Raw genomic sequence first — 123,718 nt, 5'->3', positions numbered from 1 at the left:
CTTTCTTGCACAACACAGGCACACCTGCCCAGGGATGATGCCCCCACCCACCCCCACCCCCGCCCCGACTTTAGTCGGTTTCAAAATCAAGACAGTTTCTCACACACCCGTCTGATGGAGGCAATTCTTCAACTGAGGTTTCTCCTTCCCAGATGACCCTAGGTTGTGTAAAGTCGACAATAATAACCAAAACAACTACTATAGTAAGTAGCGTATAATGACACACTTCTGCGTCTTCTCAATTAGGTTGGTAGCTTGACATCCCTCCAGGTGGGAGTGTTTACATCTGAGAAATCAGCAAACACAACAAACCAGGGGCTTGGAGAGCCCGTTGATAAGCATTAACAGCACACCTCTTCATTAGTTAATGTATGAAAAGTGCTCAGGTAAGGGCCTAAAGATTAGCTATAATAATTAATTATACAGGAGATTTTGGAACCATGAAGAAAACGGAATAGTGCATCAATAGTATGACTATGGTTAATAAAAATTACTGACTTATCGTGATTTGTGTGTTTTATTTATTTATTATTTTGGGTTTTTTGAGACAAGATTTCTCTGTAGCTTTGGTGTCTGTCCTGGAACTAGCTCTTGTACACCAGGCTGGCCTTGAACTCACAGAGATCCACCTGCCTCTGCCTCCTGAGTACTGGGATTAAAGGTGTGCATCACCACCACCCAGCTGTGTGTGTGTGTGTGTGTGTGTGTGTGTGTGTGTGTGTGTGTGTGTGTTAATAAATAAAGCTTGCCGAAGATCAGAGTACAGAGCTAAGTTACTAGAAGCCAGGTAGCCGTGGCACACACCTTTAACCCCAGGACTCAAGGCCACCCTGGGCTACTCAAGATTGAATCTAAAAATTCAAATTTTTAGAATTCAAATTCTAAAAAATCTAAAAAGAAAAATAGAACTCACACATAGATGCTCCAAGCACTTGGAGTCACACACCTTTAATCCCAGCACTATGGAGGTGGAGACAGGAGTGAATGGGTAGGCAGAGAGAGGTCTATAAGGCAAGGCAAGACAAGCTCATTGCAGTCTAAGGTTTGGTGAAGAGCATTGCAGTCTACAGTCACTCTGAGGACAGGGTCACCCATTTGTCTGAGCCTTGGTAGAGGTAAGAACTCTCCAGTGGTTGGCTGCTTTGCTTTTCTGATCTCAGCTTGAACCCCAATAGCTGTCTCTGGATTCTTATTATTAATGCTACATTGACTATTTCAAAATAGATAGTAGAAGCTTTCAAATGTTCCTAACACAGGTAATGTCTGAAGTTCTTGCTACACATGTATACATGTATTGGGTTATCATGCTCTACTCCATAAATATGTAATCTGTTTCAGTTAAAGATATAAAAATATATTTTTTAAAAAAGAAAAAGTGCATGATTGAGAAATCATGGATGAAGAGATGGGGTCACATGACAAGCTGGTCAGGGAAGACTGAGACAAGCTGACATTTTGGAGGAGTCCAACACAATGAGAAACTAATCACAGCACAGGGAAGAGACTTGGAGTCAGGAAACAACAAATATATACAAGGATCGGAAAAGAGGGCTGGACAGATGGCTCAGCCATTAAAGACTCACAACCTAGACAAGAGAAGGAGCAAAGAAACAAGTCCAAGGGAAGAGAATAGCATTTGTGAAAAATGAGAAACGACACATACGAAGCAAGGAGGAGCCTCTCGGCTGTAGTTAAATTGGGGCTTATTCAAAGCACAAACTATAGCCATTGAAAAGTTTTTTATTTCCATTTTCAGTTATTTTGGTTTTCAGGCACTGGGACTTACATAGCCCAGGCAGGCCTTAAATTCAGTGTACATCTGAAGATGTCCTTGAACATCTGATTTTCCAATCTTTGACTTCCAAGTCCTGAAATTACAGGCTTATGCCACTGCCCCTGGCCTTTTTTGTTTGTATTTTTGTGTTTTGAGATGGGGTCTTGCCATGTCCCCCTGGCTGACTTAGTAGTCTCTGTGTTTCAAAGCGGCCTCAACTCCATGACAATCTTTGTTTTAAGGATTTTATTTTTGGTGGTACAGGGGAGGCTACTATGTAAATGTGGAGGTCGGAGGCCTTCTACCTCTGCTTCCCAAGTGCTGGAACAAGAGCATGCCCCCCTGCACCCAGAGGCTTCCATTGGAAACGTTAAACAGAGTGATATCAGATGTTTTAATCTGTGAACTTTTTGAGGGATAAGGGGACAGTATTTCCTATTTCCTTTGATGCCAGGGATGAAACTCAGGGCCCTGGTGCATGCTAAACACTTGCACTACAACTCACTATCCACGTGTGTATTTCTAAAAGATCACTATGCTACCAAGCCTATGTGGGTGTTAGAGAATCTAATGTGATGATAAAATTATACCCTCTACCTTTATGGAACTGGAAGAGTTGGTTGAAGAAGTATAAATTTTAAGAATGATGTAAGTCAGGTTGGAGAGATGGCTCAGTGGTTAAGAGCACATACTGTTCTTCCAGAAGATCTGAGTTTAACTCCCAGCACCATGTGACTCACAACTGCCTGTAACTCCAGTTCCAGGGGATCTGATGTCTCTTGTGTGCATACCCACGCAGAGATTATTAACACAGACCCATCATTAAAAACAAAACAAATGTTGTTTTGTTTTTCAAGGCAGGTTTTTCTCTGTGTAGCTCTGGATGCCCTGGAATTAGCTCTGTAGACCAGGCTGGCCTCAAACTCAGATCTCCCTGCCTCCTGAGTGCTGGAATTAAAGGTGTGCTCCACCAGATCTGACAAAACAAATCTTTAAAAAAAAAAACAACTAACATTAAGTCATAAAAAATGGTTGGAGGGGGATGAGCAGGGTAGGAGAATGTAAACATCAGCTCCAGGGTTCATATCTAAGGAGTCATATGAGGTCACAAAGGAATAGAGAAGGACATTCATCTTTGGATCCAAGCACTGTGACAAACTCTGTCCATGAACTTATTCTGTACAGTTTTCGTCCTAAAAATATAGATGTTCTTTTATGCATATTACATTATGAAAAGTGGCCGCTGGAGCAGCATCAGCTCCATAGTAAAGACTGAAGAGACTACACACAGCAGAATGCTCAGCACATATGCAGCGCCAGACACACACCAGACAGCTGTGGTGCTAGTTACACCCACTTTTTCAAAAAATATTTTAAAGTTTTATTTTTTTACACATACGGATGCTTTGCCTGCATGTGTCAGAGCATGGTCTTAGATCCCTTGGAAATGGAATTACTCAAGGTTATGAGTGGCCATGTGGGTACTGAGAATTGAACCTGGGTCCTCTGGAAGAGCAGCCAGTGCTCTTAACTACTGAGACATCTCTATGACTCCTAGTTACATCATTTTAATAGATAACTTAAAAGTTCCTACAGTCAGATTGTGTCTGGGATGAACTATGACCCTTATGAATAGAAGTGAGATCCAAACCAATAGTTCTGAGTCATGGTTACCTCAACAAATCCCTTTGTAAAGGCTTACAAGAACTAAAACCCAAAAAAAAAAAAAAAAAAAAAAAAAAAAAACAAGAGCAAACCTTCACGACCCCTAGGGAAGCACTGGTTTCTTTACTAGACCACTAAAGACAAGGGCAACAGAAGAAGAAATAGTTTGTATTCTCACATTAACTTTTCCTGGGCAGATGAGAACAAATCTCCATTTACCCATGAGAGGGCACAGGACAAAGACACAGTTCCACCCGGGTCCAGCTCGAAGAACCAGTGAATTGATAGGGCTTAGTTAGAGGTGAAGGTGTGACCCCCAAACAACTCAGCATGGGTAACTGTCTCCCAAAATCTGCATACTTAGAGTGCCTCCTTCCTCCCTGCAGTTAATCAACCAACTGCTATCTACCTTAGCACCTATGAGATGAATATACATGCAGCTGGGAGAGTGGGCTGGGAGAGAAAGGAGGGAGTGACTGGAATCTCAGGTGAGGGACTGCCCACACATCTGATCTTGAGGGTCACCTACGAGTAACAGTGCTGCTCGGATTAACATCTATTTTATGCCCTGTGGACAGTGTTCCACAAAAGACCTCATCAAAACCGAAAACTTTTCTGCCCCAGTAGATACCAACAAAAAATGAAGATAGCCTATAGAAGGAGAGGATATCTGCAGATCATGTCTCAGCAGTTATCCAAAAATGTAAAAATAAAACTTGCTTTGTTTTATTTTCTACATATGTATATGTGTCTCTGTGAACGTAGTTACAAATGAGTGCAGTACTCACAGAAGCAAGAAGATGGCATTGAATCCCCTGGAGAGAGTTACAGGCAGTTGTGAGCTGAACAATATAGGTGCTGGGAGCCAAATTTGGGTCCTTAGAAGAGTAGCAAGTGCTGTAAACTTGATGAACCATTTCTCCAGCCCCTTCATTTGCTTTTACATTTATTTTCATTTATCTAGGGGAGGCTCAGTCTTACACCGCGGCATTTATGCAGGGTCAAAGGAATTGTGGGAATCAGTTCTCTTCCACCATGTAAATTCCAGGGATTGAATTCAGGAGCCTTCTTGCATGACAGTCAGTGCCTTCACCTGCTAAGCCATCTCATTGGCCTGAGAATATACAAAGAACTCTTAAACTCAATTACAAAAATGCACCGGAGAAATCCTTAAACAAGCCAAGGATTTCAGCAGACATAGCAGCTAAGAAGACACACCAGGGCCAGTGGGCCCCTGAAAAGATAAAGATACTCAGCCTCGCCAGTTACCAGGAGAAGACAAAGCAAAGCAAAACCACCGTGAGCCATCCCTTCATACTCACTGGGGTGGCTGAAAGAAAAACAACAAAATAACTCATTCTGGCAAAACTATTGCCTGTGTGCATTGCAAGGGGTAACACAAAATGTAGCTACTTTGGAAAACAGTTTGGCAATTCCACAAAATGTTAAGCAAGGGATGGCCATGAGCTCAGAGGTAAAGCTCTTGCTATCTGTCTGAGAGACGTGAAATCCTGTGTCCACACAGCATGGATAGCTCATTCATAAAGCCAAAAAAGAAATACTCAGAAATAGACCAGGCGTGGTCACTCATGCCTTTAATCTCAGCACTCCAGAGGCAGAGGTGGATCTCTGTGAGTTTGAGGTCAACCTGGTCACAAAACAAGTTCCAGTACAGGCAAGCTTGTTACACAGAGAACCCTGTCTTGAAAAACCAAAAAAAAAAAAAAAAAGAATGAAAAGTGCTCAGAACTGGATAGACATAAAGGTCCTATGTTTATACAGTGGAACATAGGTAGGCAATAAAAAATAATTAAATGTTGATATACGCCACAACATGCAAAAGCCCTGAAAATATTATGCTAAGTGAAATAAACCAGATCACACAAACTTATTTTATTTAATTCTATTTATATGAAATGCTCAGAATAGGCAAATGTACAGAAGAAAGATTAAGACAAGGTACAGTTTCTTCTGCTTCACTTCCTTCTGTGGTTCTGGGGATTAATCCTCCTGTCTTTCTTTTCTCGTATTGAGTACACAGAGTTGTGTGCCAGCATTCCTTTTCCTCTTCCTTCTTCCCTCTTCTTCCTCATTCTTGCCCCCCTCTCGCTCCTCCCACCCTTTGTCTTCCTCCCTCCATTCTTCCTTCTTTAAGGCTCCTCTGGCCTCATACTCACTATTTAGCCAAAGATGGCCTTGAACATTCAATCATTTTGCTTACACACCCTAAGTGCTGGGAGAACAGATGTGATCTACCGTACCGTTTGTGCTATGCTGAGAGATCAGACCCAGGACTTCAGCATGCTAACCCCAGTCTATCAACTGATCTAGACTCCTAGTCTCCTTGCCATCATTTACATTGTCTCTGTGGGTGTCTGGGGGCACACACACACACACACACACACACACGCACACGCACATGCACACACACACACGCATGTGTATTTTAGAAGCAGCGTCTTGCTATGTATCCCTGATGACTGGGTACTCACTCTGAAGTCCCGACTAGCCTAGAACTTGCAACAATCTTCCTGTTTCAGCCTCCTGAGTGTGAGATTATTGCCATATGCCACCATGACAGATACTTTTTATTTTAAGACAAATATCCCAGAACTTGTACTTTCAATCCTCCTGTCTCAGTCTTCTGGGGTTACAAACCTGTGCCACCAGGTAAAGTAATACAGCTTCTTTGTGAAGTAACCAGATTGGCCCAAAATTAGGCTGCAGTGATGGTTACGCTGGTCTTGAATATACCAAAACCACCTAACTGTATCAGTTCTCTCCCTCTGCCAGGGACCAGGGATTGATCTCAGTCCCATACCTGCTGAGCCAACTCACTGACCCAAGAATGCATTTAAATGTAAACTCCTTCAGTTGTCCTAAAACTGTGATTCACTACAGTAAACTGCATTCCTATTGTTTCAGGAAATTCTGACATTGCTGACTCAGAATCCATACCTTGAAAAACATGATGCTAAAAGGCATACACACCCAGTAGCCTACCTAACAAAAAGATGAAAAGAGGAGCAAGTTAGCAAATAGTGCTTACAATGGGTCATGGACTATTAGTGTCCTAAATGTATGTGTACTATTATACCTCATGTTGTGTCCCCATTATCACATGAGGAAACTGAGGTGTAAAAGGACTTTATAGCTTACCAAAACCCAGGATATTTGTGGAAGCTCTAATTACTGTGGCTAGTTGCTCTAGCTGAGAAAAATGAGAGGAATTTGGCTTGAGTTGGCCTGAGGTAGGTTGGGTTGTTTATAGCTGTAGCTGAAGAGGAAGGGTATTTAACAGAAAGGAAGTTGTAAACAAAATGATTCCTTGTAGGTGGGATTTTCTGTCCCATCAGCCTGCTCCCAAAATAATGAAACAGAGACTTATTATTAATTTTAAATGCTTAGCCAATAGCTTAGGCTTGTTACTAATTAGTTCTTCAAATAAGATTAACCCCTACTTCTTAGCTACGCTTTACCACATGGCATACTTGTTTTCAGCATGGCATGTTCATCTCCTGCTTCCTCTGTGTCTGGCTGCTGACACCACTCTCCTTCATCCCTGTGCTCTCTTTTTGTCCACAAGCCCCGCCTAACCTCGACCTGCCTAGCTATTGACCATTTAGCCCTTTATTAAACCAATAAGAACAATAAATATTAACAGTATACAAAAAGATTGTTCCACAGCATTTGCCCCCTTTAGTCTACTTAAAAAGGGAAGGTTTTTAACTTTAACATAGTAATATTATATACAACAAAACAGTTACCAAGTAAGAATAATAGTTACAGTATTCAATCCATTTATATTTGGCAAATTTGGAGAAAATACTCTATTATCTATCTTATCTTTGTGATCCTAAAGTTTAATGCCTACTTTACTTTTTATCATAACTAAGGAAAACTATAATCTAACTATTTAGATTTAAACTCCATCAAAGATCCCAAAAGGGTGTAATATTACCTAACGAAAGGGATCTCTGGCTACCTGGACAGTTACCCAAAGTTCTTCTATAACGTGGAGACATCCATCTTTTTCCTAGAGGCCTAGTATAGCTGACAGACATTTCCAAGAAGCAGAGAATTTTGAAGAACTGTCCTTCCTTGTCTTGGCAAAGTTTGGCACTTTCTTTTGCATTCTACTGATCCAGTTTAGATAGCATACTGTCAGCAGTCAAAGCAAGAGAAGGGTTTTTCCCCCCCAAATACCTAGCTTTTGTCATAAAGAAAGCAAACTCCATATGGAGATTCTTCACTGCCCATCATCTTTTTTTGAAGTAAATTGGTGTTGTCAGGAGCAGACATGACTCACTGTCATAAAAATCCTTAGGTTATTAAACATCTTAAATGACATATTCTATAGGTCTATTTAAATATATCTGTTTAACCTTGAAACATATCTAATATGACTACAAGTTTGATTGTTACAGATGACTATTAACCTGTATTTCTTAATTATACATTTTTAAATGAGTTGCATAAGCACAATACCTCAAACAAGAGTAGAAACATATATACAATGTACAAAACATATATACAAAAAAAATCAAATTTGTACCAATAAGTCAAAATCCATACCAATGTGTTTTGAGATTAATAATTCCCTTTTAGATTAGATTCAATAATCTACTCTTTTTTCATAATTTCTATATTATATCCCTCTTTTCCTTCAGAAAGAGATCCTTGAATCTAACTCTTTTGTTTAGCTTTATTTTTTTTTTGGACCATGATCAATAACAACTTGTAATCAACCTTCCTTAAATGATAACACACATTCAAAACCCATTTTTGGAAATGTGGGTATTGTTTTCTCTAGACTGTATCCTGTTGTCTAGAGGAAATCAGAATTATTGTCCAGTCCTGGCTGGAGTAGTCTGTGAGGGTATATTATCTCAGCCAGAAGCCTTGAACTTGTTCTGGATGCAGAACTCAGAGGAAACTATAATAGAGATGTTCAGAGATGCTGGATCATCTGGGCCATTAGTCTTTATTGGTGTCTGGTACCATTGCTCTGAAAATACATAAATTTTTATTATTTTTATTTTATGTGCATTGGTGTTTTGCATATATATATACTATGAGAGTATCAGAACCTCTGGAACTGGAGTGACAGACAGCTATGAGCTGCCATGTGGGTGCTGGGAATTGAACTCAGGTCCTCTAGAAGAGCAGTCAGAGTTCTTAATTAACCACTGAGCCATCTCTCTAGCCCACAAACTTTTAAATATAACACACATATCTCCATTAATATAAATATAGACTGTGCATTGTACACAGGTGAACCAAAGATAATTTTTTTTCTTTTATGTTCGAGTAGATAAAATATGCTACACATCTTCTAGGGTGTTTTTAGGTTTATTTATTGATGTCTCTAGCCAGGATTTTCAGGGGATCTTACCCAATCAAACCTGATCATCCACCTTGAACAAATCCACAGTCTTTCATTTTCTGTGGGAACAAAAGCATAACCTCTTCCCTAAAACAATACATGTTTTGACTTCCACTTTGAAATCAAGACACTTTAAAAACATATAGGTTGGTTTAATGCAGCAGTTGTCATAGGCCAGTGTTTCTTAGCAGCTATCATTTGTTTATCAGAATTTAACAATTCAATGACAACACAGCATCATACAGGATCCAGACTCCCTGCGTGTTTTCCATCTTTATGTGACTCTTTAACTATTACTTAACTCATTTTTTAAGGACTTGACTTTATTATTTTCAAACTTTTGTTTTTCTGTGATAGTATAGATCCTTTTTCTTTTCTCTTCCAAGCCTATGTATATTTTTAAACACATTTTAACCCATTTAGAGGGTTTTTTTCCTTCTGGATCTGTCTTTATTGTGTATTTGTAATCTTTTCTGTCTGCATGAGCAAAATTTACACCACCCCACAGCTTAGCTCATGGCAAGCTGGCAACCTGCTCCTCCCCTCCTTGCTTCTGTGAGAGCCTAGCCTCATGGTGGAGGTACTGGTGGTAGCCACGTATACCACCAGCTCTGGGAAGCTTTTGGTCCCATGCTGATGTGGGTGTTCCTATCGAGTCTCATGCCAACAAATAACATGCCACCCAGTACTCATAAGCCCCACACAAGTACTCAGAAGTAGGGCCCCTCAAAAGAGTCCTGCCTCTGTTTGCCACTAGCACCAAGCCTACCTGAGTGAAGGCAGTCATCAGGAAGTCATATTTGACCCTGTGTTCTGAAGACTTTTTGTTTTTTAGCTTTCTCAGGCTTTATGTGGATGTACGTGGCCACGGACATTGGGTGCCAATTGTAGTCAAGGGGTTTTTCTGTCCTGTAAACCCACTTTCAAATAACTACACAGAGACTTATTGTTAATTATAAATGCTTGGCCATGGCTGGACAGTGGTGGTGCACACCTTTAATTCCAGCGCTCGGGAGGCAGAGGCAGGCGGGTCTCTGCGAGCTCGAGGCCAGCCTGGTCTACAAGAGCTAGTTCTAGGACAGACTCCAAAGCTGCAGAGAAACCCTGTCTTGAAAAAACAAAAATAAATAAATAAATAAATGCTTAGCCAATAGCTTAGACTTGTTGCTAACTAGCTCCTTCAGTTAAAATTAAAAATAACCCATAGCTCTTATCTGCACTCTAGCACATAGTGGTACCTTCCCTCAGCACAGCCTGCTCCTCTCCTATTGCCTCTGCCTAGTGACTCCGCCCTCCTTCATCCACGCACTTTTTTTTGTCTGCAAGTCCCACCTAACCTCTACCTGCCTAGCTATTGGCCATTTAGCTCTTTATTAAACCAATGAGAGCAATGAATATTCACAGTGTCAAAAAGACTGCTCCACAGCAATTCCTCTCCTGAGAAACCAACCATCCCAAATGATAGGTTGAGCCACCAAGAGAGCAAGACACTGAGTGCCAAAAGTAAGTGGAATTAAGCACCAAGTAAACAGCATTAAGTCACATGCTTGGGTTGATTTTTATTTACCATTTATTGAGCACCAATCATTGCTCAATAAATGTGCTAGTCATGATGGAGATGGGAATCTGCCTAATTATAATTTTTTTTATTTTTTTGAGACAGGGTTTCTCTGTGTAGCCCTAGCTGTCCTGGAACTAGCTCTGTAGACCAGGCTGACCTCGAACTCACAGAGATCCGCCTGCCTCTGCCTCCCAAGTGCTGGGTGGGATTAAGGCATGCATCACCACCACCTGGCCAGGATCTACCTAATACATTTTATGGATTCTAATCGGCAAACTTACTCCATTCATCTTCAACATAAAAGAAATAATCACAATGCTGTGTTAGGAGCACATGGTATTAAAATGTCAACTGAACTGGGCAGTGGTGGCACACTCCCTTAATCCCAGCACTTGGGAAACGGAAGCAGAGCGATCTGTGTGAGTCCAAGGCAAGCCTGCCTGGTCTACAAAGTGAGTTCCAGGACAGCCAAGGCTACACAGTGAAACTTTGTCTCAAAAAGAAAAAAAAAAGTTGACTGGAAGTGAGCCTCAGAGAAGTCAGGGTCCAGGTAAGCAACAGCGCTGTCCCCAGTTGGCCGAACTACCTAGCTGATCAACTTTTTCACCACTAGCATAAGAAAACTTCAGCTAGTTTTTAATGACCTTGTACCTATTATTAGTTCTTAGAAAGAGGATGATGGAATTGATAATGAGTGGGTTCTATACGTGCTCCTGAGCTGTGTATATGGCAGCAAGAGAACAGGCTCTATGAGGAATTTGCCCTCCTTACCTTAGAGCAGACATTCCTCTCTCTCTGTATTTCCTTTTCCCTCTTCTCTTCCCTTTACCCTTCTCTCAATTAACTCTTCACCTAAGCTCTGCCAGAATGGTATGTTTGTCTCCCACCCGCCACCGGCCGTGAGGCCTCTCTTGAGCCATTTTACAATAGTGGTTTAGAATGTGTTTTAATAAATAAAGCTTACCTGAAGATCAGAATGCAAAGCAGCCACACTAGTCAGCCATACAGGCCAGGCAGTGGTGGCAAACACCTTTTTTGTTTTGTTTTGTTTTTGGAGACAGGGTTTCTCTGTGTAGCTTTGGAATCTGTCCTGGCACTAACTCTGTAGAGCAGGCTGGCCTTAAACTCACAGAGACCCACCTGCCTCTGCCTCCTGCTTGGTGGCACACACTTTTAATCCCAGCAGCCATACTAGTTAGCCATAGAGGCCAGGCAGTGGTGGTGCATGCCTTTAATTCCAGCACTAGAGAGGAACAAAAAATGGGAGGAGACACCTCTCACGCTTTGCCTCATTCTGATTCGTGGAAGTAGGTTTGCCCATTTGATCTGAGGTAAAGGTCAGCGGCTGGCCTCTTTGCTTTTCTGATCTTCATGTTGAACCCCAATATCTGTCTCTGGGTTTTTATTATTCATACTACATATTAATCTGTGTTTTGCCTTGTGACATTTTACCTCTCTTCCATCTTGCACCTCCTGTTTCCCCTCTGTGTCCTCTGGCCTCTCCCCTGTGACCTAAAGTCCCGCCTAACCTCTTCCTGCCTAGCTATCGCCCATTCAGCTCTTTATGAAATCAGTCAGGAGGCACCTTGGCAAAGACACATCTTCACAGTGTACACAAAGATTGTTCCGCAACAAGAGGCCAGGTTGGAGAACGTGAAGTCAAGCAAATCCATGACAGAAGTTAGGGTTGCTATGAAGGAAATCTTGGCTTAACCTATAGTGACCATGACTTTTTAATAGGAAGCAATGAACTATAATAACTTGAAAATAAACAGTACAAACATTAACAAAAGTGGGGGAGGGTACCCGTGGAAAGTTGCAGCGTGGGAAGACAATCAAAGGGATCCTGGAGATTGAATGAAGACGGAGGACCCGACCTAGTCCTGTGCATGGATTGGGAAACCAGAGCCCAGAGAGAGGCAGTGCCAGGTATGGGAACACACAGCAAATCAGTAGTGGCCCTAGGCTCAGACACTAGGGTCTCACCATCAGCCTCCTGTGGTAACAGCCTCCTGTTCCCGGGCCAGGGTCTCACCATCAGCCTCCTGTGGTAACAGCCTCCTGTTCCCGGGCCAGGGTCTCACCATCAGCCTCCTGTAGTAACAGCCTCCTGTTCCCAGGTCAGGGTCTCACCATCAGCCTCCTACGGTAACAGCCTCCTGTTTGCTAGAATGCACACAAGTTCTCTTCTCAACCCTCCACCCAAAGGTTGTAAGCCCATCTGCCACCCCCAGACCTGCAGGTTTATGTAATTCATCAAGACAGATTACAGAGACCCGGTGTTCACAGCGCTACCGATTTCCTTCCTACATTGCCCATACATGCCACAGTTACAAAAGTCATCCTGTTAGGAAAACAATACTAAGACATCACTCGGGCTAAACCCAAAGCTGTAGCTTTGCTCCTCTACCCCCAGGCTTCTCTACTGGAACCTCTGTCCCTCCCTAGGAGCCTCCCTGGATTCCATGGCTGTGGATCCAGGCTCTTGGTGTCCTTACCCCAAATATACACACCTTCTCTGCTCTGGGAAAGGAGGTACATATTCGTTGTCGTTGTTCCCTGGTATACATCCCTGCCCCCCAACATCCCCTAACGCCCTACCCCAGTTTTGTCTTCCTAGCAGGACCCTGAATTTCTCAGCTCTCTTTCCAGGAATAGGTCTTAAATGATTTAAACTAACAAACACATGCTAAAGCCCTCTCATCGTATCATCGCGACTGGCTGAGGGTGAGCGTGGGACTCACATCAGGCTATTTGGAGCCAGCGAAGCTCAATTCTGAGATGTTGGATGAGCCATTTGGGAAAATAGGTTTGCTCTTTCCCTTTGGGTTTGAGTTTAGAAGGCACACAGGCCCAGGAGCAGCTGTCAACCTCTCTCGTCAAGCTCACCCATACATGTAAGATAAGGCCAAAGCCTGAATGGTTCTCCTAGGTTCCGGTGAGGCGTCTGCGATTTGTACAGCTTGTGATTTGCACAGACAGCGAGAACAAGCCAATTCCCTCTAATCCTAACCTACACACAGAAAAGGATGACTCTGAAGCACAAGGGGTTAAACAATTGCATTGTGAGTTAGGGGTGGGTACTCTGTGAGTAGGAACCAATTCCACAAGGCAACTAAGTTACATATTCTCAGTTGCACCCTAAAAGAGGGTGGGCAGACAGTACTGCTGCCTGGAGCTGGAGAAATGACTCAGCTGTTAAGAGCGCTTTCTACTCTTCCAGAGGACCAGACTTTGGTTCCCAGCACCTCTCAGGCAGCTCACGACTTCAGCGCCAACTCCAGGGGATCTAATACCCTTTCTATTCTTCCGCAAGCCCCTGAACTCATGTGCACAGACAGATGGACAGATAAACAGACAGACAGACACAGACACACACACGCATGCAAGCACGCATGCATGCACGCACACGTATATCCACACTTAAACAAAAGAAAATCTAAAAAAAGAAAACCCTCTGCTTCATCAGAGCCTGGGAAGCCACAGAATGGTCTCCTGTCGGGCTCCCAGGGGAGACCAAAGGCCCTAGGGAGAAGGCTTTTCCTGTCTGACAAGCCTCCCCATGTTCTGGGACAGTCACAAGGCATTCTGCCAAGAGCCAGATGAACTAGTCAAGCCTTGGGCCTTCAAATTTTCCAGATTTATCTGGGGTTTTAGTTCCTACTCCTAATTTTTCTTAAGTCCAAATGCCTGTTACAAGCCCAAGCTGTCTGTAAAGGGGTCAGTTGTATGCTGTTGTCTGTCAAGGGGTCAGTTGTATGTTCAAAAGAATGTTTTGTTTTTGTTTCCAGCATTTCCGTGTGTTGGGCAGCAAGGAGTTCCAGATATTGTCAGCAGAGGAAGTCCAGCTCAATGCTGAGTAAACTCCATCGTCACTGTCTGTTTACTTTTCCTCCATGAGTATCAAGCTGGGAGGGCAGGGACCGAGCTGACTCATCTCTGGAGACACCAGCCCAAGACCTGGGAGAGAGTAAACACTGATATGGAACTTCCACTTGGATATCTCTAGTGACCGGGAGCTCACGGTCAGTGAGGGACAGCCTGCTCCTCACCCATGGCATCTTTTCCTGCTCGAGTGTCCTCCCCTCCCTGATTCTGCAGAGGGAACGGGAGTCAAGTAAGGACTGAGCATGGACTCAGAAGGAAGCGCACAAGCTGGGCCTGGATGTAAACCAGAGACACTCATGCATTGGCTGAAGTCTAAAATGGCAGCTGGGCAGTGGTGGCGCAGGCCTTTAAATCCCCAAACTTGGGAGGCAGAGGCAAGCAGATCTCTGAGTTCGAGGCCAGTCTGGTCTACAAAGCAAGTTCCAGGACAGCCAGGGCTACGCAAAGAAACCCTGTCTTGAAACACAAAACAAAATGAAAAGACTAAAAATAGTTGAAAGGTGTATATCAATCAATCTTATATATTGGAAGAAGTAGCTCTGAATTGCAGTGTTTTTAATGAACTATTGGAAGCAAGCTTCCTTTCCATTGAGGGCGCTATAGGACGTTCATATGACTGGATGTTACACGTGTGCGAAATAAAATGAAGCTGTTCTGCATAATGAAAATGAAGGGTCTTCAAGATCGAGTGTGAAGCGAGCAAAGAGGGTGTAGAGCAGTGTCTCTGTCTGTATGAAAAAGAACCAAGCCGGGGACCTAGGGATATGACTCAGTTGGTGGAGTGCCTGCCTAGAACGCAGGAAACTCTACCCTGGGTTGGATCCTCAGCACTGGATAAAATGAGTCTGATGTGAGAGGCCTTTAACCCCAGCTCTCCAGAAGGGGAAGCAAGAACAGAAGGACAAGGTCATCCTTGCTACAGAGACGGAGGTCAGGGCTGCAGAGATGGTGTATTTATTGCTCTTGTGGTTCCACAATTGCCTGTTGAAGTCAGACTTTTTTGTTGGGGCCATCAGCTCCCTAAGAATGACACGGAGACTTATTATCCAAGCTTGGCTGATAGCTTTGACTTGTTTCCAACTAGTTCTTATAATTTAAATTAACCCACATCCTGCCATGACTCCTGGCTGTTACCTCTCCTCCTGCACATTCTGCTTGCTTCCTCTGTATCTGGCGGCAGCTCCACCTTTTCCTTCTTCTCTTTCTTCTCCTTCTTCTCCTTCTCCTTCTTCCTCTTCCTCTTCTTTTCTTCTTCTCCCTTCTTCCTTTCTCCTCCTTTTTTCTCCTCCACATCCTCCCCTCTTCCTCCTCCTCCTTCTTCTTCTGGATCTCTCTGCCCCCAAAATCCTGCCTAGCTAGCTATTGGCAGTTCATCTTTTTATTAAATCAATCTGAGTGACACATCTTCACAGTGTTATTCCACAGCAGCCTGTGACTTCAGCTCCAGGGGAATCCAGCATCTTCTACTGATCTTGTGACCTTCACTGATGTGCAAGGACACACATATGCATCATTAAAAAAACAACATTTAAAAATGTTAAAATAAAAATATTTAAAAAGCAAAAATGTGACCTTGAATCTTCTTGGTTGAATTTTACATTTATACTTTAAAATTATGCGGTATTTTATATGGTTGCACTGTATAAGGTCTATTTTGATTAATACAAACGTCAATTGGCAACAGAGTGAAGCCAGCTCTCCTTCACAAAAAGGAGAAGCCTTCAAGTTTCACTTGGTTGCCGCTGCCTTCCGAAGGACACTGGGCTTAGGAATAAGCACCTGGGCTATAGGACATCATTCCCAATGGTTTCTCCCATTACCTCTCACTCACTTGGCTTCCTGTCACCACTAGGCTGGGGACCAGAGGCAACTGATTATGAGGGCTGTATTTCCAGAGGTCCCATCAATAGAAGGCAGAGGAGAGCCAGCTCAGGGAAAATGCGACATTTGGTCTGATGTCTGTTCTTCAGTCACTCTTCCTGACTCCACCTCCAATGTTTCTCTCTGAGTCCATTCAGTGGAGACATCTGAAAACCCCACTGGACTAGATGTAAAGGGAGGGAGTCAGCATGTCGCTCTTTCACCTGGTACTGTAGGAGGCATCTGAAAGGGGCAATGGCTTACTTAGGAAGGTACGACAACACTGGACTTTCTGCTACCTGAAAAGATGGTCTTAAGAAGCAAGAAAGACTGCTTTTATCCTAAAGTCAGACTAATAGGCAACGATGCATAGTGCTTAAGATTGAACTAGATGTGGTAGAGTCACACCCCACCCAGTCTGTCACTCAGCAGCTGTCTGACCCTAGACAAACCTTTGCCTCACTTTCCTAATTTGTAAGGCAGAGATAAGTAGCTTCTGTGTAGGGTTATTGTGAAGTATACTGGAATATTAATCAAGCATGTTTGTGTGGGTGTATGAACATGAGTGGCTGTACCTGTGTGTGGGTACACACGTACATGTGTGGACAGATGTGTGCATCACTATGTGTGGTCCTCACCTCCCTTTGTAATCACCCTTCTACCTACCTTTGTACAACTATGAATCTACTCTCTGTCAGTGTATATAACTTTGGTCTGTTCTAGACTTTCATACAAATGCAGTTGTACACTATGTCATTTTTGTGTCTGGCTTCTACTCAGCATGTCTTTTAGATTGATCTAAATTTGTGGCAAGCATGAGAAGGCTCTTCTTTTCTATGGCTGAGTAGGTCTATTGCATAAATGCATCACAGTTCTGTTAGGTAGATACTGAGAGCATAACAGTTGACGGAGCTTGAACTCTCGGAAGAGATGGTGGAGGGGCGCAAACTGAAGGTGGAAACCATTTCCCTCTTGTTTCTCTCTCCTTTTCTGTAAGCATAAGGAACCAGAAGACATTCCTAAATCACTTTCTCATGCATTCTCAGTGTTTTAGACTTCTAAATGAAGGCTCACAGGATGGGCCTGGAGAGACGACTCAGCAGTTAGGAGCACCTTTTGCTCTTGTAGAGGTCCCACTTTCAGCCCCAGCATCCACGTAGTGTTCACAACCCTTATGCAAATCTTGTGAACTCCACAGGCACCAGGCACACACGTGGCACACGGACATTCAAGCAAAACACTCAGACATAAATAAATCTTTTTAAAAAATTAATTGGGCAGTGATGGTGCATGCCTTTAATCCCAGCACTAGGGAAGCAGAGGCTGATGGATCTCTTCTGCTGGAGGCTGTTTGTTCATTCCCGACTGCCCAGACCATGAAATAACCACACAGAAGCCATGTTATTTGCAATACTGTTTGGCCAATAGCTTAAGCATATTTCTAGCTTATTCTTGTATCCTAAACTAACCCATCTCCATTAAGCATCATGTGACTGTGGCTTACCAGTAAGGTTCTGGTATGTCTGCCCCCTGCAGAGCCTACTCTCTCTATATATATCTCTTCCAACCTGGCTATATTCTGTTAAGCCATTGGCCAAAAGCAGTTTCTTTATTCATTAATCAATAAAAGCAACACATATACATCAGATCTCTGTAAGTTCGAGGGCAGTCTGGTCTACAGAGCAAGTTCCAGGACAGCCATGGCTACACAGAGAAACCCTGTTTTGAAAAAAAGAAAAGAAGAAAAGAAAGTTTGGAAAGAACGGAGAGAGAAAGGAAGGAAAGAAATTTAAAGTCTCCCAGGTAAAAGTCAGCCTCTGTGAATTTAGAGCACATCAAGTTCCTCTAGTGGGAAGAAATGACAGAATTCAGAGGCCCAGAGAAGCTGGAAGGCAATAAGCAATGCCCAGGATCGATGAGTCAATATTTGCACAGTATTCAGAACCTGTGTCCCTGGCTTTTCTCCCGAAGTTCTAGTGGTAGACTCAGCCAGAGTCAAGGGAACCAGACCAGAGGATTGTAGGGGGAAGGAGGGATTCTGAGAGTTTCCGAAAGCAAGCCGCAGAGAAGACTAAAGCTAAGCTCAAACAGAAAGGGGACCGCAAACAAAGGGAGGGGATCAGGGTGACATGAACCTAAAAGCCTCACAAAGATATCACCGAAACATCCCCTCACCCGAATGAAGTCCACAGTAGGCATTATGACTCACACCTGTAGCTCCAGCAATCAGAAGGCTTAGGCAGGAGGATTGCCATCAGCCCACAGTCAACCTCCAATTAGAACTAACAGAACAGAAGTGGTGACACACACCTTTAAACCCAGCTGAGGCAGAGGCAGGTGGATCTCTGTGAGTCCAAGGCTGGTCTGGTCTACTTAGCAAATTCCAGGACAACGTAGAGCTATATAAGAGAGAGACTCTGTCTTAGAAAGAAAACAGTAAGTATCCCAGGTCTGCACACAGATCAGGTCTAGCACCTTCAATGCCACATTCAAGAATTGTTCTCCACAGAGCAAATTGCTGAGAACAAACTAACTGTTTACCTGTAGGGGCAGCGGGAAAAGCAGTCATCTACCTTCACCGCGACACAAAGAAATGCCATATAGCTCTTTAAGAACAAGGCAGAACTATATGCATAATTAGGGACTTGCCTCCAAATTATAGTATTAAACTTATTTATTTTATGCATATATGTGTTTGACCTACACATGTCTGTGTACCACATGTGTGCGTGGCGCCAACAGAGGCCAGAAGAGGGTGTTGGATTCCCTGAAACTGAAGTTACAGTTGTGAGCCATCATGGCAATTGAACCCAGGTCTTCATGAAGAGCATCTAGTACTCTTAACCACTGAGCCATCTCCCCAGTCCCCTTACATTATGTTAAAAATAAAATGTCAAGGCAGACTTGGTGGCATGTTGCTGACTATTCCTTTACGCTGTGTGAAGATGTGCCGCTGTGATTGGTTTAATAAAGAGCTGAATGGTCAATAGCAAGGCAGGAAGAGGTTAGGTGGGACTTCTGGGGACAGAGAGAGCTCAGGGAAGAAGAAAGGTGGGATCGCCAGCCAGACTCGGAGAAAGCAGCAAGAGCAGCGTGGAGAGATGAGGTATAACAGAATGTAGATTTAAAAATTGGGGTTAATTTAAGCTCTAAGTGCTAGTTAGGAACAAGCCCAAGCTAAGGCCGAGCTTTCACAACTAGCAGTAAGTCTCTGTGTCATCACTTGTGAGCTGGAGGTCCCGATGACGAAGCTTTTCTACAGTGGCACAGGCTGGAATCCTAGCTACTCAGGAAACCGAGGCAAGAGGCCTAAACGTTTAAGACCAGCCTAGGCAACTTACAAATACTATCTTCTAAAAAAATTTCATGGGCTGGAGAGATGGCTGGCAGCTAAGAGCCCGTTCTCTTCTTCCAAGAGACCTGAGCTCAGTTCTCACCACCTATATCAGGTGGTTTACAAGGTTTACAACTGCCTATAACTCCAGGTCCAAGGGATCCATCAGGCCTCCCTCCACGGACATCAAGCATGCATGTGGCATATATTTACACACACACACACACACACACACACACACACACACACACAAATAAACCTTAAAAGTAAATAAATTTCAAAATGTTATGTGTAGTGCACTATGACTTGTGTTCAAAGGGAAGGGAGCATCTTTTTTGTTTTTTTGAGATAGGGTTTCTTTTTGTAGGCCTGGCTGTCCTGGAACTCACTCTGTAGACTGAGTTGCCCCTGAATTCACAGATCTGCCTGTCTCTGCCCCTGAGTGCTGGGATTAAAGGCATGTGCCACCACTGCCCGACCATCAGGTACATGTTTGCATATGCAGAGGATATTTCTGCCAGGTCTCATAAGGGCAGTCTCCTCTGACAAGCGGGAGTACATGGTAAGGCACTGGTGGCAGAGGGAAATTAGCCTATCCCTTTTGTTCTTTGAGATTTTGAACCATGTGGTAGCCTATTTGTTTATTTAGAGGCAGTGTCTCATAGGGCACAGACTGACCTTAAACACACTAGACAGCTGAGGATGACCTTAAACTACAGATCCTTCTGCCAGATCCATCTCCCAACTGCTGAAAGTACAGGTGTGTGCCACCACAGAGGGCCTCAGAAGCCATTTCTGTTCAACCCACAGATTCAACAGGGCAGCAGTCACTACCCTGCTCCATCGTCTAACACTTGGTTTCTGCCACCTCCTAAGCACTAGCTTTTGGAGTTAGAAGACAGGTTTTTGGGTAACCCAGAATGCAAACATTCTACCACTGTGCAGGCTGAGGAAACTGTGAGAAGGAAACCAGTAAGCAACACTTCTCCATGGCCTCTGCATCAGCTCCTGCCTCAAGGTTCCTGCCCTGCTTGTGTTCCTGTCCTGACTCACTTTGGTGATGAATAGCAAAATATAAGCTGAATCCGCTCTTTCCTCCCCAATTTGCTTTTTGGTCGTGGTGTTTGTTGCAGCGATAGAAACTCTAAGGCAGCCCTCTCTGAAACCCTTCTGTCTATAAGTCGTCCTGGTTCCTGGTGTTTCATCACAGCAAAGGACAAACAGGTGCTTTCACACTCAGGCTTCGCAACCCTGAGTTTAACCTCTGATGCCCAGCTAAAAGTGGGAGGACAGGTCAGGTGGTGCAGACCTTTAATCCCAGCACGCGGGAAGCAGAGGCAGGTGGATCTCTGTGAGTTCGAGGCCAGCCCAGTCTACAGAGTGAATTCCAGGACAGCCAGGGCTACACAGAGAAACCCTGTCTCGAAAAACAAACCAAACAAAACAAAACAAAAAGTGGAAGAACAGAACCAACTCTGCAACTCTGTCCTCCGCCCTCCACACATGTATCATGGCACACATAACCCCCCCCCATAAGTAAATACAAAAATGCTGATGTTCTGAGTCTCTCCCTTAAAGGACACGTGGCTGCTGTTCAAAGTCAGTGTAGATATGGGCCTGAGTGGCCCAACTTAGGAAAGCACTTCCTCCCTTTCAGTCTTAGTTTCTTCAACACTAAAATAGAATGAACTAGAATGGATATATTATTTTCCGGATCCATGGCATAGACCTGCAATGGCAGCTGGGTAGGCTGAGGCAGCATAATTGTACACAGAAAGCCTGCCTGGTCTAGAGAGTGAGTTCAAGGCCAACACGGGCAGCTTTGGAAAAGGAAAAGAGAGGGCATGGTTCAGTGGTAGTGCCTGCCTAGCAGGCATGAGGCTCTGGGTTCTAGTCCCCCATATTGTCAACAAAATAATAATTTATGTCTACATTTGAGGGTTCCCTTTCTCTGATTCAGTCTCTAGCTTAAAGCAAGGGTTAAGGGGAAGGAGAGGTGGGAGAGACCAGTCTGCTCTCATCACAGTCTGGCTCATACCTGCGGTACACACTCAAGATCCCATGAGGGTCACACCCAGGCTGACACATCTCCACCCTGTAAAGTTGAGGCCCCAAGCCTGTTCAGAGTCCTCAGGGTATGGTAAGTGCAAGCCCAAGGCCTCAACATGAACACAAGGGTGACCTCTTGACCTCCAAGCCTAGTGCCCATAAAATGAGGCAGATGCTCAGACTTGGAAGTGAGCTGAATCAGATAGGTTAGATGGGCATGGGCAGCCTCCTGTCCCACGGGTGCGAACTCATGTACACATCTGTGTACATTTGAACACAGATATCATGTACATACATGGATGTCCACAGGAATGGTACTTTTGTCTGATTGGATGTAAAACTTCAGGGCAAATTCCCAGCATGATAGTCACTATTTTTGTAAAATAGAGACTTGACAAGTATAGGTGCTTTGTCTGCAAGCATGTCTGCATTCCTGGTGCCCACAGAGGCCATAAGGGGGCATCATATACCCTGGAACTGGAATTACAGAGGTTGTGAGCCACCATGTGGGTGCTGGGAGTCAAACCTGGGTTCTCTGAAAGAGCAACAGTCTTTGAACTACTGAGCCATCTCTCTAGCTCCTTTTTCTTTATATGTTTACTTTGGCAGTGCTGGGGATTGAAGCAGGATATCACACGTCGGGGCATCTGCTCTATCACTAAGCCACAGCCCCCTTTTGATAGTTGCCAGGCTCAAGCCAGAGTCCCAAGTAGCCTGGAATTTGGCCTAACAGTTTGAACATTGGGTACAGCCAATATTGGGAACAGGATCCGGGTCAATTAGGGTACCAGAGTGTATGCCAAGAGCCCTGTTCTCTAGACTTGGGGAACCAGAACTTTGTGCTCCAACCAAGTTAGAGGATCCATGGGGAAGACGCCTATGCCAGACACTTTCTGAGAGCTTCAGGCTACAACCACTAAGTCTTTGATTAGAACTCCTATATATCAGATCTGACATCTAGCCTGATCGGGAAAATATGTGGACAAGACTCTATCCTTAGGATGTCAATCATTCACTTGTTAAGATTCACATAGTCATCAATATTTGCTATTTTAAAATATTTTAAGATTTACTTTTATGTGTATGGATATTTTACATACATGGATATCTGTTTACCACTTTTACAGTGCCAGAGGAGGCTAGAAGAGGGTGTTGAATCTTCTGAAACTGGAGATAACAGACGCTTGCTAGCTGCCATGCAGGTACTGGGAATCAAACTCAGTGCTCTTTACCACTGAGCCATCTCTCCAGCCTGATTTACTTTGTTATTTAATTAATACGGGCTGGAGAGATGGCTCAGTGGTGAAGACTGCTTGAAGATCTTTTAAAAATACTTTAAATGAGGGGTATGATTTTTTTTTAAGTTTTGTTTGTTTTGTTTTTTGAGACAGGGTTTTTCTGTGTAGCCCTGGCTGTCCTGGAACTCACTCTGTAGAGCAGGCTGGCCTCGGACTCACAGAGATCCACCTGCCTCTGCCTCCCCCGTGTTGGAATTAAAGGCGTGCGCCACCACCAGCCAGCCTTTTTAAAGTTATCTTTATTTTATGTGTATGGATGTTTTTCTCACGTGCACTGCTGTGTACCACATGCATGCCTGGTGCCCACAGAGGTCAGAAAGGCCATCAGATTCCCTGGAACTGGAGTTAAGATGGTTGTGAGTGGCTGTGTGGGTTCTGGGAGTCAAGCCTGGGTCCCCAGGAGACCAGTCAGTGTGCTTAACTGCTGAGCCAGATCTCCAGCCAGATAAAATAAAACTATTTAATTTGTACCATGCCTACACAGAAGAGAACACTGGGTCCCATTATAGGCAGCTGTGAGCCACCATGCAGGTGCTGGGAACTGAACTCAGGAGCTCTGGAAGAACAGCCAGTGTTCTCAACCGCAAAGCCATCTCTGCAGCCCGTCCAGCCTGGTGTTTTCATTTTTAATTGGGTCTCTCTCAGAGTATGGTGACACATGCCTTTAATTCCAATACTTGAGAGGCAGAGGCAGGTGGATATGTGTGAGGCCAAGCCAGATTGATCTATATAGCGAGTTCCAGGCCAGCCAGAGTTACATGGTGAGACCGTCTCAAAAAACTGAGACACACACACGCACACACACACACACACACACACACACACACACACACACAGAGGGCAGGGAGCCCATTTGTACACACTGACTCACAGTGTTGCCCAGGCTGTTCCTAGGCACTCAGCAGGCAGGACTACAGGTACAAGCCACACACTCAGCTACCTACCATTTATTGAACAAACAGATGAGACTGTCCATCAAAGCAGTCTCTGACACGTGAGGAGGGCAAGAGTGGCTTCCTCTGAGAAAGAGCAGAAGAATTTTGAAGACAGGAAAGAATGTTAGAAAGGCACGAAGAAGGCAATTCAGGAAGAGGAAAGCACTTCAGCACAATCATGGAGGTGACAGAGGAGTTTAACCAGCACATGGTGCACTGAGAAGAAGGAAAGAAGAGGGTACTGGAGAGAACCTGGTCTGGGTTGTGAAGAACAATGAATGCTGTTGGGACTGTGGGACTCTGTGAGAATAGAATAGAAGGTTCTAGAGCAAATAAGTGTGCTGGCAGGAGGGACATGTTAGGGATTAGTTTGTCAGCAAGGTCGTCAACAGAGGGTATGGGATTAGTGGGAAGTGGCTGTGCTAGGCAGAGGTTCAGGTTTGCACAAATGAGGGTACATTGGAAACCCTAGTGTAAGGAACACAGTGCTAACCATCTCCTCCCCCCAAGCCTCTGGGTATCATTTTCTGGCTCTGCCCTCTGCCTGGCAGGGCTCAGTCCTCTCTTAGGGCTGCCTGGCCATGCTGGGCCAGGGTTCTTGAAATCACCAAAGCATAGAGCTCTGAACCAGCTCCTGCTGGCCAAATGTACAGCTCTCTGAGCCAGATCTGTTCTACTTAGAGATTCAGATGCTCTAGCCTGGAAATCCCCAGGACGGGAGTTTGAAGCTTCTCTCTAAATATCTCAGAGGCCACTGCACAAGCTGGGGCCTGAAACACTAACTTGGCAGAATCTTGGGGATGAAGAGCCTGGAAAACTCTCTCTGTTAGCGCTAAGTTTGAATATATATGTCAGCAGGATTGGTAGACTAAGGTCCAGAGTGGTAACGACTTTCTTGGAATCTCACAGCTGAGACACAGGACTGGAAGCCATATCTCTCTAGGGAGATGTTAGGATCCTGGAGTTCAGATCCTCTGGTGCAGGTAGAGTGACCCTGTGGATTCAGCACCTGACTCTGTCACTGAGTACGGCTGAATTACCTTGAGAAGTTCCTTAGATTCTCCTGGTCTGTTTCTTCAACTGTAAAAGGAGGATTCTGCCTAACTTTGGGGGTTAGTTTGAAGATTAAAAAGCAGCAGAATGCTTGGCATATGGTAAGTGTTCAATGTCAGCTGGCGATTTGGCAGAGATTTGCCCCCTTCTCGCCCCATTTCCTCTCTCCGAGAATCTCCTGCAGCTGCCTTTCAACTCTTGGACCTACCAAGTGCTGGAATTACAGGCTTGTGCCTGTATTCTGTGTTTCCATATGTAAACCAGGACCAACAATCACTGTCCTGTCACTGCTCTGTCCTGTTCCGGTAGCAACGTGGACGAAATAAGGTGTGTTTAAGTAAACGGTCTGGGGCTGAGCTGTCTCCAGGTCGATGTTTATTCAGCTTAGAGCAATTTCTTTCCAAGGCCTCCTCTGGCCAAATTTCCCGTCAGCCCCACCAGCTCCCCCACACGCGCAGGTGCTCCTTTGTAACTGCGGAAGGGGAAAGGTCCGCTTTAGCCCAGCGGGGGGGAAAAAGAGATGGGGAAAATAGAAAACGTGTAGGATGACATGAGACAGAAGAGGGAAAGCAGGCAAGGGCAGAGTGGGGAACAGCAGTAAAGGACAAGGAGCGGGGCAAAAGGGACTTACAGATGGTGCGTAGTGGGGGGTTCCTCCTGTACCCCCCAGGTACAGGCAGGCGAACGGATGTGCGGAGCACTGGGGCAAGGGAAAGAGCAAGGCTATGTGCAGAAAGAGCAGCGATATCGAATCTTTGCAGAAGAATGGGGGGGATAGTTTTTAGTGCAAGGTTTGTGGGTGACTGGGGGCAGGGAATTCGGGCCATCACCTCCACTCAGCCCGAGGTTCAGGGCGCAGATCCCGGGCTACAGCCACCCGCTGGCGAACCGCGGAGGGGCGGGGAAAGAACATTCGACGCCTGCGATTGGCCGCCGCTCCACGGCCGCTGACGCGAGCGGGCGGGCCCCTTTGTGACGTCACAATCAGCTGTTGGAGCGTTCGGATTTGTGCCGTGAGCCCCGGCGCAGCGGCCGCAGCAGCTCTGGGCATCCGACTGAGAGCCCCGCCGCCTCCCGGCCAGTCCCGGGTATGTGGTCCCGGCTGTGAGCACCGGCGCCCCGGGGACGCCCGGCCGCACAACTACCTCAGCGCACCGGTTGCCGGAGCCGCCCCAGGTGAGTCCCGACCGCGGGGCTGGGGGCTCCGTGCACCCCAGGACACGCCCTGCGCCCCCCTCTCCGGTTCTTTGTCTGTCTCCGCCGGCGGCCGCTGGAGCTGCGTTCTCGGCTCCCTATTGGTTGCCCCAAGCCGGTGGGCCGTGACGTTTCTTATTTGCATATGACATTGAGACGTCACCAAGGCCAGCCCCGCCTTCCAGGCTTGCTTGGGTGCTTGTCCTCTGGTGACCCGGTGGGCGCAGTGTCGAGCCCGGCCGAGGGTTGAGAGACATTGAAAGACTAGCGGCACCTGAGGGGACTCGGCGGTTTCCCGGGGTAATCTAGGAACTGGGGTCCGGCTTCTCACCTGCTTTTTCCTTGCGACCTGAGGAAGGGTCGGACGGCACAGCACGATCTAAGTTGAGAGTGTGGTAGGTGGATGAAGGAGGCTTCAGACTCCAGGTCCCTGAGACAGCACCAGATGGTAGCGGATGCCCTCTGTCTTCAGGCTCCTCCCCCCAACATAATAACATCCTTCTAATCCCTGACATGTGTGCAGAGCTTTAGTTGATGTCATTTTCAGCCTACAAATAGTGAGGGTCTTAAAGCCCACTTCATGGAAGGAGAAACTGATACCCAGAGAGACATAGCTTACTGGAGATCTCAGCCAATTAGAGTCACACTCAATGAGTGATAGGTTCCTTGGCTGTGGGCAAATGCATAGTACAAGCTCAGTTCAAATAACAAGCTATATATCTACCCTATCTCAGCACCACCCGGTTTGACAGGGTGTTTGTCTTCCCGATGCTGGACCTTTTTCCAGGAGGTCTCTGAAGACTGGGTCCCTTTCAAGGCCCTGACCTTCTCTGCCTTCTCTCGACTTAGAACCCAATAAATTGCTATAGAGCCCAATAAATTGCTGTCTCCCAGCTGTTTTGACCACAGAAAGGTGAGTCACTAGTTGCCTGCCTCCAGCTGTCTCCAGGGCAGATGTTGTTGAGAAGGACTTGGGAGTTCCCTCTTTTGGCCTCTCACCACCTTGTCAGATCCCAGGCTGTCAGCTGGGAGGACCCAGACCTTCCCTAGTGCGGTGGCTGCAGAGCTTCTGCCAGCTCCTGAGTCTGCTTCCAGAGGAGCAGAGAGAATGTGTCTTACTTTCCAAGTGAGTAGCTATGGAGGCTGGATCTGGAGCCTCTTCCCAGGCTGGGGTTTGGTCAAGAATGGCCTGGGCTAGGGGTGACTTAGGGCTCAAGTGCTATTCTGGGCACAGCTGCTGTAGCATTGAGGGAAGGTTCTAACTGGAGGAGAGCCAGGAATTTGAGAACCAGGAAGCCAGCAGGCTAGGAAAGAAAACCCAGGAGGCTCTCCTAGTGATCAAGGGGGAGAGGGGTGGGCAGTCAGGGGTGGGCTGGTTGCTGCCATTTCTCCTGGCTGTCACTGACTCCTGTATGATCTCTGCCAGCAAGCTGCTCTTCTCAGCCTCTCTTACCTCTCTCAACATGTCAACAGTTGAGGCTCATTGCAGGGCCAGATACAGTGGGACCCCTGAGAAGTGCATGCTGAAGCTCGATGCCAGGATCTCCACATCTTTCCGTGGATAGACAGAAGGGTGACGGCTGGAGCAAGGCACTTGTCTGATCTCCCTGCCTCTTGTGCACCCTTGTGCTCTTGGGTTTTATCTCTTGAGGCTTTTCTGATTATATATACTCTGCACTGCCTCACCACCACTAAGCTGTAGCTTTTTGGATAGATTAAGGTTATTACTTTAAGGTCTCCATTTCTAGAACAGGGGACTACTTCCTTGTCTCGGTCTAGGGAAGAGCCGTCTGAAGGCTTGGGTCTTGATCCAACCCTTGTGTTTATCCTTCTGGGCTCCTTGGATCTAACTACTTCCTTTTCCTATCATCACCTACCACTGACATGTCTTACTAGGGCCAGCCTACCCAATATTCTCTGTCTTGGCCAGAGATGCTGTCCTTGGACAAGAGTGTGGGGAAAGGGGGTTAGAGGGGGGGAGGGCCTGTAGGCATAGGCTCTTACACCTCATCTGGAGTACACAGTTGAGGGTTGCCTAGTCCCGTGGTGAGATTGTTGCAAGAATTGTGTGGTTTCTTTTCAAACCACGTAGGGTCCTATAACTATTCTTGGTCTCTGGGGCCAAAGATTGCTGCTTAGAAAATCTTGCTGAAATACAAGATCTTTTTTTTTCCTAGAAAAATACACCTAGACACAGCCATAGTTATCAAGTTAAAAATGTCTAGACAGACATCCAGAAAAGACAGGAGTGGACGATAGTGATTATGGATGCCACTAGCTGTCTGGATTCAAATACTAACTGTTGTTTTTTTACTAGCTGTGAGACTTTGGGCTTACCTTACCTCTCTGAGCCTTGTTTTATTTTTCTCTTTCCTTTTCTGTTCCCTTTGACAAGATGCCATATAGCCAAGGACTGTTTGTTTTTTTAAGTAGGGTCCCATGTGGCTCATACTGGCCTTAAACTCACTGTTTAGCCAAAGCAGAACTTGAGCTCCTGATGCTTTTGCCTCCACCTTGCAAGGATGACAGATGCGGCGTATCATGTCTGACTTTGAACTTTTTGGTCCTCTTGTCTTTGTCTCCCAAGTACTAAGTTACAGGCTTGTACTTTCATACCTTGCTCCGATTCTATGCTTTGTTGTGAGGACTACGGAAGGTAAAACAGATGAAGTGGCTTAGTGTAGTACCTGGCGCATGAATGTTAATTTTATGATGATGATAGTAAGGGCAGTTTCTTCCCTCGATGGAAATTTCCTATTTACTTTTCAAAGCCCAGCTTGGCTGTTCCATCCTCTAGAGACCTTCCCTGGCAAAGCCTGGTCATATATATCACTTCTTCCATATCCCCAAAGCAACCTGTAGTAACGGCAAGTTTATTAGCTTATTGGATGCTTACTGTGTACTCAGGCACTGTTCTAAACACATAGTGTTTAGCCATTTAGTTCTTATTAGGGGGCTACTGGTCTTGTTTGACAGACAAGAAAACAAAGATACAACAGTTTCCTAAATTCACATTGGAAAATCTACTGAGAGCAGAAAAGCACACTCAAGAGCCTGCCCAATGCTTCTCCATTATCACTGCTCTGGATGCTGGGGGCTGGAGCCCTGTCCCCCAGCCAGCAAGGGTAGACTTTAGTCTGTGGTGCTAACCTCTTTCTGTGCTTCCCAGGTTTTTGCACTGCCATAGGGCGCCCCCTTGAGGTTGCTTTACCCGCTGACCATGTTCCAGCGCTTTACCAGCCTTTTCTTCAGCACTCCTTCGCCTCCTGAAGACTCCAACTGTCCTGGGGCCTTCGTCTCAGAGGAGGATGAAGTGGATGGCTGGCTCATCATTGACCTGCAGGGTGAGGCCTGAGTCAGGGGACCAGAATTCTGATTCCTATGAAGGTACCCTAAGGAAAGGAGGCCTTGCAGTATGGAGGGGAAGGGCTATTTGGAAATTGGAGTCCCCCTAGGCCTAGTGGGTCAAGTGAAGTTGAGATAGAGCCTAGAGGTAAAGTAGTACAGACCTTCTCCTGAAAGCCTTGTCTGTCTCCTGATTTGCTGGGGCTTACACCTGGAACCCCCTAGGGCAGCAGGGTACAAAACCTGGCCCTCAGGTGCTCTCTGGGCACGGTGGACAGGGCTGCAGGTCTGACTAACGATGCCCTTTCTCTCCCCATCCCGTGTCCGGTCTGTGTGTGTGTGTCCCACTCCCGCTGCTCCCTCTCCTCCGCATGACCCCTCCCCCTACACCCTATAGACAGCTACACAGCTCCCCCAAATCCTGGGGCCTCTCCTGCTCCCGCAGGCCGCCCTCCACCCGCACCTTCCTTGATGGACGAGAGCTGGTTTGTTACCCCTCCCGCCTGTTTTACTGCAGAGGGGCCCGGTCTTGGGCCGGCCCGCCTCCAGAGCAACCCCCTGGAGGACCTCCTCATTGAGCATCCCAGCATGTCCGTTTATGTCACCGGCAGCACCATAGTGCTGGAGTCTGGGCCACCTTCCCCTCACCCTGACGCTGCCTTGCCTGACCAGGACCTCAGCGATGGGTGAGTGGGTTGAAGGCTGTCAAGACTGTCCGCCTAGCAGGGGAGTGTCCTTGAGACAAAGGTGGTACTCACAGGGGTCACTGATGGGAGAGAGACGTGGCCTTATGGCTAAAGTGGAACTTGGGAGAGTCTTAGCTCCAGGGGATTGGGACCGGCTTGAACTGCTAGGCCAGAGTGTAGAGTGGGGCTTGTTTTGATTAGGGGTTCGGTTTAGCTAAGAAACATCTCTAACTGGGATTGAGGGAAGAGTTGGTACCCCTCAGTTAGGGCATCATATACTCTGCCCAGAAGAGACAGGGTGGGAGACACCAGCCCCCTGTCCCCTTCTGACGTTTGTACTCTGTCCCTGCAGAGAGTTGGCGCCTGCCCGCCGGGAGCCCAGGGCCTTGCACCACGCAGCTGCTGCTATGCCGGGGCGAGCTGTGCTGCTGGAAAAGGCCGGTCAGGTGCGGAGGCTGCAGAGAGCCCGGCAGCGGGCAGAGCGCCACGCCTTGAATGCTAAAGTGCTACAGCGGCAGAACCGCACTCGGGAGAGTCGCTCGCGCCGGCCCAAGCACCAGGGCAGCTTCATTTACCAGCCGTGCCAGCGCCAGTTCAACTACTGAGCGCACCCTGTTGCACCTCGAATCCCGCGCAGTTTCCCGGTCCCATCTGCCTCTTCGGCAGCAGCCAGTGTGCTGCTCAAGGGGTGTCCAGGGTCCGCCTGCCTCCATCTGGATACCACAAGCTCCCTCCTTCCTAAGTGTTTGAGGTGGGATGATGGCCCTCTACTCCCTGACTTCTCAGTTTCTGAACTAATTCACCTTCTAGTCTCTTTCATCCCAGGTCACTCTCCCCATCTGTTTCGGATTCTTCACCGTCACACTCCCACTCCTACTCTGCCATGCTTCCTTTTCAGACCCCTGTGCTTGTCTCTCTCCTCTTCACTTTGGTCCTCCTAGCGCACCCGATTTCTAAGAGCCTCTCCCACTGACCAAAGTGGCGCATTCTCCACTTTGAGCTCCTCCTTTCCAAGACTTGATCTTTTCCCTTAGGAATTGCTCCCACTCCCCTTCCCTTTTTCCTTCCTGCCAATTCCCTCCCAATCCTGACCAGGTACAACCTGCCAGGCCTGGGCCATTGTTCTTACCCTGTAGGCAGGTGTCAGATACAGGGTTTTGATTTTATTCCCCCCAACCTGCCCTGGGGGCTGAGCTCCTTGGAGCTGCTTAGGCCTAGAAAGTTTAAGTATGTGGAGGAGGACAGTGAGTTGTAAGTTAGTTAAGGTGAAGGGAATAGAGGGAAACAGGCAGCCTATTGGGAGGTGCAGACAGGGATGGATGGAAGGAGAAACAGTAGCGAGCAGGGCATTGTGAGAGCAGGCACTGTGCTTGGTCAGAGGAGCTAAGCCCTGGTCTTAGGCTTGAGCCTGGAGCCTGCCCCCATTTCCTTTTCCTATAATCCTGCCTTCCAGGATTTTTCCTGAAATCTGTCCCCTTCAGGAGCCCTTCCCTCCCCACTTCCCAGTGAGTCTGGAGTTCGAAGGGCTTGTACCTTGTCACCTTACCTTGACATGCCACCCCAGGAGTAGAAGCTGGGTAAGGCCCTGACATCCTGGCCATCTTTGTTCATATGCCCAAGGTGCTAGAATTAGCTTAGGAGAGACACAGGCCAGAGGCCTTCCAGGCAAGGAAAAGGGTACATATCCCAAGAATGCAGAGGGATGATGCTGAAGGACACTAACTTTGGGGTAAAGTCATCCCCAGACTGACAGCTCTGCCTTCACCTTGCCTCTGGCCTTATATTTCATACTTTGCTCAATATAGCTGGCTAATAAACACTCCTGGGTAGGAGGCCAGGAGCCTCAGTGTTCCAGTTCCCAAATTTTTCTTACAGAAGTTCAGGGCCTTCAAGAGGCTTCTTAATGTTTTCCCTCAGGGCTCTTCCTCTCTGGGTGCCCTGTGGTCTCTCTTCCCTTTCTAGTTAACTATCTGGAGTTAAGGAATTCTTGGGTAGAGCACAGGGATGGGGTAGCCAGCTTCCCCCTTCTTGTGGTGGGGCTCAGACACCAGCAACAGCCTCTTGGGATGCCCCCAAGTTGTTTCCAATTCTTTCTAGCTGTCCTTTTTTAAGTGTGTGCTCTTCCTTCCTCAGAACTTTTAGATTTCCTGTTACATATTAACACAGGTCTTCCCTTCACTTCAGCTCCAGGTTATGGGCCTCAGACCCACACTGGGGTTGGATAAAACTGCATTCCTACGAGGGTTAAAGTAGCTGCCCTCTCTGATGCTTTCTCACCAGGCTTCATGTGGGGATGGGAGAGGGTGTCCCCAGGATGGGGACAGGAAGCTTGGACTCCTAGCCCAAGGATAAGCCAAATGCAAACTATACGCAGATCAAAACCTCACAACAGCTTATTAGGGCCCTAGTAGTTGATAACCTTGTTCCTGCCCCAAGTCCTTTACAACCTAGTACACTTACTCTTCCTGCTATCTGAAGGTCACTTCCCAGCCAGCTTAGGATCGTCAGCACTTCCAAGAGCTGTGACTCCCTCCAGCCCTTCTTGTCTATTCCTCACTGCCAGATAGGGCCTAGGCTCAGTCCTGGGCAAGTGCCCATGATCCTGCTGCTGTGGGAAGTTTGATAGGGCATTTGGCTCAACTTTCAAAAGGCCTCACCTCTGCCCTGTATTTCTAGACGCTCCTGTAGTTCTAGAACCCTCCAATCTCTCATTTGACTGGTTGCAAGGCTTATTTTTCTTTTGTACTTTCCTATAGATTCTGTAGCATTTATGTGGCAATATTTTAATTGTGTATAGATTTCTTAAGAACCAACACTACTCAGTCTCCTGCTCGTCTGCCTCCTGAAGCATCAGACCTTGTCATACTGTATTGACTGTGTATGTGCCTTTCACCTTGAGCATGCTTCAGGATTTTTTTTTTTTCTTAAACCACAGAACTTGAATACACAAGGGAACCAGAATTCACAAAGTCCTATGCAACCCTAGACAGGAGGAGGTTAGAGAGTCTGTCTTGACTGATGATTTCAGAGACCCTAGAGAAATTTGTACCAGTTTGTATTAATGTCAATACTACCAGCACTTTGCCAAAACTAAGGATGTCAGAGGGACCTGTTTCTAGAGTGAGTCCCGATTACATCAAAGGGCAACTTCCAGCTTTCTCCAATAAGTCTGAGTGGTTCTCTTGAGCTGGTGTCACTTTCTAACCTTTGCCAGTCTAGCCCCAGCAGGGCACTGTGTGTGTGTGTGAGTGCAGTTTGGTGCTGTTCTGGAGTATGCCTGCTCCCCAGCCTGGAACCCTCTGATCAACTTGCTGTGACCTATAATGTCTTAGGTGCAACAAGGACCCTACCAGAGCTCCTGGGTGGCTTTCAAGATCCATGTAGCTTTGTGTGAGGGGACTGAATGCAGACAAACCACAGCCTGCTCTAATACCTTCTTGCCCTACCACCTAGTTCCAAATGGAACCAACAAGTTGAGTGCATCTCTGTTGGGTGTTTTGTGTTGAGACTGGCTGAAATGAAAAATCTTTTGACTGACCATGTTGTGATGTGTCGACAGACTCAAGGACACAACCACCTCGACCTGGTCATGTGGCATGCCTGTGTATGTGTGTAACAGGATTCTGAATGTTAGATTGTAATGCTATTCCTGTATGGGAGAAAAAATAATATAAACAAATAAAAATCTATTTAAAGCACATCATGTTTTCTGCCTGAGTTGAGCTAAAGTATGAGAAACACTATAATCTCAAGTATAGTCAAGGCAGAGGGTATTATTATTAGGCTGGCTTTGGCTCTGGTTTGTCATACAAGAGAGGAAGAGGGTAAAATAAGTTCTCTGGAAAGAGACAATATAGGGTCTGACTCATAAACTGTTTTTAGAAGACCCTCTGAAGACACATATGAAGATATCTGAAATCCAGGAACGAGAGTGGAAGCACGGCAGACACGGGGCCATTCTTTTAGTCCCAGGCGCTGGGTTACAGCAAGGACAAGGAGCTCCTACTTAACTGCAGAATCACACTAACTAAGATAGTCTTGCTGGTCAGTCTGAGCATTCCTGAATGGAGCAGCACAGGCATGAGGTGGCCATCTATGTTGCTGACAGCTTCTTGCCTCTAAAAATCAAATTGGCCTCAAACTTGATGTAGCTGAAGATGACCTTGAACTCGTGATTCTTTTTGGCTTTTCGAGGAAGGGTTTCTCTATATAACAGCCCAGGCTCTCCTGAAACTCATTTTATAGATCAGGCTGGTCTCAAACTCACAGAGATACACTTGCCTCTGGGATTAAAGGCATATGCCACCACCGCCTGGCTAATTTGTGATTCTTATGTCTCTGCTTCCCAAGCATTATGATTACAAGTGTGTGCCACCATACTTGGTGATAATTTGCAAACCAATGAAATTAGACATATGCGCGCGCATGCGTGCGCGCGCGCGCACACACACACACACACACACACAAGATCTCCAGTATGTTGCTAAACAGTTCTGGCTTGTTCAAAGCGTTACAAAGAAGGCTGTGTCTACTCATCTATGACTAACAAGAAAAGTTTGTTTACTCTTTCCAATAACATACTTTTAAGTTCTATGACAAAGACATTTATTTAACACGTTCAATATTTCACATTGTACAAACCCTTAGATTCTCTTTATTCACTGGTCCATTTCTACAACAAATACATCCAAAACACTATATAATAAAATTATTTACAACATTTCCAAATGACAAGATTGCTTTTTGCCCCACTACTGCTATTCACACACAGTACTTCCACTGCACAATACATCATTAGAAGATCTATAAATGTTCACCCTGTACTCTAGGCTGCTTAAGAAATGTGAAACTAATAACATTTATAATGGCATTAGCTTCTTTCAATACATGGCAACATTTTAGAAGCCTTGAACTTCATTTCGCAACACCAAAAGGGCTGCTCCCCGTTACACTTTATGAGACAGGTTTCAGGGACTAGGAAAAGGATCGAGTTATTAAAATGACTAACTGTACAGAAAGATTTAAAAAGTCACAGCTGAAAATTGCTCTTTGTAAAATTCACACACATTTACAAGTATCAAGTCATCTTCCAGCTTGCTTACTTGGATTTTCTTCGCTTGGATTGCACTGCACCAGTTATATCTGTTGGGGAAAAGGAAGGACATGTTCAACGAGGGCAGCAGTGCTGTCTAGGTGTCGACAATGTCTTGAACTGACATAACTGAGTCCTTATTAGGCTTTAAATCAGTTTAGGGGACACATGGTTTGAAAACAGTCACAGGCTTTTTGCCTGCTGTGGTAAGAGAGAGTTTCCCTGTCTGTCAGGGGCTGCCAACTGGGGAAATGTGATGAAGACCAACAAGATGGCTCAGTGGGTAAAAGCACTTGCTATCAAACCTGACAACCCAAGTTCAATCCCTGAACCCCACATGGTGGAAAGAGAACCAACTGCCAAGTGCACCTTTATTATATTAGTCTGCGTGTGTATGCTTGGGCATGTGAAGGTCAGAGGACAACTTGGAGTCGGTTCTTCTGCTGGTTCAAGGATTGTGTGACAAGTACTGTCACCTGCTTTATCTCTACCTCGCTCACCAACCTGATCCCTCACAAGCTGTACAATCACCAACTCTCATCATTCACTGATGCTACAGACACACCAACAGTGCTTTCGGCGAGAAGTCAGCCAGTGAGTGAATTGTGCCAGAAATTAGTTTTTGGCTCTCTTTTGTAGCCAAGCCATTATTCTGCAGTAAGGAACTCTTCTTGGTATGCTACAGCTAAAGTCTAAGCGACACGACCTAGATCTTAGTCAAAGTCTACTGTGGCCCACACACAACAAGGCGTTGGAGGGCTGGGGTTACATAGCTCTAGCAGCAGATTACCTGCCTAGCATGTCTGAGGCTCTCAGCTCAGTCTACACTGTCCCCTCCCCCCCAAAAAACAGTACATACACATATGGAAGTATTTCAGGGCACCTTCCCCAATTCTGAAGGCTGCTGCACAGCTGGCACCTGAGTGATTTATACACAGAAACAGTGATGTAAAAGGGAAAGACTGCTTTATGCCTTAATTACTTTAACTTTCCTTATACACACCAAGTCAAGCTACTCTTATCTCAGATTTAAATCATGTTTATTCAAAACTTTTCCTGTCTTCTATGGCACAGTACAGTAGTACTCTGAAGTTCTGTAAATGTAAACATTTCTTTAAAATCTAATTAACTGAGCTGGGTGGTGGTGGCAGCACACACCTTTAATCCCAGTAGTCGGGAGGCAGAGGTGGGCAGATCTCTGAGTTGGAGACCAACCTGGTTTACAGAGCAAGTTCCAGGACAGGTTTCAAAGCTACAGAAGAGAACCTGTCTTAAAACAACAACAACAACAACAACAAAAACACAACAAAATCTAATTGACTTATTTTTCATGTTGCTACATGATAGATATTTTAGTTTCAATACAAAATAATATTTTATCTCGGTGTTGTGGGACACACTTTGTAATTACATCTGCCACCTCAGCACCTGTAAGGTGCAGGCAAAGGGTCATCTTTGGTATATACAGGGTCTTAGTCTTGAGGTAACTCCAACAATGTTTTAAATATCTCTCATTGAGGTAAACAATTGCTTCTCATTTATTAATTCAAAAGATGAATCAGATTCAACCATTTCTGGATGGAATGAATCTTTTCATGCAACATTACCAAGTTCAGTGTTCTAAGCAAAATTGCGTTTCTTTTATTACAATATTCTGAAAACCCAGGCCACCACAAACAGATGAGAACAGCAAAGCTTTTCCTGCTGTTCACTCTGGCTGCTGCTGTGGAGGCTGATGTGGTTTCTAAGAGGGACTAAGGCAATCACTCCAAGCTTCTATTAGTGACAGCTCCAATATGTTTTCTCACTGGGTGGTCAGACTGCTCGTGCCATGTGGAAGAGTATCTCCAAATATTTACAGACTAGAAAGACATTAATAATGGTGTTCTTTATTTTAATTTATGTAAAAGAACTGAGTTTCACACGGCACACACAACTTCCCATAATCAACTACTTATTATACAAGGTCACTTTGCAGTCCAGGTTGCCTAAAACTCACTACTGCAGGCCCTATCCTCAGGTTCTCAAGTGCTGGGATGACGGGCATGGGTCACTATCCTGTCCCTATAATCAACTCTTTATGTACAATTTTCCACTGCAGCAAACTTGTTATTTGGAGTGAAAGTATACAGGGTTTTATCTTGACATTGTTCATCCTCAGAAAAATATCTGGGCTTGAGAGATGTTTCGGTTGGTGAAGGGCTAGCTAGGCAAGCATGAGAATTGACTTTAGATTCCCAGCACCCACATAAGAAACCAGGGCAGCGGTGCACGCTTGTAATCTCAGTGCTTCAGAGGGAAAATAGGCAGCTCTCTAGAGCTTGCTGACCAGACCAAATAGCCTAAAACAATTAGCATGGTCTAAGTTCATTGACAGAGCACTGTCTCAAAAAAAATAAGGTGGAGGGGCTAGAGAGATGGCTCATCGGTTAAGAGCGTCTGCTCTTTCAGAGGACCCAGGTTCAATCCCCAGCACCCATATGGCAGCCTACAACTGTCTGTAACTCCAGTTTCAGGGGTCCAACACCTTCACACAGACATACATGCAGGCAAAACACAAGTATGCAAGAGATAAAAATAAAAATAAGGTGGAGAGTGAAGTAGCTGATACACAATATTGACATTTGGCTTCCACATGTATGCACACACATGTGTACATACCTTAAAGAATATATATACATATATGAAAATGAAAAAAATTTAAAATCTATCAATTAGGTCAACTTTAGAAACATCTCCCTCATGTGTGAAGAATCAAATGGTGGCTGGGTAAGGTAGTGCACACCTTTAATCCCAGCACTTAAGAGGCAAAAGGGAGGAAGATTTCTCTCAGTTTGAGGGCTATATGGTTTATGTAGCAAGTTCCAGAACAGCCAGGACCCTGCCTTAAAAAAAAAAAAAAATCAAATTATGTATCTGAGACTTGGACAGAGGGTAGGGAGAGGAGGACGAGCAACATCAGTCTCCACCCTTTTTATTCCGAAATCAATGAATTAGAATACTGCTTTTGAGTACAAATCTATGTATGAGGCCCTCAGTAAAGGTGGTGATGTATTTTTTTATAAAACGTCTTTTAGTTCCACCCCCTACCCCCACAAAAACTGAACTTCTGGCAGACCTTACAGCCAAATTAATAATACCCCTTAATGTAATTTAAGACTATTTACTTTTTATTTTATTCTTTTGTTTTTAAAGACAGGGTTTCTCTATATAACAGCCCTAGCTGTCCTCGACCTAGCTCTATAGACCAGGCTGACCTCCAATTCACAGAAATCCACCTGCCTTTGTCTCCTGAGTGCTGGGATGAAAGGCGTGTGCTACTTACAGTACCACTTATATTGTGTACTCAGAATATTTAACTTGCTCTTAAGAAAACAATATAACAGCTGGGCAGTAGTGGGTGACACACACCTTTAATCCCAGCACTCCCGAGGCAGAGGCAGGTGGATCTCTGTGAGGTCAGACTGGTCTACAAGAGCTAGTTTCAGGATCGACTCCAAAGCTACAGAGAAATCCTGTCTCGAAAAGAATCCCTATCTTGAAAAACAACAATAAAAAAACAACAACAAAAACGAAGTAGAGCCAGTTGGTGGTGGCACACACCTTTAATCCAGCACTTGGGAAGCAGAGGCAGGTGGATCTCTGAGTTCTGGGCCAGCTGTTCTACAGAGTAGGTTCCAGGACAGCTAGTGCTACAGAGAGAAATCGTCTCAGAAAAACAAAACAAAAAAACCCAATCCCCCCAAACAAACAAGAAAACGCCAACAACTTAACCAACCTTACTATGCCTTGGATTTCCCATGCGATCAGTTTTTACAACCTAAGATAAATGCATAGCTTTAATCTTAAGTACTCTTCTGTGCTATTGGCCCAGAATATGTGTGTATGTTCACGGCGTGGGAATCATTTGCTGAAAACAGCCAACAGGTTGAAAACAACCTTAAAACAAATACCCACCATAACTGCTGCAAACATGTGGCTATAGAGTGATAATGTCTGTCTGCTGTGTGGAGTGCTATGTAGTTAGGTGTGATCAGGAAGGTGACTTCTTCCCTGGTAACACCCTGTGAAAGATTTCTGTAAAGAACCCCTCGTTTCTTTCCCATGCCATATTTCCTGTGCTGCAATAAATACAGAGCTAAGTCCTTTGTTAGGGACAAGGACAACCACTGGGGCACAGATTCAGACTCGCACAATAGACTGATTACAGATAGCCAGACACTACAGACAAAAGACAGGGAGAGAGGCGGAGAATTCAAATTTGGGCTCACTCTTGATCAAATTAATCCAAGAGGAAGTGGCTTCATTTTCATTCTTAGTAAGATATTAATGTATTTTGTGTTCTTTGAGGTTATCTTCAATGTACTGACCATGCAAGCAAACAAGTGACTTAGGTTAGAAACTGGAAAAAAAAAACCGATCTATTGAAGACTGGTGGGAATGATGAATGACATATATTTATACTATCATAAGATATAAGATGTTTATTTTCGTATCAAAGCTACACAGAGAAACCCTGTTCCCCCCCCAAAAAAAAACCAAAAAAAGTGTTTATTTTTGGAAACAGGGTCTTCTTATGTAGTCCAGGTAGACCTAGAACTTGCCCTATAACCTAGTCAGGCCTCGAATGTATGACCTTTCTCCCTCAGTCTCTTAAGTGTTGGGATTACAAGCATGTACCAAAATGCCAAAAGGCTGTGACACATGCCTTCAACCCTAGCACTTGGGAGGTAGATGGATCTCTGTGAGTTCATGGCTATCAGGCAGCTAGAGATACATAGTGAGGCCCTGATGCAAACAATAAACAAAAAAAAACCCAAATATAAAATAAAATTTCCTTTTTCTTTCATCAGATTTTGAAGTCTCTATCATATTCCCTGGAGGATTTGGGGAACAACTGCTCTGGACCACAGAGAAAGGTCATTTTGCACTTCTGTAAATACGTCTGAAAAGATCAGGTCATTTTTATCCTTTGTGGTTCAATTTGTATCCCCTCTAAAAGCTACTACCATTTTTTCACCACCCAGCACAATGAGAATGAAGAAGCCAGTGCTCTATCACTGATCCACACTCATAGACTTTTTTTTAATTTTAGAACAATTTTATATGTAAGGATGTTTTGACTACATTTATATCTGTGTAATATCTGTGTACCACATTCATGCAGTGTCCATATAAGCCAGAAGAGAGTATTGGATCCCCTGGGACTGGAGTTATAGAGCTGCCATGCGGGTGCTGGGAATAGAACATTGGTCTTCCAGAAGAACAATCAGTGGTCTTCCATTTGTCCAGTTCCCCATTCAAAGTACTGATTCTGCAGTAAGGTATTTCTATGATTCAGGTACCTAACATTATATACGCCTGCATGGCAAGTGGTGTTACTTTTAAGGCCTCTGTCCTATCTATACATAGAAGTGAGTCTGTGGCTCACTTCTAGGGGCTCTCTGTGTGGCATTATGACATTTCTTGCCGGTAACAGTTGAGTCCTCATATCAGTGTCTGATGCCACTGCAACAGAATCTGCCCTCACAATGAGAGTTTTTGTTTGTTTGTTTGTTTTTTGAGAAAGAGTGTTCCGTAGCCCAGGCTGGCCTCAAGCTTGTTCTATAACTGAGGATGAAATTAAACTACTGGTCATCTTGCCTCTGCCTTCTAAGTGCTGGAATTACAGACATGTGCCATTACACTTACATTTCAAGACTGAAATGTAAGGCCAGCCAGCATTTATGAAAACTAAGGAGTTGCCAGAGAGGTAGCAGGAAATGACTAAGCACTCTGAATGATAAAAGTCAAGAACAATTAATTAAAAACATAAACAGTAGGGTTAGGGGATGTAGCTCAGTTGGTAGAGTACTTGCCTTGAATCAACTAGGCCACAGGTTCAGCCCCCAACACAGAAGAAAAAAAAAATAGAATACTATCTTAGATGGGTGGCTCACGTCCATAATCTCAGAACTTGGGAGGCTAAGGTAGAAGGATTCTACCTTAATTGAAATTGGCAAAATTTCATGTATAATCTGTGCTATAGAGTAAGATTTTGTCTCAAAACAATTCCCCCTTCCCAAATTAGAGACAGTTTTCAATAGAGAGAACTGGTAATGTAAAGTTGAGGTCATAAAAGAAGCAATTAGAGGCACAGATGGAGGCACCAGGCTGAGTTGAAGAGGGGTCACTGCTCTGTCAGTCTACTTAGATTAATACCTCGGCTCGGTAGTGTAAATGGAGAATTCTATTTTTTTCTATGAAAATGTGAGAGCCCCTACCAAGATAGAGCAGAGATTACTGGGGTAGAGGTTTAAAAAGTAAGAAGAAGTCAAGGGTAATAGTGAATGCCTCTAACCCCAGCACTCAGGAGGCTGAGGCATAGGTCTGAGAGTTGAGGGCAACAGGGCTACATAAGAAGACACTGTTACAAAGGGGGATAAAGTAACAGACAGTATGTAGAAAAGGTACTTGACTTCAGAAAAGAAGCTGGGCCATATTCAGGATTTAACTGAAGTGAGTGATCATGAGCTTTCTAGTGTGTATATGTATGTTTTTGACACTGGACCTCATATAACTACCTCAAACTCCCTATGTAGCTACTAAGGACCCTTACACTCACCCTCTACCTCACTAGTGCCACAATTACAGGTGTGTGCTGCCACACTTAGGTGTAAACACGAATTTAAAATGAGACCAACCTAAGTTCTTTATTCTTTTTATTGTTCTTGTGTACACAAAAGGAAACACACATGCTAATGGACTGACAGTGAACAGAGGACAAGACCAGGAGGAGAAAACAAACTGGCCTGACAGAGGCAAGGATGGAGGGAGGGTGAAGTCCTTCCTGCTATGATGAGGACCCTATCTTTTAACCACCCCGCCCCCAAAGCATCCAAGCCCCACTGCTAACCTTTTGTAGAGCTGGAGGCTGAAGCAGGCCGAGAGGATCGTTTTCGATGTCCATTTTCCACGCTCTCAGAAGCCACAGTCGGCTCTTCAGTTCGAGAGTTTCTTCGGCTCGGGGTTTTGGACTTCTCAACTATCTCTTTTGGCTCACTGCTGACAGAGGGAAGAACAAGTTTTCAAGAAGGTTAAGGGCATCAAGACACATAAAAAGGGACTCTAAGTATAGTTTCATTCAAAAAGTAGGAGATAATTAGCAGCTAGTCAGAGCCAGGGATACAGTTCAATCTATCGAGCATGTACAAGTCCTGGGTTTGATTCCCAGCACTGAAAACAACAAAAACAAAACAAACCAGTCATTATAGATAGAAATGAGACAATGCTATTAAAAACTTAAAAAAGCAAGTTTAACTTATTACGTCAGAAAAATAAAATAGGTCGGGTGGTGGTGGCGCACACTTTTAATCCCAATACTTGGGAGGCAGAGTCAGGCAGATCTCTGTGAGCTGGAGGCCAGCTTGTCTACAGAGCAAAAAAAATAAAGCACAATGCTGGTGGGATTATGGGAAAGTAGGTGAGAGGCATAAAGACCTGCAACAGCCCTCTATAAACTCTCACTTATTTCCCTTCAAACATTATTATGTAAAAATTTCAGCAATAAAATGTTCTTAAAAATGTTTGAAAATTTCTACTAGCCCCAAATAGTATCTAAAATCTAGGTATGGTGGCGCATACCTTTAATTCCAACTTCTGAGGGGCAGAGGCAGGCTGATCACTTGAGTTTGAAGCCAGCTTGATCTATATAGTGAATTCTAGTCTAGCCAGAACATTATAAAGAGATCCTGTCTCAAAAGAAATTATTATCTGGGAGGTTACTAGGCAAATTTGAGCACACACTTGTATTAGATAATAGTACAGCACATTATCTAAGTAATGGGAACACATTCATCATCTACTGCAGATAGGCTGAATGCCCCAGCTCCAACCCTGGCATTTTAGCAGGCAAATATTAAAAATTGGTAATACTGTTATTAAAGACACAGGAACAAAAACATTTTCATGTAATTCTGATGGAATATAAATTGTGTAATCCAAAGATTCTCAATAAGGAGTAATTGGGATCAGTAAGATACATTCCCAATTTTGGACACGTTTTTTTCACTGAAGCAGTATGGGAAGTGTGCCACTGGCATCTCTGGGTAAACATTCTATAGTACAAAGGTAGCACCTTATTATCTGACCCAAAAGTCAGTAATGTTGAGGTCGGAAAACATGGTGTCATCCTCTGCCTTATTTCTAGTAACTTCATTCCTAGGTGCCCAAAGAAATCATCTTAAAACATACGTGTGTGTGTGTGGGGGGCAACAGCTGGCTGGACTCATATTGTATGAAGCTCAGATAGGCTTGGAACTTGAAATATGTAGCCAAGTCTGGCTTCGAACTCAAGGCAATCCTTCTGCCTTTGTTTCCTAAGTGTTGTGATTATACCTATAAATTTCTATAACTCACTGTAAAAAAATCCTTTTATATAGCTTTGATTATAACCAACAATGTTAAAATTATCTAAGTAATAGAAATATATTCACAATCTACTGCAGATATACTGAAAGTCTCAACTCCAACCCTGGAACTTTAGTCAGAAAAGATCTAAGATTGGTACTAACTGTTTAAAGACACAAGGGCAAATTTACAGAAGATACAAAAATGCCTAATAATAATAATAATTAATTATGGCGCATATATGCAGTCTTAAAATATTTTGTGAAAGATTACTCTGTGACAAACTATTCATGTCACATGAGTGAATGAGTATGGCACACACATATCTGGAAGAGGACTTCTTGTATATTCTGTAAAGAAGACTACAGAGTCACTCTGCAATTCTCTGATGTTTCCTTTCTTTTCTTTCTTAAACAAAAGGTCCCTATAGACTAGACTAGCTTCAAACTTACTACATAGCCGAGGATGACCTTGAACTCTTGATTCTCTGGCCTGTCCATCCAGTGCTAGGATTACAGACATGTGCTACTAGACCTAGATTTAATTCTGATATGGCTGGAAATTTCTTTAATAAACTTTTTATTATATCCACGGTTCAAAATTGCTTATTAAGATCATTCAAAAAAAATCTGATTAAAATTGATTGCAAGGCACAGAACTGAAATGTAATGCAACTAAACAAGTTAAGCCTACTTCTTCTGGGAAGAGTTCCATGTCCCTTCCCCCATGGACTTGGCTTTTCTTCTCTTGGGTTCACAGTCTATACACATATGACCTTTTAAAGCATCCATTGGGTGTTCTATTATATGGGGTGTAGTAATATTTTATATTTTAGCAAATAAAGCTCGCCTGAAGATCAGAATGCAGGGCTAAGTCACTAGAGGTCAGTGAATGGTGGCACACACCTTTAATCCCAAGACTCAGGACAAAGAGGGAGAGGGATCTTTGTGAGTTCAAGGCCACGCCACCCTGGGTGGGCTACACAAGATTGAATCTGTCTAAAAGAGTATCAGAGTTCACACAAAGGTGATCCCAGCACTTGGGATCAAATGTCTTTAATCCCAGCAGTAGGGAGGTGGAGACAGGAGTGATATGGTTGGGTGGAGAGAGGAATATAAGGCAGAAGGAGACTGAGCTCAGTGCAGTCTGAGGTTTGGTGGAGACAGATGCAGTCGGGAAATGAAGTGTGAGGATAGGATCGTCCCTTCAGTCTGAACATTGGTAGAGGTAAAAGAACTCTCTAGTGGCTGGTCTCTGATCTTCAACATTAACCTCTATATCTGACTCTGGGTTTTTATTATTAAGACCAACTAGAATTTGTGCTACAATAGGGTTTTTTTTAAAAAGATTTATTTATTTATGTGCATGGGTATTTTGTCTGTTCGTATGTCTGTGCACATGTGTGTGCAGTGACTTTGGAGACAAGAACAGATGTTGGATCCTCTAGAACTGGAGTTACATACAGTTGTGAGTCACCATATGAGTGCTGGGAATTGAACCTAGGTCCTCTGGAAGGGTAATCAGTGCCCTTAGCTGCTGAGCATTCTCTCCAGCTCTGGATGTTCTATTTTAAATGTCTTGTGCCTTTCATGCAAGCTCCTTAAAGGTACAAATCAGGGTTTGACCATCGACTATCATTATTCCACTGTTCAATCCTGCCTGAGGACTCTTTGCTAGTAACACTATGGTTGGGAACTGAGCCATAACTGTTCACTCATTCCCGTTGCTTTATATAAAACAGCTATCTCATATCAAACCAAAAACTAAGCAAAGTCAGAGAGGCCAAACTGGAACTAGGCTGGAATTGGAATTACAAGTAAAGAGGTTTCCATCTCCTTCTAGAGGTTCTAAGGATGGTTTTCTGTTTGAGCCCAGAAAATAGTCCAATATACTGAGGATAATCCCTTAATGGTGGAACCCCCTTTCTTGGCAAAACAAAACCAAAGAGTTATAGCAACACTACCCTTGTGTTTTTGTGGTCAATATACAGGCAGCTCTGCAAACAGATATCTATGAGATATATCTGAACTTGATAAACCCTTTTTATAGACAGTTGGCATATATTTGGAAAACTCAACTGAACTCGAGTATTAATTCAATTCAAATAAAAACAGATGGGCAGAGTGGTGACTAGGAATAGCAATGAATTTGCCAACAGATTACATGGGTCAGGAAGGAACTGTGCATTTATCAGCTACAATAACTCCTTATCCTCTAGAGTCTAGACTTTTATCTATAAATCTAGGTCAAATGTAAGGGTCCTAGAGTTAGAAAGAGATGGGTCTGAATCTCAGTTTCACCATTTGCTATATCTGTGACCTTGGGCAATTTAGTTAAAGCTCTTTGACTTAGATTTCTCACCTACATGATATAATTTATTATCATAATGGATATTGTGAAAAATAGAGGATAAATACATCTAGTGCTTATAGTCTAGAGTATGACAAGGAGTAATATTTAAATAATGTTAGTTGATAGGAAGTTTAAATGAGAAAATGATATTTTATAAGCTAAGTTTCTATACAAATATGAGTTGTTTTTTTTAAAAAAAATGTTACTGCATTCCTTCAGTAAAAGAGGGGAGGTGTGGTTCTTGGGAGATAAAACTCCTTTCTAGGGCAAATGTGAGGTTAAGTCACAGATGTACTCCATCTGTTTTGCTAGGTTACATAGGGTAGCACAGTGAACAGACAAAGCATGGTTTGGGGTTACATTCTACCTACCTGGCTTTCTCTTTAACCTTTGAAGATCAAACAGCTATGCTTAGAAGATATATTCAAGGACTATCATTAAAGAAGGTAGCACTTAAAATACAGGACATTTATTTATGTTGAATGCTAAATATGTTATCAGTTTTCAAGAATCATAAAAGACAGAAACTTAAGTCATCAAGTTTTATTAAGTGAAATATTACCCTGGGTGAGTGAGTGTTCATAGACATTCTCTATGTGAACAGGAGAAACAGTCTGGTGATAGAGTATAATAGTTCAAGGTGAGGAGACATTTAAAAAGCTCATGCAATGGTTATGCTTAAGTCTTAGTTAATGGTCATCTTTCTTACCTTTGTCCAGAGACTATGGCAGCATTTGCCTCAAGTTCTGTAAAAAAAAAAAAAAAAGGGAGAGAATGAGATATGGAAGCTGTTGTTATGTATGTCCATAGGGAGAAGCTGGCATCTACAGAACCCAGAATGTTGTATTTGGACTAACAAGTCTCCATGTCCTGCAGGAAGCTAACCGACCCTACGTGGTATGGAGACAAAGTTAGCACTGGTCCAACTTGATTTGTTGGGAATAGAAGACACTACTTGGTCTATTTTTATTTCTAGTTCACACTGTGAAATAATCCTGTTGGATCAAGAGGATGAAATTTACACTGTTGGTTCATATTTCATCTGGTCAGAACTAGTTTAGTAAAAGAAGCCTCTTCTTTTCATGCTGAAGAGACTGTTTTCATTCTGAAAATATCAACACCTCCATTTTCTTTTCAAACCCAATTATCTTTAAATATAATACAGTGTCTATTAAAGATCCACCCCTTACCCCCCAAATGGCATTTTCACTCAATTTCAGAGGGCAGAGAGCTGTGCTTTGAAAGACTACCCAAAGAGTGTATCTGTTTCTAAGACTTCACAGACTTCATCAGTCACCAAGAAATGCCCTAGAGACAACCAAAACAGTCTGCCTGGCGGGGATGAATCAGTGAGATTTCTCTGGGTTTATCAGAGAATGCACATACACACATGGATAATAAAACACCTCTTTTCAGTATCAGCAAAAACCCAAATCTTCTACTTCTATTACATGCCTCTCCAACTAGCTCCATCTCTTAAAAAGGCCTTTCCCTAACACACCAGCCAGCCGTGTCTCCTGCCACTGCCTCCCCTGGCTCTGTGCCTGTTTTCCCTCATAGAGAATCCAGTACCTGATGCTCAGCATCTAAGCTGCCCAAGGGAGCACATGTTATTAATATCTTTGAAGGCAAAGCACCTAGGTTAAATTTTTAAATCTCAACTTTTTCCCTTCTTCCCTCTCCCCTTCCCTTTCTTTTTCTTTTTTTGGTTTTTCAAGACAGGTTTTCTCTAGCTGTCCTGGAACTAGCTCTGTAAACCATGGTGGCCTTGAACTCACAGAGATCTGCCTGCCTTTGCCTTCTAAGTGCTAGGAACATTAACCACCACTGCCCGGCTTTCTTCCCTCCTTTTATAGTGTTATGTGAGTTTGTGGTAAGGTTCTCATTTTGTAGCCCATGCTACTCTGGAATTCACTATGCAGCCCAGCCTGGCCTAAAACTCCAGGCAATCCTCCCACTTTAGCCTAAGTACTGGTATTACAGGGAATGAGCTACCATACCTGCCATATGCCACTTTTAATTACCCATGTGTTTATGTGCTAATTATTTCTTTCTCAGGGCTCAATGCCTTATATGAGAAGTATAGGTGACTACATTATATGGCTTTAATGTTAAGGTTAAATTGAAATAATACAATATAATTTCAGTATTATTTTAGTATAGTACCTGGTACTTAATAATAACTCAATATTTATTGCTATTATTTGTTGCTATCTATGATGGTCACTTTGTACTTTTCCTGCAGGGAGGCTGGACTTCACTGTCTTTAATGCAAAATTCTGGCAGAGGGAATCCTTGCTTCTTGTCTTCTGCTTGCCTCCCAGAATCTCTCCTATAGGACCTGAAATCCTGACACAAGAAGCATACACTAACTCTGTGGGTCTCTATTTCTTTGCTGGGTCAGCTGAAGCACACAAATTCACCTAATATATGCTCAATAATAATGGTTCAAACAAAAAGACATGCTAACCCAGAAGAGTTGCCACCCTCACCCTGCCCCCAGGCATCCTATCCTATAGCACAAACTGCCTGGAGATCCGTACGTAGCCTACTTGGGTCTCATTTAGTAATGCTTTTGCCCCAGTTTCCTGAGTGCTGGGGTTCTCTGTATGTGCTACATCAGGCTAGTCTGCCCTTTTAATTTAGTGTTTAATTAATTAATTCTATTTGTTTATTTTCTGGGACAAAGTCTCTCTATGTAGTTCCAGGCTGTCCTGGAACTTAATATAAGTTAAACTTTAAAAAGGACCAGGGTTCCCTATTCAATTACTCTAACAAGAAAGAAAAAACAGTAACAACCCATTTTCCGGAGTAAAGAGCTAGGGCAGCGTCATGGATTGGGGCTCATGAGGCTCCACCTCTCTCTAAGGAGCTATTGGCAGATTATGGCTGTTGGTGCGGTATGGGGATCAGTTTAATTCAATGGTGTAGTCACTGGTAAGCTGTTCATGCGTAAATAGCCACACACCCATGCTCACAGCAAGCTGCCCAAATTAAACTCAGTGGGTCATTAAAGCAAAGGTACAAAAGAGCAGGAAGAGTACCTGTTGAGAATAGGGGAGTGCAAGGAAACAAAAGGTAATGGGAAGGTCTAAGTCTGATCAAAATACATCATAAACATATATGAAACTCTTAAAGAATAAAATTTATAAATATTTCGGGCAGGAAATAGAATTCCTGTCCCATTTCTAGTTGGTCTTTTTGTTAGGGAAAAAAAAAAGAGTATTACTAATGAACATTTTTTCTTCCTTCCTTTCTTTTCTTTTCTTTTCTTTTTTTTTTTTTTTGGAGACAGGGTTTCTCTGTGTAACAGTCCAGGTTGTCTTGAATATTGCTTTGTAGACCAGGTTGGCCATGAACTCCGCCTGCCTCTGCCTCCCAAGGGCTGGGATTAAAGGCATGCACAACCACTGCCTTGCAGAACCCCTTTTTCTTAAACAATTTCTCAGTTCTAAAATGTGCAGCACAGTGTTAGTTACCATGCAGCAGTTAGAAGCAGGGGCAATGTGGCGGCTGCCGTGTGCTCTGCATACCCATTCTTTCCACAGTGTGCACGAAAGTCATATTGGGTATAGAACCCTGAAGCAAGCTTTAAAATATAAGTTATATCTTATTTTTATTGGCTTATATTCACAAAATCATTTTTTAAAAAAATTGGTCATGTGTATACTTTCAATAAAACGTTTTACCTTTTTTAAATTGTGTGTGTGTGTGTGTGTGTGTGCGTGTATGCATGTGACATGTGCGAGTCATGAGGGTGTCCAAATAGGAGGCCAAGGAGACCTCAGGTTTTTTGGAGCTGGAGTTAGTTATAGGAACTTATGAACTACTAGATGTGGGTATTAGGAACTGAAATCTGATCTTCTGAAAGAGCATTAAGTACTCTCACCCATTGAGCCATCAGCCCAAGGCTATACTGTCAATGGTATTCTAACTTCTTTTGGGAACTAGTCATACTTTCTTTTTTGCGCCCTTTAACAACCTTCTGTAACCAAGAACCAAGTGAAACTAAACATATCCATGATACTCATCTGCTCTGGCGGTGTAAGTCATAGACACAGAAGTGTTCTTACTGCCATCAAAGAACGTGTGTTCAGAGCTGACTCAGCATCCACAGCAGCTATTGGATTACAACTGACTCCTCCTTTCAGAAATACCATCTCTAGTGCAATTTACAATATCTTGTTTACAGGGAGCAACTTAAAGTCGTCCAGAGATGGCTGGGATGATTCACTCTAAGTGGAGGGGCTCGAAATATACCTCGACATCTGCCATGGTAATCCAAATATATTTTGATACATTCATGCTTGCCACCCCAGTAAGTAACCATATGCCAACTAGTTGGCTGCCAGCCATGGGTAGCAGGATCAGGGAACAGGGGAAACAACTCAGGGTAGGATGACAGACAAGAGCACAGACATGCCCTTCTTGAGCTCTCTGGCTAACACAACACAACAAATGTGAAAATGAACACATTGGTTGGGAAGAGTGCTACACACGTTCTCCCATTCAACTCAAATTGGCTTGGAAACAAGTAGATAAGACAATCCCAGGTACTTACTGGCATGAGAACATGGGACACCGAGAAAAGTACTGATTCCTTCACATGTAACCCATCCCTCTCCGGAAGATGCTCTAGATGGTGCCTTACCTGGTCTGGCAATAGGCCCTTGCAGTGCTGTGGCTGGAGGCTCCTTTGGGACTAAAGACGATGAGGGGGCTGAGGCAAGAAACAAACAAACAGGTCTTTTACTTTTCCTAACTAAACCAGAAAGCACTAACCAAGCAACTAAGTCCCTATTGAGCCACTACATTCAGAAGGCAGTGCTTGAAGCTGTCAATATGACCTCAACAGAGCAGCTGTTCTAACACTAAGCAGCAAGGACCACTTGAGGCTTTGCTCCTCCTCCTTTGTGCAGATATAAAGAACCAGGAAAGGGACACCAGCACGGGGACAACAGTAATCACAATTTTAGGGCCAATTTCAGGTCATAACTCCTTTTTCTTTTTGTTTGGTTTTCAGACAAGGTCTTACTCATTTCCTCAGAGTAGTCTTAAACTCTTGATCCTTCTGTCTCAGCCTCCACAATGATGGGTTTACAAGCATGTGCCACCACACTAGGCTTGACTGCTGTTTTCATTAAAAACTGTCTTAGTAAGTAATCTAGCTACTTTTAGAATGACTATACCAATCATCTCAACATTTAAAAGCTTCTGACTTAGCCCTCTAGAGACTAAATACATTCCTTGATTACTAAAACACACAATTCTGTACTTTTCTATAGCATCTAGCAAGAGTGATGGGCATAAAATAGACAATAAATTTATATCTAATGAATAAATCAATATAGTATTATTTACTTTTCTAACAAATAGGGTTTTGTTTTTGGTTTTGGTTTTTCAAGACAGGGTTTCTCTCGGCTGTCCTGGAACTAGCTGTTGTAGACCAGGCTGGACTCAAACTCACAGGGATCCACCTGCCTCTGCCTCTGGAGTGCTGGGATTAAAGGCATGCACCACCACTGCCCAATTCTTAACAAATAGTTTTAAGAACTTTCTAGGAGCTAGGCACTGTGCCAGGCATCCTCAGAGATTCTATCTTTTAGTACATCACTCAGCCTAGTATAGACTGACCACTGTGTCACATGGAGAGAGATGCATAAAGTTCCATGGGGGTTCAAAGCAAAATAATATTCTAGGCCAAAAATGTAAAGAAACATTAAAAATAGTGCCTTTGAAAGACAGAAAGAACTTAAGATCCCCGAGAACGAGAATACATGACATACTCTAGAACGGAACCTTCCTGGATCATTCAGTAAAGATTTAAGGCTCAGGTTTGCCAGAGCTGTCAAGGGTATGTCATCTCATCTTAACACTTCAGCCTAAAATTCATAGCAAACTACAAGAAAACGTTTTACCCTTTGGTGGAAACTGAATTTTGTAGATTTTTCTCTCTGCTTAGTAACCAAATAATTTATTTTGGATGCTTCTCTGATGGAGCTTAAAACTGTACCTTAACATCTACTTAGCTTCAGAGGGTTCTCACATTTTCAAACTAAAAGCACAGAAGTCCCTTGGAAAAGAATAGAACCAACTATCATAAACAAAGTAGGTGGCCTTAACTAAAACTGAACCCTTTCTAATTGCTGGTTCATATCCCTAAAGCTTTTATGTTTCTCTATTATTATTTGTGATCCAAGTAAAAATATTTTCTAATTACTTCATCATTATTCTCTTAATATAAGAGGGAAAAGTTCCCTAAGAGAAAACAGAAATGGAAATATTTAGCAGCAGAGAATATACTTAAGCCATACCGACTTCTTCTGGTTTAGACAAGGTCTCATGTAGCTTAGCTTGGCCTCAAACTTAGTATGTAGCTGAGGATGGCCCTATTCTTGGATCTTCCTACTGTCTCCTCTCAAGTGCTATGATTATATGTGTGCAGCATCATGCCCAGCTTTGTTTTAAATTCTTATAGTTACCTACAACAACGAAATTTAAATTTGCAACACAGAACCCTGCCCAGCAAAGTCCATCTCTCCTATGAACAATGGATTCTTTGCAGGCCTTCACTCCTCCCTGTATCTCCAGCACTGAAGCAAGTGGGAGAAAGTAGGGAAGGAACCTTCCCAGATCTGTCTGAGCAATATGCTGGCACTTGATATTCAAGCTCTCAACTGAATCCTACATATCCTGAGAGGTGGAATTACAATCTCCACTTACAAGTGAAGTACAAGGAACTCACTAGACCATAACTGGCAACCAGGGGAGCTAAAATGTGAACTCTGATCATAACCTTTGAAGCTCATATTTCTGTTCCTCCTCCTAATTAATAGGCACTCAAAGTATTTTAGCTGCGTAAACAAAAGAGGTAGTATTAGCTGGCTTAGTTATAACAGAGGCCTCTCAGCTATGGGCACCATTAAGATTGACTTGTCTTTAAGAACATGGAGCTTCTGCATCATTTGAACCTCAAAGGAGAAAAAAACTGTCAGGACACCTGTGCTTTCAGTATTATCTCCCTCTGTAGTACACAGGAAATAACCTGAACTAGATGTCCATTAAATGGAATTTACAAAGAGACTATGTCTAAAGAAAATGGACAATAACACTTAAACTATTTATTGATCAATTACCATATTTTAGATCCTGTGCTAAGCATATCACATGCATTACCTCACTGAAATCTTATTAACTATTATTGTCGCCACACTACATAGGACGAAAGTGAACTTGCCCCAGCACATCAAGCTGGCAAATGCTGGGACAGTTACCAACCCAAGTCTATCTGATTCTTCCCAATTTCGATCTTCTTTGGTTTATCATACAACCTGGTTTTCTGGTAAGCTTGTCTAGAGCAACCCAAACAGAAAGGTCCCTGAGTTAGTATACTAAGAGAACAAGGCAAAGAGAACAAGTAAGTCTTCATGATGGGAAAGGTATAGAGAAGTCACTGTTCACACCCAAGGGACCATGCCAGGCTGGAGACTTACAGTATAGGCTCAACAAATAGTAAATATTTCTGAACTTCAATCTTTTCACCCATAGGAAGGAGTAAGACTACATGACATGGTTGGTATAAAGATGATCTGAAACAAGTGTGTACGAAATGCTTTTTAAAGTGAGATCTATCTATCTATCTATCTATCTATCTATCTATCTATCTATCTATCCGAAACATGTCATCAGTTCAGAAGCCAGGAAGGAATCGTGTTAGTGAATATAAACTGAACATGGGATTTAAAAGCATATTTTCAATGTACTTTCAGTAAGTAAATCTATAATTATGGTCATTTTTCTTCCTTTAAGTAGAAATGGGCTCATGCTTTCTCTCTTGTGGGACGGGTGAGAAAAAAACAACTGACATGAGCAGTGGATGCCAAGCTCAAGTACATACCTATGCTGGGTAGAAGCTCTGGATGAGATCCCACCTTCTCCTCCACTAGGCCACCTGCAAGTGGCTCAGATGCTATGCCACCATGATTGCCTTTTGTGGTTGGCGTTGTGGAGATGAGCTCAGAGGGTACCAGTGTGGTTACTATTGAGCGTACACTGGTGGGGAGAGCACCGCCAGGTAAGATGGGTCCTGTTGAGGTGGAGCTTGGGCCCATGGGGCTAGAGGTCATTTTTAGTAGCGTGGGTGCTGAAGGTGTTGGGGTTTTACTGTCCAGCTCTGTGGAGCACTGTTCTGTTCCCATTAGCCCAGGAGTTGTGGTCTCTAGCCCTGGGCCTTCAGTCTCTCCATCTGCACCATACTGTTCTTCCCCTTTTTCCAGAGAGCCTGTAACTTTCTTACAAGCCTTGGTCAGCAAAATCTGGCCAATTTTGTCCACTTTTCCTTTGCCCTTACTGGATGAGACTGGGCTTCGCCGATTGGCAGAGGAGCCTGGACTATTGGTCACAAGGGGAGAAACTACTGTGGTTGGCTGTGGAGAGAGCAGAGTGCTCTGATCTGCTGAGGTGTTCATCTGAGGACTAGCCTCATCTGGATTGAATTCTTTCACTTGCTGGACAGGAGGATTAGGAGCGACAGCTGAAGAAGATGTACAGGGAGGGGAAGGCAGCTGAACAGGAGCAGCTCGTGAGCTAAGGACCAACGGCCGGCCTGTCTGTATGTTTGGAGCAGGACTACTGGAGGGGACATTAGGTGCTACAGGAGCTGAAGAAAATTTTATGTTCTGAGGTATGTGTAAAGGTCCAACAACTGCGACAGAGGGAGGCATCAGGCCACTGTTGGTTGTCAATGGGGTTGCAGGAATTGTGCTTGGCTGTGATCCTTTCATAACCTGAATTATTGAAGATGAATTGATAAAGACAGGTGTAATGAACTGAGGCCGGGCATTAGATTGAGCAGCGGACTGTCCCTCAGAAACCATAACTTTGTTACCCACATTGGGCATTGTGACAACTGTCGACATCAATGCAGAATGTAAGTTTGTTGGCAGGGCTGCTGATGTGTTAGATGAAGTGGTTATGGGATTGGAGGTAACAAATACAGTTATTTGGTTTGGGGGCAAAGGAGTAGAAATGGAGGAAGAGCTGACAGGTCTTGACATTACTGGAGGGATGCTTGGTGCAACATTAGAGCTCACCTCACTCAATTCTGGATGCACAAGGGTTGAACACGGCTCATTATTGTGAGGTAAGTTTAAGGAATTAGAGGATTCTTTAGAAGACGGATCCTGCAGTGTGGGAATGACAGATGCTTTTTTGAGGTCCTCTCCTGAAACAACTGGAGGTGCTACTTCCAGATCTGTAAGCCCAGGGGGTTTAATGGTCACATTAGGAGCTCCAGAGTTGTCAAGAAGTTGGCTTAATGATGTTGGTGCTTCTCTCATGGCAGGAGACATCAAATTTTTGTTCTCTTCAACACTGGGGAGTTTGTTAGAATCCAAAGGTTGCCCATCCTTTTTGGATTGATCTTCAGGGACAACCATTTTTGCTTCTTGAGTAGGGACTGCTTTCAGCTCAACGTTTACCTGCTCCTTCCTACCCTGAGAATTCTGGCAATCACTGTCCTGAGGAACGTTCAAACTCTCTTTGTTATCCTCAAGAACAGTCCCCACTGCAGGCACAGGTACGGTGGGATTCTGGGGATTAAGCCCACTATTGTTAGGAAAGCTTCCGGATAAAGGGGGATTGGCAATTGGATTTGGACTGACCAACACATTTCTAGGCAGCTCCACGTTCTGCAACAGGGTTGTGCTTGGTTGAGAAGCCAGAGTAAGTTTAGGGGCTTTTGAGTTTTGCCTCCCGGGACTTGGGGTAGTTTTCCTACTGGACCCAGGACTAGACCTGCGACTGTTGCTTGGACTTGCCCGTTTTGTTGTTCCAGGATTAGACTGTTTTCCAGAATTCACCACTACAGAATCTAATTTATGAGTTTGTGGGGCAGCAAAGTTAGGAGGATTATTTATAGTAAGATTTGAAGGTGCTTGCCCGATGGCCTTCAGAGTTGTTGGATTCAAGCCCTGTTGATCAAAGCCCCTATTTAAATTTGGCCTGGGAGGTAAAGGAATATTAATCTGTGGAGGAAAGAGTCCTGCTATGGAGGCATTCAGTCTTTCTGGTGACAGACTAATTTCTGAAGGTTCTGTACTAGGAGGGCGGTTGTTGGGTGTTTGAGGATAATAGGGTCTGGGGCTGGCTCTGTTTGGAGTTTTAGGCCTAGATGTCTGGGTTGGAGCAGCAACATTTGGAAAGTGGTGGCCATGGGAGCTAGGCAAGGAATTTACAGGAGGTTGTTGGGGAGTTGCACCTTGAGTTGCTGAAAGGGGAGATGGTCCCGATTTGGGCCCTGCCATCATTAACTGATTCTGAGAAACTACTAAATGTGAGGGCATGTTATTTGGGCCTCCTGAAACAGACGGTACTTCACTGCCACTAGCTTCAGGAAGTGAGGACATCTCTCCTAGTGGTGAGCTAGAGGAATTCTGTGGGTTCTCCTGGTATACCATTTTCCTTGAATTACTTCCCAATGGAGTATTCACAGACATTGGCATTCTTTGTTTATCAGGTGATGGTGGCACAGAGGCAGGTCCTTGCAAACTAACCATGACAGGTACATTGCCACTTGGCTGCATGGGCATTCTCTGAGAGTCTGGGTTCAGAGGACCCCGTGGAGGATGGACATTTTGGGAAACTGGAAGCCTAATGGATTTAGGATCTTGCTGCATCATGAGCATCATCATCATTTGTTGTTGTTGCTGCTGTTGCTGCTGAGACTGTGGCTGACTAGGTGGTGGTGGCTGCTGCTGCTGCTGCTGAGGCAGTTGTGGTTGTGGTTGCTGCTGTGGTGGCTGTGGTGGGGGTGCCACATGTTGCATGAGTTGAGGAGGCATCTGTTGCATTGGCCTCTGTTCAACTGGTTGAGTAGGATAACCTAAAATAAGCCCCCCAAAATCAGGGAAGTTAGATTTTCAGCAAGAAAACTTTGCTACCTGTAGAGTATAGCTAGGCAGTACTCAGAGGTAGCAGATTGTGCACAAACAGCTCAGGCATGCTGCTCCCAGGACAGCCCCTTATTATCTGACACAAGCAAGGGGGCATGCTGCTTAAGGAAGCAAAAAGCAAAGCATTAAGAATATGAAGCCCTTTTAGGCTGCTAATGAAGCATTACTGCATTAAGACTGTGTTATGTGCTATAAATCTATGAGCTGAACATGAAGAGAGAAAAGTCTATCAACAGCAAATGGGTGGCTGCCCAGTTATTTAGGTTTCATGTAGAAATAATCAAAATATTCAGTAATTCACTGTGTATATGAAATAACATATTTAGAAATCACTTTTTCTCGTAGCAGAGGACTTATTTTTCTCAAGACTTGGTTTTGATGAAAACAGGCTTTTTATTCCTTCAATTAAAGTAAAAGATATAATTCTAGAATTGAGGTTTTTTTTTTTTGAGTTCTTTAAAATGGGATCTTAATTATTCTGGTCCATGGTCTCCATATACCATTTTGTATCCTTTGGGTTCCATCCTTTGGGGGAAAACTGAATGTATTGTACTGCCCCTAGGTTGCATCAGTTTAATAAACAGAGAGTATAAGGACTGATTGTTACGTTGAAATAATATGAAGTATTAAAGTTTTTATGCATATTTGTCTCTATTTACTTTTGTATATAGATATTTTATTTGGAAAAGTATTTTCTATGAATCCACAATTGGAAAATAATTAAGCCAGAAGCACAAACCTCAGGAATAAAAAGTAGTTTGGGGATAAGAATTTTGAGGAACAATACCTTCTAGATTTGCAGAAGGCAACATCTATTATGATTCCCTCTTTTATAATGATTTACTTGAAATTTATGAATAAAAACTTTATACAATCAGCATAAAGGGAAGGAAGATTCAAATTAAAACAAGAATCATGGTGGTTCAAAGTGGGAAAGTGGGCATATGTTGGGGATGTGATTCCATAATTACATTTATTCCACTGTTGCATGTAAAATAATTTGAAAGGTTTCCAGAAAGTGCAAGAATATGAATAAGTGGCTCTGGCAGCTGGAAGAAATTCTGGGCCAAGATTTTCTTAGAGTGGCTGCCAAACACTTTGGTCAGACTCTGTGCTCAACAGAGTTATTGTCTTCCAGGCAAAGACTTCCACGGTACCAACGAGCAGATTCCAGTTCTGAAGTTGTTTTTTTATTTGTTTGTCTTTGATTTTTGGTGAAAGGGTTTCAAGTATCCCAGGCTGGCCTTATAGCTGAGGATGATCTTGAACTGCTAACTCTCCTGCCTCCACCCTGCAAATGCTGGGACTATAGATAGGCGTGTGCCACCACACCTGGCTCACTTTTGATTATTTTCTTTAAAATCTTTTGTTTTTGTTTTTTGTTTTATTTTGTTTTAGGCCCGAGTAACTTCTTGACATTTATAAATCTGGCATTCCAAGAGGTCAAACACAACAGGTTCTTATATAGTCAGTCTGGGGTTCCTACATTAAGAAAACTGTAATTTCTGAAAAAGTTTGTTTGTGTCAAGGTTATAATACAGATGCTTTTCATCTTTAAAGTAAGTTTATCAGATAGCACAATAAACACCAAAGACAGTAATATGCATATACAACAGCCTCTCAGAGGTCAGAGCTAAAGGCTTAAAGGAACCATTCAGAAGCTGGAGGAAACAGCCCCAAGGGGCTTAGTGATAGGAAGATGATTGGGGTTGAGACGGAAAGCCAGGTATATACAGGTCCCATAACACAATCAATAACTACATTTATTAGTCAAGGGATACAAAGTCCTTATGCCTTTATGGGCCAGGCAGTCGAAAAGAAGTTAGGCTGTATAAACACTGCCCAACTACAGAGCAACTGACTATTTCTAAAGTGAATTAAACTCAGGTATTTGTTTAGACACCAACAGCAATTCAAATCCATTAAAGGCCAAATTCAGGCTGCAGGTTCCCAGACTGCAGAAAGGAGGCAATAAATGTTTGAAAGAATTTTGGAATCCACACAAGAGTTCAGATGCCTGAGGTAAGAGGGACCTACCTTCCTGCTTACAACGTCTTCTGAACATATTCACCAAGGACTAGAGACTACCTCTCAGGCTCACGAGTGACAACTCTAGTATGCTAAGCAGTTTGTAATAAGTAACATCAAGTCTTGACATCATAATGAATATACTTTTGAAATATAAAAATAAAGGATACATTAAAGGTTAGCCCTAAAATAGTATCACTTTTAATATGCCAAAACAGAGGTGAGATTACTCAGGAGGAAGAAATAAACCATTAATTCTTCTTTCCTCCCCGCTTCAGTTTTTGAAGACAGGGTTTCTCTGTGTCTCCTTGGCTGTCCTGGAACTTGTTTTTTGTAGACCAGGCTGGCTGAATTAACTCTTTATATCCATAGGAGAGGGCTTGTGAACCTTTGTCATTCTAGAATAAAGTTGTAAGTCATTGTTTATGGCAAGAAAAAAGACAGAGATATTGCGGAATCTGGGTTGGGAAGAATGATTTCAGAATTTTATAAACCTATGTCCTTTAACATTTAAAAGAAAACATTCTATAATCAAAGAAGGGGCTTCATTACTATTGGCACTATTCAATATGAGCTATTAAGCTGACAGTAGTTATATTGACATGCATTTTGTTACTTTTCATACACTGTTTATGTTTTAAAGAATCACAATAAAATTTTTATTAAAAAAGTCATCTTGTTTTAAATTCTAGTAGTAGTTCTCTGCTTTGAGAAAGTCTAAGGAAAAGAATTGCAGGCAAGCAGGATACAGTATAAAGTTCTGTATATTATAATATTTTATTCTAATGCCAACTAGAACTACAATGCTGATCAAAAAAAGGGAACTTTCCATTCAGTCTGATTTGAGGACTTAAAATGAAGCCAATTAAACAGGTATGCAAGAGTGAATTGACATGCATGTTTACAGAAGTTATACTTTAAGTATTTACTTAAATATCAATGCAGAGCTTACACATTAAATTTCTGAAGCAGACTAGTTAGCAGGCAAAGCATTACCGTTTTCTTGAAGAGAAAGAAGGTGCATATGCAATGCAAAGTATGCAATTTTAGTTAATATTTTATTACCTGGTGGCCGGTTTGAAAATTCTGGCAGTTTAGGGCCTGTGTTGTCCAAGTTGATTCCTTGTTCTCCAGGTAATGACTGTTGATCAGCCTCCTCTAGACCAACTGGACGATTATCTGGGGTGCTAAAAGATAAGTAGCACAAATCAATTAAATTGTATAAGGAATACTTATCTACAACTACAATGTGCTTATGTATCATTCTTATGATTTATATCTTTCTATGTTGACATGAGTAAACTGGCCATTTCATTAAGCCTTAAAATTCTCTTAATCTTAGCACTGAATTTAGTGTTTCCCTCTAATTCCTGATACAATGTTTCATATAATGGTTACACCCCTTAGGTATTTTAATGATTGATTGGGATTTTGAGCAACCAATATTATGAAATGCTATTCCTGTAAAACAAGTATTCAGTGTGGCTACTAAATTAAAACCAGGTGCCAATGACTCAACATCTGTAACGTAATTGGTACAGATGGTGTTCAGAAGAAATACACACTTTGTTGTAGCCACAATAAAGTTATTTACCTTTGCTTCAGAACAAACACTTGTAGACATAACCATTGGCATTAGGATTCTTTTTGTAATTTAGAATTTCAATGGGAAAGGGAAAAAAATGAAAACTTTCTTTTCTCCTACTAACATTCACATTTTCTACTTTTTTTTTTTTCTCCAGACATGGTTTTCCCTATTTGCTCTATAGAGACCAGGCTGGCTTCAAACTCACAGAGATCCATCTGCCTCTGCCTCCTGAGATGCTGTGGGACAATGGTCTTGTATCTTGTAAAGATTTGTCACTTGTATTGGTTTAATAAAATGCTGATTGGCCAGTAGCCAGGCAGGAAGTATAGGTGGGGTGACCAGACTAGAAGAATTCTGGGAAGAGGAAAGGCTCAGTCTGCAGTCGTCAACCAGATGCAGAGGAGGCAAGATGAGAATGCCTCACTGATAAAAGGTACTAAGCCACATGGCTAACACAGACAAGAACTATGGGTTAATTTAAGATGTAAGAGTTAATAAGAAGCCTGAGCTAATAGACCAACCAGTTTATAATTAATGTAGACCTCTGTGTGTTTCTTTGGAACTGAAAGGATTGGGCGGGACAGAAACCTGTCAACACCGAGTACTGGGATTAAAGGTGTGTGTCACCACTGCCTGGCTTAACATCCACATTTTTGAGAAATCATAGCAATTACATTCTTCATTTGGTTTGTTTCTTATTCCCAGTTGTACCTTTCTTTCCTACCTTACTTTCCCTTTGATCTGATTACAGTCATCCATTCACTTTTAGATAGTATTTTGATCCATTATACTCTAAATAGTTGTATAAATCACATAAATTCCTTTAAAAAACCACTAGAGATGTGGATCAGAGATCACGAGCACTGGCTGTTCTTCCAGAGGATCCAGGTTCAATTTCCAGCATGCTCATGTTGACTTACAACCATCTGTTAGTCCAGATCCAGGAGACTATACACCCTTTTCTGGCCTCTTGTGGAACCAGACACACATACATTGGCGCACAGACATACACAAATTCAATTATCTGCTTTAGTCCCCCTCTTGTTATAGATGTGAAAACAGAAGCCATAATTATATAAGACAGGTTTCACAGTAAACTAACAGTAGAACTGGAGGCAGGCTATCTTCCGATTAAGTCTATTGTCTCTTTTTCCTAGGAACCCAGATGGTGTACAAGATCCTTTAAAAAGTATGTTCAGTGAACAGTAAAGATCTCTTAAAAAGCTAGTAACAAGAGCAAAAATGTATACTTATGGCAAATAAATAATTCTAATTTTATTTTTCAACCTATTAGAGGAAAAAAATAACTATCACCATAAAAAAAAACATTAGTCAGACAGGTTCATAATAGCAGGAATTTAACTGAGGACCAGGTATAAGAAAACGAGGTAGAATGTTTAAGTCTGAATTCATGAAAATATATGTTGCTAATACACAATGATTGGCTTTTAAGATTCAAGAAGTAGCAAGTTACTATAATAAGTTAAAATCAATGAGTGCTAAAGGCTTGGCTAAAGGAGCTGGCTTTACTTTGAACAGTTAAGCTTATTTAAACAAAGCTCCTGTGTTTGAGTTTTCTCTCTTTCTCTCTGGTCTTTATGTCATCAGTCTTCCCCCTTCTCTCTAAGGTCTATGTAGTCCACACAAGCCTCCTGTCTTTGCTTCCTCAGTGAAAACAAGTGTAAGTCACTATATGTGGCCTAGCACTTTGTCTAAAACTGCTTCATGTTTGTTAGTCATCAGTCCCTCTTAATAATGTCTCTGAACTCCAGTTTTATGATAAAGGCTGAAAATCCACCTTAGACAATATCCCTTCAGGAAACATTTAGTCAAAAGTCAGAAACATAACTGAGTATGTAGCTTTAGGATATGAAATGTAACTATTAATTACACTTCTTAAGCTCCTTTGGGGAACTTTTACTGTAAGGAAAACTGATTTAACAGGAACAATCACCTGTTTAAGCTTTTAGAGATGATAAGGAACTTTTAGAGACAAGAAACTCATGTAAGTAAGTAAGTAAGTAAGTAAATAAATAAATAAATAAATAAATGTATGTTTCCTTCAATTGAGAGGCAGCAGGGTATCTCCATGAGTAGTTTTCCTTCACCAAACACATTTTGTCTCTCAAATTCCCCAAGAGCCAGAATAACCCTGAAGTCTGAGCTCTATAGAATGGCAGCGGGTAGCACCGATCACTTTTCAGGCTAAGGGACACTACCCCCACTGAGATTGCTGAATTAAGAGATCTATGAGACAATTTGAAAGTATTGATCTTGTTTGAATCCTTAAACAAATAAACTATAAGAGAAAAATAAACAGAAAAATGTGAACACTATTGGAAAACTATTAAGAAACAATTTTCGGGTGGTGGTAGCGTACACCTTTAATCCCAGCACTCAGGAGGCAGAAGTAGTAGGGTCTTTGAGTTTGACCCCAGTCTGGTCTACAGATTGAGTTCCGGACAGCCAGAGCTACAACAGAGAAACCCTGTCTCAAAATAAAAAAAACAAAACAAACAAACAAAAAAACCCAAATCAACAAAAAAATTATTTTAGGCACACTAATGTTATTTTGTGATTATATAAAAGAACCGTATCATTTAGAATGGCACTGACATATTTACAAAGCAAATTTACATATTTACAAAACAAAGAGAAAATGGAAAAGAGTACAGATGAATACTGGTAGACTATGAGCTAATAATTGCTAGACAATCTTACTGTACTCTCCAGAATTTAGAGAAAGGGTTTCATGTAGCTCAGGCTGGCTTCAAATTTTTACAGGATGAACTCTTGATTCTATTGCCACCATACCCTGTTAGGGTTACAGGAGTCTACTGCCACAACTGGTTTATGTCCAGACCTTGTGCATGGTAGAGAGGCATTCTACTGAGCCACATCACCAGCCCTAATTTTAAGTATGATTAAAAACTTCTATCAACAAATATCTACACAAAAACAAATGAGCAATATTTGAGGTTAACTGATCATAACCTACTTTAGATCTTGCTGACAAGTTTTCTTCTTCCGAGGTGGTTTCTTCTTCTTCGGTTTATTTGCATTGGTATTATTTTGTTTATTGTTTACACCAAAATGGCCTGCAGAAATGTCACTTTGCAATAAGTTGACCAACAATGGGCTTGTTAATGTTACATCCTTATTTACTGGGAAGCCTGGATTTTGACCACAAGACATCTGATTTCCATTGGGTGCACCACTGAATGGTGTATTGAAAGACATTCCATGGCCTGAGAAGTGGTTTCCCGAAGCACTGTTTCCCTGCATGGTCTGCACGTGTTGGGGGACCATGTTGGTTTGTTGCATGCTAACATCAGGCATCATCTGAGACAAGTTGACATCATTATTTGCTGTAGTAGCAGGGTCACCATGCTGCTGGGCCATGTGTGGGCTGGGCCCTGGTGGCCGCAGAACCTGCCCCTGAATTCCCATAACTTGAGGTGGACTACTGTTTACAGGCCCTTGCTGAGGCAGCATCTGTCCTGACATCTGTCCTGTAAATTGCACCATGTTTCCTTGCATGTTCGGAGTTGGTCCCCTCATTATCTGTGCTGGTCCCGGCATGACATTGGATTGGTTCTGAGTGTTAAATTGCTGCTTATTCCCCTGCATCTGATTGGTCATTATTTGTTCTATCATTGGGTTCTGCTGGAGCAAAACTTGCCCCTGAGGCCCCATCATCTGGTTATGTGGTGCCATCATTTGTTGGCCCTGCTGGGGAAGCATCTGCTTGGGTGGGGTCATCCTTTGGGGTGAAGGCCCAAGATTCTGGTTCTGAGGGTTCACCATCATCTGGCCCTGTGGCATAAGCTGGGCCCTTGAAAGGATCATAGGGTTTTGAGGGTTCAAAGTTCCTTGTTGCTGGACCATTTGGCCCTGAGAGGGTACAATCTGTTGGTGCATGCCCATCAGCTGAGATGGTGGGCCCTGCTGAGGCTGGCCTTGCATGTTGCCCAGGGTCACCTGAGGAACCCCAGAGTTACCAGCAGGCTGGTTGTTTATGTTGCCATGAATTCCCATGAGGCTGGGTTGCATCATATTTGGTGGCCCATGAGACACCTGCATTTGGTTTTGAGGAGGACCAGCTCCTTGACCACCTTAAACAAAAACAAAGAACGAAAAATTATCATGATTAAGATATTACCAAATCACCTTACTTAGTAAGACACCCATCATCCATGTATCTAATAACCAACATAAATGTACTGTGCTTGACACACTTTCTGTGAGTATTTTAGACTCTAGAGGTGTGATACAGGATGGGGTAACTGTTTATATTTTCCATGATCATACAGCAGGAGGAACATTATCTTTACTCTTATATAGTAACTCAAACATAACATTAGAAAATAAAGCTCACTTTAGGATTAAATTAAGAATTAGCACTGTTATAACAAGGCTTTTAACTATCGATTGTGAATAAAATGAACAAACCATCATGAGCTAGAAAATGAGCTCGACTGTGAGTAAATGAGGAAACAAAGAATGTACCAGTGTCCCCTAGAAAAAGATGGAATACTGTAAAAGACATTTTAAAAACGCTTCTTGAAAAAGTAATCATGCTTTTCAATCCTATGTATATGAAATCTGGATGCTGCACTTTGAAGAAGACAATATACAATATTTCCTAAGAAGAGGGTTCTTCAACTGAAGTGACCTAAAAATGACAAAATTTCTGATCTGGAGGATGCTAAGAGTTTAGTTACCCTACTCTGCGGCAGTCCCTAGTGGACCACAAGGGACATGTTCTAAGTTCTCTTTAAACCAAAGGTACTGTCTTGGTCTGTTACATTGTTTGTAGTTAGGCCCTTGGGATTTTCCTATAGCTACCTACTTTATCCCCACATCTTACTGTGGTGCTGGAGACTGAACCCAGGGCCGCCCATATACCTAGCATGCATTCTATGAGAGCTACCTTCCCAATCTACCTCACCTGAGTCACCCTCAAGCTTACTGCTTGTTCTGCTGAGACAGGGCCTCATTAAACAGCAGGCTGATCTGAAACAATGTGATCCAACCTGTGTTTATGTGTACTATTATGTTTGGCTTAAAAAAATTCTCAGCTGAGCATAGTGGCTCACGCTTGGAATCCTAGCACCTGGGGAGCTGAGGCCAGAAAACTGTCATGAATTCAAGGTGAGCCTAGGCTACATAGTGAGATCCTATCTCAAAACATCAAAAATAAAAACAATGAACCTAAGGCCTCTTACATGCTCGGCAATAACTTTACTACTGAGTTATACATCAATTGAGCTCATGCAGTTTATTTTATCCCTGTCATTTTGATGTGTGTTTGTATATGTGCACGGCAGCTATATATAGCTGCCACACTCACTCAGCTTTTATGTGGGTTCTTGGGACCCAAACTGTGGTTCTCAAGTTTCTACAGCAAGTTCTTTACCAAACAAATCATGTTCTATCTCTGTCATTCTATGTATTTATGTTTGTTTATTTATTTTACTTTAAATAGGCACTATAAAGTGTCAATCTAAGGAAGTTACAAAGCTAGTCCAGTCACACTATCACAAGTATTTCTGAATTTCAGGAAGGCTTTCTGAACCAGCTTCATAAATTCAAACTTGAACTCCATGACCATTGTATATGCCATGTACATTGCATAGACAAGTATACAGTCATCGAAGCAACAATTATTTATTGAATAGGCAATAAATATGGGTACTTTCAGTGCTGATTTAGTATCAGTAAACAGGATAGGTAAGACCTTTACTCCTTTAGAGCATAGCTGGCAAGAGACAAAATATAAAAAGATAATTTTCCAGTAAATAACAAAAGTTAACATAAAAATAAAACAGGGTAACAGACTAGAATGACAAACAAGAGGATGCTGCTTTAGAAAGACTAAATGGAGAAAACAAAATGGTAGGTATATATGGAAGTCTTCATTTAAAAAGATAAACAGTTGTGCCAGGGTGGGAAAAATTATAAGTTAAAAAAGTCATTTTTATTTTATGTGTACAGGGTGTTTTGACTATATATATATATATTTATACACTACATTTATGCTTGGTGCCTTGGAGGCCAGAAGAGGGATTCAGATTCCCTGAAATTGTAGTGAGCTACCATGCAAATGCTGGGAAGCAACCCCAGTTCTCTGGAAGAGAACCCAGTGCTCTTAACCATTGAGCTATCTCTTTAGTCACAAGAATTATGAATTTGATACATTTCTAAACCTCCTATAAAACATTAACTCACATAACTCAGAAATGCAGTTTTATATTAGAAGATAGGAAAAAAATCAAATAGTTTGTCCTATTCTTCGCTCATCCTTCAAGAGACAGTATGAGCTTTTTAATTATTAAGTCAAAAATTTTTCCTATATTGGGATAGGCTGGCCTTGAACTCAAGAGATCCTCCCACTTCTGCTTCATGAGTATTAAGATCAAAGGCATGTGCCACCATGCCAAGACTCATACTTTTTAATTTTTTAAAATTTCTTATTTATGTATATGTATTTGTGTGAATGCAAGCCACATGTGTATGGGTACCCATGGAGTGAGAGGTGGGTGCCAGAGCTCTTGGAGCCATAAGTATAGGAGGTGTGAACAATGAACACAGACTGAGAACTAAGTGGAGGTTCTCTGGAAGAGTAGAAAACCTTTGTAAACATGGAGTCATCACTCTAGTCCCTCATTCTTTTTTATTATTTATTTACTTATTTATTAATTTTGTATGCAATATTCTATCTGTGTGTATGCCTGCAGGCCAGAAGAGGGCACCAGACCTCATTACAGATGGTTGTGAGCCACCATGTGGTTGCTGGGAATTGAACTCAGGACTGCTGGAAGGACAATCACTGCTCTTAACCTCTGAGCCATCTCTCCAGCCCTCTCCAAACTTTCTTAGATACACTATACTTTTAGTATTAACTGAATTGGAAAAGTGCCATAATGCATACCAGAATTCAGATATTCAGCATAAATGAAGAGAATATGTACTATCCAGAGATTTTAAAAGTTGTAGATATTCACTGGGCGGTGGTGGTGGATGCCTTTAATCCCAGCACTCGGGAGGCAGAGGCAGGCGGATCTCTGTGAATTTGAGACCAGCCTGGTCTACAAAAGCTAGTTCCAGGACAGGCTCCAAAGCGATAGAGAAACCCTATCTCAAAACAAAACCACCACCACTACCACCACCACCACCACCACCACCACCACCACCACCAACAACAACAACAACAACAAAAAAGTTGTAGATATTCAAACATGCCAAATACCCATATAACTGTGAATTTATGTTTTCCTTTCCCAGAAATATCTTTTACCTGAGCAAGTTCTAATCTAGGGGTCAGCAAATCAGGTCTATAATTGTTTTGAAAACAGGCAAGGATTTGGAACACTTGTCCTCACTAAGTAGAGTTGAATAACTACAATACAGGCTGAATGACCTAAGCTATTTACTATTTAGCTCTTTACAGAAAGGACAAAAAAAAAAAAAAAACAACAACCAAGGCTCTGTGCTCAATCTGCAGTTGTCCAGCCTTGGTAGAGGTAGGACTTTTCTAGAGGCTGGCTGTTTTGCTTTTCTGATCTTCAGCTTGAACCCCAGTATCTGTCTCTGGGTTTTTATTACTCGTGCTACAGAAAAGTGTGCATATGTGCATATGTGTTCATGCATGTGTATGACTCCTACTCTAACTGAAGTTTTACTTCCGTTCCTAAGGTGTTTCCTGGTTCTTGAAAAAAATAACTTATTTTCCATATTTCCTAAGGATTATCTATATGTGAAAAATTAAAGAACTTGTTCATTTGTATACCTCTATGGTCTATCAAGGTATTTAGCACATCATCAATGCGCAATAAACATAACTAATTAAATCAAAGTACACACACCTGCATGCTGGACATTTTGATTTGCTTGCAGTTGATGGGCTCCTGAATTCCCAGGGGTGGTTGCTGTGGTGGAAGGCACCTGACCTTGCATAAAGTTCGGATTGGCCTGTCCTGCTGAGAAGCCAGGTGGGAGGCGTTTAGGCATTCCTTAATAGAAAACAATGAGTAAGGCAAGTTACCTAGCAAATTTATACTCTTGTTGAGATATGGAATGAATAAGGAAGGATGAGCTGCATGAAGTTTCCACTGGCTTAGCTCTTTCTGTCACACTGGTAGGATCTTTAATAATAAGGTTGGGAAAGATGGTTAAAAAAATCAATACAATCCCTTACATGAGCACTGTCAAAATGAAAAAGAAATACTAAAAAATTTACACTTAGAACATGCCAAGGAAATGATGGCAACCTGCTCTCTACAGGTGATCTAAGGCCATACCATAGCAAGGTTTGAGGGCTCACTTCTCTGTAATACTATGGACTCCCAACATTTATATAACACAGGCACCAAAGGAATATGCTAAATTCTCTCATGTTCAAACAAACTGATATGAAATACTATAAAAGAAAGAGTTGGGTCCTGATTAAGGATAGATGGGTGATTTTTTCCCCCTCTTTGAGGAAAATGGATGATAATCTTTGCAGAAAAATCTCCCTCCCCCACCAGTGTTGTGCTTATCTCTTTGGAAGAGACGAGTTCACAGGAGCTTCAAAGTGAGGCTGTATTAAACTTATGCCTTTCTCTTGTAAGATCTGCTGTGATTCTGATAGCTATGGTACCAAAAATTATGCTCTAATGTAATCTTACTCAAGCTTACATCCTTTTGGAAGGCCTAGTTTCAGAAAACAAGTTTGCAATAAAGAGAATCTCAGATCCACTCGTGTGCATACCACAGGTCTTGATGTGGTCAGACCACCTAGGTGAGCATAGCAACTGCTCTAAGAAAGCAACAATACCTAAAGTTCTCTTAAAATTTGCTTAGTAGGGCCAAATTTTCAATGCCCTGAAAAACTCTTTGTAGACAAATATGCATTTGTCCTTCCATTAGCAGCAACAAGCCCCCATTTACATGCTTTCATTGTAATAAGTCAGTAATCATATCTGTAGAAGGGATTACCCAGATTCCACTGATCTAGGGCTAGATGCCCAGAATAGTGAAGTTTGAAGAAGAAACATTCTTACATTTTCTAAAAATGTCTTAGAATTAAAATATTAGAGCCTGTATTTCATCAAAATCAATTAAAAGAGAGTGAAAGGACTGATGAGCAATTTAATTTCACCAGAATTCATGGGAGCATGCCTTTGCTATGTTGCATTGAAGATGCAAGGATTTTTTTTCTGAGTAGGCAATGGGTGTCTTTTGGTGGGGGATATTCTTATTAAATGAGTTTTACTGACACTCTCTATGCCTTACTGAAAAGCTCCAAGCACAGTCATGTGCACTAGATCAATGATTAATAAGAATAAATAATAAACATGGAGATGGATAAGTTTTACTGTAATCGTTTTACCTCTCACACATTAAGTTCCATTGCTTTTTCTTCATACAAGAGGCACCTTACAAAATAAATAAATAAATCTCCTTTAGGTATAACTAGTGGAATTCCCTCTCTAAGGAGTAGGCATTGGCATTATAAAACTATAAAAATAAAGATTTTTGAACTTAGTCCCCTTTAATACTTTAATCAAGCTTAACAAATACCATGCTTACTATTTTACTAACTAGGATTATCAAAATGATAAGTAGAAGGGCATTTTCCCCAATAAAATCCTGTACTTTTCATCTTTGTTCAACTGTATAATCTTAATCCTCAACAACTGAGAAGTTTAAATTATTAATAAAATACATGTTTGGTCTGGACATTTTAATTTACTAGTACAAGATTAAGCAAAAATAATTTGAAACAAAACAAACATCTCTATTTTGACTTTTACCTTCATTTTTATCCAGAGAGCTAGCTTATATTTAACCAGTAAGATGTTACATAGTAATCAAGACAAAAATACATTAAGTTAACTAAGTTATATATCAAGTGTCATCACCATATCACAAAACCAAACGATTATATCCTCATTTCACTCCCACCATTAACACTAAAACCTGACATTCTACTCAAATTTCCAGTAAATTTATCAACACAAGTAGCGTCAGTATTCCTCACCTCCTAGGCCTGGGTGTAAACTCTGTGGCCCCTGGTTTGGTGGCTGCTGCTGCATCACCATGAAGTTAGGTGGCACATTTCCCTGTTGAACCATAGGATTCCGACCTGGAGAGCTGACAGGCTGCTGAAATCCCTGGGGAAGTGGGTTATTTTGAGGTGGCCTTGGTCCCATCTGCTGTTGAGTTTGGTTAACCGTTGGGGAGGATGCAGGGGATCCCTGCTGGAAGGAGGAGGGTGAGGAAGCAGGAGACTTGTTGGTGAGGTGGGGTTGTTGCAGGGGGGTTGGGACCCTGGAGGGCCCTCCCTGCAAGCTCTTCATCTGAGGAGCTGTGAACTGGCCTGGGTTGCTCATTTGAGGAAAGTTTGTATGGGCTTGTGAGGCTTGTTGGCTGCCAAAGGGATAAGGAGGGGGAGGGTGAGAAGGTGTCTGTACCGTGGCTAAGGAAGGTCTTGCCTGAAGCTGTTGTTGCATTGGGCTAGGCAAGGGAGCCTTCTTCCACCCTTGGTTTGCAGTCATTGTGCCCAGAGAGCCCTGGGCTGGCGGAGGCTGTAGGGCTCCCGAAGGCAGCTGGTTCCAGCCTGGAGGAACAGGCACCTGAGTTGGAGCAGTAAACTGTGGACGAATCCCCTGTGGCTGTTGCTGCTGATGTTGCTGTGGAGGTCTTGTCTGCAACTGTTGCTGCTGCTGTTGCTGCTGCTGCTGCTGCTGTTGTTGCTGTTGCTGCTGCTGCTGCTGCTGCAGCTGGGGAAAATTAGCTGGGTTCATTTGTCTGTTCACAGGAACAGGCTGCATTGGGTGATGTGCTGGAGGTAAAGATCCTGAGGGATGACTCTGCTGCTGTATATGGAGTCCAGAGAGAAGTGGATCCATTGCATCTGTTTAAAGATAGTGAATAATAATTAATCTACTGCAACCCACATCAAAACACACTGGGTTAGATCTGCTGGTACCATTGATATCACCATGTTCTTGAGTATCTTCTAAGAATAGCATACCAACAGATATAAAGATGAATCCTGCCTTAAAGATAGCTGATGGCTCACTGGTAGTGAGGCACCCTAAACATAAAATATAGACAACAAGATTTTCAAAATTGTATTCTGGCCAATTACTGATAAGGAAAACAAAATAAAATAGTTAACTAGGTTTGGGAAATGCTAGACCTAATGATTTCAGACAAGTTTCTTCTTTACTGGAGAAAGCTTAGTGCTGCCAACATGATAACTTATGAAACATTTACCAAATTCATATGCCTTCAAAATTCTGTCATGATATTTCTCTTTTTTTGTCATGATATTTCTTATAGAATTAAGCATGTCAAGGTATTTATGGTGGTTTGAATGAAAATGGCCCCCAAGGCTTTCAAAGGGAGTGGCACAATTAGGAGGTGTGGCCTTGTTGGAGGAAGGGTGTCACTGGGGGTGGATTTTGAGGTTTTAAGTGTTCAAGCCAGGCCCAATGTTACTTTCTTCCTGCTGCCTGCCGATTCAGATGTAGAACTCTCAGCTACTTCTCTAGCATCAAGTCTACCTCTTATGATGACAAAGGACTAAACCTTTGAACCTGTAAGCAAGCCCCAACTAAATGCTTTCCTTTATAGGAGTTGCTGTGGGCATGGTGTCTCTTCAGAGTAATAGAAACCCTAACTAAGACAGCATACTTCTTGGGAATATTGGGACATAGCTAGTAAGAAAATAAGAAGGAAATCTGAGAAGAAATGTTTAGCTGTGAAATTCATAGTAGAATTTGTAAGGAAGGGAGACACTGAAACTAAGTAGTTAGAAATTAAACATCAATGACTAAATCTCAATTGTATCTGTAAGTAGTTCCAGCCTCTCTTTAATTCTCAATGAGTGGAAGTCACACTACCTGAATGAGAAGCAGGGCGAGGAGTCCTGGGCTGCAGTTCTGGACTGGGGCCTGGTGCCATCATGGAAGATGACATGTTCCCACCCTGGGGCATCATAACAGTGGCAGGGCTCGTCATCCTTATTAATCCTAGAAGAAAAAAAATACCTAGAATAACATACTGAAGCTGGTAAATTTGTGTGTGTGTGTGGTGTTTGTTTTTTGAGATGAGAGCTTACTCTAATGACCAGAATGGTCTGCAACTCATGGTAATTGCTCCGGTAAGGGCTGAGATTACAGGTGAGCCACCACACTCATCTTATAATTTTCAATGACATAGTTTAGAAATTCTAAAAGATGGGCTGGAGAGATGGCTCAGAGGTTAAGAGCATTGCCTTCTCTTCCAAAGGTCCTGAGTTCAATTCCCAGCAACCACATGGTGGCTCACAACCATCTGTAATGAGGTCTGGTGCCCTCTTCTGGCCTGCAGGAATACATGTAGACATAATATTGTATATATAATAAATCATGTTTAAAAAAAAAGAAATTCTAAAAGATATAAAAACTTTTTTTTAATAACTAATTTTAGATTGAAAATTTTGCCTCTGAATGTTTGGTCTGCATGTATATGTATGTGCATCACACACACGACTGGTGTTTGTGGAAACCAGAAGATCTGCTGGTTCTCCTGGAAGTAGGGTTACAGATGTTTGTGAGACAAGGTCTCTTATATAGCCTTGGCTAGCCTAGAACTTGCTATGTAGACCAGGCTGGCCTCAAACTCATAGAGATCCACCTGCTTGCCTTCTGAGGACTAGGATTAAAGGCATGTACCACACCTCATCCTTCTTCTCAATTATTAAGTCAAACTATTAGATCATTAATTTTCCATTGATGTTTACTGCTATATCTGAGAGCTTTCCTTCCAACTTCTATAATGAACATATTTCACAAAATTTGATAGATATATAATATCCCCACTCTAAAATCTAAACACTTTTCAATTTCCATCTGATTAACCTTTCAAAACATAAGGCATTTAGAATATAGTATTTTTCTTTTTTTTCTTCTATAATATAGTTTTAAATTTTCAAAATCATGGGGTACTTTGTTATGTATTATTTATTTATTTTACAATCACTTAAGTACACTATGATATTTACTAAAATTTGCTTTTTAAAACATTTATAGTTAACTCATAGAAATACTCCATTTATGCTTGAAAAGATTATGAACTTTAAAATTAGCATTACAAATTCATTCATATTAAAGCTTTTTTTTTAGATGATAATATATGTAGCTATGACTGACTGGCCCTGAATTAACAGAGAGCCACCTACTTCCCAAGTTCCCAAGCACTGAAATTAAAAGTGTATACCACCAGGCCTTGCTCATTATACATAAGTTTTCATCGTGTCGTTCAAACTTTCTTTATTCTTATTGATTTTTATAAATTTGATTAATCAATTACTAACAGATGTTAAAATCTCTAATACCTGGCATCTTGGTGTTATTTTTATACCATTCAGATGTTTATTCGGTATGTAAAAATTTAGCTATTTTCTTGATGAAGTTTTGTTACACAAAGTGGTCTTTTTCATTTATACGATTTCCACCTTTTATTGTTGTTATGTGTGGTGCTAGGGACGAACCTCAAATCTCTGCATATGCTAGACAAGCACTCTAGTACTAACAGTACTGCATGACTCTTTTTATATTTGAGACAGAGTATAAATTGTTCCAACAGGCTTTCAATTTGGTATGTACTCCACCTAGGTCTTGAGCTTAAGGTCTTCTTAAGTAGGTACTAAGTAGGCAGAATTACAGGCAAATACCATCATGCCCAGATTATATCTTTTTTAGTTTTCCTTCTTTTTGAGACAGGGTCTTACTATGGATCTCTTGCTGTCCTGGAACTTACATGAAACAGGTGTATGGTGGTACACACTTGAAAGCCCAATACTCAGAAGACAAAGGCTAGTTACAGAAGGATAGTTACAAGTTCAAGGCTAGTCTTGTCTGCACAGCAAGTTCCAGGTTAGTGAGGGACACACAGTGAGAATATGGCCGAAAACCAAACAAACAAACAGCAACAAAAAAAGGGAACACTCTCATGACATGAAGAACAGATCTTCTTGGCCCACAATGAGCTTCTGGAAATTTCCAGTATATACTGACTATATTTTTAGTAGTAACATGTTCACATGCATTTCTGGTACTTGGTGGGAATTTGAACTAGGTCTGTGGTATTCATTGTAGGTAATATCCAGGAGATATTGAGTCATATACAAAGATGTCTTTAGCTGGCACAATTAGAAGAAAGAAATGCACAGTGGTGCTATTAGCATCCTGGGTAAAAGTCCAGGATGGTAATAGATATACCTCAATGTACTACACAGCTACTCACAGAAAAGAATCATTGGCCCCAAATACCTACCAGCCAAGAATGAAAACCTTTGATTAAATGATTACTATGATATACCCCAAAATTTTGAGATTCGCTAAGAGCATGAAAAAAAAAAAGGGCTTTAAATTTAGGTTTAGTTGCTTTCTATTGTTAATGCTAAGAGAAGTAGTGCCAAGATTTATTGATAAGACACTCTAGTACATAATTCTAAAGCTACTTAATACTGTCTTCAGAGGAAATGTAAGGTTTCTTTCTCTAGCATGATTTCTCTACTTTAAAAAAAAAAAAAAAGACAGGGTTTCTCTGTAGCTTTGGGGCCTGTCCTGGAACTAGCTCTTGTAGACCAGGCTGGCCTCAAACTCACAGAGATCCATCTGCCTTTGCCTCCTAAGTGCTGGGATTAAAGGCGTGTGCCACCACTGCCCAGATTTTCTCTATTTAATTTAACCTACTATAAAACTTCATTTGCATACATTAAGGTCCAATAGACAGGTGAGAAAAGAAATCTTAAAATATAGCTGGTCTAAGGAAATACGTGGAGGTTAAAATATCATGGTAACTACAGGTCATCACTAACTAATTAGCCTGGTACTTTGTGTTGTAAATGATCACAACCAGTATCTTCCATTAAATACCAATTTAACCTAAATCCATTTGCTTCAAGGTTTTCTATGTGGTAATGAACTCACAGCACTATAACACTAGCCAGATACTAGATGTTGGAATCATCATGCTGGCATGAGTTTAACAAGTGTTTCGACAATTCAAGACTTGATGGAATCTCTAACATTGTTTCCAGGATATAACTGAAGATGTTTATGGTCTCCTAAGACCAGAAAATATTAGTGCCCATAGGCAGAAGTTGAGATCAGAACCCAGATTCCCTGATGTTCATGTCATGTTTACTTATTTCTTTACTCTAAGGACATGTACAGTTGCTAGGCTTTTTCTACTGTACTTCTGACCTTCACTCTTTTAGAATTGGCAATGGTACCACTTAAGACTTTTTAATTTTTGTTTTTTGAGACAGGGTTTCTCTGTGTAGTCTTAGCTGTCCTGGAACTCACTCTGTAGACCAGGCTGGCCTCAAACTCACAGAGATCTACCTGCCTCTGCCTCCCAAACGCTGGGATTAAATGAGTGCACCACCACCGCCCAGTCACCTATTATCCAGCTGCCTTGACACTTGCTCAGAGCTGTATGGGGGACTTATATGTATATGGTAACATGTCACCAGGTTAGACATGTACATGGATGACACTTCACATCAGTCCAACAGTAGACTTTGAGATATGTATAGAACAGTGAGGGCTGTGAATACAGATGGAGTTCAACAACAGAGAGCTTGTCTATGCATGTGTGAGGAAGTTAAGGAACAGGTACCTGCTTTATGAGAGTGCTCACCTATCATCAGACATAAGCTCCAATGATTACAGGTCTTACTTTATTTTAAAAATAAAGATGAAATATACATACTATATTTCAGGGAAATAAAACATATATTATAGTTCGGTGAAATACAGTAAATAGCTTGAGGTAAACATAAAATATACAGGCAGTATAAAAACCCAATTCCAATTCTATATCAAGTTCTTTGTTTTTCAGTTTTGGTAGAGTCTCTCTAGATAGCCCTGGCTGTCCTAAAACCCACTATGTGGACCAGGCTGGCCTCAAACTCACAGAAATCTGCCTATCTTTGCTTCTTAAGTGCTGGAATTAAAGGCACGCACCACTATGCCTGGTTATGCCAAATTTTTGCTTATAGTTCAGAACAACGGTATATAAGTGAGAGTTCCTCTACTGTTCAGGATTAAAAAAAAAAAGATGTACTTTATGTATATGAATGTTTTGTCTGTGTATATGTCTGTACACCAAGTGTGTGCCTAGTGTCTATGGAGGTCAGAAGACAGTATCAGATTCTCTGAAACGGGGGTTACAGACAACTGAGAGCACTATGTGTGGCTACTGAGAAACAAACCCAGTACCTCTGCAAGAACAAGTGCTCTTAACCACTGAGCCATCCCTCAGCTCCTCCTGCTGAGTCTCTTTCAAACAATACTATGGTCATCGTCAGGGATGGAGCAACTGACTACATACAGTTTCAGGCTCCTACTCTTCAACCACGCAGCTGTGACTTTCTGTTTTATCTGAATAGACTCCTGAAGCTTCACAGGTTTCAAAGCCACCAGTGCATCAAAAAGTGCATCTCACTGACCTGAGAGCGAGAATATCGGAATATTAGCCCACTGCTACTTGACCTGGGACAAATCGCTTCATTTCCACAAATCCCACAATTTCCCAGCTTTGAAAAGTAAGAACCAACTCAATTCTAATGTCTCGTGAGTCATGGAGTATTGACTTTCATCTCTGAAGGAGAAATTTCAGGATGACTAGAAAAGGAAGCAAACTATTTGTATCTCTTTTTAAATTCTTCCCTCCCCCTTTGAGACATGCGATCATTCTACCTTAGCCTCGTGCACAGGCATGTCCACCACTTCCAGCCTACTTCCTCAAATTCTAAATACATAAAAATACATTATCCACAGACATGAAGATTCCATATAAGACAAAGGAAGTCTGCTTACAGATTCTCAGACTCAGAGAAAGTACAAGGTGGGAAGTCACATCCTCTACTATACTATAAACATTTTGAGGGTAGAAAATGTCTTACTTGTTTCCATTTCGAATACTTAGCATAGATCCTGTCATACATTAAGTACTTAATAAATGTTTACTCCATGACTCAGTGTTTATCAGATTTTAAGCCAAATACTGTAAAGATCTTAGCCTTGCTTTGTTACTGTAACCTTCCTGAGAGTATTTCCTGTCTTAATTTTCTAAGGAAATAAACGTAAGTATGCTATACACCCCATTTAGATGGCAAGACTTACACCTTAAGGAATCGAGCCGATGCCTGGTGGTGGAGGCATATACCCGGAATTCCTGTACTGGGGAGGCAGAGCGAGGAGGATCTCTGTGAATTCAGAGCCTAAAGAAGGAAACCGGTAAAGTGTTACGCAAGTGAGAAGGAGGCCTCACCTGGACCACTTGCCATGGGAAATCCTGCCTCCATCCTAACCGAGTTTCCAGACGCCATGGGTCCATTCATTCTCACATCCTGGCTTCGGTTCTGACCCAAAGCCAGGTTGATAGCACCTTCCCCTGAAAATGACAGTAAAGTTATAAAATGTAAGTAGTCAGAGTAAAATACAGATCTTGCTTAAAGACAGTTACAGAAGAATTACTTTTTTCTGTTTTTGAAGAATTAATATTAAGTTTACCACTACAAAAAAGGGATAGCTCAGTATTAGAGCCCTGACCCTAACTGCTCATTATATAGCCCATTATATAGCTCATTATACACTGGCTCTAAATTCAAAACTAAAATCCTAGCCTATGCAGATCGTTCCAAGGAGAGCACAATCAGTTCTCACGTCATTAATGAAGCTGCTCAGTGTCAGAGGGCTTCAAAGACTGGATATTGATTTTTTCAACTGGACCACAAATTGTGTGTGGGCAGGGGAAGGATGACAGGAAGGAAAGGGAGTGGAAGAAACTGTCAGAAACTCAAAATTCTTCATTTCCTTCTGGGAGTTTATAATCAGAAGATAAGAAGTTCAATGAAGATAGGAAGTTCAATGGGGAAAGACGACAGGGTAGTATGGTATCACTGTTATATTTGAGTGTAGAGACAGCCGAACTTGTGAGAAACAGCACAGATTTCCTTTCAATAACCACAAAGTAAAAAGGTTTCCAGGTATTGAGACGGTAACTCAGTTGGCAGAGTCCTTGCCTAGCAAGTATAAAGCCCTAGGTTCTGTTCCCAGCACTGCACAAACCTAGAGTAGTAGAACATGCCTCTTATTCCAGCCCCCCAGAGGTGGAGGGAGGAAGACTGTTGGAGGCCTATGGTAATACAAGATCCTATTTCAAAAACAAAACATCGAACAACAAAATGATCCCTACAGGTTTGTGGTAGAGATGTCATCTAATGACAAGTACAGAAGTTTCTTCTACCTCCATGACACAAGGTAAGACCAGCATGTGATAGGTTTTCAATGGGTAATGCTGGGTATTGAATCTAGGGTCTTCTGTAAGGTAAGCATGTGTTGTACCAATGTATTACATCTTCTGTACTAGTGTGCACACAGGCGCATGCGAGTGTGTGTGTGTGTCTGTGCGTTTGAGAGAGGGAGGGGAGAGGGGGAGAGAGAGAGAGAGAGAGAGAGAGCGAGCGAGCGCTGGGTGGTGGTGGTGGTGCACGCCTTTGATCCCAGCACTTGGGAAGCAGGGCCAGGCAGATTTCTGTGAGTTTGAAGCCAGCCCGGTCTATTGAGTGATTTCCAGGATAGCCAGGGCTACACAAAGAAATCCTGTTTTTTAAAAAAAAAACACCAAAATGTAAAAGTTTGTGAGTCTTTTGCCTACATGCATTTATGTGTACCATATTTATACAGTACCGAAAGAAGTCAAAAGGGGGTATTGGATTCCCGGAACTGAAGTTATAGATGGTTGTGAGCCACTATGTGGGTGCTAGGAACTGAAGCCAGGGCTTCTGCAAGAGCAGCAAGTGTTCTTATCTGCTGAATCTGCTCAATATTTTCTCTCTTTGAGTTTCACCTAGTAGGCAATAATATCAGTAGGACTGTTTCAATTAAACAGATTCTAAGGAAACCAAAATCTTACTAGGCCTAATGAGAAACAGCTGCTGAAACAAGTTTCCGAGTGCTTCTTGCACTTAATCCACGATTTTGACTGATATAGGATATGCCATAGAAGAAACTTCACCTGTGGACAGTTAAAATAAGCTCGCCTATCACTGGGGATTTGAACGACTGTATTCCCCAACTCCTTTCATAGCTTAGGATCTTGGTACCAGTCTGACGAAAAAGCAGGAAGCTAATAAGAAGATACTTTCCTCTGTCCTGTCACCGAGCTTTCTGTGTAAAGTTTAACTAGGGGACTAACAACATTCTACCAATAAAGGAACAATCATTAGAGGCTGTAAAATACTCAGACTTGTTTATAGGAATCAGGAGTGAAAATCAAAGAAAACATGGGATTTGGAGGTCTCACCACTGGAAAGGAACTATTAATATACTAAATTGTTAAGTTATTTAAGTAGAAGCATTTTTTTTTTCCTTTTTTGGGTGGGAGGTATCTTTATTTCTTTATTTGAAAAGCAGAATCTTGGGGCTGGAGAGATTGCTCAGAGGTTAAGAGCACTGGTTGCTCTTCCAGAGGTCCTGAGTTCAATTCCCAGCACCCACATTGTGAGTCACAACCATTTATGAGATCTGGTGCCCTCTTCTGGCCTGCAGGCACACATGCAGGCAGAACACTGTATACAAAATAAATAAACAAATCTTAAAAAAAAAATGGACAGGATCTTACTCTGTAGCCTAATATTTGTAGCAATCCTCCTGCCTCAGCCTAAGTGCTGGAATTATAGATGTGAGTTACCTCACTCAGCTTCCCAAGCAGAAGAGTTCTGAAATAACATCAAGTAATAGCATCCCTCGTTTAAACGTTCTCAGCATGGTAATGTTGGCCCACATCTTAATTCCCAGCACTCAGGAGGCAGAGGCAGGCGGATCTCTGTGAGTTCGACGCCAGCCTGGTCTACAAAAAAAGCTAGTTCCAGGATAGGCTCCAAAGCTACAGAGAAACCCTGTCTCAAAAAGTAAAGAGGTCAGAAAAATAGCTCAGATGGTAAAATGATTGCTCAGGACCTGAATTTAGTTTCCAGCACCCATTTAAAAAAGTCTGGCACAAAAAAAAAATAATCAAAACACTAAACATACAGAATAGAGAAAGACGATTAAGAGCTGCAAAGGAAAAAGGCCAAGTAACATATAAAGGCAGACCTGTCAGAATTACACCTGACTTCTCAAGTGTAATTCTGTAACACCTGGAAACAATAAAAGCCAGAAAGTCCTGATCAAGCATTATGCAGACACTAAGAGACCACCGATGCCAGCCCAGAATACTATACCCAACAAAACTTTCAATCACCATAGTTGGACAAACCAAGATATTCCATGACAAAACCAGATTTAACCAATACTTGGGCACAAACCCAGCCCTACACACAGCACTAGAAGGAAAACTCCAACCCAAGGAAATTTGCTACATCAATAAAAACACAGACAATTGATCTCACAGCAACAAATCCCAAAGAAGGGAAAAACACACAGAATAACATCACCAACAATGAAAACTAAACAAGAGATAGCAATCACTGGTCATTAATATCCCTTAATATAAATGGACTCAACTCACCTATAAAAAGACACAGGCATACCTAAGAAACAAGCTGGTGTAGCTATCCTAATACCAAACAAAATAGACTTCAAACTAAAATCAATCAAAAGAGACAAAGAAAGACATTTCATATTAGTCACAAGAAAAATCCATCAAGAAGAAATCTGAATACTGAACATCTATGCCGTTAATACAAGGGCACCCTCATATGTAAAAGAAACACTTCTAAAGCTTAAATTATACATTAAACCCCACATACTAATTGGGAGACTTCAACATTCCACTCTTACCACTGGACAGGTCTGCCAGACAAAAAATTAACAGAGAAATAAGGGAACTAACAGATGTTATGACTCAAATGGACTTAACAGACAGCTATAGAACATTCCATCCAAGCATAAAATATACCTTCTTTTCAGTACCTCATGGAACCTTCTCAAAGATTGACCACCTACTCAGTAACAAAACAAACCTCAACAAATACAAAAAAATTGGAATAAACTCATGTATCTTATCAGATCACCATGGCATAAAAGTAGAATTCAACAGCAACACTAATTCCAGAAAGCCCACAAATACATGGAAATTAAACAATGCTCACCTGAATCATCAATGGGTCAAGGAAGAAATACAGGGAAAAATTAGACTTCCTAAAATTCCATGAAAATGACTACACAACATACTCAAATTTATGAGATACAACGAAAGCAGTATTAAGAGGAAAAGTTCAGAGCACTAAATGCCTACATAAAGAAGCTGGAAAAATCCCACACTAGTGAATTAACAGAACATTTGAAAACTTGAGAACAAAAAGAAGCAAACTCACACAAGAGAACTAGACAGCAGGAAATAATCAAATTGAGAGCTGAAATCAACAAAATAGAAACAAAGAAAACAATACAAAGAATCAATGAGACAAAGAGTTGGTTCTTCGAGAAAATCAACAAAACAGACAAATCTTTACTCAAACTAACCAAAAGGCAGAGAGAGAATTCTAAATTAACAAAATCAGAAATGAAAAGGGGGACATAAGAACAGACACGGAGGAAATAGATAATCATCAGGTCATATTTCGAAAACCTGTACTCCACAAAATTGGAAAACTTAAAGGAAATGGACAACTTTCTGGATAATTATCACTTACCAAAATTAAATCAAGACCAGATAAGCAAATTAAATAGACCTATAACTGCTAAAGAAATAAAAACAGTCATCAAAAGTCTCCAAACCAAAAAAAGTACATTATCAGATGGTATCAGCTCAGAATTCTACAAGATTTTCAAAATTGTTCCACACAATAGAAACAGAAGGAACACTGCCAAACTCTTTTTATAAGGCTACAATTACCCTGATACCACTGCATAAAGACATTACTAAGAAAGAGAATTACAGACCAATCTCACTCATGAACAAAGTTGCAAAAATACTCAATAAAATACTGGCAAATCGAATCCAAGAACACATCAGAAACATCATCCACCATGATCAAGTCGGCTTCATCCTACAGATGCAGGGATGGTTCAACATACGAAAATCTGCCAATGTAATCCACCATATAAACAAATTGAAAAATACAAACCACATGATCATCTCATTAGATGCTGAAAAAGCTTTGACAAAATATAACATCCCTTCATGATAAAGGTCTTGGAGAGAGCAGGGATACAAGGAACATGCCTAAACATAGTAAAAGTAATATACAGCAAGCCAACAGCCAACATCAAACTAAATGGAGAGAAACTCATAGTGACCCACTTAAATCAGGAACAAGACAAGGTTGTCCACCCTCTCCATATCTATTCAATATAGTTCTTGAGGTCCTGGCTAGAGCAATAAGACAACAAAAGGAGAGCAAGGGCATATAAATCAGAAAAGAAGTCAAACTCTCACTATTTGCTGATGATATGATAGTTTACATAAGTGACCCCAAAAATTAGATGAGGGAACTCCAACAGCTAATAAAATGTGGCAGGATACAAGATCAACTCAAAAAAATTAGTATCCCTCCTGTATACAAATGATAAAGGTGCTGAGAAAGAAATCAGAAAAACATCACCATTTACAATAGCCACAAATAACATAAAATATCTTCGGGGTAACACTAACCAAATAAATGAAAGACTTATATGACAAGAACTTTAAGTCTTTGAAGAAAGAAATTGTGGAAGATATCAGAAAATGAAAAGATCTCCCATGCTCTTAGATAGGTAGGATCAACATAGTAAAAATGGCAATCCTACCAAAAACAAGCTACAGATTCAATGCAATCCCCATCAAAATCCCAGACCTTGAAATCCTCACAGACTTTGAAAGAATAACACTCAACTTCATATGGAAAAACAAAAACCCAGAATAGCCAAAACAATCCTGTACAATAAAGGCACTTCCAGAGGCATCACCATCCCTGACATCAAGCTCTACTATAGAGCTACAGTAATGAAAACAGCTTGCTATTGGTATAAAAACAAACAGGCTGATCAATGGAATTGAATTAAAGACCCTGATATTTATCTACACACCTATGGACACCTGATTTTTGACAAAGAAGCTAAAAGTATACAATGGAATAAAGAAAGCATCTTCAACAAATGGTACTGGCATAACTGGATGTCAACATGTAAAAGAATGCAAATCGATCCAAATCTATTTGCAAATAGATCCCATGCACAAAACTTAAATCCAAATGAATTAAAAACCTCAACATAAATCCAGTCACATTAAACCTCATTGAAAAGAAAGTGGGAAATAGCCTTGGACGCATGGCCACAGGAAACTGCTTCCTAAATATAGTATCAGTAGCACAGATACTGAGAACAAAAATTAATAAATGGGACCTTCTAAAACTGAGAAGCTTCTGTAAGGCAAAGAACACAGTCACTAAGACAAAACAGCAACCTACAGAATGTGAAAAAATCTTTACCAACCCCATATCAGAGAAGAGATCTCCAAAATATTACAAAGAACTCAAGAAACTAGCCATCAAATATTCATTTGATGAACAGGAATTGTATGAGACAGTACTCCATATACAGAAGACAACAGTGCATGCAAAGATCTGTGGCAGAAGGGAGAACTGTGTGTTCAAAGAACCAAATGAAAACTGGAGACTGGAAAACAGAGCTGACGGGGAGGAGGGTGGAATTTAACTAGCATAAAGTCTATATGAGGTAATGGTAGAGAATTGGCCTAAATTTCTGTGAAAAGCAGCAAGCAACAAGAGCTTTAAGCTGGATATTATGTATTAGGCTGAGCATATTTTTATATTCAAGAGGGTCATTCTAGTGATAAACACAAAAAATTGTTCAGGACACCCTAATCTGCTAGATAAACAAAGGAAATAATAAAGTTATTCAGTAAAAGAAAACAATTAAAATTAGATATTCTTCAAATAGAAAAGTCAGTTACTTGGAGGGTACAAGTAAAACTAAAGTCTGAGACTGAAGGCCAAAGAGCCAAAGGGATGATGCTCCAAGCTGCAGTAATACTTTAATGCTTCTTTATTCTAAGGTACTGCAACATGAAGCACAGGATGCAGTCGCTTGAGAGTCTCAAACATAAAGAGCAGAAGAACAGACAAAGCAGCATTAGAAACTATGCTGAATACCACTGTTACTGTATTTTGATTCAGATGGGCACATGGCAAAGTAAAGGACCTTCAATCTGAACGGAGAGAATCCCCAGATCCCGAAGCTGCTGGTTGTTGCTCTGAGCCAGGATCCGTAACCGCTCCGCTGCTTCCCGGGGGATGTTGAATGTGACACGTACGCTGTTCCAAGGCTCCACTTTCTGTACCTTTAGCTTGCTGGATTCTTGGTCATGAAGAAAAGAGAATAAAGTTATCAATTTTGTAGACACTAGAGAATGTGCAACTAAAAAACAAAACAAAAATTCCTACTTTAGATAAGAGTACAGATCCCACTGTAGCACAACAAACTGAGGAAGGAAAACATACATTCAACAGGTTGTTGGAGAATACTAGATCAAGGTGTGTTACTTTCGTTTATGCTCTGGAATATTTGTTTAATGATGCAAAGATGTGTCTAATTAAGTAAAATTCATCTGCGGTCAGGAGTTTGCATTAGCAACTAGCTGACAGGAAGTGGTAGGGATGAGCCAGAAGGAGAAATGAGGAAGGAGGAGGAGCAAGAGAACAAGGAGAGAGGATGTCAGGGGCCAGCCAGCCGGCCAGCCACGATGTAAGAGTGAAAGAAAGATATACAGAAGTAAGAAAAGGAAAAAGTCCAGAGGCAAAGGTAGTCAGGATAATTTAAGAAAAACCGGTGAGAAACAAGGCAAGCTAAGGCCGGGCATTTATAAATAAGAATAAGCCTCCATGTGTGATTTGGTAGCTGGCTGTCAGGCTCCCCAAAAAGCCAAAACAGTAAAAGCTCGCACTACAACAGGTAAGCTTCTTTTAGGACAGAAAAACATCTGACATTCTACAATTCTGAAACTGATACATACTTCTGGACAGATTTTTAAGAATACAAAAAAACCTAACTAGTTTCTGAGGGAAGTATGTGTACACATGCTAAAGAGTGAAGTTAACCTAATATATACAAAATTTAACCGAAAATGGAACATTTATATAGACCTAAAAGTCTTAGAAGAAAATATGTGACAAACCTTCACCACCTTGGATCTGGCAGTGATTTCTTGGATACAACAGTAAAGGGGCAAGCAACAAAAAAAAAAAACAATAGAAATACTGGACTTCTTAAGGATTTCGTATTAAAAACCACTATCAAGTAGTTAGATACCATATCACATAATGATGGCTATTATAAAAATAGACTATAGAAAATATTGGCAATGATATGGAAAAACTGGGGACTCCGGTGTACTAATGATGGGAATATACAAATCGTCCAATCTGCTAAGAGAAATATATGGTACAAAGTTTTTTTTTAAAAAAAAAAACTATATAATATAGCATTTTAAATTCTAAGTATCCAGCCAAAGAATTGACAGCAGAATATGGAAACTTATATCCATGTTTATCGCAGGATTATTTACAACAGCTAAATCATGGAAGTAATGCAAGTGCCCAGCAACAGATAAATACTGGTAAGTAAAATGTGGTATAGACACACATTCTGTGGAATATTCAGCCTGAAATGGGAAGGAAGCCCATCACAAGCTACAGCATGGACAAACAATGAGAATACTAAGCTAAATGAAATAAAGCAGTCATAAAGAGTCAAGTACTACACAATTCTGCTTGTATAATAGTCAAAATCATGGTGTGGGGAAAAATGGCTCAGTAGTTTAGAGTGCTCTTCCAGAGAACTGAGGTTCAATCCCCAGCACACAATAGCAACTCACAACTAGCTATATCTCTAGTTACAGTATCTGATACCCTCTTCTGTCTTCCATGGACAATGCATGAATGTGGGGTATTTACAGACATGTAGGCAAAATACCCATACACATAAAAAAATCTAATTTTTTAAATAAAAAATCGTAGAAAGTACAATGGTGCTTATTAAGGGCTAGAATAGGGAAGGAATGGGGAAGTTACTAAATGATAAGTATAGATTTTAATTTTATAAGACAGGAGTTATAAAAATGGCTGCTAGTGAATGTTGTAAAATATAACTGTATTTAAGTACCATTAAACCACATATAAAAATGGTTACATGTAATTTACAATCAAAGTTTGAGAGATTAACTGAGTAATATTGTTTACAATTACATTTTAGACAAGGCAGCAAATAAAAGCTATCTGGTAGCTTCAGACTAAATAATTTCCCTTTTGTTATTAACTCAGATCAACTGAATGGTTTATATGCTTTATTCAATTATATCTTTTAATATTAATAAAATAGCCATACAGGAATATGCTTTTTTGAAATCCAGATACCTGTGAGAGTTCCTACATGTCTCTTACCCCTCTTCCAGCTCTTAAACCATTAAATACTAAATACTAATACAGAATCCACTTGCTCTAATGTAAAACAACAATAAAACAGATCACTTACTAAGGGCAATGGGATTGATATATTCACAAAATTTAAAAATGGTTAGACAATGTTTAGCCAAAGTTCTCTTGCAGGTAAGGAAGTTGGAGCCCAGAGAAAGGCTAAGTGATCCAGAAAGCTGTAGTTACCTAATGAAATCAGACATGGCATTAAAATCCAGCCCTGAGGTTTGACTATTGCCTTCCCATGGTATCTGGAGACATGTCTCCAAACACTGAAAAACTGTGGATCCCAGTTCCACAGAATAGAGACAGAGTTTCTTTCCAATCTGATAATTACTGGAAACTTATCCATGTTCCTTATACTAGTCTTAATGTTAATATAGTTGAAAATGTTTAATTATAATCAGTTAAACTGTACTAGCAACTTTTAAAACTAGGCAAGACAGCCTACACGTGTAATCCTAGAATCAGAGTTTCAGGAAGATCACTATACTAAAGGTAGTCCAAGCTACGTTCCTGTTTTAGGGAAAAAATAAAAGCCTTTAAAATTTCCATCATACCAGAGACTGACAAAATGTTTTTGAGTCAAAAATACAATCTGGGCCATTGAGGTGGCTCAGTGGGTAGCTACCCACCAGTAAAGCTGATGACCTGAATCTGCTCCTTGGTTCCTACATGGAGAAAGGAACATGTTCTATGGCACATATCCACCTTACATATACAAAATAAGTAGGTATAATGTAATAAAGACTATAACCTCAGTCTTCAGTAATAAGACCCAACTTCTTTCTAAAACACAAACTAAAAAATAAATAAAAAATGATAGTAACAAGACATGCTAACAGCATGGGAAGGCTCTACCTTTGCACCTAAAACCAGCCTCCAATTTACTCTGCAGAACTAACAGTAACCACGAAAGGGCAAACATTCAAAAGAGTAATCAGAAGGAAGCAAAATTAAAGCAATTACCCATGTGTAACAAGTTGGGCACATTCTTTAATATTGCATCCAGTTTCCATTTGAAGTCTTTATCATCTATATTTCCTTTGAAGGCTACAAAAATTGTGGAATCCTCCAAAATATTATCACTTTTTGTGTCATCATCTTCCAGTCCAGAGTCAAAATCCACCTCTGAATCTTCCATTGTTGATGAACACAGGGAAGTATAGATGTCTTCGAAGTTTGGAAGGTCATCCAAAACCATGGTGTATTATTCCAGAAGTATATGCAAAGTGAACAATAAGAAAACCTTCAAAAACAAGGGGGGAGGGGTGCAGAGTATTTTAACATATCATCATATACTCAACAGATCACTATTATTTAACATATCATCCATACTTCTCTAAAAGATGTAATTTATTCACTAAGTAAAATTTCCTTTCATAATACTATATGCTACTGTTTTGTAGGACGAGGATATTGGGAGGAACATACAAAGGGACACAGGGAAATAAAGAAGGGGAGTGTGACAGTGCACACCTGTAATCTCAGCAAGGAAAACACGAGTCTGAGCCCACCCTAGGCTGCAGAGTCTTGTCTCAAAAAAACAAAACAGCACTACAATCCTTTGTAAAACAACTTTATTTACTTTCCAGCTACATTTTTAAAATTCTAATAAACAACTGGGCAGCAGAGGTGCATGCCTTTAATCTGAGCACTCGGGAGACAGAGGCAGACAGATTTCTGAGTTGGAGACCAGCCAGGTCTACAAAGCAAGTTCCAGGACAGTCAGGGCTACACAGAGAAACCCTGCCTCAAACTAAACAAACAAAAATCAAAAATTCTAATAAGTATTAGAAGTAAATAAATAAAACTAATAAAGGTTTCTAAGGCTTAAAAGCTGTTGCTTAGCCAGAGAAAAGACTGAGTCTTAAAACTGCCTAAAACCTGTAACTATTTAATATAGCAAGCATTTCAAAGTAAGAATTGCAAGAAAAATAACCTAATGATGTATGTCAAGGTCTTAGTAAAACAAGAACAAGTCAAACCAAAATTAGTAGATGGAAAGCCATAACACAGGCTGGGGAGACAGCTAAACAAGTAAGTACATTGCTTCTAAGCCTGCAAACCTGAGACTGTCTCAAAAAAATTAGTGGGCTGGTGAGATGACTTAGCAGGTTAACTGTGACTGCTGCCAAGCCTGATGATGAGTTTGATCTCTGGAAGCCACATAGTAGAAGGAATCAAACTACAAATGTCCTCTGACCTATACACATACACCAAAGCCATCTATAGAAACAAGTAGTAAATAAAAATGTTTCAACTTTTTCAATAAAACGAAAGAAAAAATAAATGCTAGGACAGGTGTTAATGAAATGAATAAAGCAAAAATATGACATTAATGAAACCAAGAGTTAGTTCTTTGATAATATAAGCAAACTAACTAAAATAAATAGAGGTGAATGAAGAAAAAGGGGCTGGAGATGTAGGTCAGTTGACAAGTGCTCGCTTAACATGCACAAAGCCTTGGATTTGGTCCCCAGCATCACATAAACCAGGCACAGTGATCACACCTATGATTCCAGCACATGGAAGGTGGAAGTAGGAGGATCTGGCCATAAAAAGAGTTCAAGGCCAGTATACATACATACATACATACATATGTACATACTTACACAGACTAAAAAGAAGTTATGAAAGCAGTGAAATTCAGAAGATTATTTAGGAATATTTTGAAAACTTACAGTAAGTTGTAAAATCTTGAAGGAATGGGTACTTTGATCAATATATGAACTACCCAAATTGAACCAAGAAGATATAATAAAAAAAAAAAAAAACGGTTAATACACACCGAGGGCTAGTGTGATGGCTCAGGGTATAAAAGCTCTTGCAGCCAAACTTAAGTTTAATGCCCAGAAACTATATGGAGGAAGGAGAGAACTGCCTCTTGCATGTTTGCTGACTTCTACGTCTCTTGGTGGCACAAACATATACAAATAGAAATAAGACATAGAGGCTGGAGAGATAACTCAGCTGTTAAAAGAGGGCATACTGCTCTTATAGAGGACCCAATGATTCTGAGCTGCCATGTGGGTGTTGGGACCTGAACTTGGCTTCTCTGTAAGGATAGCAAGTATTCTTAACCCCTAGGCTAACTCTCCAGTCCTATTCTACCTCCCACCACTCTTATTAAATATAGTGCTTGAATTCTCTGTTGTATATTTGCATTTTTGGGGGCAGGGTCTCTCTATGTAGCTCTGGCTGTATTGGAACTCACAGAGATCCATCTGCCTCTGCCTCTAGAGTGCTGAAATTAAAGGTTTATGCAAAATATAAAATAAAAGTGTATAGTATCACTCCTAGAGAGTACCTGAATTCTTTAATAGGAGGTGAATAAAAAGCACAGAAATAAGGAAGAGGTCAAATCACTCCTGTATTCAGATATGATTATGTACTTAAAAGACCTAAGGACTTCACCAGAAAGTTTGTAGGGCTAGAAAATACTTTCCATAAGAAATTAGATATATAAAATTTACAGAAAAACCAGTAGCAGGACTAGTGAGATGGCTGAGCAGCTTAGTGTTCTTGTAGAAGACTGGAGCTTGCTTCCCATGTCAGATGTCTCACAACCTTGCCTATAACTCCAGTTTAGTGGAACCTAACGTCCTCTTCTGGATTCCATGGTTACCCATAAACACACATGCAAATAAAAATAAATCAGCAGATTCTCTATATACTGATAAATGTTGTGAAAGAAATCAGAGAGATGGCTCAGCAGTTAAGAGCATTGGCTCGAATCCAGGTTCAATTTCTAGAATCTCATGGAGGCTCTCAACTGTAACTTCAGTTCCAGGGCATCTGTCAACCTCTTCTTGCCTCCATGGGAACTACATGAATGTAGTGCACATACATGAGGTAAAACACACACAATACATATAAAATGGACTTTTTAACAAACTGTCTTACATAAAGTTTCACTTACCAAAATGTCTTAATTTTTATCACTTATCCAGGTCATCCTCTAAGTCCAAACAAGGTGGCATCTTCAGGGCTTGTATTTCAAAGTAGCAGCCAAATCAGAATTCTTTTAGAAAAGAAATAAAAAGGAGAAAAAAGAGAGAGAAATAAAAAAGAGAGGAAAGAAAAAAACCACAGTATTATAAAGATATCAGGGTAAAAAATACAAACACTGTAAGTTATAAAGTCAATATGGGAATTCTAGAAATTATTAAATCAGAATTCTCATTAGAAATCTTAAAACATGCCCTACTGCTCATACAGAATGTAGAAGCAAAACTCAGGAACCCAAACCAGCTTCATATAAGAATCACAGAACTGGGAACTCTGGCTTCCATCACTCTCCAAACTTTCATTCCTAAACCTGCCTAATTAAATAGGGAAACTGCTTATAGATATTTGGAACCAAATATTGTCCTTTGTATAAGTTTTTAAAGATTTGTTTATTTTGTGTGTATATGCTTTGGGTGCATTTATGTACGTACAACATATGTGTGTCTAGTGCCTCTGGAAGCCAGAAGAGTTACAGATGGTTGTGAGCCACCACATGGGTGCTGGACCCAACCCAGGTGCCCTAGAAGAGCAGCAGAGTTCTTAACTGCTGAGCATCTGCCCAGTTCCACAGAATTATTTTCTATTTACATTGAATATTAGACTCACATCATCTAACAGAATATCAATTTTTAAACTCCATAAAGTACAATTGCCCTTTCCTATTTTATTCACAATATCATAGTTTTAATTAAAATTTTAGTTTAAATTGTAAAGCATTTTTTATGGCAAACATATAAATTAAACATGGAAATTTCATTATTTTGGCATGCTCCAGAAAAAAATTACCTATCTTAACAAGATAGTATTAGACTATAACATAGTTAACTAAAGTGCTATAACTTTGTTATTGCCACATACTGATTAAAATCTTTAAAATATCTATGCAGTGTGTGTGTGCATACATGTAAACATGTGTCACAGTGTGCAGAGGTCAGAGGACAACCTGTGAGAATCAGTTCTTCTCTTCTACCATCCTGGGGACTGAACTTAGGTCATCAGGCTTGGTGGTCAAGTGTCCCTACCCTCAGAAACTATCCTGCCAGCTCAATATTGATTTTATAATCTTGACATTTTATATGGATATATACTGGTAGTAGTTAGTAAGTAAGAAAAAACTATTTTTAATTGCTTTTTTAATTCAAGAAAAAAAGTACTTTTAAAGTTAGACCATAAGGAAAAACCTCAATACATCTAAAGAAACAATAAAGTGCTCAAATACTCTAATAAACAGTGCACTAGAATGATTAACTCAAGATAGAACCAACAAACAAGTCTTTCCATCTCAAAGGAACAGCAAAACCTATGGATTCAGGTTAAGAAAAAAATATCAAGCAAAAATTCAAAATTTCTAGAAAACTGTAAATCAATACTACATATAGGAACCAAAGAATACAGGCAAGTTGTGAGGAAGAAATTCACAGACATTCCTCTGTGGGTGGTGGCAGCGGGCAGAAGTCCTTGGGAACGCAGTTTCATCTGTGTATTTGAGTGGACAAAATGGCAAAGATTGTCAAGACTCACGAAGGGTTTCTCTGTGTAGTCATGGCTATTCTGGAACTTGCTTTGTAGACCAAGCTGGCCTTGAACTCCCTGAGATCTCCCAGCCTCTGCTTCCCAAGTACTGGGATTAAAGGCACATGCCACCGCCACCACCACCCAGCTTGTCTTGTTTATTTTTAAAGTAATGGCTACCACTTGAATCCTGGAAGCTGACTTCAATCAAACCTTCTACGTAGCTGAGTTTGTTCTTGGATTTCTGACCCTCCCGCGTCTACCTCAGAAACGCTGCCATTTCAGATTTGTACCATCATGTTTACTTGTATGGTAAACCAAAGATTTTTCTTGTTGTTTTTTTAAACATATTTCTGTCTCTGAGATTTAAGTTATATTGCCCAAGGTGACTTTGAATTTTCTTTTTTCTTTCTCTCTCTCTCTCTCTCTCTCTTTTTTTTTTTTTTTTTTTTTTTTTGTCTTTTTGTCACATGGTTTCACTTTGTAGCCTTGGCTGGCCTGGAATTCATTATGAAGACCAGGTTGGTCTTGAACTGACAGAGGTCCACCTTCCTGTTGAGTGCTGGGATTAAAGGCACATGTTACCACCACAAATGGCTGACCTTGAATTTTTGGTCTTCCCTAATGGGATTATAGGATGAACCACAATGTACTGCTGGAGATGAAATCTAGGATTTCATGTATACTAAGCAACTGAGCAATACCCCATATTGTTTTTCAAACATTTCTGCTAGAATCATCTCTTATACCCTCTTTAACCGATCTGATTAATTTTGAAAGATGTATTTTATCCTTTATGTTTTTATGTTTCTGTTTGTATGCACACGTGTGTTCCAGTGGTCATAAAGTCAAAGAAGGGTGTCCAGTCCCTAAAACTGACATGGATGCTAGGAACTGGACTCTGGTTAAAAGCAGTTAAATCAAGAGCTCTTAACTGCTGAGCCATCTCTCATCCCCAAACTGATTATTTTCTTAACTCATCAGTGTGCCTTATGCTTTCCATGATTGAAAGGTAAGAACTAGACTTACTCATATCAACTATGATCTTTTAGGCATTATGCATTAAATTATGTGTACTTATGAGTGAGCACAGTCTTGCTGTCTAGCAATTTTGAGATACTGCTGCCTCTAATTTCTTACTTTATGCATTTATCTTTAATGTATGTAAGTGCGGTACCTCTGGAGGCCAGAAGAGGCATCATATACCCTAGAACTAGGAAACAGGCATTGTGATTCCTGACATGAATACTGGGACTATCTGTCTACTGCAGAAGCAGAACCTACTCTTAACTGCTGAATCATCTGTCTAGCTCCTGTTGATAATTGTTTGAATTGGAAAATTAGAGTATCACAAAGCTGAAAAAGATTTCCTGTTTGTTTTGTTTGAGTAAATGGCTGAAAAAGATACACTTCGATGTAATTTTTCCTTTGATTGCTAATAAAAATAAAAATTTAAACTTGAAAAAATAGAAATTAATAGTCATAAAATATCTACAAGAGGGGTAAGGGGAAGTAAATAAATGACAAAAACAGCTGACTCAAAGTTAGAATAAAACATTAAAATGAGCTAATAGGGAACAAAATGAGACATTAATAAAACAGAATTCAATTAGAAAATAGGAAAAGAACCATACATTGATAGGACACACCTGCAATCAGCCTGAAGGAGGCCGAGGCAAGAGTGGCACAAATTAAAGGCCCTTCTGAACTACATATCAAGACCCTTTCTTCACTAAACTCTAAAGGGAAGCCAAGCAGAGGTGGTGGTGCACACCTTTAATCCCAGCACTTGTGAGACAGAGGCAGGCAGATCTCTATGAGTTCTAGGCCAGCCAGGTCTACAAAGCAAGTTCTAGGACAGCCAAGGCTACAAAAGAAACCCTGTCTTAAAAAATAAAACCAAACAAACTAACCAGTCTCAGAAACGGACAGGCCTAGCTGTTCAAGCTGGTGATCTCAGCACTAGGTAGGAGGGGGAGAGTAGGGCAGGAGTATCAAGAGTTCAAGGCCAGTCTTACAAGGAAGAGCCTGCACTGCACGAGACTCTATCTCAAGTAAATAAAAATAAATAGGAAAATTGATAATGTTTTTAAAAATGTAAGTTAGGTAGTACTCTGCAGCCAAGTCTGACCCTGAATTCTTAGCAATCCTCCGGTCTCACCTCCTCATGTGCTGTGATTACAAGTAGGGGCTATCATGTTCAGCTCAAATATTTTTATATTGGAAGAATATTTTTTTAAAATAGTTATATAATTAGTTGATTTAAGAAAGTAAAGAAAGAAAACCAACAAACTGGCAGTGGTGGTGTACTGGGAGGCTGATGCAGGAGGATCTCTATGAGTTTGAGCCCAGCCTGGTCTACAGAGTTGAGTTCCAGAACAACCAGGGCTACACAGAGAAACCCTGTCCTGAAAAACTGAGAAAGGAAAGAAACAAAAAAGACAAAGAAATTGAAAAGAATTCATGACTACTTTGGTCAAGGTTTTGTTCATCATTTTATATATATAAAAATATATATACACACATGTATATGTGTATGTGTGTATACAGACATATGCGTATATGTGTGTATACAGACATATGTATATGTGTATATATATATATATATTTTGGAGACAGGGTTTCTCTGTATAACTCTGGTTATCCTGGAACTTACTATATGGACCAGACTGGTCTTGAACTCAGAGATCCACCTGTAAAGGCATTCACCAACACGCCCAGCTACAAGGTAAATATTTTAATACTCCTATGCTGAGAGCACAGCACACAAGTCCTTGAGCCCACAGATCTCCAGGGAGACCAGGAATGTTAAGTACACAGGATTATCTTCCCAATGGAAAAGAAGTAAAACTTATTTTTCCATCCAGAAAGTTGGGAATTGGAAGTGCTTAATAACCTAGTAATCTGCATTATCTGTTCGGCCAGGTCATAACAAGCTCCTACAACTAGGGTTGGAGTTGGCTAGTAATCTAAATGACTTCCACAGCCAGGGGCTCCCCCAAATCCCACAACCAGGACCAGAGAAACCCAGTAGTTTAAATGGCCCTTATATTTTCTGTATAGCCAGGGACTCCCCCAAGTTCCCACAACCAGGACCAGAGCTGGCTAATAGCCTAAATGATCTCTATGCTATTTGTATGACTGAAACCAGGCCAAACCCTTAGGCCTTTAAGCTAGTGCAGGTAGCCTATCTCTAGAACCAATTGTCTTGGAAAATATGATATGTACTGAGTTAAGTTTCAATGTAATTAATTATTTTCCTTCCAGGGATTGTGTCACAACAGGAAACTTTCCCCCAAATTATAATGTGTTTCAATTTGTTGGGAATAAACCATCTGGCATCAGACTCCCCGAAGTCTTGATCCAGATGGACCAAGTCAATATAAATCAGATTTTTCATTCTCACCTCTTCACAGTTCAAGCTTCCACCATGACCACCTGCAGGATCCCAGTCAACCCCTAAGCACCATACACAAGTGGACTGAAAAACAATACTTTACAGATCACAGAAGTATAATGACCTGAAGTTCTAGAGCACACAGTATACAGGAAAACTTTCAATTATTTGTAAAATTACATTTATTTTATTTTACATGTATGTGGGCACTCATGTCACTGTGCTCACATGGAGATCAGAGGACAACTTCAGAGTTGGTTCTCTCCTTCCACTTCTTTGTGGGTTCCAGTGACTGAATGCAGTTAATCAGGTTTGGTAGCAAGCACCTTTACTGAATAAGCAATCTTCCCAGACCCTCAATTCACTTTATGAAGTAAATATAAACACTCAAAGTCAACACGATTCGGAGGCAGAAAGCTACAGATCAATCTTAATTACACTGTTTGGTGTGTATGACTTTAAGTCAAACTCTAAACAGAATCTGGTAGTTCTTTAAAAGAATAATAATGCACCATGGCCAAGTGAAGTCTGTTATTAGAATTCAAAGCAAACTTGGTATCAGGAAACTGAGGGAAGATGTTATGTGGTCATCTCCACTGATGCAAATTATCCATGTCCCTAGTACTAGGTTCTGAATCTAGGATTTTATACACACATTTTATTTTGCCACTAAACTTAATTTCCCTAGTGCCCCCCCTTTTTTCTCTGTGAGTTCAAGGCCAGCCTGGTCTACAAGAGCTAGTTCCAGGACAGTCAGGGCTACACAGGGAAACCCTGTCTCAAAAAAAAAGTCTTTTTAACATAATAAATTTCTCAGCACAAAAGTAAGGGCTAGTGTGTAACTCAAGGGAGAAGCACCACATGCAGAAAACAAGCATGAGTCAGCAGCAGCTTCATGCAGGAGAAGAATATCAGTGAAGTCAGGAACACAGATGTATAAAATCAGTAAAATGAAATAAGAAATAAAGGTTAAAAAATTGGAAAGAATATAAAACTAATGAAAATGACAGATTTGTATACTTGAAAATCAAGTAAAGGACAGATAATAAAATTTAGCAAAGCAGCATGGTGCAAAATTAATATATAGAAAAAAACAGCATGTATTACCTATGTAATTATCAACACGTGGGGTAAGATCTCATTTTTAGTAGTGACAAGAAAGTTAAAATTTTTAAGATAACTAAAAAGAAAGGGCAAGATATAAAAAGAAAACCTAAAAATATATATGAAGGAGGTTGAAAAGATAGCTCATTGTTGCTCTTGCAGGGGACTCGGGTTCGATTCCAAGCACTCACATGGTGGCTTGCAGTCATCCACAACTGTAGTTCCAGGGGATCTGAAGCCCTCTTCTGACTTCTTTGGGCACCTGGCACATACACGGTGCACATAAATACATACAAGCAGGAAGGCGAAATATTTGTATACATAATTTTTTTTTAAAATACTTATGAAGGACAAAATTTTTTAAAGACATGAATAAAATAGTACCCTCGTGGGTGAGGATTCACATGTGTGAATTTATAATTTAATTTATAATTTAATAATTTATAATATAAGACAACCTGATTCTACGGTTTGTAGGAAAACTGAAAAATCAGATTAGAGAAAGGGATTAAATCCTATCAGATTAAAACACGTTATTAAGGGCTGGGGAAAGGCTCAGTGGGTGAGAGGTGATATGGGATTCCCCTCTGTATGCTATGAATATGTTTTATTACCATTGGTAAATAAAGAAGCTGCTTTGGGCCTATGTCAGCGCAGAATAGAGCAAGGCAGGAATTCCAAGCAGAGATAGAGGAGAAAAGAAGGCAGAGTCAGGGAGATGCCATGTAGCTGCTGAAGGAGTAACATGCCGGCACCAGTAAGCCACAACCTAGTGGTGATACACAGAATAGAAATGGGTTAATTTAAGATATAAGAGTTATCCAGGATATGTCTAAGTCATTGGCCAAGCAGTGTTGTAATTAATATAGTTTCTGTGTGATTATTTGTGTCTGGGCAGCCGGGAAATGAACAAGCAGTCTCCACCTACAAAATGGCACAACAACATGGGCCAACTACATCCACATAAAACCTGAGAGAGCTTGAGAAGGAATTCTAGACACACACACATCTCTCAAAAAAGAGGTAAGCACGGCTTCATGGCTAGAAGCAAACAGAAGCAATATTCCTTTAAGAGAAGGCTTCCTGACTCAGCAGTAGCAGCAAATATTGTGTAGCTCCTTTAAGAAGGTGTCCTGGTTCATGCTAATTGCATGAACAGCTCTGGCTCTTTCAGGAGGCCAAGCACTTGAATGGGGTTTGCGGGCAACATGCTGCAAGTTACTTGGTGGCAGCATGGGCCAACTGCTTAGCAGAGTTGTAGTGACTGGTGGTCTCAGAGCTGGCAGTAAAGGTATCTCTGCCTATTTTAAGACAGAGAGGCAGAGCCAGCATCCAGGGCCCAAGTTGCTTACCATTTTAAAAGCGTCCCTGGTCAGAAAATGATCACAGATACACAATAAAGACAGATTCCGATAGAAATAAGCCTCTGAATGGGTCACAGTGTGTTTAAAAAATGTACATAGACTAGAGAGAGAGAGAGAGAGAGAGAGAGAGAGAGAGAGAGAGGAGTATAGACAGCTATAAAAAGAAATAGTTTTAAAAAATAAAACAAAGTCTTTAAAGAGACAGAGTACAGACAGTCATAGATTAAAGGAGTAAGTAAATAAAATAAATATTAAAAAGTCATAGAGTAAAAAAAAGAAAAATAAGCCACATAAAGATGAAAATATACAGAGAGTCTGGATTATGTATATTATTGTGTTTTCTTTGAATTTTTTGATAGTGAATGAGATAAGTACATAGAGACATTTCATTGTATGGGTTGCTAAGCTAAACCAACATATATATTTTAAAGGTATCTTGATTTCAAAATTTGGGTATAAGGATATTTTGCTTTGGAAAAGAAATTCTGCTTTTGTTTCCACAGAGGATAGAAAGCTATGGATTTCTTACTGGCTAATATGATTTGATCAAACAAGATCCCCTGAAGCAATGGCCCAGATGATCCAACATCCTTGATAGCTTCAGGACTGCTGGCTAAGATGGACCTACCACACAGGATACTCCATGAAAGACCTGATTAACAGCACCCCCAATCAGCAGGAAGTAGTCCAGAGAACAACACCCAAATTCCCTAAATGATTGTTTATAAGTGTTTGTTTACATTTAAAGTATACACCTCTATGCTATAGAGATGAATACTTTACATTGGTATGGATCTTGGCTCATTGATACAAATTTAAGGTCAATTTTGTTATATGTATATGTCTGTTCTCGATTAAGGTATCATGTTTGTGTAGCTCACTTAAAAATGTAATGCATAATTAAAAATACAGGTTAATAGTCATCTTTAATAGTCAAGCTTCTACTCATGTTAGGTTTTCTAGATGTACAGAGATATATTTCAGATAATAGGTATTTTTCAAATCTTTCAAAGACTAACAGAATATGGCATTTAAAATGTTTTAAGAACTTAGTACTTTTCATGACAACGAGACACATCTGCTCCTGGCAGCACCAATCTACTTCAAGAGGAAGATGGACATCAAAGAGGCTCCTTATGGAGTTTGTTAGTCATTTGAGCAAGAAACTGCTCTTGCCTGGATTGCTTGATGGTATGCTGTATAAACTGGACATGCAGGACCCAAAGAAAAATGACTGCTGAACTTGCCTGAAGAAGGTGAGACAGTCCTTCAGGGTTCCTGCTTCATGTGTCTGCCAGACATTCTGCAGGACAGAGAAGAAAGTGACTGGCAAACTGCCAATATAGGCGGACCTATTTTTGAAATTTCCTGCTTCATGGACAAGTCTGCCAGATACTAAGGGTCTGTAAGCTGAAGATGGGTGCCCCAATGTTACAGAACTTTGGGTGACTGTCCAGGCAGCGAGATGTCTTTGTCAAATCTAGAGTTTTAAAAGTTGTTTACAATGTACTTCCTGTTAATTTAGGTAATATTATATCCTTCTGGGGTCTTTGATGGAGTTGAAGAACAGATAGTTATAGTTATACTTTCCTTAGTTATGATAAAAGATAAATTAGATATAAAACTTTAGACTCACAAATATAGGATAAATGAGAATATTTTCCTTAATTTGCCAAATGTAAATGAACTAAATATTGTAACTATAATTCTTGCTTGATAACTGTTTCGTTATATGTAATTTTACCATGTAAAAGTTAAAGCTTTCCTTTTTATTTAGACAGGAAAGCAGCGGTGATGTGGGATTCTGCTCTGTTTGCTGCGAATATGTTTTATTACCATTAGTTAAAAAAGAAGCTGCTTTGGGCCTAGGGCAGCGCAGAATAGAGCAAGGCAGAAATTCCAAGCAGAGATAGAGGAGAAAAGAAGGCGGAATCAGGGAGACAGGAGACGCCATGTAGCTGTTGAAGGAGTAACATGCTGGCACTGGTAAGTCACAGCCTAGTGGCACTACACAGAATAATAAAAATGGGTTAATTTAAGAGGTAAGGGTTAGTTCATAAGAGTAAGCTACTGACCAAGCAGTGTTATAATTAATATAGTTTCTGTGTGATTATTTTGGGTCTGGGCAGCCGGGAAATGAACAAGCAGCCTCCACCTACAGCGAGTCATTGCTGTGTAGGCCAAGAATTGGAATCCAAATCCTTTGCACCCTATGAAAAGCTGGGCATGGCCATGTGTGCACAGGAACTCTAACAGCACAGTGGGGTCGACATGGGGATCATCACTGTGGCTTGCTGGCTACCAGTCTAGCTCCAGGTTCTAAGAGGCTTTTTTTTCAAAGGAATAAGGTAGAGAGTGTCATCCAAAGTCCTCTCTGGTTTCTAGAAGAGAAGATTGCTATGGTCTATCTTCCACATGCATAGACAACACACATACAATATATGCACATTAATGAACAATGACACATGTCATATTCTCAACAGTTAAACTACTATGAAAACTTATGTAAGTGGATGGGAGACTAATTGAATTTCTTCCGCTACACAATAAGATAACCCCAAACAGACCAAAAACTTCAAATATAATAGATGAAACTCTACATTTTAATATTACAGCAGCACAGAACAAATATTTGTAACTTCATGTGGGAAAGGTTTATTTAATGACTCAAAATCTAAACCCGCATAAGACTGACAAATACAAACAAACGGCTGGTCATTGTGCAGACACCTTTAATTCTAGCACTCAGGAGGCAAAGGCAAATGGATCTCCGTGAGTTCAAGGCCAGCCTGGTCTACAAAACAAGTTCCAAGCCAGATATGGCTACACAGTAAGATCTTGTCTCAAAACAAAACAAAATTCTGCAAGAAAAAAAGGCAGGAAATTAAAAAAAAATGACAATATAAGGAAGAAAACCCACCTGCTATCATTATCACCAACAGAAAAGCAAATCTTAGGGCTGAGGAGTTCTCTCACCTAGCACAAGCAAGGCCTTGCCTTCAAATCCCAGCACCACAACAAAAGAAAAAGCAAATGATGGGGGTGGGGGGTATGTATAGGCATGTAAGTTATATGTGCACATGTTTATAAATAAAATAAAAGGATCAACAATTTGAACCAATTACTGTGTCTAAAAATGGGCACAGGCAATGATCAAAATTTCAAGAATACCAGGGGATTACAATGTAAAGACAAATTTGTACCTATATAATGATAGAGCTGACTGGTGATGACAAAGACACTAGGCCCTTTGAGACCTATAAGGCAGCTTGCTAGGAATTCTAAGAACATCAGAAAGGGGCAAATAAATAATTGACTTTGGAGGTTTTATCTATGCTTGTATTCCCTTCCAAAATCATACACAGCTGGTAAGTTCACCTCTTCATCTATTATTGGTTTCTCCTATAAAACCAATAAAAAAATTCATCTGTATTTCATATATTTGACACAACTGATAAAGACATGACTCAACATACTCTGTTGGTGGTGACTTTTTTTGAGACAGGGTCTTCTTATGTAGTACAGACTGGCCCTGAACTCAGTATGTACCCAGGCTCATAATCCTCCTGTCTCAGTCAAGTGGTGGGATTATAGGCTGACCCCCAAATGGCCAAATACTTTTCTATCAAACAGATAACTAGTAAACCTACATGCCAAATGCAGCTTACCAAAGAAAAATATTTTGTTGTAAACTGAGGTCAAAATAACTTTGTTTTAAATGGTAAAGTTTAGCCAGTGAGACGGCATAGCAGGTAAAGAAAACAGCCGCACTTGCTGCCAACCCTGATGACCTGAGCTCAATCTCCCCAAAACCCAGATGGTAGGAGGAAAGCAATAACTCCCACCTCCAGCCTCCATGCATACACCATGACATTCACATACCTACCACATACATACACGTATCATAAACTAAAAATTTTGAGCAAAGTATATGGACCCAGAGATAGGTCAGTGGTTTAATGCTTGCCTAACTGTACTGACAAAACAAAAAAACAAAACAAAACAAAAAACTAAAAGTTTATTCCTAATTCAATCCTTTTAGTTGAAACTAAGTCTTTGAAAAAAATACAACTTTTATTTGTATTTCACAGAATTGACAGACCTGTTTAAGAACTCTCTGACCACTTTCAGAGAAGGTAGTCAATAGGACCCCTCTCCATTCCTCCCAGGACCTAGACAAAAGGGAAAAGAACAAAGAAGAAGAAGAGAAACATCAGAAAAGACTAAATAAACCCAGTAAACAGATTTTAAGTAAATGTTGATGACCAGCCAAATTCCATATATTACTATTTTTGTTATTTTATTCTAGAAAGAGGTGTAAAAGAAATGGTGTATGGTCTCTTTTTTAGCAAACAAACTTTATTATCAGAAAGAATGCTCAAGGTATTTTCAAAACAGCTGTATAATAGTTACTTATAGAGGTAAGTTCATTTTATAAGTCATGCTCTTTATGGTTTGTGCATTTTTTCCTAATGAGTATTATATTTCAATCAACATCCTTAAAATACAGACACATTGGGGACAGTCTGGGTTACACAATGTATTCTAGGCTAGCCCGAGAACTGCTCTGAGACTATCTCAAAAGAGAGAAAAAGAGGAAGGGCACAGGAGAAGGTAAAGGGAGAGAAGAAGGGGAAAGGAAAGAAGAGGGAGAGAGAGAAAGGGCTGTATGTATTTGTAAAATGTAGAAATCCTAAAAGATTTCTATCATGCATTGGAGTCTCACTGGTTAGCTGATTTGTCCCAGCTTGCCCATACAGTCTGTATCAGTGCTCGTCTGTTTTAAACTATAAATACGTTGATAACATCATACATCTTAATTTAGCATTTAATATATTATTATTGTTTTGTTTTTCGAGACAGTGTTTCTCTGTAGCTTTAGAGTCTGTCCTGAAACTAGCTCTTGTAAACCAGGCTGACCTCAAACTCACAGAGATCTGCCTGCCTCTGCCTCCCGAGTGCTGGGATTAAAGGCGTGCATCACCACCGCCTGGCTTTACTTTATATTCTGAAATAATTATTTCAACTGCAAAAACTAACAAAGAAACAAATAAATAAATACAGATGTTCCAAGCCCACAACTGTGCCCTAGTATAGCTACTTTGCCACCCATACATGGAAATGAAATAAAGCCTAGACTCCATGTAAACATTTCCTAACCTTAGTATGCATTTTTCAAATACTAAGATCAGCTGGTGTCCAGATTCAGAATAACATAGCTCTATTTATTTAGACAGAATCTAGTTGTATAGCCCAGGCTACTTAAAGCTCTTACTCTTCCCACCTCAACCTTCCAAGTAATAGGGTTACAGGTGTGGGCCACCACGTCTGACTTTGACTAGCACCAGCAACACTAACACACAATGTGATATGGAAAGAGAGAGGCTGATCGTGCCAGGGTGGCTTTACCTTGAGTTCTCCTTGTGGTCTTCCCATAAAGTTGAATGAGCTGAGGCAAGACACAATTTCTATGAGCCTGTAGTGGCATTTCATTTTTCTAATAAGTAAAGCTTGCCTGAAGATCAGAGTTAAAATAGCCCCACTGGTCAGCCTTTACAGACTAGGTAGTGGTAACACACACCTTTAATCCCAGTAACCACACTAGTTGCTATAGAAACCGAGCAGTGCATGCCTTTAATTCCAGCCCTAGAGAGGATTGTAAAATGAGAGGAGACAGCTCTTAGTTTTATTCTGAGATTCCTGGAGGCAAGAGCACCATTTTGGACTGAGGTAGAGGTAAGAGTCAGTGGCTGGCTGTTTTACTTTTCTGACCTTCAGGTTGAACCCCAATTTCTTCCTCTAAGTTTTTATTAATCTTGCTTCATTTTGGTGCCCAACTTTTGTGGCATTTATGAAAAAGCCGTATGCCTGAGGCCTTTTAGTCACCAGCCCAGGCCAGAGCTGGGATTGGAATTCCACTTCTAGGAATTGAAACCCAAACCTAGCCACCTGGGTTAAGGAAAAGCAGTAGTGCTCCCAGCTCCCATCCGCCCCGGCTTAGCTTCCTCTCCTGCCTTGCGCATCCTTGCTCCCACCCCACGGGACACACACACAGCTTTCTGCAGCTCCTTGCAGTTTCCTGTGGCTCCAGCAGTCCAGCTGCTTGTCCCCAGCCCTGTGTGTGTGTGGCTCCTACATGGCTACCACGGCTTCCCCTGACTCCTGCAACCTGTGTGCAATTGCTGTACGGCTGCCCTGACAAGCATCTCTTAAATAAAATTCCATTCAGTTTGGTTTTGAGTTCTGCTTAGAAAATCCACAGGCTTTTCTGGCCCACATTGTTATTACACCTTAAACGTCTCAACTAAACTAGGATTTTAACAGAGGTAGGTCACCTGCTAACTATGATTTTTTTAAAATGTAATTCCTATTTCGTTTTTAAAACCAAGAAAATCATACTTCTTCTTCTTCTTTTTACAAATACCATTTCAGCTAATCTGATTTTTTTTCCATTCAAAAATTTACACTTCCTCTCCTCCTCCCATTCCCCTCCTGCTACCCCACTCACCCTCCTATGATTTCTTTCTTTTTTTTTTTTTTTAGCAATTTGTAAACCACTCCTAAGATAATTGCAGGTAATATCCCCATCCAAGAATTTAATAATCTTTTTTGTTTCTATTATGGATGAAATTCTAGAAGAGGTATATGTCTTACCTGGGACTTACACACCCTTAGCCATAGCTGATATCAGTTTGAAAATTCATATTATTATCTTTAAAGAAATGGTTTGATAACAGAGCCAAGGATGAGAAACTTTTAGAAACGATACCAACTTTAAAGAGAAGTTGGCCGAAAGGATTCATACCATTGAAAATGATGACCTTAATAAGCCAGATAAAATTCAAACCATGTCAATGGATTATGAAACCTTACAAAATGACACTGAGAGATTATCTGAAAGGATTCATACTGTTGAAATTGACAATACAAATCTGTTAAAAAGTTTGACAAGCTAGCAGATAGATCATCCCTCCTGAAGGCAATCTACAATGCCATCCAAATAATCTCTAAGGATGAGAAGATATCATTAATAGAAAAATATAAAAACTTGGAATCACATGTGCAGAATAAGAACCAGAAATTATTTGATGAAATCATTAGAAATATTCACAGATCAAGAGATTCAGACTTTATAAAAGATAGTGATAAAAAGATTTGAATCAATCAAGGAACTTGTCAGAACTGGTAAGCAAGGAAAAGAGGTACACAGGTAAAAGACAATAGTAAAGATTTAGCATCATCAGTACTTCTCAGAGTCAGAGATGACTTATCAAGAGTTTTAGCTACTTATCCTGTTATTACAGCTGGAAAACCAGCAAATATTCAATACCCAAAAGGATATACAGAAAGTAAATGGGAAGCTATACATATGAGAGATCTAAAAGATATTAAGCAAGCAGTAGTATCTTATGGCATGCATTCACCACATGTGAGGGAGTTGGTAAACACATGGGCTTCAAGAAATAAGGTTACTCCACATGACTGGCTTCAATTAGTCTGAGCTGTACTAGATCATGGTCCACAGTTACAGTAGAAGAGTTTTTGGACAAGAGGCTAAGACCCTTGAACATCAAGATAGAGTCAGAGGTTTTGAGGCCTCCCAAGATCAAATTCTTAGTAAGGGCCCTTATGCTGATTCAGATAGTCAAGCTGCGTACAATGAATACATATTGTCCCTATGTCATACAGCAGCCTTGAATGCTTGGAACAAGATTCAAGAACTAGGAAAAAGAATTGAATCATATTCTAAAGTTATATAAGGCCCAAGAGAACCCTTTAGTGACCTTTTGCAAAGATTAACTTAAATAGGAGTAGCAGATCCAGAAGCCAGACAAGTAGTCATTGAGTCTCTTGCTTTTAAAAATGCTAACTTTAGAATGTAAAAGATACTTATAAGTCAGATCAGCACCAATGACGAATGGGTACTACACACAGCCAATATTGAATCCTTTAACTACAACACTGAGGCTTGGGTAGAGAAATCTGACTTATGGTACCAATATTCTCCGCAGGGTAAAATCTCACTACCTAAACATACATATTTCCCTACTTCTCAGTATAAAGTCACGACTCACTTAAAAATCAAAGTTGGCTTTGGAGTTGGATGGTGGCTATACTTCTCTAAATCCAGCAATACTGTTCAAAGAAAAATTCAGAGTTTCTGTCTCATATTAGGAGCCACCTGGTGTGGGACATAAGGAAAATAAAAATCTAGGGACTAAGGTTATCAAAAATTCTACTTCTCCCCATGCCTATTTTTGACTCTATGGTGCCTTTCTTTGAATATATGCTATTGAAATTCAAACTTTTGTTTTGATATGAATAATGTTTAAGTTTTCCACAATGAACAATAATTTTTCCTACAGTAACCTCTGAAGTCTCCAGAAAGAAGATGGGACCCCACAACAATGACTCCACCTGGTTCATATGATGCCATTCAGCTGATAGCACCACTTAAAGATCAGCACTGGTTTACAAACTGCTCAGAACAATTTCAAGGTAGCTAGGTGAGATAATCCACCCTCACAGACTACCCTAGCCAGTACTTGAGACAAGCCCTGCACTTTCCCATTATACATAGACTAGACAAAAAAAAAAATGTACAGCTACCTCTGCCAGAACTTGACAATTAACTCAAATTTTTCTTTCAGGATCCTCTAAAAGATACTGTCACTCACAGACAGTAGGAAGTAAATTTAAAAATACAATGCCCACATTCCCAAGAGGTGGGTGGGTGGGTTTTAATCACTCAATGGATTGTGGGTATTATAGATATAATAGGATAAAAGGGCAGATTATTGAATCTACTCTGAATTTAAAATGTAAGAGTTAGCTCATAACAAGCCTGAGCTAAACATTTATAATTAAGTCTCCATGTGGTTATTTGGGAACTTGCTGGTGGGACAGAAAAGTCCACCTACACTGATTATGCTGTATTTGTAAGAGATGCATGCTGTCATATGGTATCAAGATGTCTTTATTTATTTTTGGTTTGTTAAGATATGGTTTTCTCTGTCCTTGGCTGTCCTGGTGCTCATTCTGTAGACCAGGCTGGCCTCAAACTCACAGATTTGCTTGCCTCTGCTGGGATTAAAGGTTTACACCACCACTGTCCAGAAAGATGTTTCTATTTTTATAGTTTAACCCATTAAAAATATAGCAACATGTTAAACAGAAATGACAGGCACTATGACAGGAGGATTTTGTGTATGAAAATTTGTATGATAAAGTATTCAAAGTATCACCCAGCTCCCAACTAAACTGTGATGCATTACAACAATGCTACAAGAAAATAATATATAGCTGGGTAGTGCTGGCACACATCTTTAATCCCAGCACTTGGGAGGCAGAGGCAGCGGATCTCTGTGAGCTTAAGGCCAGCCTGGTCTACAAGAGCTAGTTCCAGAACAGGCACCAAAGCTACACAGAGAAACCCTATCTCAACAAACAAACAAACAAAATAATATTAAAATTCAGTAAAACTAGTAGCTAGTGGCAACAGAACTGGTAGTCATTCTAAAAAATAACATGACAATATAGTCAAAAATAATACCCTTTGTTCTAATTTTACATCGCTTTAGGGAACATAGTCTAGCAGAAAAATAGAAAAGGCTTAAAAACAGTTACAAAGGTACAAATGAATTTTTGCAATTCTCAAAACAGAAATAAAAAACAAACCGAAAAACATTTAAACACCAAAGAATCAAGTTTTACTATTTTGTGTCCACTAAAACTGGCAGATACATAGACAAGGCTGAAAGTGCATCAACACTGTTGCCAAATAATAAAAATATGATACAGAAAGCTCTGTGTTAGATTCCCAAAACGTAAAGACTGTAAGAAACTGCATGAACTAAGCTTATAAAGCCTGTACAAATAAGATAACAATTCTGTCTTTGCAATAAACACCATTTTTAAAATTTCATGGGGATAATAGTTCTTAAACAAACTATTTTTTTAAAACCAAGAATTGCCTTGACACAACAAAGGAAAAGCACCTGAGAACCATTATTGCTCATAATTTGAATGAGTATTCACAATTTGAATACAGTCCTATCGTGGACAAATACAACAAGCTTTCATGAAAGAGAAAATAGCTGGTAGATGACTCAGTCATCTTTCTGCTTTTTGCCCCAGTTTAAGGACTGAATTTGGATCTCTAGGACCCTTGTAAAAAGTTGGGCAAGAGGGATGGAGAGGTAGCTTACTGCTTAAAGAACACTTATTACTCTCGCAGAGGATCCAGATTAAGTTTCCAACACCCACATGGTGGCTCACAACTATCTGTAACTCCAGTTCCAGGTGATCTAATTAAAGTCTTCTTCCGACCTGCACTGGCACCAAGCAGACAAAATAATCATGAACTTAAAAGGAAAAAAAAAAAATGATCTGGAGGCATCACATCCCTGACTTCAAACCCTACTACAGAGCTACAGTACTGAAAACAGCCTGGTACTAGCATAAGAACAGACAGGAGGACCAATGGAACTGAATAGAAGACCCGGATACCAATCCACACATCTTCGAACACCTGATATTTGATAAAGAAGCAAAAAATATCGAATAGAAAAAAAGAAAGCATATTTAACAAGTGGTGCTGGCATAACTGGATATCAACATGTAGAAAATGAAAATAGACCCATATCTATCACCATGCACAAAACTCAAGTACAAATGGATCAAAGACCTCAACATAAAGCCAGTCACACTGAACCTTATAGCAGAGAAAGTGGGAAGTACACTTGAACGCATTGGCAAAGGGAACCACTTCCTAAATAGAACCCCAGCAGCAAAGACACTGAGAGAAACAATAAATGGGACCTCCTGAAACTGAAAAGCTTCTGTAAAGCAAAGGACACAGTCAACAAGACAAAACAACAGCCTACAGAACGGGAAAAATCTTCACTGACCCCACATCAGACAGAGGTCTGATCTCCAAAATATACAAAGAACTCAAGAAATTGAACACCAAAAGATCACATAATCCAATTAAAAAAAAAATGGAGTAGAGACTTAAACAGAGAACTATCAACAGAGGAATCTAAAATGGCCAAAAGACACTTAAGAAAATGTTCAACATCCTTTAATCATCAGAGAAATGCAAATCAAAACAACTCTGAGATTTCATCTTTCACCTGTAAGAATGACCAAGATCAAAAACACTGATGATAACTTATGCTGGAGAAGTTGTGGGGAAAAGGGAACACTTCTGCATTGCTGGTGGGAATGCAAACTGGTACAACCCCTTTGGATGTCAGTGTGGCGATGTCTCAGAAAATTAGGAAACAACCTTCCTCAAGACCCAATAATATCACTTTTGGGTATATATCCAAAGGATGGTCAATTGTGCCACAAGGACATGTGCTCAACTATGTTCATACCAGCTTTGTTTGTCACAGCCAGAACTTGGAAACAACATAAATGCCCCTCGATCGAAGAATGGATAAGAAAAATGTGGTACATTTACACAATGGAGTACTACACAGCAGAAAAAAATAACAGCTGGCCTTGGTGAAATCTCATTAGATCAGTCCCCTTGTATCAGTGGGTGAATGCACTCCACATGGTCCTGCCTTTCTTGTTCATGTTCTCCCTCCTTCTGCTCCTCATTTGGACCTTGGGGGCTCAGTCCAGTGCTCCAATGTGGGTCTCTGTCTCAAACTCCATCCATCATCGGGTGAAGGTTCCCTCTGCTCCTGCCTTCCTTGCTCACATTATCCCTCCTTCTGCTTCTCATTTGGACCTAGGGAGTTAAGTCCAGTGTTCCAATGTGGGTCTCTGTCTCAATTTCCATACATCGCCAGATGAAGGTTCTATGGTGATATGCAAAATATTCATCAGTATGGTTATGGGCCAAGGCCAGTTCAAGTACCCTCTCCTCTGCTGTCCAGGGAACAATCTGGGGATCTCTCCTTGGACCTGGGAACCCCTCTAGAATCAAGTCTCTTGTAAACCCTAAAATGACTCCCTTAGTTGAGATATGGACTGGGACTGAACGAGCACGTAATCAAACCGGATTCTCTGATTGTGGTCGAATTTTCTGAATGTGGCTGGCACGGGGATTGTCTGAGAAGCCATTGATAATGGCACTGGGACTTGTTTCCTCTGCATGTGCTGGATCTTTGGGATCCTAGTCTGTTTGGATGCTCACCTTCCTAGACCTGGAGGGAGGGGGGAGGAACTTGAACTTCCCACAGGGCTGACTGCTCTTAGGGCTGGAGAGGGAGGAGAAGGAGTGGGGGGAGTGGGAGGGTATTGGGAGGAGGGGCGGAAGTGGAAACTTTTATAAATTAATAAATAATAATAATAATAAAAAAAATAACGACAGCTTGAATTTTGCAGGAAAATGGATGGAGCTAGAAAACATTATTTTGAGTAAGGTAACACAGACACAGAAAGACAATTATCACATGTACTCACTCACAGGTGGTTTTAAAACATAAAACAAAGAAAGCCAGCCTACAAACAACAATCCCAGAGAACTTAGACAACAATGTGGACACTAAGAGAGACTTACATAGATATAATCCACATGGGAAGTAGAAAGTATAAAAAGACAAGATCTCCTGAGTAAATTGGGAGTATGGGGACCTTGTGGGAGGAATGAAGGGAGGAGGGGAGAAGCAGGGAGGGGAGCAGAGAAAAATGTAGAGCTCAATAAATAAAAAAAGAAAAAGAAAAAAATGAGCACACACCTACTGTGGTTTGAACAAGATCGTCTCTTGTAAGTCTCAGTTGGAAGCTGTTTTAGGAGGATTAGGATGTAGGGCTTTGATGAAAGAAGTATGTCACCGGGGGCAGGCTTTGAGGTTTCAAAAGACATCATTTAGAGTGTGTTGCCTCCTATTTCAGGGTCAAGATGTGAGCTCTCAGCTCTTCCTGCTGTGATGCCTTTGCTCTAATAACATGAACTCTGTTAACTGAAACCCTAAGTTCAATTAAATGCTTCCTTTTATAAACTGCCTTGGTCATGGTGAAATTATAACAACAGAAAAGTAATACACCTATAGTCCCAGTGCTAGGACGCAGAAAGAAGAGGATTCCCTGGGGTTCACTGGCCAGTTGGTCTAGACAATCTCTGAGTTTCACATTAGGTTAGAGACCCTGTCTCAAAATAGTAGTAGTGTTGTAAAAGTGGAGACCAATCAAAGAAGATAGCCAATTTGACCTCTGGCCTTCACATGGGCACATACACCTTCATGTATTATATGTGCACTCACACTCATGAGCACACACATAGTACTCACAAGTATGCATACATGTGTGTGCACGACATACACACACGGGGATCTTATCATTACCTTGAATAGTAGTTTTTTTTACATTTTTCCATTAGACAGATATATTTTTTAAATTTTTGTGTTTGAGTGCTTTACCTATATGTTATTTATGTGCAGAACATGCGTGCCTGATGCCCACAAAAGCAGAAGAGGAACTGAAACTAGGTTATAAACAGTTGTGAGCTGCTATATGGATGCTGGAAACTGAATCTATGTCCTCTGGAAGAGCAACAAGAGAACTCTTAAATCGTCAAGCATCGCTCTAACCCACATCTGTCAGAGCTTTTAAAGAATATGGAAAAGCCGAACAGGTTTAGAGAAAAAACAAGAAGTAAAGAAGAGCAAAGAGAAGTTTGAAGAAAAATCTGCAAGAAAATGAAACCAGGGGGCTGTAGAGATGGCTCAGAAGTTATTAAGAGCATTGTCTGCTCTTCCAAAGAGCCTGAGTTCAATTCCCAGCAACTACATGGTGGCTCACAACCATCTGTAATGAGGTCTGGTGCCCTATTCTGGCCTGAAGGCATACACACAGACAGAATATTGTATACATAATAAATAAATAAATTTTTAAAAAAAGAAAAAAGAAAATGAAACCAATATGGTTATCAATGCCTAAACTCATAGACAGGCTTTTGATTAGAGACCCTGAATATCTACTTCCTAGTGCCCACAGATGACTGACCAAAAGGAGAGGTTTCATAAAATCCTCAAGGTTTACTGGGCTATTATTCTTTATAAGAAGGGCTACTTCTGGGCTGTCCTAATGAAGAATTAATGGCATGAACAAATGATGGATGTGTTAAATCACTGATCCAGTTTTAATTCAGGGTGTTTCTTGATAACTGTCCCCAAAATTTGAATCAGTTACCCAAAATTTGAATCACTGCCCACTATTTAAAAAGTTCTGCAGTGACATCCTGCTCCCAAACACTGTCCAGACACCAAAGCCACCAACATGGAAATGTCCTAGACATGGTACCCATGCCACCAACAAGCTCCTCTGGCTTCATTTCTCCACAACTCCACACACCAGCAAGCAGACAGCTCACCATTTAATTACCCACACTTTATCCTCTTTATGCCCGGCACCCCTTGTCTCATCTCCCCTCTTGTCACAATCTTATCTGTATCCATTTGTTTTGTAAAGGTTTTGATTGTGTATATGTGTTCATGATGTGTGTGGGACATACGTACCATGGTGGGAACGTGGAGGTCAGAGAACAACTCTGTGGAAAGCAGCAAGTATCTTTATCTACTGAGCTGTCTTGCTGGCCGATTTAGTAAAATTTAATTTACTAGCTCTGTGTCATCTCGCTACCTATTAAGAGATGAATTGTGTCTTCCAATCTGTTTAAGTCTTTATTTTCAGAAAGGGACTTAATCTGAAATAGGAAACTTGTTAAGATGAGGTGGTATCAGAGGAGGCTCTTAATCCAATGATTCTTGTCTTTCTAAGAAGGACATTTGAATACAGAGACACTGGGATAGCTCCACAAGACTACAAAGGAAGAGACTAGAGTGATGTGGTGGCAAACAAGAAGCACCAAAAATTGACATTAGCTGTGCAGGATAGCACAAGTCTCTAATCCTGGCATTCTGAGGCTAAAGCAGAAAGGTAGAAGTAGTTTACCAGAGTCTGAGGAACCATGACGTAGTTTGCTCCTTAAGTTCAGAGTCTACCCTAGGTTTTGACCTCCAAAACTAAAAGAGCATAAACTTTAGCTGTTTTAAGTCACTGAGTTAGCATCTCTGTAATTGAAGCCTAGGAAAACCAATATGCCACCTTTTTCATAGAGCCTTCTCTTAACTTTCCAAGAAGTGATCTATTTTCCAAATTCCCACAGACTGTGTTGCTTTGTATCCAGAGACGGTCTTATGATGTAGTACAGCTGAACTGGAACTCACTATATGGCCTAGAATAGCTCTAAACTTGTGGTACTTCCTTCTCCTGCCTTAGTCTACCAAGTGCTGTGACTCTCTTTCTCTCCTTTTATGTTCACAGGACCTTTCTAGAGAACTTTTCCTGGAAAGCAGAAACTATTGATGGCCCTCTGTATCTAAGGATACTGCATTAAAAAATAGAAAATTACATGATTTTTTCTAACTCTCTAAACAATACAATGTAACTAATTATATAGTATTCATACTGTATTAGAGGAAGAAACCTGGTCAGTCATCCTCATCAATTTAGACCATGAACCCAATATGAACAAGTTCAACAGAACTGCCATATATGAGCTTCCCATGCAAGCTTCAGCATTGCCAGGGCATAAATTTCATTTTTTTCAATTTCATGCTGTATTAGGTAGTATAAATAATTTAGAGATAAGGCTAATTCCAAAAATACAGGATATAGAGGTTAAATGCAAATAGGACAGCATTTTCCTTTTTCTTCCTTTCTTCTTCTTTTTTTTTTTATGTGTTTTGTTTTGTTTCGAGACAAGGTTTCTCTGTAGTTTTGGAGCCTGTCCTGGAACTCGTTCTGTAGACCAGACTGGCCTACAAACTCACAAACTCACAAAGATCCGCCTGCCTCTGCCTCCCGAGTGCTGGGATTAAAGCATGAGCCACCACCATTTGTTTGGACAGCATTTTCTATAGGGGATTTGAGAATCTATGAGTTTTGGTATCCAAGAGAGACTGAAATAAATCCTCCATGGATATTGAAGCCCAAATATACTCATACCCTGTGGACAGCTCTCAATACCTGGCATGCATTCAATATATACTGACTAGAAGTCACATTCCCCACCCCCAACACACTTATTTTCATCTGAATAGTTCTGAATGCATCATCTCCACACATGATAACAAGTTAAACACAACACAAAATTTTTCTACTGAAAATTCTTATTTTTTGTTTACTTGGTGCTGGGTACCCAAGTCAAACCCCTGAACACTCACAGCAATCACTCTCCACTGAGCCACATTCCAGGCAAAGACACTATTTCTTAGGGACATTCTTAGATTTACAGCTACTTAATCATGTCAATACACAGAATATTGATATGTACACATATTGCTCTTAGCTAATGTTCACAATGGAAAAAAATGTTTAAAAATACATTATTTGGAAACTACTTGATTTTCCTTACTCTCTTCTCACTATCTAGGTCACATTTGGTAGAAAATAGAAATCTTCCTGCCTCAGGCTCCTGAATATTAGGGTTACAGGCATGAGCCATGGCACCTAGGCTTGATTTTTTTCTTAGTCTAATAAAATGCAGTCTACCTAAAAATCTTCTCAATTTTGCTGACAATTGGTGGGTAACAATGATACTTTTGAATTTCTTCAACTGTTTAAATACTTTAGTGTATATTTTATAGAAAAACCAGAGCTACTTTCATATAACATTAAATAAATATGGAAAAGGAGATGGTGAGATGCTCAGCAGGCAAGAGTAACTGTTGCCAAGCAAACAACGTAAGTCCAATCCCTGGGACCCACATGGTACAAGAAAACATGATCACATGCGCACAAACACACACACACAACAAAATTAATAAATGAATGTAATTTTAAAAATTAATAATATAGATAGGGACTTAACCTACTGAATAATTTCCCAAATAGTAATCTGATTCACAAACTCACCATGTCCTCCAGCGAGACCTTTGTTTGATCTTTAAAAAATGTAAATAAATGGGCAGTGTGAAATAAATATTCAACAGGTTTAGTATTAGTAAAAGAGATGGCTAATGAGAACTTTGTTGTCTCTTTGCGTGCATACTGGGAATGCCAAAGTTGTACACTGATGTATATAGAACTTAAATACCTACTTATAGTGTAAGTGCCCTTCAAATTGGGTGATCATTAGTATTATTAATGGACAAGTTAATATTATTAGCTGTTCACTATTATTCTTAATGATACAGAACAGAAAATCCCTCATAATTACGTGTTCTGGTTTATATATAGATATAGCATATCAAACTATATGGCTGCCATTACTCCTTCCACCAATAGAGTTTATTCCCTTTATGTACTTATCCATTTATGGCTGTAGACATTTATTAAATATTTTACTAGTTATTCTCTCTCTCTCTCTCTCTCTCTCTCTCTCTCCCTCCCTCCCTCCCTCCCTCCCTCCTCCCCTCCGTCCCCCTCTCCCTTCCTCCCTCCCTCCCTCCTTCCCTCTCTCTCTCTGTAGCTCAAAGGGCTGTTCAGATCTCCTGGAAATGGAGTTGCAGGGAGTACGAGCTGCCTGATGTGGGTGCTGGAAATCAAACTTAGAACAATATACACTCTTCCTTGCTGAGCCGTTGCTCCGGGCCTAGAAGTTTATTAATTAACTCAGCAAATATTTGAACTCCTAGGCACCCGCCATATGTATTTTTTAGAACAAACTAAAGTAGACAAGATCAACTATTTAGAAGTAGATAAAATATGCTAGATTATACAGGAGGTAGACATTGGAGCCAATGGCAAGGAAGGGGATAATGTAGGAGCAACACCTGGCCCAGCCCTCAAGAAGCACCCAATCTAATGAGCAGGGAGGGCATAAACCAGCTCCATCACTTCCCTTTCTTTCCATATTGATCCAGTACTTCACAAAAGAGCTTCTTTTTCCTGACAGTTTTCATTACAACACTAAAATTTTTGATGGAATCCTACTGTTTAGTCAATCAAGCCAAACTTTCCTGCCTGGAATAAGAAAGAGAACATTCAAAGTCTTCCACAAACCAGGTGTGTGGCATAAACCTGTAATCCCAGCATTCTAGAGAGAAGGGAGTATCTCAAATTCAACACTAACCTGGGCTCTGTAGAGAGAAGCTGTCTTAAAACAGCTTTTGTCTTAAAACAAAACAACAACAAACACAACCAAAAAAGCCTCCCATGGTTTGTTAGCAAACGCACAAACTAGGAACACAGGCTTTGCAACTAGACTGTCCGAATGCAAATTTATTATCAATCATTACCCATATTTGTTGCTTAGTCTATAAAAAGGAATTTTAAAAACCGAAGGCTTCTTCACTAAGTTATTATGAGAATAAATAAAATATAACTTGTGAAATGTTCACCACCTATTTAGCGAATAGTAAGCATGAAAAATATGAACCCTACCTAAGTTTTACCTATCACTGTTGCTGCCAATCAATCTTCAATTGGAGCCTTCTCTCCAAAAACCCAGTGTAACATCCTGTTTTCCAGATAAACTGAACTCTTTATTTTTATTTGGTGTGTGTGTAAGTTAGAGGACAACTTTGTTAAGTCAGTTCTCTCCTACTTTAAGGTGGGTTCTGGCAATCAAACTTGGGTAGGTGCCTTTATCTGCTGAGTTGTCTCATAAGCCTCAAACTAGACTCTTGCCATCCCTTAAGCATACACCACTACACTCATGATTCATCAGTCTGTAAAACAGTGTATCATCTCCACAGATTAAGATTCTCCCAATTCTTGAGCCTCTAGCTCAGTTCCACAAGACATTACAGATACTCATCACATAAATTCTGCTATATTCATCTTGGTGTCCTGTAGACTCTGCAGTGTCGAGTTCTAGCCAGTTTGCAGCACACATGGTAGTTCTTAATAAAATGCTCAAAGAATGAATTCCTGCTTCCTCTCTCTTGTGGAACTGTTAAGACAGCAGCTCCATATCATAAGTATAAAGACCTCTTTTGATATTTCGTAAAGCTGGCTAGCACCAATGTGGTAATCCCTAATATAGCACGGTACCCAAAGCACAGTAGATGCCTAAAAATCCAGGGAGTTGAACTGAATGTCAGTCACCTCATCTTATAAATTAAAATCTCATTTTATTCACTGTGTTCAAGTATAGCTCAGCCTTTTAAATATATTTTAATATTTAACCTGCCCATAAACCCACGTTTATCTTCAGTCATTCAGACCACGTCCCATTTGCTTTTTCTTGGTTAAGAGAGACAATATCCAAAATTCCAAAAAGAATCAGAAAATCAAATGTTTATAGAACCATAAAATGAAGAGAAAGTACCGGAGAGCAGGAAGAACTAGAAATACATCTGTCTACAAGTTTTACTGAGCTTTTCTATGAAAGAATATGAGCTTGGTGTTGGTAGCTCTTCCAAGTTTTCAAGACAAGTCAGAAATTCAGAAGTTTGTGTAAAATTCTAAAGCCTTTACCAAGAAATTCCTTCCGATCATCTCTGCCTAGCTCTCAATCATATTGAATTAACCTGAGAGACAAATCTATGTGACAATTGTTTGACTATGGTGAGTCCCTATTCTGTGTCAGGTGCTAGAGAATGAGATATGAACAGTAAAATAAATAGCAGCTAACATTTAGTAGATGCCAGGCACTGTTATAAGTGCTACAGGAATTATTTTTATCCTTTAAACAACTCTACTAATAAAGTACTATTATCTCTATTTTAAAGAGGAGGAAGCTAAGGCACAAGACTCATAAATTTGTTCCAGGTCATACAATTAGTAAACAGAAAAGCTGAAACTGGGACCTCAGATTCCACTGAAAAGTTTACAATTTGAAAGTGCTATTCAATATTTGCTATTGAGATCACTGATTATACAGATAAAATAATGAAACTGAACCTTGCCTCATCCTACACAAAAAGTGGATCAGAGATCTATACATTAAGGGCAAAACAGTTGAGATTCCAGAAGATAATATACACAGTAACTTAAAAAATCTTGGGGGAAGAAAAGATTGATAAAGTTGATAGTAATATTCCAAGCTTTTAGCAACCTTAAACGGATTCATTTTATTTAAATACTTTTATTTTATGTGTAAATAAATAAATGTATATGTACCACATGTATCCAGTGCCCATGGAGACCAGAAGAGGGCACTGGATGTGTGCTCTAAACCACTGAGCCACCTGTCCAGCACCCTTCCACCTTTTTTTTTTTTTTAAACAATGCTAAGGATCAAGCCCAGGGCACTGAGCATGTCAGGCAAATTCTGTCATTCAGCTATGAATTCTCAACTTTCAGAGTTTTAAAATATAACTGGGAAATGACATCTGTAGTACATATATACAAGGGTTAATAATTAGAATATGTAAAGGAACACTTAAAAATACAATATGAAAATATATAATCTAACAGAACAAGCCTCAGCTGGGTATAAACCTAAACTACCACAGTCAGCCCACTCAGCAAACCCCCAAACAGTTAATTTGCTGCCATTGAACAGTTAAGTATATTCAGGGGTCTATGTCATGTTGCAAGCATACAGAGCAGGAGGGGAATCCAGCCAGAAGAGCAGAAGCAAGATGTAATTCTCCACAGTATAGAAAAGTGGATAGCAAAGTAAAGGTTGAACATCTAACACATCAAAAGTAGATCAAGTGTTTGCAAACATTTGTAAAAGGATATTTTCAGCTTTGTGAATGGATATAAACTCTCTGTCACCACGGCTTAATTCTGTCACTGGAAGCACTACAGCCACAGATGTTATGTAAATAAGTATGGTTGTACTCCAATGAAACATTCTTTACAAAAACAAGTGGTTGACAAAATTTCACCTATGAGCTAGTTTGGTGAATCTTAACATTAGAAGCTATAATTTCTATACTCTAGGAATACTTTCTGCATCTTATTCTACTTTTTATGTCAGCTGACACCTCTAATTTTTCTAAGCTATACTACACACACACATATAACTTACACACACACACACACACACAGTATATAGTATATAGTACATAACCATACTACACTTAACAGTTTTGGAATGGTAAAAACAACAACAGCAACACCCTCTAACTTATTATCTGTGAAAATTTCCCATTTATCTTTATTTCACTGAAAAATAATGTTTTTGATAATCATCATCTAAGCCAGAGTTTTAAAATGCTCCCTTATCATTCACAGTATCAGTTATCAACACTTGGAATGTCTAACTCTGCTCAATGTCCACTCTCCAGACCTTAATTTAGGACCTTATTATTTCTTTCCTTTCTCTTCAGTCTACCGCCCATATCTCAAAAGAACAACCATTGTGCTGGGAAGCTAGCTCAGTCCTTAAAGTTCTTGTCTTCCAGGCATGAGGACCTAAGTCCCACCCCAGGAACCAATTAAAACAAAGAAACAATAACAACAACACAACAGGTATAGTGGCACATGCTTGCAATCCCAGTGCTGAAAAGGCAGACAGGTAGAATCCTGGGGTTTGTGAGGCAACTAGCCAACCCTACTTGGCAAATTCCAGGCCATCAAGAGGCCCAGCTGATAGATGAATAGACAGATAGACAGATGGATGATAGATTGACTAATAGACAGACATAGACAGACAGACAGACAGACAGACAGACAGACATGGATGTAATGCCAAGTTAAACAGTGCCTAGGAAATGACAATGGAGATTGAACTCTGGGTTCTACATGTATGAGCACACATGCACACACCCATACACACAAAGAACATCCATTCATCTTTTAAAAATTAAATCTTATCATATACTACTCCTCTCGAAAGTCTTGTCTCCTCCTCACCTGAGGAGGGTTCAGGCTAAACTCCTCAGTCAACTCTTTAACACCTTTCTCATCTTGTCTCTGACCATACTTGCATATACATACAGAGCACCACCTTATTCAAGTTACATGTCTTTGACATTAAAGTTATCAGATCCATCACTAGATCTTAATTTTTAACGTGCTGGTATCAGAGTATATAGGGCTTGGAAGACGGCTCAGTTGGTAAAGTGCTTATCCCACAAGGGCATAAGGACCTAAGTCTGCAACCCTAGTCCTATAGTGCACATCTGTAACCCCACTGCTGGAGGGTAAAGAATAGCAGATCTCTGAAGCCCCTTGGCTAGTCAGCCTAGCTGAATCACTAAGTTCCAGGTTTAGCGAGAGGCCCTGTCCAAAAAATAAAATGGCTGGGACTGTAAAATGCTCAGCAGGTAAAGGTACTAGCTGTCAAGCCTGAAGACCTGAGTTCAATCTGGCAGACCCACATAAGTGGAAAAAGAGAAATGATCCTCACAAGTTGTCCTCAGATTTCCACACACATACACAAATAACTAAAGAACAGAGAATAAAATGTCAAGGTAAAAAAAGTCATAAGGTAGAAAAGCAATCAAGGAAGACACCCAAAGTCAGCCTCTGGTCTCCACATGCATATACACATACTCCACACACACACCACACACTACATACACACATACCACATACACATACCACACCCACACGCAGGGTGCAAGGGAGATAGTTCAGTATTACAGTGCTTACCTAGATTGAGAAGGCCCTGAGTTTGATCCCTACCACATTCCCCAAATTGTATGTGCACAAGATACATCAGCATAAATATTTTTATACCATTTTAATGTAACTGTTTTTATTTGTAATCAATGTGGTTTATTTTATACAATTAAAAATATTACTTTGAGAGATCCATGCACAAGGACCATGGCACACATAAGATCCTACCTCTCTGCATTAGAAAGACTCAGAAAAATTTTTACTGAATATACATGTGGTGTTGAAAATTCTTTTGATTAAAAGTTCCTCCCTACCCCTTTGGAGCTGGGGATAAAGCCAAGGACCTTATGTTGTATGCTAGGCAGACACTCTACCATTTAAGTACAATGTCAACCCCTGTAAGTCTCTTTTCTTCTCCTGAGACTGGGTCTTTACTCTATAGCCCAGTCCAGCTTCAAACTTAAAGCTCTCCTGTCTCAGCCTCCTATGCATGGAGATTTTAGATGTGAGTCACCAGGCCTGGCTTCTAAGGTTTGTTTTGTTTTTAATTATGTGGGGTCTTATATTGTCAATGGATTCTAGGACCTCCTTGGATAGTAAAATCACTATATAAAGGGGATATGGTATTTGCATATCCCCTATACCTGTAATACCCAATAAAATGTAAATGTCATGTAAACAGTTTTTAAGCTGATTAGTTTAGGGAATAACAAGAATAAATAATAGCAACAAGAAAAAAAAATATGTTTAGCACAGATCCAATGTTTTTAAATGAATGTTTCCAATCAGAGATTGGTTGAAGCTGTAGATGCAAAACTCCGGTACATAAGTCAACTATATATCACTGGCTGATTTATCTTGTATCCATTTGAACTCTGAATTCCCTGTTATAACAAAACTTCAATTAAAGTGAAAAGGATAGGGACTCTAGGTCTCTATTCATCGTTCTTTTTTTCCCTTTAGGCTTTTTGTGTACTTTCGCTGTGCACTAAACATCCAGAAGAAAGGGAGCATCTTTTTAAACTCCAGAAAAAGGTTCTTTCTTGATGCTTTTTTTTTGTACCAATCGGTGAGCTAGGAAATATCCAATAACTGATTATCTATACTTTTTTTGTATCCCACGCAGCCTTTGTACTGACCAACTTGTTCAAATTAATGACTCTCTAATATATGGTGCTATTTGACTTTGCAAGCGCCTGTAAGGCAAGGTGTCGAATGAGGAAGCAGTAGGCCATATTCAGGAGCCCCTTTCATCAACGTACTATCTTGGGAAATCAACTACCTTTGTAGGTCTCAGGCTAAAATCACTACTTGATATGAAACCATGACATGATCTCTAAAGCCACCACAGTCATTACATATTCGTTCTTCACTATTTAACTAGCTTCAACAAGACCTTTCGGATGACCTCCCCAGGTGACCCTGCTCTTAAGTAGCGGCTGTCCCCTTCCAGGAAACACACTTTGGGTCACCGCCCCCAAACAGCCGGGTCCCTCCTTTTAAAGACAACTCCTTGAGTTGATGGTGGTGCTCTCCGTTCCTAACCAGTTCCACTCTCTGTACGTTTGCCGTCCAGCTCCTACATCCACCCCGGCCACCTTTTCTTTCCTCGTCTAGCTCTTCCCTTTTCCTGTTGCTGCTTCCAACGGGACTAGAGGCTCCTCGGGGCTCATAGGTCCTGAGACCCTCGGGAGTCATAAAGACTGGCCATTCAGCGACAGGATCTTTCCAGATTGATTCCCGCGTCAGTCCCCCACTCTGATACTCGCGTTCGCAACCCCCATTTCTAAGCAACCACCTCTTGTGCATGCACGCAAAAAAACTACTCCAGCTCTGACAGCCAGGACTTGGCCCCCAAGCCGCCTCCCCTACCCCCTGGGTGCTACTCTGGGGTTCCGAACACTACGAACGGCCTAACCCAACTCCACGGCCCGCCACCCCCCAACCCACCAACCCCAGCGCCCGTCACGTTCGCTCCTGGGGTCTTTTCTCCGCGCCCCCAGTCCCGACCCCACGCCCCGCAGCAGCCGGCTCCCCGGCCGCAGCGCCACCCCGCGCAACCCCCGGCCGCCCTGCACTCCCGCAGAGCCCGGACCCCGCACCCTCCCCACCGCCGTCCCGCCGCTCCCGCCCGCGCCCCGCCCGCAGGCCCCGGGCCCGCTCCCCAACATGGCGACGGGGACACGAGCGCGGCGGCGGGTGGGGCGGCTGCGGGCCCGGGCCGCACTCGGGCCGAGCTGCACGGCCGCCCGGCGCCATCTTCGCGCGCCAGGCCCGGGCGGCGCCTCCTCCCCACGGAGCCAGCCGGGCCGGGCCCGGGACGCTCAGCAGGCCCACCCCTTACGGGGCCAGCGTCGCCGTCGCCTCACCTGAGCGCGGCCCCGGCCCTCCCGGGCGGGCCTCGCAGCGCCGGCCCGGGCCGTGCGTGCCCGGCGCCCTCGGCGCGTCCGTCCGCCCGTCTTCGCGTGCGCCTGTCCGTCCGGCCGTCGGCGCCCGGCCGCCCGCAGCCCGACCCGGCAGGGCCTCAGGGAGCCGGTGGGGAGGGGGGGGGGGGATGGGCCGGACCGGGCCGGGGAGGGAGGGGGAGGGAAGGAGAGAGGGAGGGAGCGCGGCGGGGGCGGGGCGGGCCCGAGGGGCGGGGCCCTGTCCACGTGACCAGGCGTCCCCTGGCGCGCAAGGTGGAGCGCGCGAGCAGGAGTGCTAGCGAGCGTGCGAGCTGCGGTGCTGGCTCCGATCTCGGTCCGGTTAGCTGTCCAGCGCTGTCCCAGCGGATGGCTCCACGCCTCAGTTTGTTCATCCCAACTATGGGGATAACAGCATTTTCTTGCGCAGAGGAAATGAGGGAAAGGCTTGGAACGCGCTTGACACAGCCATCTAATAATGCCATTATTAGCATAGTGTCTAATAACAGTGGCGATAAAGGTAACCTTTATCAGCCTATCAGTATTTCCCTACCTCGTCCCGCCGCCCTAGCAAGCTCAGTAGGTGCTCACAAAATAGAATTGTT

At 41.2% G+C, this 123,718-nt stretch overlaps 2 protein-coding genes across 12 annotated transcripts; one reads left to right on the top strand and one right to left on the bottom strand.

Moving 5' to 3' along the window:
• The first annotated feature begins 25,792 nt into the window (after positions 1-25,792).
• On the top strand, positions 25,793-33,726 carry Tp53inp2 (tumor protein p53 inducible nuclear protein 2). 5 transcript variants are annotated; one of them, XM_048431545.3, is made up of 4 exons: positions 25,793-25,979; positions 29,167-29,341; positions 29,860-30,028; positions 30,381-33,726. In XM_048431545.3, exons 2-4 carry the CDS (start codon positions 29,218-29,220, stop codon positions 30,631-30,633), a joined length of 546 nt encoding a protein of 181 aa, XP_048287502.1. In that variant the 5' UTR covers positions 25,793-25,979; positions 29,167-29,217; the 3' UTR covers positions 30,634-33,726. The 5 variants fall into 5 exon arrangements, with proteins under 5 accessions (XP_048287502.1, XP_048287498.1, XP_048287501.1 ...); XM_048431541.3 differs by having other exon boundaries at positions 25,796-25,979; positions 29,740-30,028; XM_048431544.3 differs by lacking the exon at positions 25,793-25,979 and adding an exon at positions 26,061-26,297 and having other exon boundaries at positions 29,740-30,028.
• An 883-nt stretch (positions 33,727-34,609) lies between these two features.
• Ncoa6 (nuclear receptor coactivator 6) lies at positions 34,610-123,222 on the bottom strand. 7 transcript variants are annotated; one of them, XM_087911084.1, is made up of 16 exons: positions 123,081-123,117; positions 102,389-102,458; positions 90,821-90,922; positions 87,868-88,147; positions 84,629-84,784; positions 77,751-77,873; positions 72,326-72,454; positions 70,456-71,331; positions 68,297-68,443; positions 63,427-64,543; positions 59,906-60,027; positions 53,758-56,742; positions 50,512-50,580; positions 46,570-46,606; positions 42,016-42,164; positions 34,610-35,170 (listed from the first exon to the last, which is right to left on the bottom strand). In XM_087911084.1, exons 4-16 carry the CDS (start codon positions 88,100-88,102, stop codon positions 35,127-35,129), a joined length of 6,189 nt encoding a protein of 2,062 aa, XP_087767210.1. In that variant the 5' UTR covers positions 88,103-88,147; positions 90,821-90,922; positions 102,389-102,458; positions 123,081-123,117; the 3' UTR covers positions 34,610-35,126. The 7 variants fall into 7 exon arrangements, with proteins under 7 accessions (XP_087767210.1, XP_085553297.2, XP_085553298.2 ...); XM_085697171.2 differs by lacking the exon at positions 123,081-123,117 and adding an exon at positions 97,114-97,184; XM_085697172.2 differs by lacking the exon at positions 123,081-123,117 and adding an exon at positions 97,114-97,184 and having other exon boundaries at positions 42,016-42,161.
• Between the last annotated feature and the right edge of the window lie 496 nt (positions 123,223-123,718).

This window comes from Myodes glareolus, chromosome 10, assembly GCF_982192425.1.
Source record: "Myodes glareolus chromosome 10, mMyoGla1.1, whole genome shotgun sequence".
Taxonomy (NCBI): Eukaryota; Metazoa; Chordata; class Mammalia; order Rodentia; family Cricetidae; genus Myodes; species Myodes glareolus.
This window is presented reverse-complemented; position numbering and strand designations above follow the sequence as displayed.

Excerpts from the sequence above, each read along its gene's own strand:
- Tp53inp2 (XM_048431541.3), top strand. The coding sequence starts at position 29,218 with ATGTTCCAGCGCTTTACCAGCCTTTTCTTCAGCACTCCTTCGCCTCCT. Across the intron at positions 29,342-29,739 it reads GCTCATCATTGACCTGCAGG|ACAGCTACACAGCTCCCCCA; the intron begins GTGAGGCCTGAG and ends TACACCCTATAG. Across the intron at positions 30,029-30,380 it reads GACCAGGACCTCAGCGATGG|AGAGTTGGCGCCTGCCCGCC; the intron begins GTGAGTGGGTTG and ends CTGTCCCTGCAG.
- Ncoa6 (XM_087911085.1), bottom strand. The coding sequence starts at position 88,102 with ATGGTTTTGGATGACCTTCCAAACTTCGAAGACATCTATACTTCCCTG. Across the intron at positions 71,332-72,325 it reads TCGCCCTGCTTCTCATTCAG|ATGCAATGGATCCACTTCTC; the intron begins GTAGTGTGACTT and ends ATCTTTAAACAG. Across the intron at positions 35,171-42,015 it reads AGCCTCCAGCTCTACAAAAG|ATATAACTGGTGCAGTGCAA; the intron begins GTTAGCAGTGGG and ends TTTCCCCAACAG.